This window comes from Sceloporus undulatus, chromosome 3 (genome assembly GCF_019175285.1).
Source record: "Sceloporus undulatus isolate JIND9_A2432 ecotype Alabama chromosome 3, SceUnd_v1.1, whole genome shotgun sequence".
Lineage (NCBI taxonomy): Eukaryota > Metazoa > Chordata > Lepidosauria > Squamata > Phrynosomatidae > Sceloporus > Sceloporus undulatus.
This window is the reverse complement of record NC_056524.1, coordinates 121744661-121888839: the sequence shown is the minus strand read 5'-3', so window position 1 is coordinate 121888839 and position 144179 is coordinate 121744661. Positions and strand designations below refer to the sequence as shown.

Genomic DNA, 144179 nt, shown 5'->3' with positions numbered 1-144179 from the left:
GATACAAAAGACTACAGCAACTATAGGACCATACTTATAATCTCTCATGCAATCATGCTCAAAATTCTGCAACATAGACTCCAACCATACACAGAGAGAGAAATCCTGGAGGTGCAAGCAAGATTCAAGAAAGGAAGAGGCACTAGAGACCACATTGTAAACATACAGTGGCTAATGGAGCACACCAAGGAATTCCAGAAGAAAATCAACATGTGCTTTATAGACTATAGCAAAGCCTTTGACTGCATAGATCACGGAAGACTATGGAAGAAAATAGAACGAGAAGCAGCAGCAATTAGAAAGAACAGGAAAGGAGGAAAAAACTGTTTCAGTTCTTAGTAATTTTAACAGGGGTTCACTCATAAGTCCATTCTTCCCCATGTCCACATACTAATCTGTTTTGTTTGAGTTGGTAAAATGTGAAATTTAAATCTTTTTTTGGAAACATGTGCATGCCTCTAAATGTGTTTTGAATTAAAATATGCACTTTCAAACTCACATTGATACATTTTGTGAGCCAAGAAAAGTTTCACAGTGTAAAATCAGATGGGTGTCTTCCTTCTAGTGTACCCATTAGTCTGGAAAGGTAAGGATCCAGTGAGTTTTAATTAGAATTCAAAACAATCAAATTTAAGCATCCAACCATGATTAGGTGGGCTAAGGTTTTGCTCTGCTGCTCCCTCTACACTGCTATAGTAATTCCACATGATGTGGTTTTTCCTCACACTTGGGTTATTTTGAAATAGAGAGAAACTGCAATCATCTTACACATTGTCTGTGATGTTTCACATAATTCTTTAGTCATGACAATTAGTTGCGTTGCATTTCTTTACCTTAACACCAGCATATTGTGTGGAAGTGCTCTGAGCGTCAAACTGAGACATGCACATTCTATAATATTGTAGTAAATATATCAAGCAGTTGAAAGTCTTGCCATGCCATTAATAACTTAACTGTGATTATAGTCACATACAAGATGAAGAGAGTTTAATTTTCCAAATGAGTTGTGAAGAAGCACAGGTTAAATTAGCTGACAAGTGAGATAAAGGTGAATGAACAATGACTGTTGAAAGGCAAGTAGCAACTCTTTCATTCTGAGTGTAATTTCTGTTCCCTTCCACCCAAACAGTGTCCTAGTCACTCACTGAATTCTAAATTTCTTCCAACACATGCCAGATTAAGAGCCTGTCCATCTGGAAACAGTATGGGGTAGGCGAAAAAGCTCTTGGAAAGCAGGGGGGGGGATTCTACCTAGCTACAAAACAACCAAGATAACATCACACTGTACCAGTGGCAGGAGGCTGGGTTGATTTCGAAACTAGACTGAAGAAGTATTTCTGGAAGTATTAGTTTAAATTATTTATTTATCAAACGATCTGGGGTTGGCTCTATAAGAAAGAGTCAACCCCAGATCAGTCCCAAGAAAAACAGTTTCAGAGAGTCCTAAATCACTGGCTTTTGGGAAGGGTTCTCCAGGTTTTGGCCTTCTAAAGGTGACCATCAGAGGTAGCAACCAATATATTTGCTACTTGTTCCCTTCTTGTTTTTCAGTTTGCTTATTCCCAGGCCTTTGGGGTCTGGGGTTTCTCACAAGGGATAGCTGGGGGGTGTCAGAGGTTAAGATATGGGCCTCAGATGGACCCATACCAAGTTGCTGCCCTCTTGTTTTTCAGTTTGCTTATTTCCAGGCCTTAAACAGTTTAAATAAGTGATAAGTCAATAAAATGACCCTTGTTTAACTGAGCTGTGTCTGGTCTCATTGGCGGGATACAGACCGCCCAAAGCGGGTGGTCTCCCGCCGCCCTAGTTTGCTCCACAGGGAAGCCGCAGCCTCCAGATTGCGGGGCTTCCCCATGGAGCAAAAAGAACCCTTAAAATCGGGTTCTTTATGCGGTGCCATTGTGACGCCGCAATGCACCAATGGCGCACTTGTGGCGTCACAATGGCGCCAGGACGTGCGGATGCTAAGCATCTGCCACATCAAAATGGCATGTGACTTGCCTAAGGTCACCCAATGGGTTTCATGGTTGAGCTGGAAATCAAATCCAAGTCTCTAGAGTTGTAGTCCAGCACTCAAACGACTATGCCATGCCAGATCCTTTAAGTATATATTATAGAGACGAGGACTGTGGTGGTAAAGAAGAGAGGTAATATAGATTATACAGTATGTTTGTAGCTGCTGAAAAGAAGATGGGAAATCATTTACCTTCTGTTTTTTTAATTCTTTTTATTGTTTCCCTCTTCTTCTTCTTCTTCTTCTTCTTCTTCTTCTTCTTCTCAATTGATATTGTTTTCTATTTTATGTATATGGGAAGCTATAAATACAATTAAAAGAAAAAGGAAAAAGGAAAGGAAAGTCAACCACAGAGGATGAAATGGACAGCAGCAGAAAAGAGATTGCTCTTGCTTTGAAATCAGAATTGAAAAACACTATCATTGGAAAAAAAATCGCCATTTTAGTTTTAATTTAATTTTATTAATTGTATTAAAACGAATTACAGTTTCAATTTTAAAAGCATTTCTAATCCAAAGTATTTTTATTAGTCATTTTAATTTTATTTTGTAATAATATGTTGATATTTTTATATTAGTGTAAACATGGACATTGTAGCTGAGGGCTTTCCACATCCTCAGCAGAGAGTTGAACTGGATGGGCTTCCAACTGTGTGTGCCTGTGATTCCAATATCTTTTATTTCAAGACATATGAAAAGGTGGCTAATGTTTCCGTACCTGTGTAAGTGAAAGTGAAAGCACAATCTGCAATGGACTACTTGTGTCATTTGAGTGTCCCACCTTTATGACCCCTCTTTGAATCCACTTCTGTTCATCTCTTGTATGTTCTCTCCTGCAATTCCACAAGGTACCAGCTACCACTGGTTCTCCATAAAAAAAATATATCACCGCTATGTAACATTCATTGTTCTCTCTATGCAAATCAACATATTTAATTCAAGAGTTAACAAAATGCAGGTGTAACCTGCAAACTCAGGAAACATTTGCCTGCTATACAGCATGAGAGAATGTTTTCAGTACCTCTTCTGTTAAATTATCTTTGCCTCTTCTGTATAACTGCATAGGCTTCATTCAATACTAGTTTTCATTTCCATGGAAATGTGATCCAGTGCTGAGATATTTTGAATATCAGATCAGAATCTCTTAGGAAACAAACTTGTCCTTTTAAACTGTTAAACAGAAGCAACAGAAATAACAACCCAAATAGGGTACTATTTGTTAAAGTGGAGTTATGGAAAGAGATTAATCTAAAACATGTTCAAGAAAAGCCTGTCTCAAATGTTTCTGAATGCAAAATGGTTGTGTGTTTTTTCTGTTTCTCCAGATTTCTGTGATTGTTTCTTCCAACAGCCATGAAAGAGAAGCCTAAAAAATGTCGATTAGCATCTTGCTTAGTAACTGCTTCATTGATTAAAGTCAAACATGAAGGCATTGCACATTTAATATCATTACATCTTTATTAAATTCGACTTGCTTATTTTTTCAAGATGCTGCAAACAAAGTTTTACATGAGGAAAGAATTGCACAATACCTTGGCTGATTGTATATGCCAATAACTGTACCTCTTATACAAAATTCAATTATAAAAAGCCTTCTTAATCAAAATAATTTGGTCAATTAAACTTGTTAAAGTTGAGACAAATTATAAAAATGAAAAAAAATTGAAGCAGAAGTTTATAAAGAAGTCAGGAACATATAACTGGGCCAACTTGGAAATTTTCCCTATAGTTGGGGTTTGCATGTACCCTACTCAACAGATTTTTCTTCATCTGATTATTTCCTGTATTCAAACCTTGGCGTGTTACAGACGGGCACAAGAGGCGCCGTCATCGTGCCACGATTACGCGCGAGGGGCACTTCCGGATGCGCGAGGGGCGCTTCCGAACGTGCTTTGCCCTTTGCGCGTAATCGATATGTCAAAATGGCGGCGCCCTATACAGATGGGCGCCGCAATCTTGATGTAGCGGACGCATGCGTCCGCACATCCCAACTCAGAAGAGAACGTTGCAAGTGCGCGCTTTGGCACTTGCGACGTCTCTTCTGGGTTGCTGGAAAGAGTGTGATTTCCATGCTCCTTTTTTGCAGCACGGAGGAGTCGTGCAGTTTGGCTGCTGCGGCTCCTCCGTGCTGCAACTGGCAGCGGCCCATGACCGCCCCTTTTGAGCGGTCTGTAACGGGCCCTTAAAAACAGATTGAAAGGAAGGAAATCTTCAAACTTGAGGAAGACAGAAACTAAACTGTGTGCCTGAATACAGATCAAAATGAATGATACAATTAGCCTTTAAGGAAGTAAGCATGTGTTCGAAGCAATACTGTTGTTGTTCTTGTTGGTGTTGCATTTTTTCACGTTATTTTTGATTTATGGGAACCCTAAGGTGAACCTAACACTGCACACATATCAGAGATGATTTGCCCTTACTTTCCTCTGATGCTGAGAGTTTGTGATTTGCTGAAGGTCACCAGTGGGTTTCCACAACTAAGTGGAGATTCAAACCCTGGTTTTCCAATATATTAGTCTAAAAGGTAAACCACAATATCACACTGGCTGATATTTTGCTTATTCTCCAATGTACTGTTTAAGTGTTTCTTTGTTTTTAAACTGCATCACATCTCAGGCAAAGAGTCAAAGGAGTGGTTTACAAAACATCAACCATAATTGGCTCCTTGTTTCTGAAAGATACTGTGGTAAGAAACATTGAAAATCTTGATTACGTACCCAGTTCCCTTGTACACATGTTACTCAGTGTCTTTGGATTGTGTCCAAGAAACTGGAAATGAGGTTACTGACAAAAGCAATGACATTTTGGATTCAGCATACAGGAGATAAAATGTACAGCTTGTGGAATGACTTTCCATCAAACATAAGATTGATTAACTCACCAACAGGTGCAATTGAAGCCAGACCATTGCAGGAATGCAGGTTTCTGCATTATCTCTCACCAGAACAAGGCAAGATTTGAGACAGTACCCACTTACTCATTTTCTTTGATTTCTATGTCAGCACCAAACAGAAAAATACACCTCAAAGTTCAAGATATTTTATATTTGTGCCCAAAACATCTGAGATTTGAATACTTATGTTATGACTATATTTCATTTTGCTACACTAAAACTTTGGAATAAATTCTCGCAGCATAATTTGTTATACTATTTTCTGTACAGCACAGCATATGGCAAAATTTCAGATAAGTAGTAAGCCCTTGGTGGGCCACCATCAACAGCTGATGTATTGCATTTTGGTTGACAGCTGTGCAGACTTGGTATTATTTTATCAGATCCAGAAAGTGGAGGGCGAGGGGGGAAAAGTATCACTCAGAATCTCAGCAAGGCTGGGTCAATTTGGATTTATATACAAATGTTACACACAGCGCTAGTGTGATGCTAATCTGACCTTTGTAAGGCTCTGTCAGCCCTAAGGGAAGTAAAATTAACTGCTGTGTTGTAGTTTAATGAAGTGCGGTAACAGATGGTGGCTTTTATTTTCATGAGATGGGGAATCTGCTTTGGGTTTTATTTGGGTGAGGGGTTCAGCATATTACATAGCTCTTTCAAAAGTCAAATTAAAATCTAGAGCAGATTCACTATTTCACTGACATGGAAGTAGTCAGCTACCACTATTGGTAGCAATGTCTGTCCTTCCTTCCAAGTGCAGGTATTACAATGGCCGTGCAGGGCACAAAATGGAGGAATGACACCCCCCTGCTTCTGTGAGAAATGAGTCCATACTTTATTGGCCATGATAGTCACATCGTACTATGCCATTATATTTAATATGACTTGAACATCCACACATTTTGGTATCCATGGCAGTTCCTGGAAACAAGCCTCAGCAGATACAAAGAGCCCATAGTATATATACACACACACCTACACACAGATCTAGGTGTGTGTGTGTATGTTTGTGTTTGTATAAAACTAGAATTAAATTAAAACTAAAACACTGCATTAATACACAACACTAAAACACTAAAGTAAAACAATAAGCACAAGCTAGGGACTCTGCAATCCCAATCCAAATTGTATCAAAAGAAAAAGAGGGAAAATCCCAGGAAAAAAGACAAAAAACAAAATCTAGAATATATATTCTCCTTAGTAGATCTAACTAAATTAACTTATTAATGTTACTAATAATTACTAATAGCTTTGTCCACTACTAATGAACCACACTGGGGAATGGGAACAATCTTCACTATTATCTTAAAGATCAGAAGCGTGAAGCTCAACTGAACATCTGTAGCCAAGGAATATGGCCAAGGAATCAGGGCATCACAATGGGAAAGACCTCCAGAGCTGTGTTGAAGAAGGAGCTATCCAATGTGTTGAATCCTGTCTCCGATACAGGTTCAACCCTTTGGAGGTCTCTTTTAAAACATGGATGAATATTCAGAGTGAATTCACTGTTCCAGAGACATGGGATCCTCAGCCATCTTTTCTCTAGTATCTGTATGTTGCAGAAAGTTCCAAATGTCTTCAAAGACAGACTCACATACAACACATTGCAACAATCCAAGGCTAGGAACACTTTACAATCACGTTTTCAACCTAACCCTTCTCAAAGGATCATCAATAAAACATTAGAATTCTATTTAGGCTCCTTGACCTTTCCAAGTAAATTACAAATGAGAAATGATTGTAATTCATTGATGTAAAAACAATACCACACCTTAAAACTTGTGCTTTGTAGCCTTATTTTGACCCCCCCCCCAGCTCCTTTTTTCTCATGCATTTATGGTCATATAAATTCTGCTGACCTGAATGCCTTTTAATGCATACTTATAAAACTTATGGTAGCCACTGTGCGTAACTGCACTTTAGCTCTACTGTGCCTCCTTTCAACTTGGCTCCCCATGCTCAGCTACTTGTGATGTACTGATTTTCGATCTCCTTTCACACAGAATAATTAAGCTCCAGGTACTGTGAAATATAACAGATATTGACTGATGAAAACCAACAGCGCTGTAATGTATTCTGGCATCCATCTGCAACCTGTTTCAATTTATGTCCTGCTGACATCCAAGTGTTGTCAAGACATCTGATTTACTAATTATACAGCATTTCCCAAGATACAAATTGTGATTAGGATCTATCCCTCTTGACCTTTTGGCACCTGCACTTGTTACCTTGGGAAGGTAGCCACTTCTCATTTGTTAGGCTTCACTGAAGTGTCTCTGCTAATTTAACCTCCATTACAAGTGACAATGGGTCTAGTTAAGGTCTCCAAAAAGAAATTGTACTTTCTCCAATGTGAAATATAGGGTGTTCCAAAGAAGATGTCCCTTGAAAATGCTTAAAGCAATTAAGCAAATATATGACAACACATTTATAGGAAATGTAAACACACACAAAGATAATAAAGGGGCAGCCTGCAGCAGCCTCCACCTTCACCAGATCAGGGTCACGGCAACTGCATGCTGTAGCCCTGATCTGGCCTTTCCACGGCACAAAAGGGAGCCACAAAAAGGGGCTCCCTTTTGTGCCCTGGAAAGGGTGCCGGGTTTGATGATGATGATGATGATAATAATAATAATAATAATAATAATAATAATTGTTTATATCCCGCCTCTATCTTTTGAGGATCGAAGTGGGTAACAGCAAGAATTAAAACAAATACAGAAAATAATAAAAAGAAAAACAATCCCCCAAACCACCACCCCTTCAACCCACCTTCCCTTCAATACAAAATTAAACAATAAAATCCATATAACTACAGAAACAATTAAACACAGTTTAACAAAAGTGGCAATACCTAGGGGGGGCAGATCAAATGGGCAATTAATTCTGTTCTGGGTAGAGGTCAGTCTGGGAAGGCCTACCAGAAGAGGATCATTTTTATCGCCTATTTAAAAGCATTGAGGGATGTGATCTGGCAAACTTTTTGATCTCGTCTAGCAGGCTATTCCATAATCTGGGAGTGACTGATGAAAAGGCCCTCTAAGGTGGTTGCAGTCAGCCTAGTTTTTATAGGGTGCAGTAATTTCCTCCAAGAGGCTCTGAGTGTGCAGGGTGGATTACACAGAGATAGGTTGGTCCCAAGCCATTTAGGGCTTTAAAGGTCATGACCAACACCTTGTACTGCACCTGGAAACCAACAGACAGCCAGTGGAGTGATTTTAAGAAACCAAAACCTCTCAATTAATATCTTAAATCGGTAATGGACTGCATGAGGAAAAACAGACTAAAACTGAATGCAGACAAAATGGAGGTACTCATAGTAGAGTCCCCTAATCCAGGTATTGTGCTAAAACCACCAGTCCTAGATAGGGTCATACTCTCCTCAAAGGACTGTGTTTGCAGTCCGGGGGTGCTCCTAGACTCATCGCTCCAGATGACAAATCAGGTAAATGCGATAGCCAGGAGTGTTAGTTATCAGCTTCAGCTGATATACCAGCTGCATCCTTTCCTGGAAATAGGGGACCTTGAAACTATGGTACATGCACAGATAACCCCACAACTCGATTTGTTCTGGGAAACTTCAGTTAGCCCAGAACATGACAGCCAGGTTGGTTACTGGTAAAACCAGAAGTGATCATTCTTGTTTCTTAGATGGCAACACAATTGTTCTTTTTTGATCCCATCCCTGCCACCAATTATGTGAAAATGATGTCCACTATCCCACCAATTATTCACTACAAAACTCAAACCTGGGACTCTCATAAGTGTCTCCAGCACTATAACTCTCTTTAGATGGCAGCACTATGAATTTCAATTTTCCCTCCAGCTTGGCACCAACTATTCTTTGACAGCCACACACCCACTATGTAATGTGTCCCAAACCTAAACGACTTTTCTCAATGTTGGTAGCATTTTTAATGTGTTCTGAAATTAGTTCAGACAGCTGCTTTTTGCAACAAAGTAATACATTTATTTACAAGTCAGGCTGAACACAATACCTCATTTAGTGTGTGGTATTCACAATAGATACAGTATATAAATACGTTATTAGTTACACAGTTTCACAGTTTCTTCAGCTTGTTTTTCTAACTGTTTCTTTATGGCTTTATGTGTTTCCTTACAGATTATGTTATCACAGAACCTTTATTAATCTTTTGTATTTTATAACCCTTCTGGCTACCTGTGACTCCCCTAGTCACCAAACACTATGTCCCCGAAAGGTCACTACAACAATATAACTAAGGACACTCTTCATCATTTTTTGGGGGTACCTAAAACCCTTTCTAGCTGTCCCTCACAGCAGCCTAAGCTAGCTTCAATGGCTCTTCACCCCTCAGGGCACAATAAACATCAACCCCTTTCAAACCTGGTCCTCCCTCTTATAGACCCACTCCTGGGAGCAGCCTCCACCTTTTCCTGGCTTTGCTCCCATCGGTTAGTGCCAAGATTCCAATCTTCCTATTGTTGCCACAGTTTCATTTCAGAAGCATTCACTTCCAGGCACACGTATATGTTGATTGATTGGAGTCTAAAAGAACCCCCAAAATGCCAGTATTAGAGTTTATGCTCCTTTGAAAACTTATTTGGCCTGGCATTCTATGTAAACTGTAGTTTTAGTGTAGATCCAACAAACACTCCGCAAAATTGTTTTCTTTTTATATAACTGCATCAATTCAGCCTCAAAAACATTATCACAATTCTCAAGTGAAAAGGTGCATCTACCATATCTGGTGTAGAGTGGGAAGTTAATGTTAGGCAAATGTATTTACACTACTTATCTCGGGGGAAATTCAAATTATTGCTAAGTCCTGTGTAATTAAATTCCAGTATCTTAAGTAAAGAATCCCAAGATGAAACAAGAACATTTGGCTTTAATTCAGAAATGATGAGTAAATAATATAAAGTCAGTGAGTGGATTCGCTGAATGATATAAAGCTGACACTTAATTTGTTAAAGCTATGTTTACTTCCAGTATTACGTAGTCCCAGTCTTGCATTTTGGTGCACAACTTCTTCATCAGTTATGAATCTCTATCACCAGGCTTCCTCTACAGATCCCTGTGTTTGAAGCCAATACTTACCCAGTCCATTCTGTTGTCCTCCATCATTTCTTGATCTTTACCTGACTTCCAAGCAATCCTCGTAGTGCATGGTGTACAGCCTGACTTTACTTTCTTTAATCACTTTTCACCTTGGTTCCCTGTCTCATCTTCCTCTCCTTGTCCAGTTTCACTTTCTTCTTAGCTTTGCTTCAGGCTCTTTTCTCCAAGCATTTGCTTATTATGTTTCCTTCCCTACATTTCTGTATTTAAAACTTTCCCTTGTATGAATTAATGAATTCTACCAATATAACCATTTTATTTTCTTCACATATGATGGATTCCAAATTGGTTAATTCTATGAGTAAATATTTCATGTTATTATAAAGCTCAGTCAATTACAGGAACATGAAGAATTCTCTTATACAGAGTCAAATAATTGGTTTTGCCTTTTTCTTCTTCTTTGAGTGGCAGTGGCACCAGTGTAATATAAAAGGTGGAGTAGTGGAAGTGGTCCTCTCTGGGTACAGGGCATTTTCCCTGAGTACAAGTGGGAATGAGGAGGAAGTGAAACAGACTTAGCTGATGATGCTCACAGAGTTCTTCTCCACAGTAGTGACTGCAGCTAGTAGTGATGACAACAATGGAGAACTACACAGTTCCGCTGGCAGCAGTGGCACCTATCTCTTGTCATGTCTAATCCCTGCTTTGCTAGCTTCTCACTTAGGGCCCTACTGTCACCCACTGAGATAGCTCTAAGAGGATGTGGTTCTGGTGACAATTTGCAGAGGGGACTCGTTGATGGCTACAGGCGAGAGCAAAGAAGAAAAACTGGCAATCCACCTACTTACCTGCCTGGCCACCCCCTCAAATGAAACAGAAGCTACTTGTACCCACCCTTCCTGCCTGCAAAATTTGTGTGTGGTATTCAGCAGCTTCCACAGCTGGTGCCAACTCTGCACCCCAGCTCTCACTAGTCTGGTTGCCTGGCAAAAAGCGGGATAGAAATAAAATCATCATCATCATCATCATCATCATCATCATCATCATCATCATCATCAGTCTAGCCCGTGACTGATGTAAACTCTCAATCCATTCCATCAGCCATATGTTTACAGAAAGACATTCTAATTTATTAATGCTGGGTTTATGTAACTTGGGGGGGGTTCCTTCAGCCCTCCAGATGTGGTTGAACTGGAAATCCCCATATTAATCAATATGTGTTTCTTGATTGTTATTGAAAATATTTTTGTTGTATAGAGGAAGGGGATGTTAGAAATGATTGGCTTCAGGTGACAAGCATGCTAGATATACCACTGAGTGATTTTTCTGAGTTTCAGACTGGAATTTTTCTTACTTCCCTGAAAAAAAAAATACTTTCTGTACTTTCTGCATGAAGAACATGTATTCTACAACTCAGCTGTGTTTCTTTCTATCACTAAAATATTATTCTTAGCCAAATGCATAATAAATGGAGAGTCTTTTGAATGTAGGTTTCATTTAGTGACAAAAGCTGGAGATTTAGCTGTCCAGTTCAGAGTGGCTTTCTTTATGACATACAGCTCTTCCACACTGCAGACGTAAAGCACTTTGACAACACTGTCATGGTGCCATCCTGTGGGATCCTGTGATTTTTAGTTTGGTGAGGTATTCTGGCTGGTCTGTCAGATGGTCTGTTGCATCACCAAACTGCAAATCCCAGGATTCTGTTGGATAGAGTCATAATAGTTAAGGTGCTATCAAATTGCTTTATTTCTGCAGTCTGGATACACCCTCAATGTGGCACCATGGAACAAAGAGGTGTGAGAGAACTATCTAAGTATTCTGAGAGTGCTTCATATAACATCTTCTTTAACCTATCTTTTTAATGTATAATACTGTAACAAATGTTTAGTAGAGGCTACAGTTGGTGCTGGAAGCCATTGCCTCGGTGTTGAGAAGGTAGACTCTTTTTCTTATAGACCTTGTTCTTTCCCCACATTTTTGTCTTGTGGGCACTAGATTAAAATACATTAAATTGGAAAAAAAACTTTGGGGGAATAAGCAAATATTTGATCAAGCCCCCCACCCCCTGTTCTTTATTTGTGTGATTGTGATCATGATAATCCGACTCTATATAATTTCTAGAAATGGCCTTATTCTTCACTGATCACTTCCATTGTAATGCTTTCTCCTTCCTCTTGGCAGTGTATTTTGTTTTGTTTTGTTTTGTTTTTTAAAAAAGCTGCTAAAATAATTGTCATTCAAGGTCATTTTTGAAGGAGAATCACTAGCCCTCATGCTTATGATTACCAATTGCAATCACAAAAACAGATAGATAGTCATCACGTATGTCTAAAGCAGCTATTTGTAACTTGGCAGAAAAATAACATATTCACATTAGTGTCTGAAACATCCACATAGTGGCATAAAATGGAAAGGATCTTCACTTTCTATTGTTTGAGCTTGAAATATACCTGCTATATATTATTTTCTCTTTTCTTGTTAATGTTAGAACCAATTTATTAATCAAGGGATAAAGAAACATCTGAGAGCCAGGGTGGTGTAGTGGTTTGAACAACGGACTATGACTCTGGAAACCAGGAGTTTATTCACTGGTTAGCCATGGAAACCCATTGTGTGACCTTTGGAAAGTCACACTCTCCCCATTTCAAAAGAAGGCCAAGGGCAAACTCTCATCTGACCAGGAAAATCCTGTGATAGGTTCACCATAAATTGGGAACAACTTTCAGGCACACAACAACAACAAATGCAAGTACAAATACCTTTTGAGAGAAAGCGAAGGTCAGTCAAGTAGGGCTCAAACTTGAGGGAAACCAGTTTACTTCATTTGGGACAATCTGCTGTGTATCTGTGTAGCAGAAGTAGTTTTTAGAACACATGAAGTAACATTTTGCACAATATGCAGATAGACATTTGCCCCAATTGTTCCTGAGAAGTGTTTATGTGTAAGAAAAAATGAACAATTTCCCAGGAGATTCTAGAAAGAGAGTGTGGCACCTTTTCAGTGTACCCATGAAATCTGTGTTTGGCTTCTGAAAGCAAGAAATTGCAATTGTAATGGGAGGGATAGACAATCATCAAGGTCAGACAATGGAAGACATAAGCAGGGTTAACCACATTGTTGGTGTATGAAGTGAAGTAAATAGAGTTAACCTCAGATTATTGGCATGCTTGTATCTTCTTATGTCTCCCCCTTGCTTCTTCTAGGCAAGGCCATCTAGTTGGGTTGCCTGGCTACTAAAACTTTCATCAGAAGGAAACACACCATGTGACTCATTTACATAGATCTTTCCTGTATAGCAGAGGTATTAAATTGTGGCTGATTTCTTTGGGGGTACAGAGACGGCCAAAAATGCCCCCCCCCCAAGAGAGAGAGAGAGAGAGAAACAAAAACAAAAAGAAACCTGTAAGTGGCTAGTAGTCCACTTCTGTTTTTGGCAAATTGACATTCATTTATGTTAAACAGTGAAAGGAGTCCCTGCAGCCTTTTCTGAAAGGTCTGGAAACCAACCTCTATGAAGAATGGTTAAGAGAACTGGGCATCTTTAGCATGGGGAAGAGAAGACTGAGAAGTCATGTGATAGCCACCTTTAAATATTAGAAGGAATTTCAACCAGAAGATGCAGCATGCTTTATTTCTTCTGCACCAGACTAGCACATGAAGAAATGGCTTTAAATAAAAGGAGAAGAAAAAAAACCCAAATCAAGTAGGACTTTCTAATTGTAAAAGCTGCTCAACAGTGGGATAGACTACTTTGGTGGGGAGAGGTCTCTCCTTCTTTGGAGGTCTTTAAAAAGAAGTTGGATGTTCTAGAATTCTATTATTAGAAGAGGAAACTCCTCTAGGGGAGGCATGATCTGGAGACTCTGGAGGTTTGCATAGAACTCCAGGGCCACACATTGGCCCCTTCTTCTATTTACTTTAGTAGTGTTACATATAGCCAGTCCCAAGGAGGATCTTTCATGCCTCACTGGCAGAATGCTTATCCCCAATCCTCTGATCAGGGCAGGAGAGACCAGCAATTTAAAGATAAACAGTGTGCTTAGTGGGCCATTAAGAGAGATGGCGGTGGGGCTCAGCCTAATTGAGGACTTTCTGATATGAAGGACACAGGTACCTGCAAAATAATAATAATACAAAACCAGAACAAAGCCAGATTAAAATAAGACTTATATCCTGGTTAAAGGATTGCAGAGATCCCTAATGGTCTATGAACTAGAGCTCATTCTGTACCTCAAGGTGAATGGATGGAAGCACTGAAGGAGGGACAGTCCTTGGCAGCCTTATTTATCACAGTATAGGAGCACAACTCTCCAGATTGCAACCTAAAAATTGTAGTTGGGAGGTCAGTGTAATATCCCAAGTTAACTTTGCCTCTGCACATTGGAGTACAGAATCTAGTTTTTAATTAATCCAATACATATCTGCATGATATTGATCTTCTATGGAATATGTGTTCCAACCAGAACTGTAGCTACTCAGGCAGACGGTGATCTTAATATAAGGGCAACAGTTGTATGACCCTTCAGATGTTGTACTACATTTCTCTGAAATCCTAGCCAGCTTAACAAATGTTGAGGAAAACTGAGAGTTGTAGCTGATCAACGTCTGGAACGCTGCATGACTGTTAAGCCAGTGTTGTCAAACACCCATTTTGAAGAGGCCTCACTGAAGTTAGTGGGCAGTTTTCTTAGACAAATTACAAGGGTTTCATTGCTAATGAGAATGTTATCTGAGTGCCTTTAAAGGCAAATTGTAAACTGTTAGTTCTCCTCATATCACATTCAAGGGATGTCAAGTTCTGTGAAGATCAAAGAGAATCAACTATCCAGTCTCATAGTGCCAGCAAAGACAAGAACTCTTATATCTGTATTCATAGAAAATGAATGAACAAGGCCACTGATGATCTCACCCTTGGTAATGAAAATATCCATTACAGAAGACAAAAAGAGAGAATACATTGCCTGAAGGAATGGAATGGAGTATTCCAGTCTAGCCTAATATCTGCCCTTCCAGATCAAAAACGTTAAGGCTAGTGCAGAGAGTAATGGGTCAGTTGAAAAGACTTATAATCTGTCTAATAGAAATGCCAAATGAATAAATTAGGGAGAATAAACTTCCAGCACAGGCTTCAACAAAATCCATACAACTGCTAGGATTTCAAGTTGATAACTAACATCCCATGTCTTAATCCCAAACTAATTTCTTTTATCCAAAGGGACTGCAATAAAGGTAGAAAATCTTTGTACCTGTTAGTGCTTTTTACTATCCAGATAGACCAAAGCACCATCCAGTCCCACCCTCTGCTATGCCAATCTTGGTTGGCTGTACCCTTGGTGGTCAACATCTTTATTTACCACCGGTTCTGATCAGCAATCATATGGAGTGAGGGATTCCATAAGAAGCAAATACAAGTACAGCATGATAACCTGACTGAAAAATAATAGCCTACTGCTAATATTTCATGCACTAATCTGAAGAAAAATATAAGAAATAAAAATTGTTTCCCAAAGCTTTTGGAATTTTAGTTTAATATTATTTTATAAACCTGTATATTTTGATTATATTTTTGTCAATTTGTTTCATATTGTGCAGAAAATGCTATTTCATTCACAAAATATGAATATTGTTCAGACTAAGTCTCCAACTACCCCACAGCATTGTCTCCACAGAAAAAAAAACAAGTATTACTTCTAGCTCCAAAGGTATTGATTTCACCATGAAAATACTACACACAATTTTTGCACGTAGTCCTGAAATGCTATAATCTTTGAAAAATTCTCTCTGTGAGAAACTATTAAAATTACTCATTATTTTGTTCAAGAGTGAACCTAGCAAATAATTACATTCTTAATTAATAATCCTGCCATCTTTTTTTCTAGATAATATCAGGTTATATTACATATTATTTCAGAAGCTTGTTTTTAACTTGTTGCTGTTGCATGCCTTCAACTCATTTCTGACTTAAGAAGTTCCTAAGGTGAACTTATAATGAAGTTTTCCTGGCAGGATTTCTTCAGAGAGGGTTGTCATTGACTTCCTTTGAGGCTCAGAGTATATGGCTTAACAGGGATTCAAACCCTGATCTCTTAGAGTCGTAATCCAACATTCAGACCCTTAAGCCATGTAGGATCTCTGTTGTTTCTAATGTAAAAGGAATTAAATATAGTTCCCAAGGAAGAGGAAACAAGCATTAAATTGATACAGATTGCTAAGAAACAGAGAAATCACACTGGGAAAAAAATCACACATCACAAACTATATACAACATTTAGACCAGAAGGCAAAGAAAATAAACTCATGGAAATGATATAAAGTTTGAGGAATATTGTGAGACAACAAGCTGATCACTGCAATTTTACCCAGTTAATTTTTTTTGGGGGGCAGCCTTTTAAATAGTGGTCTCATATAGAAAAAAACAAGCCTAGTAGCCTAGTCTGAATGTAAGTAGAAAATGGATATTAATGAAGGCTGTCAACTCCATAAAATTCTGCAACTAGCAAATTAGTCCATTAGTTAGTGTGCATCGTATGAATAAGCTTCATCTCCCATTGGCCTTAAGAAAAAATATTTTTTTATTCTGTTATTATCCCTTGCAAGCTAGAGACTTTATGAATATCACTCCTTACGGCGCTACAGCAGATTTCTTCCTCCTACACACATCCACACACACCTCACATCCCTTGAAATAGATAAAAAAGGGGGAATATACCAATTTACTCATGGGTTTTTGAGCAATGGCTTCTTTTACATTGAACAATCTGAAAGTTATGCAACTTTATAGGGAAAAAAAGTTTAGAAAGTCACCCAGGTGTAGGCTGTATACATAGGATAAACTCTAAAGATGATAATCTTTTAATTTACAAATTGCACAAACATAGAGGCAGCCCTGGTGTCGCTGGAGGATCTTGTTAATGCCACTACCCAGAAGCTACAGGTGACACTGAGGAAAGACTGAGAACTGTGATTGATTGATACATACATACATTTAGAAACGGGAATGTTTGCCTCAAGTGCTAGAGCTCCTCTGAATTGTTCCTTTCAGAGATTTTGTTTGTTTGTTCTTCTTCAGAATGAAAGGGCTTTAAAATTCAGCACTGCAGCCAGAGTGAGCTTTATGGCATAATTTTGTCATGAAGAATTTCCCTTCCAATTACTCTTCTTTTGGCTCTTTTGCACTTCCTAAAGGGCTTTCTTATCATTCCTGCAGTCTATTATTGCCACTTAGTCAAAATGTGTTTTAACAGCAAAATAAACTACTGGGCTAATGGCCCTACCAGATTATGATTAAAGGCATCTAAAGAGACATTGCACAATTAGATAAGAGGAATCCTTGCTCTCTCTTACTCTTTAACACACAGTGAGAGGCAGACAGAGAGATAGACTTTAACTTCATCTCATACTATACTAATTATTTCAGCGCACATGATGTATTTGAGTCAGTGCAGGTCATTTTTCATCATGGGTCATAAAGGACTCTGTTTGCCAGACAGCAAGTGCTAACAAGCTTGCTGCAGGTCTCTTGAACTATAAGCCTATGCAGACTTCTGAAACACAAGAGATTTGAGTTATTTTGTTGGACTGGGGAGTAATTGGGAATTAACTGTTGAAAAGCAGAGCTATTGCTTCCTGTTCTTGAACACACCACCTGAGGAAAGCAAGGGTTTCTCAAAGAAAGGGAACAGGAGAGGACTGTCTTCTTCTCCTGAACAGTTCATTGATGGCATTCTTTTTTTAAGGATATGTGCTCATGGACTTCAAAAAGGAGGATTAAACAGAACTGTAAGTTGTTGTTGTTTAAAAATTAAAAAAAACCCCTTGAGACACAGACTGCTAGTTGCTGTATTGCGACCTACCAATGTACTTAGCTCCCTGGCTACTTGGAAGTAGGAGCAGACTCTTGCATAAGAATTTCCATCCAGCTTCTTCCATACAATGATGATTGCTAGACAGTTTGGGGTAATTATATATTATTGTAGAAACTTACTTTCACTCTTACCCCCAACCCAAAAAGTTTTTTATATCCATTAATCAAAATGAGGGGTGGAGAAAGTGTTCCCACCAGCCATTTTGAATAATCAAGGGATTTCCATCCATTTTTATTTTATTTTATTTTATCTCATGTCCCTGCACCTCCATAGAGCCCCCCCCCCCCCCAATTCTCCACTGAGGTTGTTTTAGGCCCAGGAAAAGTCTTTTCAAACCAATTTATTACATCTGAAACAAGGGGTTGAATTTTTAAAAAAGAAGTACAGTGGTGCCTCGGGTTACGAAAGTAATTCGTTCCGCGGCCGCTTTCGTAACCCGAAAAGCCTTCGTAAGCCGAATTGCCATAGGCGCTAATGGGGAAAAGCCGCGTTTCGTGCGAAAAAGCGCCGAAAAGCACCAAAAATTTTCTTCGTAACCCGAAAATACATTCGTAACCCGGAACAATGATTTCCAATGGGATTTTTTCGTATCCCGAAAATTTCGTAACCTGGGTATTTCGTATCCCGAGGTACCACTGTAGTATTTAGCATAAGCAGGCCAGGTTGGAGAGAATAACAAGAGAGAGAAAAAGTGTAAAGAATTTTGTGAAAATCAAAAGTCTTGCCAAATAAATAATTAGGAGAGAGATTTCATTTTCAATTAATTATTAATGTTTCTGAGAGTTCTTTCAACTCATGGGCTCTCTCAGTATCTAATATTTTAAAGCAATGGTGCCTAACATTAACACTAATTAAAAAGCGAATGACCTTCAATTATGTGTGTTTCTTTACAGTCTTTGACCTCTAGAGAGTTACTGAAAATTCTAGACTGAAGGGAACTTGCCAAGTAGCATAGTGTTTTATAAAGCATTGACATTCCATTGTGCTTCCAAGTTGTCGGGATCTAATATTTCCCTATTGTTGGCGTACTGGCATAATGACGGTGGAGGCTGATGACGCCCATTGATGATATCAACAGAATGGTACATCCACAAAATTTAACAGAGTGGCCCAAGGTGCTTAGGCCTGTCCACAAAAAGAATCCATCACCCTGAATAAGTCTGAACTAAAACCCAGAACAAATTCACTGACTCATTGACATCAGAGCCACTATTATCCACTGCATGAAGGACAAGTTGCATGGTCCAAAGGGGCATCAAAGGTAACCCTTGGTAGAATTCTAGGCCTTAAAATAATGAAGTCATGAATGAGAGTTGACAGCTCTAAATTTGAAGGTTTTGCTTTCAGTTTTCCCATCAGGTAGAACCTATCCAATCTGTAGAAGCACCAAGGCTGTAAAACTGAATTACTCAGATAATTAATTATGTGTGCCTCTATCTCTTGCAGTTTGCACAATCTGCTAAATATCAGTTCAGTCCTGTCTAAATGCAGCACAAGAATTTCACTGGCATTTATCTATTGAACTCAGCCACAGGCCAAATAAAAATTGAACCTGTTTTTCTTCAGTGAAAAGGAGAATGAGAAGTGACCACAGTTTCTGTCTATGTATGGCCTTACCCAGCAACCAGCTATATCTGTTAATCAAGGAGCAAGAGAGACTCGAGCTCTGCAGAGATGATAATTTTAATAGGAAAATCCAATGAGTAATCATGAGCATTTGTTTATCGCCAGCCTTGGGCATCTGCACACCAAAAAGAAAAAAAAATAACTGCAGAAGGAAATTGTTATCATAAAATGTAAGTGGATCCATCATCTCTTTTTCTACAAAATTCCTCCTTTCATACAGCCAAATATATGCCATGAGGATTACTAGTTTTACAGAAAATATATTCATTTTTGTTGGCATTATTCAAATGAATATATTAATGGAATTCGGCCACAATTGACTAAAACAAATTTGCACGTATTTTATCTTACATTTTTCTGCACCTTTCGTATTTGTACATGTTGCAAAATTGTTGTTGTGTTTGTTTCTGTTGCTATTTCCTTTGAAGAACACATTGCAAGCCCAGAAATATACACTTGTTCGTCTACATTTTCTGGGTTGGGGCACAGGACCCCCATGAATGTGGAATAAACACAATAACAAAAACACTATGTTTTTAACTGACAGAACACCTAGTCACCCAATTATTTTCCTATTGTGGCAGCCCCATGGGTTTTGTCATTCAAGCACTGCCACCAAATTACGTGATGAGAGCCACCAAATGTGCTTACCTTCCTTTTTCAGAATTAACTTTCAGATGTTATCTAGTACCTTGGTTGCTTATTTCAGACCCAGACAATCTTTTAAGTAATTAACAGTAAAACTTTATTTGAAAAACAGTTTAACAATGTTTCATTTGTTCAGTTGGTACTTTAATTTGTTATTGTTTCACTTTGTTGCACTTAGTTACACTTTCTTACTCCTCTTTCTCTCTTTCTAGAGAACTCCAGTTACTCTCACTTGGGACCCTCACACTGTCCTCATTTACTGTTATTTTTCTGACCTTATTTCTATTCTAGCCCTCAGGCTAACCGTATCCCTCAGGATGTCAGACCAGCAACTCCCTCACTTGGAATGCTATATTAGAACCAAGTCCTTCACATCTGAACTTGTTCTCTATCAGATAATAAATAAAAATAAAACTTTTATTTATACCCCGCTTTTTGTAATAAAACAATCAAAGCGGCTTACATAGTTAAAAACATCCAACATACACTACTTAATATTACAATATCCCCCTTAAAAAAGAATTAAACAAGTTACTATTAAAATTAATATTAAAATAAAATATTAATATCAGATAAACAACAGGCAGAATGGTAGGGTGGCACAGGGTGTTAGGTAGTAATCATTTTATGACAGAGTGTTTTTAATTCAGGAAAGGCTTGCAGGAAGAGATCCATCTTGACAGCTTTTTTGAAGTTGTCTAGGCTGGTAATTTGAGCCATTCCACAAACTGGGAGTGGTTGTAGAAAAAGTCCTCTGGCACCTTGTAGTGTCCTGAATTCCTGCATAGCCTGGATTTAATTCTTGCTTATCTAAGCAGTGTTCTTTCTCACTACATCATTCCCGCAGACTAGTGTTTTTAGAGTCATACAACTGTTTGGATGGCATACATTTGCCCTGCAACCAATTCATTAACTGATTGAATGCCATCTTCCTCCAGTTCCAGAATATCTACTTGGATATGAAAAGCTGGAATTCTCTAAACAGGACAGAAACTGCAGATGGACATCTTGCTCTGTTACTCCAGACAGAAAAGGTCCAATTCTCCTCTTTCTCAGGTGCTTCTTCCTTTTCTCTTTCAATTGCTTTCAGTCTCTAATCAAACCCCTGAACAGGCAAACAAGTGAAAAGCAAAAATATAATTTAAGCAGCTGCCATTTCAAGTACTTATTCATCAGTCCTTATTTTCTGTCAGTACAAATATTTAAACCTGATCCCCAGTGGACTACAATGAGTTTTTACACTCTATTGCTTTTAACCAGGACCATTCGAATATTGATGTGTTAAGTGCTTCTCCCTTGCTGCTTTCATCTCTGTACCCTTAAAGGCTGGAATCCTATGCATATTTAATTGGGAGTAAGTCATGCTAAAAACAATAGAAGTTACAATTGAATAAACATGTATAGGAATACACTGTTAAGAGGAGGAGGAAGAAGTCCCTTAAACTTTTAGATGTGTCAAGGTAGTTATTCTGATATAACTCCTGGGAGGCCATATATTGTTTTCAAATTGCAATTTCTGCTATCATTTAGTTCTCTGTGAGGAGCAGCAGGTCTGAGAATTGATTCGGCTTCTCTGCAGCATCAGAGTAATAAACATTTAGAAAGCATTTCCATTTGTTTTAAAAGGACATTTCTGCTGTAACTTTCTTTCAAGTAATGGAAAGATAAAGAAAGAAATGTTTGCTCTATTCACGACGTGTGTGTGATTTGGAGTTTTTCACGGGGTTGGGAGACAGTACTAGACCTTTACTTACAATGTTTCTCTAACTTTCTGTAGTGAATGCAGTGCTTCCACAATTTATGGAAAAGGAAAGTACTATTTTAAAAAAAAGCTTCAGGCCTCTCAGCCTATATTTGGAAAGCATTTGTGTTCAAATCTTTGATAACGGAATTCTTATATTATTTTCCCCCTGATAAAGGAAACCATTTTGATAAAAATGCATTTGTAAGCATTTTTGCTATACAATGTCCTCCTATTTTAACTCATTTTATGACAATTTGCTCATCCCAAGATAGCAAGGGATGTCTATGTGCTAAAAAGAAAAGAAGACACCCTGCTTTTCAAAAGAAGAGAAATCATGCAGATTGAACGAGACTTCACCGCTGAGATCCTAAACTTTTTGGAAGTGATTTAGAGGGTTGTGCTGTTGAGTTATTCTGTTCTCCAAACAATAATAGAAAATAATGCTAGCCCCACACCACAGAAGTCTAATCATCACACTCTGTGATGTCCACTTAGGTTCCTTGGAAGGTATCTACTTCACTAAGCCAAAACTAAGCTGACTGTTACCCAAAGGACACTTTCTTTGTCAGCACCAAGACTGTGGAATGACCTGCTGGAAGAGATTTGTCAGCTTGAAATGAGTTTAAATCAGCTGTAAAGACCAGTCTTCTCCACCAGGCTTATCCAGATTATTTTTAAATTATGGTTTTGAAGTATTTTCTGAGAGATTTTAATATGCATTGGTTTTGTATGCTTTTTAAATTGATGTTATGTGTTGTGTTTATTGCCTGCACCTTGATACACAGGGAGAGGAAGGTAAGAAATACTACTACTACTACTACTACTACTACTACTAATACATTGTTATAAATATATTATAATAAATTGTGTAAGACTGGCAATGCAACAAAACTGGACATAGAACAGGTAAGCACTATAAAGCGCACACAAACCAGCAGCACAATATAATAGAAATAAAAGTATCACACCGTAGTAACACAGTGCAGATGCAGTAGGCCCTTGGTATGCCCTGGGGTTTAATTTCAGGCCTACAATCCTGTGGATACCAAAATCAATGGATGCTCCAGTCTCATTATATACAGTGGCATAGTAAAATGGTGCCCCTTATAAGAAATAGCGAAGTCAAGGTTTGTTTTTTGGAATTTATATTTCTTTTGAATATTTTCAAGCTGTGGATAACTGAATCTATGTGCAAAGAATCTGTAGACATAGAGGGCTGACTCTCCTATGTACTATAAATAAAAGGAAAACACAGCACAGCAGAGTCTTGGTAATGCTTTCTTTATTTAAAGTCAGGTGCACTTTTCCAGCTGTTATTTTCCTTCAGTCTTTTAGCCCCACTCTGTTCAAAATATATAATTTTAAAAAGTAAATATAAGGTCTCAAACCAAGCAATAAAAACTGTGAGTCTGGGACAACAACAACAAAAAAACCCTAAACTGATTTCTAATCAGATTCATAATTACCACTTTCAAATCCTTTTCAGAGTCTTGATGTAATTGTTGCTGTTGTATTCTTTCAACTCATATTCCAATGGTGAACCTATCACAGGGGCTGAGTGTTTGTGACTTGCCAAAGGTCACCCAGTAGGTTTCCTGAGTGGAAATCAAATCTGGATCTCCAGAATTGTAGTCCAATGCCCAAACCACTACACAATGCTGGCTCTCCCTGATTGGATACTTATGCCCTTATAGAGATTGCCTCTGGAACTATACAACAAACAAGTGTCTAGGTAAATTATAGAGTACATAACAAAAAGTATGAATCCACTGGTGAGTCCAAACTATACTGCCTGATTATTGGTTTACCAGAAGAAAAACTCCTCAGATGCTTTGATGAAGTTTATGAAAGAATGAATTACTTGTATGTTGTGCATGTGAGCTTCATTTTTAAAGAATATTTTATTAGAATTATATAATATGGAATAGAAGTACAATGGAGAAAACAGTCTATATAAGAAATAAAAAACAGATCAAAAAAGAAGGAAATTAGAAAGAATAATAAGAATAACCATATAAAAAGACAAACTTCTTTCTATACAATCTATCAATCTCTCATTAATGCAGACATAAAGAAAAAAATACCATACTAAATATTTGTCTTACAAAGAGTTAATATAAATTTAGCTTTCTAGTATCATCCATTCATAATAATTATTAATAACTAATTCTAATTTAACAAAAAATTTCTCCACTTTTCATAGTTTGAATACTAATCTTCATCATGAATATCTTCACATCCCTAAAATTTAATATTTAAACATTAAAACTAAGCATTAGGCAAATACAATATCTACATTGTATTGCTCCAGTTTTCCTCATAAGGTCACCGTAAAATATAATATACCATATATGCTCAACAGTAAGCCAACCTCATATATACACTGAGAGCAGGTTTCGAGGCTCAAATTATAGATTTTGGGCCTGTACAGTCAGGTGCTTTGTGCCGGTCTCGACCTGAACAAGGGGTGCATGGGGGCTGAGTGTTTACATGCTCAGCAACCTTATTGCACACCCTGGCCTCCATCATTGCACACACCCATCCATATGGGGCATGTGATGATGATATATATCTGCCCAGTGCAGTACCAAAACAGTGCAACACCCATTGGATGTCATCATCACTTGCGAGCGCACCAATGGCACCCTGCTCACAGCCTAAAAAGAATCCGCAGGGAGTGGGTTCTGTTTAGGCCTCCTGGAGGCCATGGCATTTGGTCACCACGGTCTCCATCAAGGGCAGAAATGGGTGGCATCTCACTGCTCCTTTCTGCCAGTTTGTCTAGCCCCTTTGATATCCTTATGGACATGTAACAACGGATTTATTTATTTATTTCATTTCATTTCATTTCATTTCTATTCTACCTTTCTCCCCAAAGGGACCCATGGTGGCTCACAATAACAATTCTAAAAATATATTGCAATAAAACAATTAAAACATCAACTAAAAACAATATAAAATTACAAAGATTAAAACAACAATAATATCATAATGCCCATCCCATATAAACCCATCCCATGACTGGACATTAAAAACCTGCCTGAACACATCCATTTTTATCTGCCAATGAAAGGCAAGCAAGGATAGGGTCAGCCTTGATTCTTGTGGAAGGGCATTCCAGAGGGCAGGAGTAGCCACCAAAAAGGCTCTCTCTCATGTCCTCACCAGGCAATCCTGTGATGGTGGAGGGACTAAAAGAAAGTCTTCCCTTAGAGCTCTAGCAGGTTTGTATGGGGAAATATGGTCTCTCAAATAATCTGGACACAATATTCCAGGTGGAGCCTGACCAGAGCAGAATAGAGTGGCACTATTACTTCCCTTGATCTAGACACTATAATTCTATTGATGCAGCCTAAAATTGCATTGGCCACAATTTTAAAAGGATGTTGAGAAACTGGAGCGTGGTCAAAGGAGGGTGACTAAAATGATGAAGGGTCTGGAAACCATACCCTATGAGGAACGACTTAGGGAGCTGGATATATTTAGCCTGGAGAAGAGAAGGTTAAGAGGTGATATGGTAGCCCTGTTTAAATACTTGAAGGGATGTCATATTGAGGAGGGAGAAAGCTTGTTTTCTGCTGCCCTAGAGACTAGGACCCGGAGCAATGGATCATGTTTTTTGCACAAAAACATCACATGTGCTTTTTGCAAAGAATAAGTACTGAACTGTGAAGATTTTAATTGGTTTACTGGTCCAGGGTTCTTCTTGCTAGGGTTTCCTGACACTCAGTGCACCATTTGTCTATTATTTAATTATTCTTTCCATCCTTATCCATTTTCAAAGTCAAAATCCATAGTACCCTAAGTGCAAAAACCCATAGTCTAAACCCTCACGTTCCTCCTCTCTTTACCCTGGAAATAAAAATAAAACCATACATCATGAAAACAAACAATTTAGTTACATGTTGGCTGAGCATATGAGGCTTTAGGAAAGCAGACATTCCTCTGTGGTATAGATTTTAATAGGGGATAAATCTTCTAAAGCTCTTATTTCTTTTTTAGGGAAAATGTATTAATCCCAAAAAATTATTTCCAAGTCTAAGCCTATCAAATTTCACTACAATCAAGATAATTTTTTGGTCTGATATTAAGTGTGAAATATATAAGCAAAGATGAAGCCCTGGATCCAATTAGAATGAAGCTATGGAACCAATGGAATTAACAAAAGAGTTGAGTTAGGTCCAGTACATTCAGCCAGCCTGGGACCAAAAGTGGGGCTCAAGAGAACGGAGTGTCCGCACACTTCTGAGTCCTACCATGCACCATGGGCACTATCTTGGCATGCCACCATTTACATGGGGCACACAACAATGATGTCTGCGCAGTGCAGCACCCGAACAGCATGGTGCCACACCAATGGTGCCCTGTGCATGGCAGAAAAAGAATCCTCTGGGAGCGGGTTCTTTTTAAGCCTCACAGGGGCCACAGCATTTCTCTGCATCTGGCCACCCCTTTCTACCTGTCTGTATCCCCCCTTTAATATTTAGCAATTGATTCAATTGCAAACCCGGTAACTATCACTTGGATTAAAACTGGATATCCAACATTCTACATAGAAATGAAAATCTAATTTGACAAAGTATGCCAGAAACCCTTTTTTCCCCGCATGTGCAAATTTCTTAAACAAGCAGCAGAAACAGTTGGGTCTCAGTGAATTAAGTATGCCATTGGTGCATGAGATAAACAGTCCTCCAAACACTTTTATATAAGCTAAGTATGCCATGCTGCAAGCATACCGGTTATTACTAAACATCATCTTGAAAGCATTTCTTTTTGAAACGGAGCCCTCAGCCAACATTTATTTTTAATACATAAAAGTTGAAATAGCTCTGCTGCAAGAACTTTGGATCAATCCTCATAACAAAGATGCACAGAGCCAACTTAAAAATAGTAAAAATAGCAAGAATCGATATTTCTTGACATGAGATATGAAGGTTACAAAAATGGAAATAATCAACTGAATTCCATTTCTTCATAAAGGAAAAGGGGTGGGGGTGGGGAGACTAGTTTCTTCCTCATTTTCTTTTATTAGAAAAGCAAAACATATTAGGGTTTGAAATAGCCATGTTTTTATTCTTTGTTAACATGCAAACACAATTTTATATTTGAAATGCAAGACTTTTCCCAATCTCAAAGTAAGAAAAAAAAACTTTTCAGAAACAGCCTTAGTTTTTGAAATAAGGACACATTCAAGCCTGACATGATTCTTCTCAAAATGTTAGTTGACATAGGCACTGACCAGACAGAGGGCAAAAGCCAGTTTACCTTTGGGATTTCCCAATTCAAGGGGAGAACACACTGAACATATCACTGGCTCCCACAATGGCCTAAACACCAAAGGTCTGCACCACTCCACTTCTGCAAAGTCAGACCAGCCAAAATGGGGCATTCGCAGGTACAGACTGTGCCAAACCATTACTTTTGTCTGTTGAGACCCAAATACATGAACACACATATACTGATATTCTGCCAGTGACCACATGTCGCCTCCTTCATCTCATCAGCTTTCAGACCATTTGATGCCTCATGCAACTGGCCATGCAACCGGCCACTCAAGTGCACAAGTGATCCACCAACTGCACATTGCACCAGGGCACCCAGTTGGACACTGGCATATCACAATCATGGAGGCCCCCTGCACATGCCCTCCTGTTTTTACATTATGAAATTCATTGTATTGTTGGCAACATGCCATGTTTATCATCATTTTGTTTCATGGGGTGTTTGATGGGTCACACACACTATGAAGCTAATGGTGCAGCTAATCCTCATGCACATGAGAGATTGGTTCATGGGTGGACAACAACAATAAAGCCACTATGGGCATCAATGGTATTGATGGCTTGCTGACCCTTTCTTCTGTTTTATTTTTGCACTGATGCAGTCCCCACAGATTAGGGGGTGGGGAATGCTCAAGTCAGTATTTAAAATTCAAATTTACTTGCAGTTGATGGCAGTCTGGCTGAGAAACAGTCTCAGGACAGGAAGGGAGGCGTGGACAGAAAGCTCCAGGTACCAAGGGCATATTCTTCTTGCTTCTATTATGATTTGGCTCCAAAGGGGAGCTGGTGTGTTCTCAGGAACAAGGAAGTAGAAACAATGTAAACATGGTGCTTGGGGCTTGCTTCTCCTTCCTTTTTGGCTCACTGAAATCCCCTTGTCTGCTTGAAATCAATCCCATGAAGGAGTTAAAAAGAGAGATAAAAGAAGCATTAAGTATTTGGGTCTGGTATCTTGGTTTTTCTAGTGGTGCTGTTTTCCAACTCCTCCTTCCCACTTAATCCTTCTTGTTCCCTCTTTTTAACTCCTTTCTGGGATTGATTTCAATGAGACATGGGGTGGGTGTGCATGGAGGGGCGGTGTTGGAAGGCAGCACCACCAGAAAAGCCAAGCCCCAAGACACAAACACTTAATGCTTCCCGCTCTCTCATTTTAACTCCTTTATGAGACTGATTTCAATGAGACATGGGAGAGTGTGTTGGGTGGAAAGGAGGGGTTAGAAGGCAGCACCACCAGCAAAGCCAAGCTGTCTGACCCAGGGACTTAATGCTTCCTGTTGTCTCTTTTTAATTCCTTCATGGGATTTATTTCAAGGAGACATAACATGGGGGATTTCAATTAGCCAGCAGAGAGGGGAGCAAGCCCCAAGCAGTATGCCTACATTGTTCCTTCTTCCTAGGAGCACACCACATGCCCCTTCAGAGCCAAAAATCACAGCAGAATCAGAAAGAGTGTGTCCCTGGTGTCCAGAGGTTCCCACCTCAGCCTCCTTCCCTGCCTTCCAGTCAGGAGTCAGATGGTGACAGTCAATAGAATTTTGACATGTAGAGAATAAGAATTCCTTTGCTTACAGTTTGAGTCAGATAGGGTTTTGGTTTCAGACAGTGAGGGTCTGGTTTTGTGAGAGTCCAGAAGTTAGGGACTGTAAAGGCTAAAATTCAGAAGGAAAGGACTTAGCTCTAAGACTGAGTTCAGAGTGAGAGACTTTCAGAGATAGATAGCCTGAGGGCTAATATAGAAATAAGGCTGGAAAGACCACAGTACATAAGAATGGGGTAAGGGTCCTAAAAGAGAATACTTCTTATTTAATAGATTTATAAAGCTGAAACAAAGTGTAACAAGAACAAGTGAACATAACAAATGAAACACTGACAACCAACATTTAAATAAAATTTTATCATTCTTTTATTCAAGCTGGTGAATTATTTTACACACTACTAACAAATAAAGTAAACCCATAGATTATAAATGAAAGTGGTCTGAAACTGTACACATTGGGACAGCTGTGGGTGTATAATAGCCTCTAGGTTTGCTCAGTGAGGTAAAGAGATTTGGTAGATCGTCATACCATAAATATCCATGCCATTCAAACCTCATGTCATAACTTTCTAGTTCCACAAGGATTTTATTTTGCACCACCATCTATTATTTTAACCACACTAAAATACAGACAGAAAAATATAACGTTAAATTAGGTGACCCCAAACCTTTCCTTTGTCTTGCATCTTGTAATATTTTAAATTTTACTTTGGTTTTACTTACCCTGCCAAATGAGCTTAGATATGTTCTTCTGTCATTATTTAAATGGTAAATCATTTGTCAGCACCAGTATTTCCTGAAAGAATACTGTAGCAACATTCTGGGTAACACATTTATTTTTATCACTGAAATCCTCCCTAAAAAAGACAAAATGTGATTTCTCTCATATCTACATGCCATTCTTGATTTCATTCCACACATTCACTTAATTATTTTGAAATAACATACAATGTTTGTTTCTCATAGTGATACCCAAATATTTTACTTTCTTCTCAACTTTAAAATTAGTCTCCATAAATTGTTTAATTGCTCATCTTTAGTCAACTTCACAGTATTTTATTAATCTAAACCCAGTAAAAATCCAAAATTCTTTTAATTTTCTCATTAAAACTTTTATAGAATCCAGTGGATTTCCCAAAATGAAAATTAAATCACAAGCAAACACCCTTAACTTTATGTTTCTTTTAAAATTATTATATCTTTAATTTTTTCATCCTATCTTATTTCTCTTTTCAGGACCTCAAATACTAAAGAACACAAAACGGGTGACAATGGACATCCTTGTCTTCTTTCTCCCACACAGCAGGTTAGGCTTCTTTCTCTTTCTTGGACCTCCAAATCTGAATGCTGACTCTGGTCCAAAACATACTGCAGAAATAATCCAGTTTGAGGCCACTATAACTGCCCTGGTTCAGTGCTAGGGAATCCTGGGAATTATAGTTTAGACAGTTAAAGATTATTCCGACAGTGTGTTTTGGACCTCTGGGACCACAACACCAACAATTTACTTCCCTTTATGCTATTTCTGACAATTCAATAACAATTAACTCTTAAAATTGATGTAATAATATAATAGGCTAAATGTCTCACAGGGATAAATAGAAGTATTTTAATGTGTTCTTCTAAAAGGAATAAGAAGAAAGGTATGGAGAACTGAAGAGCTTTCCTCCTTCAGTAAAGCCTGTATAGAACTAAAGGTTTATTTAAATACAATCCCAAAAGACAGGGTTTTTTAAAAAAATGATGATTAGCTCATTCCCTTGATAATAACTAGTAGTGATTTATAGAGTATAAAATATAATATCCTTCAATTTCCCCATCTTCCAGTTTATAGGAGGGGGGGATCACTACGCAGAAGATTCTAACTTAATCCCTGCAACTTTTTCCCCCACTCCAGCTGTTAGAGAACATGAATTTGCCCTAATGTTGCCACAGCTCTTCCCCACAGACAATGGTTCATTAGCAGAGATTAGTTCAAAGCTCTCTGTTTTTACAGCTGTAGACTGCGATGGTGAGTAATTCATTATATATGTGACAGTGTCTGAGGAACTGTAGTGATAATAATAATGGATGCTGGGTGTTCTAATTTTTTTCTAGAGTAGAAAGGGTAATGATTCTATTAAGCAACAGATGGCGCCATCTTTGAACCACTTAAGACATTCCCCTTCTGTGAAACAATTTCAAGTCAGCCTTTATTACATTATTTTGATTTTTCCATTTGTGACAGTGACCCTCTATTGCTCCCTCTAAGGACTCACGTCATGTAATTTTCTTCTCATTCTGAGGCAGACATAATGAGGAATGCAAATATTTCCTTGTCATTGGTTCATTCATAGAATGTCTTTTAACTATCTAGCAAAGGCCAGACAAATGCATCTAAATTTAGCCTGTCCATGAAGACACCACTGTTCTACTGAATTGTATTCACAATTTTTCATTTGGAGATCTTGCAGTTGAATGTTGAAATGTGTCCTGCCAGCCTCTATTTCTTCTGAACAAATAACAGTACATATTGAAATGGGCAACTTGTTGTGGTAATCAGTTGTGATCCTTCAGATGTTACTGGACTATAGTTTCTGCCAAACCTAGCATCTTAGGGGTGTACGGACTGGCATTTTGTGCTGGCCTGTACTCACAGTGAGAGCAGGGTGTCTGCACGCTCGAAGCCCTTACCGTGCCATCCAGCTGCCATTATGGTGCATGCCCATCCAAGTGGCGTGCCATGATGACGCCTGCTGGGTACAGTGCCCAAACGGCACTGTGCGGAAGGAGCATCATGATGCCATGCCACGGCACTTATGATGACCCTTCTGAGATGCAAAAAAAGCCCCTTTTCGGGGCTTCTTTTCACTCCTTCCAGCTGCTGCAGCATGTGGTTGCCACAGCCTCCATCCAGGGCACAAAGGGGCAATGTTGAGCAACCTGTATGTACAGCCTCTTAGTCAACTGTGATGGGAGTAAGCTGCAGGCCAATAACATCAAGAGGGCCATAAATTGCCCATTCATAGGATATATACACATAAGCAATTTACATTTTACATTTTACAGTTTACATTTATATGAGCAATTTACAATTGCTATGTACTGTATATGCATTATCCTACTTGAGGAGTATTGTATTTTCCCTGGAGTTAAACCATCCATTATGAAGCAAGCCCTCCCTCCAGTCCATCTGCCTTGGTCCAGGCCTCGGAGGTATAGAGGAACTGCTGGCCTCTTACCTTTCCCTCCACCACTCCCTTCTCCTTCTGTGTCATGTCTTTTTAGATTGTAAACCAAGGGCGGGAACCGTCTAACTAAAAAGTTGTATGTACAGCGCTGTTGTAAATTTACAGCCTTCATAAATAAAGGTTAATAATAATAATTAAAATACAACCAAAATAAATCTTCCATTAAAACAAGTTCTCTTCTTCAAGGTTAAAACCAGGCCAGTTTTCTCTTTCTTCAAAATGTAAGGTGCAAAGACCTTGAGAATCCTGTTCCATTTGTTTTAAAATAGCACACAAAAAGGGGAATACACTAGTTGTAACTCTTTCTTCACATGTTCCCATCCCTCTTCTGATATGTAGAGTAACTTTCTGAAGAGAAAAGTGTCTGAAATGATGAGGTTCGTCATTTGTTACAGAACAGTTTTTTTCACTGTGCTCCATTGCAATGAGAGCCTCCAGGCAAAGAGGAGGCTTTTCACTTCAGAAAGTAGTTCTCAATGAGAGATGAGAAGAGTGACAGAAATATGTGAGGAATAGAATGTAGCATATCCTACCTCATCTGAGATAATTTAATAATGCTTGAACATGCTAAGCAGATTGTTTCATCACTGCTTTCCCACATTTTCCAACTCCTAAACAAAATTTCATAGCTACTGAGCATGCATAGTCTTTGCTGGACTGCCTGTTATGGTTGTTGTTGTTGTTGTTGTTGTTGTTGTTGTTACTGTTCTCTAGGACTTGGTGATACCCACCTCCATTTCCAGTTACGATACCTTGGCTCCAACTCTATCATCATTCTATTTCTGAATTCAAAGGAGTGGCAGGTCTCCTCTAATTCTCAGCCTTCCCTGCCTCCTATTTCACCATCCTCCTTCTCTCTCATTTCTTTGATCAGATGTTGAAATTCCCCCAAGCTTGAAAATATCTGCCTGTTGTTGCTTGGTCATCCTTGTTCAGCTACAGATTGATTGATATGTTAGCTCAGGATTGCCAGGAAAGACATACAAAAGCCACTTTATAATATTATGACTCAAAAGTCTGTGCAGAGGAGCTACAGGAGTCTTTTCAATTATGCTGTATTCCACTTTAACTGCTATGGTTGTATCTTCCAGGATTCTTTGTTATGTAGTTTGCTGAGGTATTAGGCTTCTCTGGCTGGGAATTCTGAATACATCTCCTTAAATGACAAATCTAGGATCCTATAGGCTATTGTCATGGCAGTTAAAATAGAATCATGGTGCTATGGCTGTCCTTGCTTCAGGAAATGGGAAGAGGAGCAGCCAAATTTTATTTATTTATTTTAAATGAAAGAAGAATACTCAAATAAATGAGAAATAGTCTTGAATGACAACAGTTGGAGTCATCAGGATAACAGGCCCCCAAAGCAGAATTCTTGATCTTTGTTTCTAACATATTGATAATATATGGAATAACGTGTGACATATGGAACAACATTCCTTGGACGATGACACTGGACTAGATAACATTCTGCTTCATTCTAGCATCACACACACACCCCAAACAGACACCCTAATTTTATTAGTTTGGTGATTTCTCATTGAAATTATTAATATTTTGACTTTTGGTTGGCTATGGAACCCAACTGAGTGAAAGCTTAGCTACTCCGCTAAGATCCAATTTTATTTTCATGAGTTTGGAGGTTTGCTGCAATAATTTCTGGGCAACCCAAACACCCCCTTGGCACAGGGGGTTCGGAGGTGTTCCACAGAGATCCTGAGCTAGGTCTGGGTGTTGGGAGTTTTGCATCCAACATGGAGGAGTTCAGAGGTTCAAAGGAACATTCGCCACTCACAAGGAGATGCTGTCACAAGACAGAACATGGGGGGGGGGGGGGCAGCCAACATATTTTAAAGACTGAAAGGACTGATAAAAATACAAGGTAGGTCTCTGCCTGGCTTTATCAAATCTCAACTTTGGAGTTGCAAAAGGACCTTAACATCTGAGCCTCTACCAAATGAGAAACTGGACTGGACAAGAAAAAAAAGAGAGAAAAGAACAACGAAGGTTGTAAGTTTAATATAGAGAGGAAAGAAAACTATATTTTACTTACTTTATGGATACTTATTATTTAACAAATACAGTTTAACACCTGTTGGGATGAATGAGTTTTGAATCTTGATTTGGAGCTGAAGTCAAAGCCATGAAGTTATGTTAGTTAATTAAATTGAACTCTGGATGAAGATTTAAATAGACAGGTTGGAGTGTTGGAGTAGAGTTGAGCGATTTGATCAAGAGAAGTTTGCAACATAAAGACATTAAACCAACATTTGATATCTGGACTCTGAGGTGAGTTATGGAGCTATGGAGAGAGACATTTAAAATAGAAGTCAATATCCCACCCTGAATGATATATATCACTTCAAAGGAGCTGAAAAGAAACAGAAATATAGATAGAAAGAGGAGGATTGTTTAATAATGAAACTGAAGGTCTCAGCTACAGCTGTAATCCGTCAACCCAGCTGGTGTGGAGATCTGCAGCTGCAAAACAAGAAGAATAAAAGAAAGGACTAAAAAGTGGCAAGTACCAGGTGGAAATTACAGAAAGGGGTTAAAGTGATTTCTTCAGGAACCTGAGAGGAGCGATTTAAAAAAGTGGGCAATGGAGAAAGGAAGAATTGGAGAATAAGGATGGGAAAAAGTACAGTGCTTAAAACAACAAAACTGCAAATAGGGAGTTACAGAAAGAGATGGAGAAAGGGAAAGTCCCACAAGATAGCACAACACAGAATCACAGAGTGGAGAACATTGGATGAAAGGGAGAAGAGAAAGGAGAGAGAGTATCTCCAGATAGGAATTAAGGGTTTTTCTTCATTGGGGGGGTTTGATAATTACATTTGATAATTAATTTAACTGATGAGCCAGTTAAAAAGATGGGAGGGTGGGGAAAAAGTAGCAGGGCCTCCAGCTCCTCTTCCCCTGCCCACCTCTCCCTTCAACTGGCTTCTGAGTGGGGGATGAAGTTATTCATGATCTTTCCATATTCACGTGTGCCTCATTCCCCAACCCCAGCAAATATGGAAGGAGGACTGTAATTATAATTATAAACTGCAACAGATAATTTATTAATTTTCTGAGATAGATTCTAATTTCATGAATGGCTTATAATATTAATATATATTAGAGGAAAGTGTATTAACAGTTCATATTAGAAAGGGAAATTGATCATCTGAGAACAATGGTTCATCTAATTATTACTCATTGAATGGGAGATTTGTGATCAAATCTTTTTTTCTTTTTCTAGTACATTATTAATTTGCATTGGAATGTTATTTCAAGCAAGTTTAATAGGTTAAAATTGCCTCTTCTAGAAATGGCATCAAATATGATGTCAAGATCACAAACAACAAAAACACAGACTGCTATGCGAAGAAGACCATCTGTAGAACAACTCAGACTACCAGATACTCATCTCCAGAACCTATTACAATTGACTAAGATGTACCTTTGGCTACTAGATATGAGGGATATCTGTATATTATTTGTTGGGCAGAATAAGGGGAAAGATGTTGGTGCAGTCATGTCCTACTCATGGAACTGCCTATATTTATTTCATTTCATTTCATTCCTATGCTGCCTTTCTTCTAGAATGGGACTCAAGGTAGCTCACAAATAAAACTATTTAAAATTTTAAAATTTATAATAAAAAAGCAAAGACAATTAAAATCAACTAGCTAAAAACAGTATAAAACATATAAACGTGCAAAAGTTAAAAATGTACTAAAACACACACCCCATATAAAATCCTCCCTGATATGATTATACATTAAAAAGTCTGCTTGAATAAAAATGGTTTTGCCTGCTGCAAAAGGAAAGCAGGGATAGGCATCTATCTACATGGTCACTGTGGACAAGAGTGGACTAGAGAGACATTTATTCTGATATAGCACCACTCTTCTTTTCTTTTGTTCTTGGGAAGCCAAACAAACTAAATGGAAATGTGTCCTTACCTTGAGTTATAGAGTTTTACCTTATGCTACGTTGAATAAGAGAAGATGTCACTTATCAAGATCACTCCAAAGTGCAGTTTGTGTTCTGCTGACTATAGTATATAGTCATTTAAAAGGAAGGTGGGGGGGGGGGCTTAGTGATAAGTTTTTATGCTGACATGCTGACTTTTATTTATTATTTTTATTTCTGCTTGGCAATGTCTAAGATCTTAAAGTATTTGAGTCCAATTTTTTTTAGCAAACATTGGTCTACTGCCCTGCAGGCAATTAATTACCAATCAGATTGAAACTTCCCAGACCTGGTAAGTATATTGCTACATAGTTAGTTTATTGATTCTTCTACCATATTAGATTTTATAACTCACCTTACAAAACACCAGTGAGACAACACAGCAGCACAGCATTAATCAATTGCAAGTCATGCTATTTCTTCATAAAAAGATATTTATGGAGCATTGAACATTGGGTTTTGGATGACCATCTTCTGGCAGTCTCAAAAAGAGGAGAAAAAAGTGATATAAACATAGCATTTCCCCAAAGGCAGTTAAAATTCCTATTGTGAAATAAAGATCTATTACAGATTAATTTCAAAACTGTTCTTTATGTCTCACAGGATACTTGACTTTCTGCTTAAATTGCAGGCTTCAAAAAATTTTGGTTCTTGCCTACAAGTGGTATACAGCCCTATTTTAAAAAAATGTTTCTTGTTACACTATAATTATCATCCCATCTGGAGTAAACACACTAAATGTTTTGTTAGTTCCATTGATATGATGGGTCTACTCTAACTGAGATTGGATTTATATGGAGGGAGAGATTTCTATATTTTATAACCAAAGAGCTGTAGTGAGTATGCTTTGTATCCATTGCATAGTGGAAAATAATGTAAAGAGCAATATTGCTTCAAAATTTCCCTTCTAAATTAAGGCTGCCACAGGACCAACTATTGGACTATTATTTTCTTAGGGCATGGTTACCATATTATTCGTAGTATCAAAAAAGAAATGAGACCATCCCTTTGAACTGCCTCCCAGACAGTTTGGGAACGTGGCGTTTACATGCTGCATGCTCCCAAGCCGCTCAGAAGCTCCCCAGCTGTATACATAGGTGCAGCTTCATAATGCTTCGGCAGGATGGTGTTTACACACCACGTGCCGCTGGAATGTGATGAAGCTGGCTTCTGGCCATGGCATGGGTGGAAAAACTGGCTTTTTGCCACCCGAAAAAGGAGCAGCTATTTCCTGCTCCATTTTCGGGTAGCTTCAAGTTGGATTGGGGCTGTGGCATGTGGTTGCCATGGCCTCAATCTGGATTCAGAAGGGGTGGCTTAAAGCCACACCTTTCACCAGTCTATTTTGCCCCATACGTGAGAAATTTCATCTGTGCAGATTTCCATAGAAACTGACCTGAACTGGACTTCCAATACTAAGTTACAAGAGGGGACCTTAGTTGCTCACTGTGTGTTGCACTTTCAAATGTTCCAGCATGGTTGGGATCATAAGTTAACTTATTAATATTCATAGAACGATTGTCTTGCCATACTTCTTTTTGCAGACTCTGTCGATGGCCACAGGTCATCTTAAATTACTTGCTCTAGAGCAGTGATGGCGAACCTTTTACAGTTTGTGTGCTGAGGTGGGGCTTCCACCCCCAGGATGGGTGCTGGGTGCTGGGGGTGGGGCTTCCACCCTCTGGTGGGAGGAGCTTCCACCCCCTTTTCAGAGGGAGGGAGACTCTGGCTTCTCCCCCCAGCATTTGCCAGCCCCTGAGGGTCCCTTGGTGGGGCTGCCAGAGGCCAGCAACGGGCCGTGGAAGATGGCACGCTGTCCTCCAGAGTTTGCCGGCCTCTGAGGGTTCCTTTTAGGGCAGCGGCCCTTCCAGCACCAGATCTCTCTCTCTCTCTGGAGGGAGCTCTGGGGCTGGAAGGGCCACGACGGAGCCCAGGACCCAACACGCCGCCATCCTGGGCTCCTCCACAACCCTTCCAGCGCCAGATCTCTCTCTCTGGAGGGAGCTCTGGGGCTGGAAGGGCCGCGATGGAGCCCAGGACCCGGCACGCTGCCATCCTGGCTTCCGTCGTGGCCCTTCCAGTGCCAGATCTCTCTCTCTCTGGAGGGAGCTCTGGGGTTGGAAGGGCCGCGATGGAGCCCAGGACCTGGCACACTGCCATCCTGGGCTCCTCCATGCCCAGCACCATTTTCTTGCTTCCTGCTGTCTCCGAGAGACAGCGGGAGGCCTGAAAATGGCAGGGAGGAGGAGGAATGGGCATACACGTGCCTGTTTCTCCTTTCCCAAGGACCCGTGCCCGACGAAACGGCCCAGAGTGCCACTTCCGGCACGCATGGCATGGGTCCACCATCACGGCTCTAGAAAATGAGGGCTACCAGATGATTCCGGACAGCTTCCTGATTCTTACATACAGGGTGTAGATGGTCATGGGCTGGATTAGATAGTGGATGTTGATGTTTTAATTGTTGCCTGCTTTTTTTAACTAATTCTATTTTTTATTACTACCTATTGTTCATATGTATTTTGTAGATTGTATGCCATTGGCAGGTTTTATATTTTTATTGATGTGATTATTTCTAAGTAAAGCGCTGTGTACATTTACAGCACTATAGAAATAAACTATGGTGCTCGATAGATGGGCCCTATGGGGTGCTGTCATCACATGCGAGGGGCGGCGCTTTCAGCACAAAAAGATGGGTCTGAGAACAGATGAAGCCAGATGAGAGTTCCTTAGAAGACAAAATGATTAAATTGAGGCCAATGTGCTTTTCCTGTATAATGAGAAGACATGGATCATTGAAAAAGACAATAATGCTAGGAAGGGTAGAAGGTAGAAGAAGGAGGGAAAGATCACATGCAAGATGGATGGACTCAATGGGGGGGGGGGGCACAGGCATGAACTTGCAGGTAGTAGCTGAAAAGTGGAAGATAGCAGTTCTAAGAGGTTCTCATCCACAGGGTCACTATGAATTGAGGTTGACTCGAGGGCACATAAAAACAACAAATAGTACTTTGTGGAGTTGCATACGTGTTGATGAATTACAGAAAATGTCAGGAAGAATTACCTGGAGTTGAAGCACTTTCTATGCAAGGAAAGGCTAAATTATTTGATTTGTTTTAGGGGGTGAGGAAGGGGATAACTATAATGGATTTGGATAGCAGACGTATTGGAGTTTTGTAAAGATGAGTATAGAAATCTTTTGGACTGTCTTTGATGATACTAGAACTTCTGGTAATCTAAATCACTAATGGCAGAACCAGGATACAACCAGTAAAGTATTTATTCAGACACAATGGTGTGCATTGTCACAAGAAGGGTTATGGCCTTTGGTTTAGATGGCTTTAAAAGGGAGCTTAGATAAATTCAGGAATGTCTGTGAAGATATTGGCAATAACAGTCAAACAAAACCTTTAGGATCAACAGTTGTACAACTGTGAATTTCATTTATCTCAAGGCAAGGCTGTTCCTACTATTAGATAGATGGAGGCAACTACCAGTCTCCATACATTTTTCCTGGGCAACATGTCAATATTCCTTCTCCTACTACATAGCCTGTCTTCATCTCTTAAACCAGGTCGGTGCCAGCAAAGAGATAAGATTCAAATGGCAGCTTCTCTATGTGGCTGACTTCTGTACATGGAATGGAGAGAAGAACCATTTTGTCCTTTGGGAAAGGCTATAAAATATCTTATTCAAGTCCTATCTAAGGTATTGGCATCAGCAATGTTTGATTTCTAAGCTACTTAAATTCTTAGGGGAGTCCTGTTAATACATCATCTTAACTTTCTGAATATTCATATCTTGTTTTAGTTGCTCCCAAAAATCATTCAATACATTTACTGAAAAAGAACAAAGAAAAAGCATTTTTGGTGTTATTTGCAGGTCGCCTTGTGTTACCAGTGACTGTTGAATGACTCTTGCTGCTTGTTTGCTAAAATTTGCCCCTTATGTTCTTACGTAAGGAGCCTTTTTACTGCCATCAGACTATTTCACATATCATTAAATGTGATTCTTCTTTAAAAAAAAAAAAGCCAAGGAGGCCAATCAAGAAGTTAACAAAACTGTCGAGGAAGCAGGTGACATCCTGTAAAATGTTAGATAATCATTTTGCATTGCCATCTGTATGCATTTAATCAGCATTCCTAAGAGGTTTTTAGAATGCAAATCTATTGCAAATGTATCACAGCAGTGATGACTTTATAGAGCATAGCAGCTCCCAAGGAGCATAACTGACATCAGTAGAGCCCATTGCTCCTAGAGAGATGGGGAGGGGAGAGAAAAAGTTTATTGTAGAAACCTAGCAGGGAACTGTAGATAGGTATTTACAGGTTCTGGAACATGAGGTTTATTGCATACGCTGTTAACTTGGTACCTTCATTTCCTCAACGCTGCTTAGAGCAAAGGGATCATTGATTTATTGCCTTGTTTGTCTTTTGTGTACTTATGCTAGAGCCTAACTGAATACAGGAAAGAGTAAAGATAATGCCTGAATACAGGCAGTTTGTGTTTTCCCTGATTCCCAAGGAGACATGCAATTGTGTTAATGTCAGTTAATGCCAGTTAATGTTTCTCACATGAAGAAGAAGAAAAATAGAGTTTGTCAGATTCATTTACCTTACAAAAGAAAAGAAAATAGACTTTAGATTATGTGACAGATTCATTTACCTTGCAGAAGAAGACCTCTGCCTCGCAGTGATCAAACCATGCTGATATATAATAAAATTTACAGAAGCTTCTATTTAAAAATAATTAAAAAATGTAGGGACAGTCAACATTTGGAAGGATGCAACATGCCACCATGTGTTGATGGGAGTTGGGCAAAGAAGCTGACAACTCATTAATGGCATAGGTTGAGTGATGTATGTGGGACCAACACTTTTGCCTTTATATAATGGATGAAGTCTATTGACAGAAGTGAAAGCAATGCTGCACAAACAACAATGTTGTACCTTGTACATTATGCAATGGGACACATTTGATGCATACCATCTTTAATACAGTGGTTGCATAATGCCAGTATAATCTCCACAAGCAGACATTCACACTACACTAAAAAGATGATGGACTCTGGCCAGAATGTCTGAATCAAGTGTTCTTTCAATTTCCTCTACATTAGTTCATGTGAAATCTGATTTAACATATGAATGAAACAAGCATAACAAGTGGTTCAAAGAGGACTTAAGGGCTACAGTAAATGTGATGTTAATTGTAACAATATAATTAATGTAAACATACATTTACACACATCTCTCTCTGTGTGTTGTAACTAGTGATCAAGGAGAATCCTGAGCATTCTTGGAACTAATATGATTAATACTTTCCTCCCTGCCCTGGCCCTGATGCAAATCACCTCTCTGAAGCAATTGTAGGATTGCAGGAGAAGCTGCCCTGAAATGCAAATCCACTGAAATGCAAATAACAACCTCAAAGAGAAGAGAAAGAGAACGCTTTCCTTCCTCCAAGTTCCAAGACTGTTTAAGCTTTCATTGGGTTGCTATTTATATAACAAACCAACAAAAATGTTTTACTATGCCCTCATAAGCAGAGCTTTCCAAGGGCCCCTTAATTCAGTCTGCAGTCCACTTCCTTGATTTCATATCCTGTCTGTTTGATCTGTATCAAATCAAATCAAATCCAGTCTGAGTTGGTCAAAATGCCAAATCTGAATCTTCATGCCTATTGTTGACTTGCATATGGATACAAAAAGTGGCCACTATTTTTTTAATGTATTTATTTTCAGTTTAGAGACATGAGATCCCCTTCTGCACACACGAGTTCTCCTGAACAGCAGACAAGTAGCACCAAGGTTTCTTTGTGTACACCACCTTTAAATGTTTTTTAAAAAATAAATTACAAGCTCACATGATATTAGTCAGTTATGATATTGTAAGGTAACTATTTCATATTTACATTGCCACAATTGTAAATGGTCCTGGAATCCACCTTATAATCCATCCAGCCACACCAGATGGAGTTCTGTGGCATTGGCAAGTGGAGTTCCAAAGTATGATACTGTAACAGAAATTTCAGGACACTTAAAGTTCTAGGTCTGGCGGAGCAAAAGATTGACAAGAGGACCTAGTAAATTGAAAATCCATAAGTTTATTTCCAGTTTGTCGACAAAGGAAACTTGAACTCAGTGGAATTCAAAGTTCCAAAATCTGAGGCTCCGAACAAGACAAGATGGCCTAATCTTATAGTCAATTACACAAAGAAAAGTTTTCAACACTTTTCATTGGCCAATTACAATTTAAACATACAGAATTCTTACAATCAAGACAGAGATACATGCATACATTAAAACTATAGTTTCCACCCATTACTTCTCCCTCAGGAATTCAGCAGTCTTTTAGAAACCTTCCCTTTTACATCAACAATGTCTCCTTATCTTAAATTGTGTATATTATGTCTATTTTGCTGGTGCAAACTTCCGACAGGTCAAGATGCCCTCCCCATTCTTCTCTGCTCCAGTTTTCTAGTTTTCAAGCCTCATTTTAAAAATTAATTTTCTCTTAACCCAAGTGACACCATCTTTCTATAGCTTTATATTATAACAGGAAAATTTCACCACTACAATACATTTTGGCCCCACTTCCAGTGAACAATGGTGTGCAGATTAGTTGTGACTGGGCTGGACACATCATCCTTAAGTGCTTCATATATCAACGACACAGAACTCTACACCTTGGTGCAGCTAGCTGGATGTTAAGGTGGGTTTCAGGGATCAAACTGGGAGATGGAACTTAGTCATGACAATGTGGTACATGTGTACTGCAGGGTTTGGCCATAGAAGCAGCTCCTCCTCCTCCTCTACATTGGGTTGGATGTTCAGCCCTGCCAATTCATGCTGTTGTTGTCCTAGCATGCATCTTTCTCATGTTGGGACCCTGCACTACTGCCACTGTCTGAATTTAACAGACAGTGGCAGTTGGGTTGAAGCAGTTGTCATGCCCAGCCTGGCTGAGGACCCAGAAGAGGAAAGAAAAGTGGAGGAATCTGACCCTGAGCATGGCTCTATTTCAGAACTGATGTGCCAGTAAAGACTGGTGACAAAGAGGATGGTCAGGAGCCCAGCATCCAGAGAGCAGAGCCCCCTAGTAAGATTGGCATTGAGGAGGAGGAGGTCAATTTATCCATGCCTTTGTATATCCAAAGGAGATCTGAAAGGGTGGGACTGGAATGATCTCAGGTGTTTTGTATGAGACATCAAGCAATTGGGGATCAGATGCATCAGTAAGAGCTGGAGAGAAAAGGTTGGGAGGAATGCCAGAACTTTTGTCAGTTTTGCTGGTCAATGACCGAATAAACTTTTACTACTACTACCTTTGTCAGAGGTTAACTGATTTCTCTGGCAAAATCACCTTGTTCATGGATCTCTTGTTGACTTTCTGGATTGGACCTTTGGACTGATCATTCTGTTTGCTGGAATCCTTGACCCTTTTGAACAGCTTGACAATGCTGATTGTTTGACCCTCTGGCTTGAACCCAGATTGAATACAGATCTTGTTTTTGGAAGTCTATATTTTGCTTTCCCTTCTGTAAGTCTGAAGTTAAAGACTTGCTGTATTACATATGCTGTGATGTTGTCCGGGATTGCTGCCAGCAATCTCTGACTTATGCTGATAACCAAGCCTGCAGCCAACACGTGTAGGCAAAACAAACCTTGTGGAGAAGCAGTCAAAGAGCAAGCCGAGGAAACAAGCCGGTGTCGGGGTTGCAGAAAGTCAAGCGTGCTGAAAGACGAGCCGAAGTCAGGAAGCCAGAAAGCAGCGTGGTCAAAACAGTCCGAGGTCACAATAGCCAAGAGATAACAAAGGTCCGGTCCGAGGTCAAGGTAGCAAGGACGCAAGGTAACAAGATGTCTGGAGCTAGAGCGACAGCAATCACACCAAGGGCTCATGCAATAAACTCTAGCAACAAACTCAAGCCTCTCTTCCACTTAAATCAGGGAAGCTCTCCCTCGAGCCACCTGAGGCTGGTTTGCTAACTGTCTTTCTGCAATCCTCCTGGATCTGCGCCTGCAAGCACTCTCGGCCCTTCTCTCTTGATAAGAAGGTACTTGCAGGCATGCCTCATCTCCTGAATCACCACTAGGCTGTGGCACCATAGAAGGCCTTTCCTCAGCACTAGGACCTGGTTGGACCTCCTGCTCTGGGGTTGGGGAAGCACAGCTGGGGCCTGGCAGAGCAGAACTAACACCTGGCGTAGCCTCAATCAGCCCTTGCTCTGGAGGAGGCTCATCCTCCTCCTCATCCTCCGAGAGCTCATCTTGGCTGGCCATGACAGATGTGTTATTTTGCTTGTATCTTCATTATTTGGGTTTTGGTATCCGCTGCTGGCTGCTTTCCTGGAGAGAAGCCCACAAAAAGCGCAGCAATGCCAAAATATTGTAATGGAAGGCATTGAGTGAAGCACAGATTTAAAAATAAAACAAAACTGAAAAACTTGAATTATGTGTTGTCCTTCAGCACCTATGTTGCATTGACTTCCTGAGTGCACCAAGATGTATTGTGACTTGTAAAGTAGACAGATATGCAAAGGAGAAAAAGTAAAGACAGGCGGATACACTTAGGAAGCAATACACATCTGTGATAATACAATAATTTTCAACATGGATTAAAATTAGTTCAAAGGGTTCACCTAAAAATTAAGGATAAGATGCTCTGGGAGATTATAAGGAGATGAAGGCTGTATTGCTGCTTAATAAAATGAGACAGCTAATATTAACAACACTGAGATAATCATGCAGACTCCCACAAATAAATAAAGGTTGGAAACAACAGGAAGGGAGTGGATTTCTGAAAATAATTAGGAGCAAGGGAAGCTGGGTGGTATTAGAATGAAAGGAAGAGAAAAAGAAGGAAGCTGAAGTTACATAAATAGGGATTTCAAAGCTTTTCAAAACATTTTGCTGCTGACAGATAGTTCTAACAAAGTAACACAATATAGAAGAAAAATATAATAAATACAATTCAGATCCCTCCTTGCCACTGCACTTTGACTGGAGATGGTGGTGAGATTTTTTCCTTGGATCAGAACACAAATACTCATCTTATTCCCCTATTCCTCTTTCTTCCCTGGCAAGTTCCTCAAAAGGAGGTTTTAAAGAGATCCTGTCTAGATATTTTAATGCAAGTGGGGTTCCAGATTGCCAAATCACTTTGCCAGCCTGATTCGAGATCAACCTCCCATTCAACCAAAGTTAGAGTAATTCAGTTTGGGGTTCATGATTTGGCACAAGTGCTTGTGCAGCTTTGATTGTGCACATTCAAAGCATCCCCAACAGATGGCCATCCAGTCTCTGTTTGAAGACCTCTAAGGAAGGAGACTCCACTACATTCTGAGGGAGTTTGTTCCATTGTTGAACAGCCCTTACTGTCAGGAAGTTTCTCCTAATGTTGAGGTGGAATCTCTTTTCCTGTAGCTTGCATCCATTGTTCTGGGTTATGTTCTCTGGAGCAGCAGAAAACAAGCTTGCTCCCTCCTCAATATAACATCCCTTCAAATATTTAAATAGGGCTATCATATCACCACTTAACCGTCTCTTCTCCAGGCTAAACATCCCCAGCTCCCTAAGTCATTCCTCATAGGGCATGGTTTCCAGACCCTTCAGCTTTTTAGTCACCCTCCTTTGGACACACTCCAGTTTCTCAACATCCTTTTTAAATTGTGGTGACCAGAACTGGACACAGTATTCCAGGTGGGGCCTGATCAGAGCAGAATATAGTGCGACTATTACTTCCCTTGATCTAGACACTATACTTCTGTTGATGCAGCCTAAAATTGCAATGGCCTTTTTAGCTGCCTCATCACACTGTTGACATGTTCAACTTGTAGTCTACTTGGACTCCTAGTTCCCTTTTACATGTAGTCTCCTTAAGCCAGGTGTCACCCATCCTTTATCTATGCATTTCATTTTTCTGCCCTAAGTACAGTACCTTACATTTTTCTGTTTTGAATATCATTTTGTTAGCTTTGGCCCAGCTTTCTAATCTATCCTGGTCATTTTGAATTTTGATCTTGTCCTCTGGGGTGTTAGCTACTCCTCCTAATTTGGTGTCATCTGCAAATTTGATAAGTATGCCCCTAATTCTGTCATCCACGAATGTGTAGTAGTGAATTGCTGTTTTTTCCCCTTTTAAATAAAATATTGGGCCCGTACAGACAGGCCAAAAATAAAGCTGCTTCGGGTCACTTTGGAGATATGCTGTTTAAACGACACATGAATCTTAAGAGGCCAGAAGCTGTGCCAAATCTGAACTCCAGTCCTTAGGACTGGAGTGTGGCTTTGACGTGGCTTTCAGCCTCTTAGGATGCATGCAGCATTTAAACAGCATACTTCCAAAGTGACCCAAAGCTTTCTTTTGGCCTGTCGGTACGGGCCCATACTTAACTGGAGATGCCTGCCTCTGCATCATTGCTTAGACCCATCAGTCCCTTGCTACCCAGACTTGAAACGATTTTGTAGGGCCCTTGTAGTCCACCCCCCTCAATTTTGAGCTGAGTAAAAATCCCCCTATACAGTATATTTTTTCGTTACATCCTCCAATACCTTACTTTCTTCATTACTATTTCACACACAACTTTTGTTTTCCTACTCCCATGGCCTCCATAGCCAGATATTATTAGAATTTATGGACAATAATTTGGAACCGGGAATAACTTTATCACTGCAGAAAGTAAGAAGGTCTCTTTCTCCTCATGCTAACTCCAGCAGTAGTAAGATCTAGAGAAGTATGAATAGAGACTCCTGTACAGAGCATGTAAAATACAGGTTGCAGACTGCATGTTCTTCTATGGAAGGCTCTGTTTCAAGAAGGAACATTAATTTAATGTTCTCCATCTTTCTTAGCAACTTGCTCTATGAGAATTAGTTATTCTCTGAAAATCAAACAGTTTTTCCATGATATCAATGATGATGACAATTCCCTTTTTTAAGCTCTGATACTGATATCATTCTATCAACTCAGAGCTTTAAAAAGGGAATTGTCACTGTCAAAATGACTTGCTTGTGATCACTATTTTATTTAACCAATGTTTCTGTCGTCTTTATTTTACTTTTCAAATCTGTTTGAACTATAAGTAGCATGGTAAGAATTCAAACTCCAGATGAGGCTTCCTTGAACCATAACAAAAACTTTATTTTAACAGCGGTTTGACAAAGTTTCTCTTGTTGAGATGTTATATACACTTGTTACTTCACGGTCTTATTTTCTTGGTTTCACTTTGTTACAGTTGCAGTTTACAACTCTCTCTCCAGAGAACAATAGGTATTTCTATCCAAGACCCATTCAGTCCTTATGTTAGGTTACTTTCCTAAATTTAGCTTTGTACAGCTAACAATATCCTGCAGGATATTACACCATAGCTATTCCCTTTCCTAGAGTTCCGTATGTGTCCTGAGTCCCTCCCTTCTGGACTCTATCTGTCCCTCTCTGGATGTAGCAGAACTTTCTCGGTCTGAAACCAAATCCCTATGTGGCCTCAACTGTCAGCAATGGAAAACTTTACCTCCAACCAGCCAACATTATTGGCTATCACCAGTTGACTCCTGATTGGCTGTCGCTAGCCTGTGTCAATTCATAGTCACCATCATTGATATTGATTTTCAGAGAACAATTAATTCCTTTAGAGCAAGTTGCTAGGAAAGATGGAGAGAGGCAAACATTGTCATCCTGCTTGGAACCCCTCAAATGATTAGCACAAAACAGAACATGCTTAATAGGAGAGGCTCAACCCCCCCCCCCCCCAATATATCACCATTTTGCTCAGGCCTAGTATTCATCTGTTCTCTGCATAGAAATGGGACAAACTAGCTGCTTGTTTCCTGTGCTATTATAATTTTGTGTTTCAACTGTATCATTCCCTTCCCACTTCCAGTTTCTCCCTTTTCTTAAGTGCACACAAACCGTCAGTGAAGAGATTGCTTCATGCTAATGATCGGGTGGACAGCACTAGAAGCCCCTGCCAGGTCTTGAAAGTCGCCAGGTGGTGGTGAATGTGGAGTTACACACACAGGTAAGATCTTGGTCCTGGTGTACAACCAACACAACCATTATGGTAGTATTGTGGGAGTGAAATTCAGTGTGGTTTGGTTGGTCAGGAAGATGTGTAAGTTTGCCCAATATTCTTCTATTTTTCCACTGGGAGTATGCATCAGTTGACTGTATTCTGTTTCAGCCATAGAGTTTACATTGAATTTTCAGACCCACAATGAAAATGTCCTTGCAGTGTGTGTGTATGCATGTATATAATTTTTAAAACAAACCTGGGTCAGCAACTCACAATTGTGTAATCAAATTAAGAAGAGCTTACCAATCTGTGACACCAATGTCTTTACATGAAATAGCCTAAATGTTATATAGGTTCACAAGAGACACAGTATATAAAGCTTAGCGTATCATTGTGCAAGAATAAAATATGACTTGAATACAATCTGTAGAACTAGGATTCATGGAATATCTTAAAAAGGAACCTTCTACATTTAAAAAATGGTTACTTATAGTACATAGACAGATAGATATAAACATTTACAACTTGAAATGACTTCATAGAAAGAATGCCACTTCCTCCCCTCAAAAAAAGACATTTTAGAAATCCTTATATAATAATGGATTATAAAGCAAACTGTGACTTGTCAACCTTGCTTTTAACTAAACTTTATTTCAAGTTATATAGAGAGTTGCCATAAAATTTAAGTCTCACTTTGTAACTTATTGTGTGGTTTTAATCTTCATTAATTCATGCAAGCTTTGAGTGTTTGGAGTTATTCAATTACACAGAGAAAATCCTCAGTTAATAAAACTTTAATACAATTTAAGCTTCCCAAGACCATTAAATCACAAATGCATAATGCTATCAAATGTACATGTCATTGGAAGAGATTCAGAATTTAATCTTTTGGCATTCTGCAATTATAATGAATGCAAATCTCTGTAGGAATAAAAGATAATTCACAATCAGGTACTGCACATTATCAGTCAGAGTGACCGAAGTTTATCTAGACATGCCACCTTCAGCGAGGCAGCAAAACTATTTCAGAATGTTTAAATTACAATGACATCACTTGCAAGTTTCTTTCACATCTCTGCAGCAGACATGAGTCAAAGGGTTCCCTTGCCAATAAGGATGCTGAAAAGTTTGTTTAGTTCATATTTTTAGTCACTTGACCTAAGAAGATTGGAACACAATTACTCTTTGCTCTTAATGTTGCAGGGCAGCAAAACTGATTATAGAAGCATTAATTTGTGGCAGAAATATATGCAAACATGCATGTCTTTAGGGGAAATGTAAATTAAAAGCCATGCTTAAAAGGAAATGTGTATGACTGAAATGCACTTTTTGAGTAGGCATGTGTGTGTTATTTGATTAAAAAAACAGGAATGAATTAATTTATGATTGAACACATGTGAACCTGACATGTACCAAAGATGGACTGGCTTGTCCATCCCCCACACGTCATCTGTTATGGCCTTGGTTCATTTCAATCAGTGCTGCCTACAGCGTCCTTCTTTGTGTCCTGTGGGCAGTAAAAGATTTAAAAGTCACTTAATTTGTTACATAGCAATAAACCTGGGGATGTATATTCAGCAAAAGGCTACAGCCAATAATATCAATTCAATGACTGTTCGTGTATGATGCATGTGTTTTCAGACTCAGTCAACAACATTCAAAATCTCTTTCCAACTTTTCTGGATACCTAAATGACTTGTAATTGCCTCAGGGAAATAAGCAAATGTAAACGTGAAAACTTAGAATCATGATAGTGCAATCCCATGCATGTTCATTCAGAGACATAGGACACTGAAGTTTTGGGATCTACCTTCTGGACCATATCAGATACATCAACATTTAAGAGAAATTGTCTCCTCTTCGGAATACATAAGTGTCTTATATCACACGCTTATATATTTCTACCCAACAATGTTTAATGACCCTTACTCCCAATTAAACATTGTTGGGTAGACATATATAAGCTTGTGGTATAAAACGCTTATGTGTTCAGAAGAGGAGACAATTTCTCTTAACTGTTGATGTATCTGATATGGTCCAGAAGGTAGATCCCAAAAATTCAGTGTCCTAGACAATTCCCATTAAGGCTCCATAACAGTACTGAAGATGTCAAGCTAATTGTTTTATTGTATTTTATGTGGACAATGTGGGTTTTTTTTAATCCATCCAACCTTTCCTCTAGGTGCCTTGTGTTTCTTGAGTAGAAATGGAAATATAGTTAACAATATTTATTGAATAAATATTTTATTAAATTTTATTTTCTGGGAAAAATAAAAATGTGTGAAATTTGTGCACAGTCAGTGACAAAAACTGCACAGCTTTTGAAGAGTTTTTTTCTCAGCAGGAGGAACATTATTTAAATTAACTATTGCTTTTTTGAGAATGGAATTAGTGAAGTGTCCCTGTTCCTGAAAAACACCTTCAGTTGGCCCAACTTCATGTTACATTAAATGCACAGTATGCAATTAAAATGCACTTCTTTCTCTCTTCACATGTTCAAGACCTTACTTTGGATCAGACCCACTTAACACAAATATGTGAGAGATATAATTCTTCCTCAGAGGTATTTAGTTTCTAAATAGTTCTCTTCATACAGAGGCTTTAAAAAGAGAAATAAATAAAGAATAAAATCTGCAATGATAATAGTCCAACACAGTTGTTACACCAACCTCAAATGCATCAAAATCACACACGGAATGATTTGGACGTACTATTTTGTCTATGTGTGTGGGTGTGTGTTTGTGCATGGAAAAAGCTGGTTTAGGATACAATTATTTTTGTACTAATGTACCGTATGAATTTGTAATTTACAAATCATTTGGAACCACTGATAATTATTAAAATGTTTGTAGACATCCATTTCTCCCAACTATCATGTCTCAAATATCTACCTGCTGACATCCAAAATGGCATTAAAAGTCTCTTCATCTTTTTTTATCTCCTGTGGGAATAAAAGAAATCAGCCCTATAGGAACATATGAACAGACAGATGGAGAATCATTTCTTTTTGGAAATGTGATAATGCTTCCTGTGGTAGGCCAGCTGCAGAGCACTTCAAATAGCTTCACACAGTATTTGTACTGGAGATGACAGCTTAGAAAACATAGGATTAAAGAACACATCAAATATCTAGTTTCCTTGTTAATGTAGAATCAAAAAGCCCAAAAAAGTCAAAGTACTGAAGCTTTATAAAAAGTTCAAGTCCTCATGGTTTCAAAGGCATGGTATAACCAAGGATATTTGTAGAGTCAACTTGAGAGAGGGGCAATATGCTTCTGTAGCCACTGTCTGAATACCTGCAGAAATATTTAGTAAGCATCGAAGACTAAAAGCAGCTGCAAAATAGTTCTAGAAAATGGTGAGATATGAGTTCATGATATCGCAGATACAACAACATCCAGGGGAAGAATGAATCTGTAGAAATGTTTCTACCTTATAAAAACCCTGAAATAGCATCAGCTCTCAAGAGGAATGCTGCTCCTTCCTATCCAAATGTAGGGGGCTATACCTTGCTTCAGTCTTTTCTGTAGCATCCACCCTCTCACAATTATAGGTTTCCTCATGGGCCTCTCCAGTCACTGTAAACATTAAAACTCAAATTAGATTAAATTAGTATTTAAAATTGTATTAAAACTGTATTCTCTATCACCATGTATGGATGCGAGAGCTGGACAATTATGAAAATGTATAGGAAGAAAATCAATTCATTTGAGATAAGGTGCTGAATAAGAGTGCTGAGGAGCCCATGGACAGCCAAAAAGACAAACAAATGGGTTCTTGAACAGATTAAGCCAGAAATCTCCCTGGAAGCCAAGATGACCAATCTGAGGCTGTAATACTTTGGCCACATAATGAGAAGGCACAAGTAGTACGGAGTGGTGCCATAACAATGGCGGCATCCCTTGTACATGGGCACCACCACTGTGGCGTAAGCACCATGTGGTGCCCTGCATCGCATATGTCTTAAGTGTGCCATTGGCGCACTCATGACGTCTTCCCTGCGGCACAAAAAGAACCCAGGTTTTCTGGGTTCTTTTTACTCCGGAGGAAAGCCAATGTTTCCTTTCTAATTGGCTCCTGGTCTCCCTGGTTCTGGTTCTGGTTCTACATTAAATCTGCAACAGAGTGAGTGTCCTAAAAGAGAATACTTGTTGTTTAATAGTTTTATAAAGTTGAAAAAAGTGTAAGAAGAACAAGTGAACATAATCTCGTAACAAATGAAACACTGACAACCAGCATTTAAATAAAATTTTAATGTTCTTTGATTCAAACTGGTGTGAACCTGGGATTATTTTCCACGCTACTATCAAATAAAATAAACCCATAGATTTGAAATAAAAGTGGTCTGAAACTTTACATATTGGGACAGCTGTGTATAATACCCTGTAGGGCTGCCCACTGAGGTGAGAGAGGTTTTGTGAAGGAGAGGTTCATCACAACCACCACAACAGTCCGTAACTGGTGCCTTAGAAGGCAGATTATTTCCACTCCTTTTTGGAGCAGCACTGGACCCCTACTGGCAGCATGGTTGTGGCTTCTGCATGCATCATTTGAACACCATGTCCCCAAAGCAGCTGAAAGCCACATTATATGGCCTGTATGTTTTGGGCCCAAAAGTCTGTAGTGGTTATTGAGAAGTTCCTCTCTTGAGTTCACACCAAAAATTTATCTGAAGATGGCAGAAGTGACAGAAGAGGCTCTCCTTCATATTTCAAAGCTTAGGTAGGGTTGTATGGGATAATATATTCTCCGCTACACTGGACCCAGGTTATTTAGGCCTTCTAAAATTAAGTAGACATTTTGCCAAACTGATGGAGAAACTTAACCTGATTCTCTGATACAACATATGTTGCATATTTTTCATCAAATGAATAATCTTTCACCTTGAAAATCTGCCTGACTATATCAAGAACACATGACTCATAGAAACCCTAGAAACTCTCAGACACTTGTTAAAATATAGATTAAATATGTCATCTCCTTAACACACCAACTGATTTGAATTTGAAAGTGAGAAGACAATTACAATGAAAAGGTGAATGATTTGGTAATTTAAGAAAAAATGGGACATTTACAGTCAATATGATTATATTAATTGTTCTATTAACAACAAACTAGGATCGGCTTTTCTGTGCTATGTCTTTGAGCATCTTATTTATCCAAATGCAGCTACAGAGTCTACCTTGTGCTCACTGTGAAGCAAAAACACCTCCCGGTGTTGTTTGTCATTTTCTAACAAATTCCATATATTTTGGGAAATACCAGTTTTATGAACATGTCTAAAACAGAGATTAGAGATATGAGTGAGAAATCCTGTTTAAAATATTGTTTCATCTAGAAATACAATCAATAAAGCACATTAACAACAAAATAAAAGCCGGTTGCCCCGACTCGGCGGCTACCGCTTGCCGCTAAGAACGCACGAACGCTACAAGCCCAGAGTGCTCTGGGCTTGCCCCAGCTCCCTATGGTGTGCAGGGGTGAAAGGAGGCGCCCTTCCGCCACACACGCGCCGGAGCTGGCTCAGTGACCGAGAGTTCCGGTCCATCCAGGCAAGATGATGTTTCCGGCGGGACTGGAGAAGATCCTGGTCAGGTGTACTGAGGGTGGGCTTAGCCTATATAGGCCAGTGATGCCAGCCCCGCCCCCAGATCGCGCTTGCCTCCGGATGGTAGGAGCCAAGCAGGAAGGAGGAAGGACTGACCTTCTCCACAGCAGCCACAATTGGACATAATCAACTGTTTTGGCTTGATTGCTCTCTCTAAAGAGCCACAACAAGCCTCAATGGGCCCATATACTCCTGTTTTGGGCCAGAATGCTCTCCCTGAGAACCACATTAGGCCAGCCTGGGCTATAGTTCACTGTTTTTGCCAATTGCTCTCTTTCGGAGAGACCACAGCAAAGGCCCTCAATTGGACCTAAATAACACATCTTGTTTGGGCCAGATTGCTCCTATCGAGAGAGCCACAGCAGGCCTCACTTGGGCCTAAATACAAGTGTTTTTTTGGACCTGATTGCTCTCTGAGGGAGCCGCAGCAGACCTTGTTTTGGGCCCTAAAAGACAAGTATTTTTCTGGACTTGAGTGCTCTCCTCTGAGAGAGCTTTAATAGTTGCTAACATGCCTCCTAAACCAAAGAGGTCCTAAGATTCAGAGCAGTGTAACTTCAACAGAAGGCCCCAGTGAGGGGCCATTTCGGGTCCCCCCCCATATAGGTCAGCGGGCCTCCAACAGAGGTTCGAATGTGGGACAGCCTCTGTGGGTAGGCCTTCTACTGATACATCTTCGTACCACAGCCTAGTTGGCGGCAGGGACTGCCCCCAGAGGCCTTTGGCCCCCTGTCAAAGTCTATTGGTGAGCTTAATTCAGCAGGCCACTAAATCGGGGCCTATCTGCTAGTGTGTCAACACCACCGGTTCCGCATCTATCTCAGCAGCCGGCGCAGATGTCGGTGTCCAGCTCGTCTTTCATGCATGCAAACCTTCCTAAGACGGCACACTCCAGTTTCTTCAGCGCAATCCAGTGTCGAGTTCGTCTTCCACGTCATGGAAGAGACGACATGCTGGACCCTTATTCCGTCGGCGGATCGGCTAAAGGAAAAGAAAGAAGCACAAGGCCAAAAGGAGACGTTGCAGAGCTCGTTTGGATGGGTGGCAGTCCGCCTGCCGCTGAAGGTGGCGATCATCCTGCGGTGGCGTGTGGGGGAGGGATGGTTTGGGGTCAAGCATGCTTTGGTTCCCCTGTTTGCCTCGCTGGGCCATTAAGAGGAAAGGGGCTTGGCGCCCCAGACTTCAGGTAAGGTGGGTGGATCCATTGGCTGCTGAGGTTCCCCATCTATTCTCCCCGGGGGGAGCGTCCCGGTGCGCATTGTCGAAGAGGTGAGGCCAAGAGCATCTTTGAGGGGAGCAATGTGGGATGTTTTTTTCCCTTCTTCGCCAAAGGAAAGAAGTGGTAGCCTGTTACATCCACGAAGAACCCAAAACAACATGAGCCAAAGGTGGGGGGGATCCCCTGCTGAGCACACCTTTGCCAACTGGATGGATGGTTTTACGGTCTGTAAGGCCATTGTTTTCCTTGGAACTTAAAATCAGGACGTTGTACTCGTACACAAGTTGTAGATTGAAATCATGGTATAAGAATTGTAAAGGGGCTCATCCCGGTCTTCCTGCACACGTTCTGCTGCAGCTTTCCCAGCCCTTTTGGAAGGGCGCCCTGCTATGGCGATGCCAGCAAAAAAGAGGTCCTGTGGATCCAAACCGGGAGTGCGGGGGCCATAAGTAGCTCAATTGCCTTTTTTTTCTCCTGCCCAGAGTTTCTTGTGTGGGCTTTTTGGATTTTGTTAAAACAAAGGCCCCTATCCCTTTGCTTGCAGCATACCCTAACAGGGAGGCTGCCTTCGTTATGTAGCTGAGGGTTTTCTTTTGGTTTCAGTTCCGCGCAAGCCCTCGCTCAACCATTTTCCCAAGAACCTGCAGTCTGCTAAGGGTCATGCCTGAGTCCTAGAGCCCAAATCACAAAGAAAGGCAGACGGGGCGTGTTTGCAGGTCCGTTTTTGGTGTCAACGTGGACCGAGTTGCATATTTCGGTCGGCCTTTCTTTCCTGTCTCCGCTGAGATTAGTTCCCCAAGAAAGCACCTGGTGGATTGTTAGGATTATCCACCAGCACCCCTTCGCTCTCACCACCCCCCTGGTTCATCGGTTGTACGAGGCCATACCAGATTGAGCTGTGTTCCAAGTCCGGTATGCCTCTTTGACCATGTCTTGTCCGACTTGTTCATGGCCCCTGTGGAAGGGTTGCACACTTGGCTAGTGCGACATCCAGTCTTCTTCAGGTTACTCCCGGTCCATCCGGAGGAATTTTCATCTTTTGGGTATCCAGTCTGATGGTAACGGAGTGTTTTCGGAAAGGCAGGCAGCCTTTTGAGACTTTTAGAGTACTGTTGGAATGTGAGTTGTTTAATATACCTTTTACATTATTGGCTTTCTGGAATCCCGGTTCAGTTGGCTGCTGTCCTGGCCGAGGGTCCTTTTATTTTCCTCCAGTGCCCTGCTGGGGCTTTCTTTGGATTTGGTTATTGGCCTCTCCTCGCAGCGTCATGATAGTTTGCTAAGCTGTTTTTTGCTGGGATATGCGGTGGGTGTCCCCAGCTCACACTAAAAACATATTCATTTTGTTGAGTCAACCGTTACTTTACGTACAGAGGTGGGTGGCTCCTAGTATAAAGCCTCTTAGCCAGGCTAGCCTGAGCTCTGGCGGGACCGTATGTTTTTACATCAGTATGTCAATGGTTCACAGAGCTATATGTAGGAGACCTGCTGATTTGTTCATTCCTAAAAGGTTTGATGGGATGCCATTTGGCAAAGGTCCTGATGCGTGGGTGATAAGGTTTGGCAGGGCCACTCTGATGCAGCTGGGAGCATTGGGTTTGTGTGTATTTTCAAGGCCATTGTGTCTCTGATATGGCCTTAATTGCATGATACAAATATCCTGAGGATATGACAATTTGTGAAGCCACTTCCCCTTTGGCTTAACAAGGAATGTTTGGTGTTCGAAAATCGCTAACTAAAAAGTTTGTTTTTGTGTGAATAACGAACATGGGGGCTGTCTGAACAACAAGCCTTAAATTCGGGATATAGTGTGGGGTTTGATTTAAATTGGGTGTTGTGGTGCGTAGTTACAAATATGTCCTCAACAGGTCATTACGTTCCAAGCTAATGGAAGGAAGTTTTAAGCTTCCAACGAGCTTCTGCCTAACACAAGATTTATACAAAAGCCATTGATAATGTTTTGAATTTGTCTATGGCCGTGCAGCCATCTGTTATCTTATAATTATGATCGAGTTATTGTATACATTTGCATGTGTAATTAATCATCAAGTATGGTACACGTTGCGGTGGTCCAATTGTCATTCAGCTTGGGGAAGTGGTAGCTGGGTCCCAAAGTGGATTTGCTGGGAGGACACTTTGGCTTCTGTCATTGCCTTGTGAAGCATGGGTATGTCCTTTTAAATTTGCGGGTCCGAGGCGATCAATTGGGAGTGGCAAACGTGGGTGTTGCGTCACCCATCGGGGCTGCATTTGCATGGGTAACTGGACATTCAGTCCTGTTGGGAAATCTTGGCCTATGGTGGTCCAATTTTTGTTTGTACATTTGGTTGTTTACCTTGTACAGTAAACATGTTTGTTGCTGTGCTAAGAATGACTGAATAGGATTGGGTTCTCCCAGCTGACAATGTTGGAGTCATCTACTGCAAATGGTGTGACCACTGCTGTCTCTCAGGATCGTAGGCATGTACGGGATACAGACGAGTGGAATTTGGAGATCAAGTCCTTTGCTGGTTTGTTCCCGCACTTGCCCTGTTGTGGAACTTTTATAAAAATATCGATCTTGGGCAGGGTGGGCGGTAGGGGCATTCTTTCGAACGGCCTTTGTGGCGGCAGCAATAGCCAGGATCTGACAACGGTGTGGTACAAAGGCTACGGACCTGGTTTGGAGATCCATCCGGACCCGGGGGTGAATAGAGGCAGGCGTAGGCCATTGCGGGGGCCAAACGCGAGAGCGACTCCCGGGACTAGGGGATTAGCGAAATGTAACGCAATGCAGAGATCGGTCATACGGTTGCCTTAGCCCAGGTCCATCCCAATACCTGGTGGGTGCCAGTGTGGTAATCAGACAAAAACGGGGGTTTTGATTCCCAGATCCGACCTCATGCTTTGTGCCCAACCCTACCCAATGGTTTGCTAATAAAGTTGGTGGCCTTTACCCCCCCCAGCAAACGGTCCCTCCATGTGTATATGGGCAGCAGCAAACTGAGCAAAAGCGGTTGGCACGATCGGCGGACTGACCGCTTGCAGAGACGCAGGAACGCTACAAACCCCCAGAGGGCTCGGGCCTTGCCCCAGCTCCCTATTGGTTGCGGGGTAAGGGGAGCCCCACACTACCCGCCCCACAGCGACGCTCTGGGAGCTGGGCTCGGGACCGGGAGTTAGTCCAGGCCATCATCCGGCAATATGGCCGGGCCTGAGGAGAGTCACCTGGTCAGGCGTGGACGAGGGCGGGGCTAGGCATGAAGCCTCTAGCCAGCCCCGACTCAGTCGGGCGCTGGCCCGGAGGTTAGGAGAGCAAGCAGGAAGGGAGGAGGAAGCTAGCCTCTCCCACCAACCCACCAAGCGTGGGTTTGGGTTTTTTGTCACAAACTTGGGCGGCAGCCAATAGGCCAGAGCATCTGCAACGGGTGGACTACCAAGGCACGAGCTCTGGTTTGGAGTAATCCGGACCCGGGGGCGAATAGGGCAGGCCTATGCCATTGCGGGGGCCATAAACGTAGAAGCCTCCCGGTGACTAGGGCTTACGAATATGTGAAAAGATGGCAAGAATGCGGTCCCCAACGGTGTCCTTAGCCCCAGTCATCCAATACTGGTGGTGCCACAGGTTGTGGTTAATCAAAACACGTGGGGTTGTTTGATTTCGCAAGACCACCCTCAATGCTTTTGGCCAACACCCTACCAAGGTTTGCTTAATAAAGTTGTGGCCTTTCCTCCAGCAACGTCCACTCCTGGTTTATAGTCGGCAGACAGCATCGAAGGCAATACTGAAAACAACAGCTGAGCTCTGTTTAAAAAAAACAAGAGAAGAAATGATGCATCACTCTAAATTGTTGGATAAAAAGTCCCATCCACACCTACCAAGCACATCACAAGTGCTGCAGTGCAGTCAAACAGCATTTGGATAGCTTAGGTTTTCACACTTGGTCTAATAGTATAGGGAGAAATGTATATAATGCCATGAACACCTAAATTGACTACTAGTGTGACATGAAGATCAAGTAGTTCCAAATGGAAAAGCAGGTACAAGTCCTGATATTGTAGTTTTTCCTAAAATGTTCAACCCTTCCTTTGATTCTAGCTTGTTCCAAAATGTTAGAACCATATCCCCTTGATGGGTACAGGCTCTCTGGTCATGGAGAGGTATACACTTATTACAGACTGCCAAAATAAACTGCTTCGGCCTCTTTGGAGGTATGCTTAAAATGACATGGGTCCTAAGATCGGAGGCCACGCCAAAGCCAACCTCCATCCTAAGCACTGGAGTGCAGCTTTGGTGCAGCTTCTGGATTCTTAGGATCATGCATCATTTAAACAGCATACTCCAAAGAGACCCGAAGCACTATATTGGCAGTCTGTAACAGCCATTGAACCTTCCCACTAAGAATAGAAGGTCAGGAGAGTGTGTATGTGGGGAGTGCACAACTCTCCCACCAACAATCAGTAATGCCTTGTGGGGTAGAGGCTACTTTCTATATTTCAAATCCAATTGATTTGATACTCATGGAATTGTGGATGACAAGAAGATAACTTGGAAATGTATGTGTTTGATAGCCTACTGTCATAAGCTTTTAAAACGGAGGCTCGCCTCCCATATGACAAAGAATAAAAGGATTTGATCACCTATTTGTTTTACATTCTCAGAAACATGGTTTTGCAGAAATGGGACATTCATTTAGGTCAGTTTGTAATATAATTCACAAGGGTATAATTCAAAAGACATTTCAAAGAGAACAAAGGTGAGAGTCTAACACTCCAAATAACTGTAGGGAGAATTACCCTTCTCCTCTTTGTTAGCTGAATGTGTGAGTCAATGTTTTACGTCCTCTTCGTGGAATAACAGGGAAAAAAAAACTTTCTTTCAACAATGTTTTAAGTAGCAGAAGAAATACAGTGAAATAAACACAAAAGGCTGCTTTTCTTATGCTCCTGATTTGGTGTATACACATTAAAATTGTTGCATTGGAAGAATATTTAGCCAATGTAGTATAGAGGAAGAAATGAGAGAGTTTCTTGAGCTGACAGTTTCAGGTAATCATAGATGTATTATGTAGAGTCCATTGAAGAGAAATTCCCTGTGCAAAGCAACTTCTAACCGTGACTGACAAAGGAGAGAAAGCTAAAGTTCAAGATGACACTTATGCTATTAATCAAGAGACATGGGCAAAGAGAAAGATAACATAATGCTGACAGGGCATAATATAAGCATGATCAATTTGCCTTGACACTTACACCTTTGAAAGGACAGCATTTGATCACATGTTACTGTGCTGTGCTACTATCTGGCATACACATTAAATGAAATAACACATTCCTTTTTCTTTTAGACTTTTAATAAGGTTCATGACAAAATCAGAGCTGCTTTCAGTGATAACAGTAGTACTTAACAGAGTTATACAAATCAAAAGGAATAAACATCTAAAACAAGAGGAGTTCTCACCCTCACAAAAAAGAAAGAAAACATCAAAGGAATAACCCCAAAGACCTTGAATATAAAAACATATTTCACACATGTCCAAACAGATTCCACAGGCTAAGACCGAAGATAAATGTACCTTTCTCTATTTATCTTTTGTAGAATATATTGTTTGGAATGTGTTAGGAGCTTTACAGTGCCTACATGGTGTGTTGTGTGTGTTTGTATTTTTTCTCATTGTGTGTGTTTTCTTTATAATCTTAAGAGCAGAAATGGGGGATCATCCAATGGAATCCACAAAAGAAGCATACATTCATGATGCTGAAAAGATGGCTGTTTTATGTATACCAAGCTGAACTTGTTTCATACCACACAATCAACTTTAAGGTTTTTATTCAAGAGACATATAAAATCATAAATCACAACATGCTAAACAACTAATATATCACCTATACCCCCCCCTTTCAGGGTAGATACCGGATTATTTCAAACACTCTCACTGCAGGGGTCAAGAAAGGCCTTTTTGTTTGCAAGAAAAATGTACATCCATCAAATGTGGCATGGGGTAGATATCAGCAGACCCCATTTTTGAATCGTGTATTTCACGGTGATCAAGCTCCAGACATGCTCCATCACATTGTATGCGTTGGTCCACGGTATATAACTCCGAGGGAAAAATGTTAAGAAGGTTAGTGGAAATGAATATCTCTTTCATGGGTTATCAGGGAATTTCTATTAAAGATCGAAACCCATATATAACCAGGCTAATGGCCTATTTTCTAGTGGAGGCAACAAGACTGTGGCTCAAATTCAAACAATGACCCTGAAGTTTCTGTAAATTTATTGTAAATTTTATTTTAAATTTTTATTGTAAATGGTATTTGTAATTTATTGGAAATGTATTTGTTGTTCTATGCCTAATAAAGGTTGACTGACTGGACAAATATAAGAAATCACTCTACAAAACAATCATGATTGCATTGGTATGTGGCCCATGGCTTATACTATTTAGACGTAAACTCCAGAAATTTCTGGTTCAGTAACCCTTAAATCACTTACTGGACAAGAGAAAATATGTGAGGAACATATTTTCATATCTTTTAAGCAGATGGTGTGTGTGTGTGTGTGTGTGTGTGTATTCAAGAGTTCAAGAATGCATCTAGAGTGAAACCTCTGAAAGATTTTACAAGAGTGAAGGGAGCATTTAACAGCTAAAATTAGCTGTATATACTTGACTATAAACTGACTTCATGTAAAATTGTGGTCAACTTTTGATGCCAAGATTATGGGTATTGGTATGATCCATGGATAAGTCAAGGGTCAGACCTCAGGAGAGAGCCCAGCTGGGGAGAGATTGCAGGGTGATTGGTTGCCCTTCCCAGCCTCTTCTTTGCGAAGGCAGTCCAGCTGGGGAGAGGCTCAGGTTAAGCACTCTATTAACTCATGGATGAGTCAAGCCAGATTTTGGGGGTTAGTTTTTTAACCTAAATGTTAAGGAAATTCATCAGGATGTAAAGATGGAAAACATTTCTGAACAGTTCCATATACAGCTCCTTCTTAAGATCTTTCTAGACATTATTACAGAAGCAGCATACTTTAATTGTCCATGAGTGTAACTGAGAATCCAAACAGTTACAGACCTCTGGATAGGAAAGAGGGTGGGCTGACATTACTGCTGTGAGCTCCGCAGGCAGGCAGGAGCTGAAACAGCCAAAACGGTGGCTAAGGGATGAGCTTCAGTTGACAATTCTTTTCCCAAAAAGGAGAAAGTATTAAGATTGCCTATGGCTGCATTCACACAGCAGAAATAATTGAGTTTGACACCACATTAACTGCCATGGCTCAGTGCTATGGAATTCAGGGAATTGTGGTTTGTTGCAGCACCAGAGCTCTCTGACAGAGAAGGCTAAATAGCTCACAAAACTACAATTTCCAGAATTCCATGGTACTGAGCCATGGCAGTTAAAGTGGTATCAAACCGGGTCATTTCTCCAGTGCAGGTGCAGCCTAAGTACAGAGTTCTTCAGACAGGCCATTAAGGTCGGTCTGGGGGTGAAGTAAGGCATCACATTCACATGACACATGCCCCAACTCTGTCCCCAGGGTGCTGTAATGCCGTGTGCTGCTCCACACAGTGCATGGTGTCACAGCGCTCCTCCGGCGCTGTGTCTGGATGCTGCAGCCCCACAGCAGCACCGTATAGTTGCAGTGCCGTAGCTATTGCACCCTTTCCAGGGTGCAAAAAGGAGCCACTTTTTGCAGCTCCTTTTTGCACCCTGGAAAAGCCAGATCATGTGGTTCCTGTGGCCCCGGTCCAGCTAGGAAAAGGGCGACATCGCACCGTCCCTTAGGGGCTGTCTGTACAGCCCCTATGTTTCAAAAATGCTGCAACTCATAAAAGACCACTGAATTTGTTATGATCTGAAAAGGAAGCTGGGCATCTCACTTTTCAGCAAACTAGCAGGGATTACAAATAGGGTAGGGCCATTTCAAGTGAACCATTTAAAGACATTGGTCTACTAAAATTTCTCCTTTTCTTAATTTGCTAATTACTCTATCTGTACTTGAATAGACAGCTTCCAATTTGATACCGATGCTGATGCCTTGTTGATTTTGACTTCTTTAATTACTGAAGAACTGAGAAAATAAAGCCTATTTACAACAGATTAGTTTAAAAGCAAAAATATCAACAATAAAGATGATTTAGCAAATTTTTCAATGGACAAAGGGAACAATAATTCTAAAATAATTTTGTGGCTTTCTTATTTGACTTTTTTATTTTATTTTTTATTTTTTTATTTTTTTGTAAAGAGGACTTTGAATTGTGGCAAAGTGTTAAACAAATTATTCCATGGGAAGGCAGAAGTTTCTCTATGGAGTCTGCATGATTATTTTTGGATTTAACCCTGTATTGACTTTACTTGTGTTGTGGATTGATTGAATATACTAATTGTTGGAAGAATGGCAAGTACAGTATTTAAAAGAACAAGAGCAATCACTTTTACAGGAGATGCTGGAAGACATTAGAGCTTTATGAAGGTGCCAAGGAAGAGCCTGTAGAAGGGAAGGAAGAGTTTTTAAAAGGTAAATTAAAGGGAGATATGGAAAGAACTGATAATACAGTGAATATGTAGAGAATAAAATGGAGTTTACAGATGAAGATATGCAGAGAAACCTAGATAACTGGGTACTGATTTTTTAAAAAACAAATCCTTAATTTTGTGGGTATAATCTGTGTTAGGAAGAACATGATTATACAGGATCAATTTGAGTTGATGGCAAAATTGGCATTTGAAACTCAAGAAAGTTGAATGTTTGAGCACTGTTATGAGGAAGATGGGTTTTATATTGTTCCATAGTGATGATGCTAAGATATGGAGTAAAACTGAAAATGCTAAAAGAGGAGATGCAAACTTGCTATTGTTGAGGAAAACCTTAGTGGTAAAAAATAACCTCTTTCTTTAACATGTTCTGATTATTTAAGATAACTATGGCTTTATGTGTGCGTGTATTGTAGAGGATGGACTAAAATATAGGTTACAGCATGTAGATAGATGAATGGGAAGTATGATGAGAGGAATATTTACATATTATGTTAAGGGCTTTAATATAAGTTTTTTAAGTTATGTATATAAAAAGAACAATTATTTAGCATGTATATGATAGTACAATTGTTTTAGCTGAAACTAGAAACTTAACATTATTCATGTTGAAACTGATCGATTTACTAGAGATAGCAATTGATCAACACTAGAGATAGAAACTGATCAATTTACTAGAGATAGAAAAATTGCCTTATTTACTTTTTTTGCGATAAAAAAGAAACTGACTTGGTAACATTGGGGTTTCCTCTGATCCAGCATGCTATGGCTTAGATTGATTTTTTAGCTATGCCACCCACTGCTTTTGTCACCCTTGGAAGAAATAGTAAGCAAACTCAGTACATAGTCTCATAAAAATCAGTGGCTATGTAGCTCAGATTGGTTTTCCCCTGAACTGCTTCTGTCAAAGAGTTATAATGGGACCACTTCCTTTCTAAAGCAGAGAACGAATGATATAATCTGGCAAACAGATATATCCAAGGCAGCAAACTGTGGATCCAATAAATTGTCAGCCATATCTAACCAGGAAGACAATATCAGTCAGTCAATAAGGAGACAACCTTTCTCATTCATCCTCTAACCAGCTGTGAGTTTACTTGACTAATTGCCATTTAAATAGTGTTCCACTGAAGGAAGTAGAGGAAAGATGTCATAAAGTTCCTAGGGAATGTGGAAAATATGCTGATTTAAAATTGAAATATATTGCCCCAATTCTGAAGAAGAAAAAATTTGAAATGTTAAAAGAGATTGCATTAGATTGTCAGATTATTACTTTGCTTTCAGAATAGCAAAATTTATTAAATCTGCTAGGAAAGTGATGCTGAAGTCCTTGATAAATTGCTGATCTTAATGAAAATTTGCCCGACATTCTCTGGTTCTAGGTTTATAGCTTACAATCTGTATTCAGTTAGCTGTTCTTAGTCTTACACAGGAGTTAGATTTCAATTATACTGTCTAGTATAATTGACAGATGTTTTATAATTTTAATATTTGTTGATTTTGTTGATGTTTGTGTTTAATGTAAATCAATGCTATGCTTTTTGTCATGTCTGCAAGAGCCTGGTTGGCTCCTGCATAATACATTTAACATTTAATATATTTATGTGGAGGTTTTCATATCAGATCCAGAGGACTGTTATTAGGAGCAGAATTTGGTTGCCTGAAGGCTACATATTTCCTGCAGATAGAATGAATGGTAAAACATGTTTCCATTACTTTAAAATGTGCATAATAAGTAATTGGTGATGCATAAATATTTGGATTGCCGACAGTGGAAAAGTGGGGAATTATAAGAAAGACATTTTTAAAAAAATGTTTGGAAACTATAAATATGCAACTGATATAATGGTTCTCCTTATGCAATTCACTTTTTTAGTTCCTTGTGTTGGTACGTTCCTAGATGTGATTTAGAAACTTTGGGATTCTTTAGAAACTTATGAAAATAGATTACTTGAACAAATAAAATGCTCATTAATACTGGATGAGCCCCCTCCCCCAATGAAAGATAGTTGGTCTTTTACTCACTATTTATTGTACCTTGCCACATATAGGGTCAGAGGGATATGTCTACTCTTAGTCCATGTGAAGCAATGATGAGGGCCAACAGATTATTGTCAATCTGCATGAAATGAAGAATGACTTCCAAGAAAATGTCTCATATTCCTCTGCAGTACACAATGGTCTGTAGCAAGTCAATGCAGAAGCTATTTCCTGAGGGCAGGGCATTTAAAATAAGTGATTTCTGCTACTGAATATGACTCACGAGTCTTCAAATTGCATTTTTTAACTTATCATAGATGATTTTGATATCATTCCTTAAAATGACATATTCTAACCTGATAACAAAAGTGTACTTGTAGCAGCAGCACAATCATTAAAGTGAACCAAGAGAGCATAGTATCATCTTTGAAAACCATTTTGCTAAGTTTTAAGAATCGGATTTTCTTTTGTTAACCACTGACCATATCAAGCCACCTCATATCCACAATCAAGATATGCTGTTTGGCTAAATCATTTTTACATCTTCTGAGAAATTACGTTTCAATAAGCTGCCATTTCAGCCTATCTAGTTGGGCTCCCACCCTTCCTCAGGGAAAAAGTGGAGATAAAATTAAAAAGCAATGTTCAGTGTCTTATAGGAGTCAGGTTTTAAATTATTCGATAACAAAAAAAATTACTTTTGAAAGTCCAATTTGTGTGGGTTGTTCGGATTTTGAGAGGATTTTTTTAAAAATAAAAAAATAATAATCCCATTATTGGGGATGTCCCAAAATGAATTCCTTATGAACCTCAGAAACATAGCACAAATCTAACTTTAATTATGCCCACAATCTGAGAAAATGTTGATAAGATTGATGACATAATAAAAAGAACAAAGGAAAGGATACATCTATGGCAGCCAGGCTGTTCACTGGAAAAACGAGGAGTGACCATATCACATCTATTCTGAAGTCACTTCACTGGCTGCTTATTAGTTTTTGGGCATAGTACAAGGTGTTGGTTATTACCTTTAAAGCCCTACATGGCCTGGGTCCAACCTATCTAAGGGATCGTCTCCCCGTCCTCTAGAGGAAGACTCATTTCTACTGCTAATCTGCCCAAAATTTTAGTATATTCATATTGGACAGTTTTAAATTTTTTTATGTTTAATTTTTTTTAGGGGTTGATCACTGTTTTTATGATGGGAGAGGGGTCAGGTTTTGGGGGTTTAAAATTGTAATTTTTAATTGTTTTATTCATACTGTTTGAATCCGCTTTGATTCCTTTGTGAAAAAGCGGAATACAAATAAATATTATTACTATTATTATTATTATTATTCACTCAATCTTCTTGTAAATTTGTTGTTATTGTGAGTTTTATTTTAATAGACTAATTTTAATTTCAATGTGTTTAATCTTGTTTTAGGGAGGGAGTTGGGGATATTACTATGTATTGTATATCGAACTGGTTTTATTTGTAGACCGCTTTGATTGTTTGCTAACAGAAAAGCAGGATAGAAATAAATCATTATTATTATTATTATTATTATTATTATCATCATCATCATCATCATCTCTCTCCCTCTCTTTCTCTCTGGCTTTTCTTCGTGGTGAAGATTCAGGAAGGACTCATCCCGCACTTTCTACAAGACATGATGAAAGAATTCAAATCAGCCACATTGGAGGAAAAATCTCACTCTGTAATTGTTTCATACCTCCAAACATCTGCACTATGCTGAATTCTTATGTAAAATCTAACTGAAATTAAATAACTTTATATTCTTATTGCCATGATTGTTGGTTGTTATTTTGCAGTTTGTTAATGTTGTGATTCAAAGAGATGTATGTTGTGATGTTCAGGTCTTTGATTGACATGATATCATTTAGCAAAAGACACTAAAATGGATGCAATGGTAGATGATTAAGAGCCGGATCAGATGGGCAGGACAAAGAGGCTTGATCCTGAATTTTTCCAAAGTAGGTTGGACTCGTGCTACTTCCATTTTCCACTCCCAAGGCAGGCTGAATTCACATGGTCCAGAAAAATGGCACAACATTAAGCCGTGCTACTGGGTATTTTTTTTTGTTACTTCCTCACCATACATATGCATATCACACAAACACACCACCAGCGACCCCCCCCAATAACCTCGCACATCCACCCAGATCCCATCCCATGAGTTTGCTGCACCTTTGATTAGCCACCCAGTGGCATGTGTGATGCTCCATCCATAGAGGGCATCAATGCATTGGTGTGCTCTTGGAGGCCCTCTTCATGCCCATTTCATGCCCCCTTCACCCCATATCCACCTGTTTGACTGTCTGGTTTGGGTATATTGTAATTACATTCACTGGACTTGTCACACTTTCATTTCTTTGCAGGCGTAAAGATGTGCATCTTCCACGCTAAGCCAGACTATCCCAGGTTCTGTTTGCTCTGTTTTTTTAGCCCAAGAACATGGCTTTTCTATCCACTTTGGAGGTGTGCATCATCTAAATGCCCCACCTTCAAAGCAGTTGCAAACCACTTTATTTTGTCCAGCTGTTCCATCCCTATGTCTGTGGAAAACATGGACCCGTTCCACATGGGCAAAAAGTACTTGCTCGGCACGTACTAGGGTTAACCCTAGTACGTGCCGAGCGCATACAAAATGGCGGCGCCCATTCTACATGGGCGCCTCCATCTTGATGTAGCGGACGGTTAGCGTCCACACGGCTCGGCACCATTATGATGCCGCGAGTGTGCCATTGGCGCTTTGCGGCGTCATAATGGCACCACAAAAAGAAGCCACTTTTTGTGGCTTCTTTTTGCTGCGCGGAGCAATCATGCGGTTTGGCCGCTGAGGCTGCTCAATGCAGCAAATGAGGGCGTTTTACAGACTGCCCTTTTGCGCGGTCTGGAAAGCGCCATAGAGAGGTTCAGATTACTCATCAAAGAGGCCTGTGAGAACAAGTAAATAGCACATGAATGCAAACAGATGGAGGCTTCATATTTAAATAGTTGTGAGTGCCATCTGTTTTTACATACAGTGGAATTGTTATCTGGAAAAGATAATAAGTGGAAATAGCATACCTTTTGCTTCATGTCTATGCTACTATCAAGCTGAAAACCCGAGTCTTTAAAAGTCTACATGGTACTGCTTCAGCCTCACTATCTCTGGAAAATCATAAATGTTGGAAAGGATTCAGTAGGGGGGTATATTTTTTAAACAACAACAACAACAGAAAATGGGTAAAAATATGATACTAAAACCCAGTGACATTAATTGTCTGGAGAAGGGTTCCCCTTTTTATTTATTTATTTAAATAACCATTTCCCTTGAGGACAAATAGTTATTACATTGTGAAGGAACAAAATTCTCAATTATGGCTATACAGTCACACCTATAAAGAACTAAAGCTGAATTGCAATTTTCTTTACAAATCTCTAGGTTTGCAGGTTTATAACTTGATCTTGAAATTTTGCTCAAGGCTAAAACATGTTGCACAAGCTATCCAATTACAGGTGAATGAAACACTTCTTTAAAAAAAAGTTTGGCTTGGGCTTTGTAGAGGCTATTTTAAAATTATTCTAGTTTGTGAGATAGAACTAGATACACAGAGAGATAGAGATAGAGATTTCTAATTTTTAGAAAATCAGGAAAAGTGCTTCAAAAAGAAAAAAAATAATAAAGCAAACTATATTCCATACATTCAATAATGAATTTGCACAATATGATGTTGAACTATACACTGATTTGACTAGCTGAGGTTTCTCTTTTACATGATGGACAAGCTAATATACATATAAATGTTCATCCCTGGGACTTTGTAATGCCTTCCCTTGAAAGTTTGGCTTCTGAAGATGAAGCATACCTCCCTGAGCTGCCACCCCCCAAGAGTTTGGTTTCTGAAGATGACGCTAACTTACCCCAGCTGTGCCCTCCTCCAGCTCAGTCTGGCAGCCACCTGAATGTCCTAGAGGATGAGAAGGGAGGACAGATATCCAAGCCCTAAGGCATCTGACACAAACACAGCCCCTCCCCTGCAGGCAAAGTGAGAGGCTGCATGAATGCAGCTGTGAAATGACCTCCTTAAAGTTGGTTGGGTCTATTGCTCAAACAGATGGGCCAAATAAAGTGGATTCAGGCTGCTTTGGGGGAGTAGTGTTCTGACAACATACACCCCTAGTGGCCAGAAGCTGCACAAAGGGTACACCGAGCCAGGTAAAACTGGCACAAAAAGTAGCAGCAAAAATCCACTCCTGCTTGTTTAGCACCACGACGGTGGCCCGCTTTGAGAATGGGCTGTGTGGTCACTGCGGTCTCCACCCGACCATGAATGGAGTGGCCTCTGTCCACTCCTTTTGTTCAGGCTTCTTTGCTTCCAGGTCAGGACCATACCTTTCGCCTCACCTCATGTTGTGCTCCTATCCACCCTTCCTATCTGACACTCCAGAGACAGTCTCAAATCCAATCAACATTTTATCACTCTGAGTTAAAGCCATCAGTCATTCCAGATCCATTTTGTCAATTCCATGGGAAAACCATCAAAGCCTTTGTTACACCATGTGGTAATATTAAACCCCCTTGAGGATACAAACATCAACCCGAGGTCTAGGCATGTGTGTACGTATAGGGTCCCACCCACTCTCTCTGTGTAACCTTCTGGTGCTGTCTAAACCAGCCTCCATTTTCAGCAGACCTATCTTCAGGACTGGCAATTTTTTCCCTCCTTAATCCCCAGTTCTTCTCTATCTAGCCTCCCACACCTTTCTTTCTCATACCCTTGTATGGTTTCTAAGGTTGCATTGGTTTTGCATGTTTCCGTGCACACTTTGCACATTTCTAAAGAAAACTCTCCTATTTACTGAAACTGGAGCACTCTTTGCATGGTGGTATACTTACGTGAAAAGACACCCAAAGTTATTTGCCTCCCCTAGGTCTCCATTTGAGCTATAATCTTCCCAAAATTCAAGGAGACACTGGCACCCCAACACTCCCCCCATCTTTTAGTGTAACAGGATTTCTTTGAACTGAAATACAAACAATTGAAAGCCAGGCTCAATTAGTGTTAAAGGCACAAGAATAGAGACAGATAAAGGAAATAACAAATAACTACCCTACAAATGAAGAGCTTTATGAATATGATGCTAGGCCAGGCTACACTGTTTAAAAGAGGAACAGGTTTTTGTTTAAAGGCTTGATTGTCAGTATAAATATAGCTCTGTCTCTGCTGAGTCACATTATTTATGGAAAGGGATTTAAGAAATTGTGTTGCAGTGGAGAGCACTTCAACATATGGGTTATAAAATAAAATGCACATATGAAAACTGTAGCTCATGTTTTATCATCTTGTAAAATAAAACAATATGATGATGAGACAGGGAAATAACCCAGGAGACAGTGTAGTTTAAGATTTTCATATAACTTTAATGACAAACTCCCACAAATGTACACAACGTGCCAAGTCATTTTGTATTCAGAACCACTACCATTTACAGTTTAATGCAAGTGCCCATGGGGGCAGAGGAAGCTTTTCAATATTCAGTGAATAATTAGCCAAAATTGTCTTTTGATGCAATTCAGGGGAATAGATGATTTGCTTAAAAGTAGACAATAGACTGTCAACACAGTTGAGTTTAAGTAGTCTCATTAGTTTACCAGTATTAGGAAGCATATGAGCTATTTTGAATAGAGTAAAGAATGATCTTATATAACTGGTTTGGGACATATTCAAAGTTATTGGTGAGGGGGTGAAGTATAAATTGAAGACTATATTTGATAATTTCCCCTTTCATTCTCTGATCTTTGAGAAAAGAAGGCTTCTACTGTAAGTTATTAAATGTACAGAGGCTGTAGTGGAAAACCACATCCATAAATATAGCTTTTGATCCATTTGATAAAATTAACATTTTATTCAAATGATTTGTATGTCTGTATAAAAGTGTCTCTTATACTTGAACTTAGAGTCTTCATCTGCTGCAAAAAGAAAGAAAGAGAGAGAGAGAGAGAGGCACTTTAGGTCTATGCAAAAGCACTTTAGGTCTACAAGACCTTGGTCATGCACAATTAATTTATGTCTGAGTGCTTAATAGGAGATGCCTATTCCATATCATAAGCTTAGTTTTATAAGTAAACAGCTTTTTGTCCTAAAGTGTAATTTGTGTTTTAAAAAGAGGAATGTAGTGCTTTCTGAGTGCATGTCACTGATTATGACTTGTGAACAACATTTGCATAGAACACACAAACTATTATGCATATCTAATGTGTACCCCTGTCATGTCACAGGAATGCTAACTCCTTCAGATTCAGAAGGAGAGATTTAATATAGATTTTGAAAAAAATATTTTATTAAAATCATAATCCATTGAGAAAAATTTAAAATTCATGCCTACAATATATATCATGGAATAAATGGGTCAAATCAGAATACAACAGCTGGTGGAAGGTCAGCAAGCAGGGAGCCATTCTGATTTCCCTGGGCAGGGAGTTCCAGAGTCTCGGAGCAGCCACAGAGGATGCCCTCTTTGGCATCCCCACCAACTGTGCTTGTGATGGTGTGGGATGGAGAGAAGGGCCTCTTTAGAGGATCTCAGGGCCTGGGCCAGTTTGTATCAGGAGATACGGTATGCCAAATATCGTGGACCTGAGCCATATAGGGCCTTATAGGTCATAACCAGTACATGGAATTGTGACCAGAAACAAACTGGCAGCCAATAGAGCTGTTTCAACAGAGGTGTTGTGTAATCTCTGTAACCTGCTCCAGTTAACAGCTTGGCTGCAGCTCTTTGGACCAGCTGAAGTTTCTGAACATTCTTCAAAGGCAGCCCTGTGTAAAGACTGTTACAGTAGTCCAAATGGGATGTAATCAAAGAATGTACCACCAAGGCCAGATCCGATGTCTCAAGGAATGGGTGCAGCTGGTGCACAAGCTTAAAATGTGCAAAAGCACTCCTGGTCACTGCAAGACTTCAGCCTTCAAGTTCAAAGCTGAATCCAAGAGTACCCCCAAACTGTGAATCTGTGTCTTCAGGGGGATTGTAACCCCATCTAACATAGGCTGGATCCATATTTCCTGATCTACCTTCTGACTGATCAGGAGCACCTTTGTCTTATCTGGATTAAGTTTCAACTTGTTTGTCCTCATCCAGTCCACTACTGATGACAAACACTGGTTTAGGACCAAGACAGCCTCTTTGGATTGTGGTGGAAAGGAGTAGTAGAGTTGAGTGTCATCTGCATATTGATGACACCACACCCCAAAACTCCGGACAACCTCTCCCAGAGGTTTCATATGTGTTGAATAGCATAAAAGACAACACAGAGCCCTGAGGGATCCCACAGGCCAATGGCCAGGGGGTCAAGCAGAAGTCCCCCAGCACTACCTCCAAGTCCCATCCAAGAGAGGCGGTCCAGATGGATACCATGATCAATGGTATCAAAGCCAGGACCATACCATGAATAGCTTTAACATCTTGACTCTGGGTTTCATAGTGATCTCATAAACTGCTCAGGAAGAGTGGGGGGGAAATGGTCATCCAACCACAATTCCCATTATCCTCTAATATTTGTCATGTGATCTGTAGTGAAACTAGAGTATACCATTTGGCATGCTGGCAAAGATGAAGTAAATTATTGGCCAAAATATCTAGAGAGCTAAGGAAGCAGTAACAAGGAGGGAGTGGTGTTATAAAGAAAATAAAGATATTTTATTTATAATATTAAAGGCAAGTTATAAAGCAAATTATTGACAGTTTCTCCCAGAAAAGAGAAATAAGAAAGAGACAACTGAGGCATGAGTAAGTAAAGAGTATCGGTTGCTTCAGAATTCAGGAGGAAGGAATGAGGAGACAGTTGAAAGCAGGAATATTTGTAGATTTGTGAAATTATACCTATTCTTCCATTATGAATTGCCAAAAAACATGAAGACATTAAAATAGATCAAAAATTTTCATACATTGGTACTGAAAGGATACTGAAGTCAAGGAACAAGAGGAGGAATAGGATTTACAAGGGCAGCTATGACCGAATCTGACAAGGTCCTGAAATGTAAAAAATATATAATTGAATTTAGGATGATCCATACTATCATAGTTCCAATGTCTATGTATGGCTGGGAAAGCTGAACAGTGAAGAAAAATGATAGGAAGAAAAGTAACACGTTTGAAATGTGGTGCTGGAGTCGAGCTTTACAGATACTGAGAACTGCTTAAAAGAAAATTAAATGGGTGCTAGAACTCTTCCTAGAAGCCAAGATGACTAAATGGAGACTGTCATAATTTGGACATATGGGAAGACAATTATGTTTGGGAAGTTATAAGGCATACTGCAAATAGATAAGCTCAGTCAAGGAAACCCCAGCTGTGAGTCTGCAAGACTTGTGCAAGGCTGCTGCTGCTAGGTTGGGAAGTCTCTCATTCACAGGGTCACCATAAGTCAAAGTCAATTTGATGGCAGTTAACAAGAACCCGGAATTAAATAGAATGCAGGGAAGTTTAGCTTCTGCACTTGACCCCCTGGGCACCAGAATAGTTTTTAGAGATAATTGGCTGTGCAGACATGCACTCTTCTACTTAGATCTTTTCTTCTGATCTTTCCAGAGAAGATAGAAGCTAACAGGTAACATGTATGATACGATTTCAAAATGAAGGTTTTCAAAAAGTAACACACTGTTACTTTGGTAATTGTGCATATGCTTACCTGTTAGTAGATTCCATTGTGGGACTTCTTCTAAATAGGTAAGTTGTGGCTGATTCTTGGAATCCTGATTAGTACCTCCCATTTATTTTTATTATTATTATTATTGTCACATCTCTATGTCTCAGCTCAAATAGTATTGTCTGGCTGTTAAGCCCATTGAAAGCTGAAGATACACATGAGGTCCCCATGACACACCATTCAACACTATGAAACATTCAAAATGATTATCAGGAGCAAGAGTTCTTCCGTTCAGATATAAATGTGAAATGCACATTTTTTTTGCCAATGAATTAGTTCTTCCACTGACATTTGTGACTATGCAATTTAATATTAGTTATCAAGATGTCATAGATTTAATATACTTTTATCAGTATTCATACATCATTCTGATTATAAGTATGAGAGGAAATTGACATGAATTATCAAACTTGTGTCTGTAATGGTATTTTAGGTGGTTCTTCAGTAATAGCTTCCTGTAATCTCAATAGAGTCATACAAAATCAAGTGAATTTTTTTGCCCACTGAGAAAAATAATGGAGGAGTGGGCAGAAGAATGAGCAGTCAGGAAAATGCAAAGGCCTTGAGGACACATTGACAGTAATAAGTAGCAGCTAAAATTGGAAATAAATTATTGGTGGTGCTTGACTTCTGAAGGAACATGAAGAGAAGAGCTACCAAAGGTCCATAGTAGTTCAGTGTAATGTCTCGGTTAAGTAGACAGTAGAGCTTACGTCAGAAAAAAGTAAAGTATAAGGAAATAGCAATTATGTCTGATAAGCTGTGGCTAAAATTGGAAATAAATTACTGGCAAGCATAAATCCAAATGGAAGTACACCATGGGGAACAGAAAGCAGGTTAAAACCTATACAGGAACAATGTCTACAAGTATTATTTGAGCAATTTTTTCCTAACAAGTAAAAAATGAAGTGAGGTAAACTCGCATATGTGGACATGAGGCAATTAAAAATGAAATTTAATAAGTGGGGTAGCTAAAAGGGAAGGGGAATAATGCAATTATAGAAGGTCTATTTGTGAGTTTCTTGGTTGAAATAAAATTACTTAGGATCCTCAAAACAGTAAAATTATAGGAACAAAATGATAAAAAAGATATAACCCTATGAAGAGTGAGATAAACATTCCTTGTACCCCCACCTAGATTGTACCTAGAGAAAGGATGTGAAGTTCTCCTATATTAAAGGGTGGGAAGGTGGACTGAGGGCTGAAACAGATGGGCAAAAAAACAAATAAAAAACAGCTTCTGGCTGCCTTAGGGGCATGGCATTCAGATGACACATGCCCCCAAAGTAGCCAGAAGCTGTTCTGAAGCCAAGCTGAGGTGGCAGGAGCCAGACTTTCCAGGAGCAGATTAAATCTGCTCCTGCCAGAGGCCCATGCAGGACCACAGCAGTGGCTCACTTCAGGAGTGGACCATCCAGTCACCATGGACCTGACCCTCTTCATGCCTGTCTGTTTCACTCCATGGTGTGAAGGTCTAAAGGGGACTATAATAGTGTGGGGTACAGCTATAGTATTTGCTGTACCATAACCTTGAAAGAAGCCAGGTTTGTGACACCATAGTGTTACACCACAGTGCCTCTCCTCATTCTGGTGGGGAGGGCAAACATGTTTTACTTCCTGGGCCAGGAAATCCACATAGAACTGGAGTAGTGACTGAATAGAATTTCAGGTATTTAAAGATTCCATTCTTTCATATGAGACTTTTACAGTATGACCTCACTATCCACTAGGGTTTGGTTCCAAGCCCCCTTGTGGATATCGACATTTGTGTATACACAAGTCCCACTATATACCATTGCATAGTAAAATGATGCCCCTTATATCAAATGGCAAAATCAAAGTTTGCTTTTTTGAAGTGTGTGCGTGTGTGTGTGAGAGAATATTTTTCAACTGCAGTTGGTTGTATTTACGGGTGAAGAAGTCATGGATACAGAGGGGCAACCTTACTATGGAATCACACTGCCTAGTTCATGGAAGTTTATAGGAGTTCCAGCCATGCTTGCTTTAAGTCAGTCTTTCCATATTTTTGCCCTATTCCTTTTCTCCCCCTCAACTCAATAGCCAATCAATCAATCAATCAATCAATACCAAGTTGTCTACTCAAGTTGTCTTTTCCTCAGAAAAGTTTTATCTTCTTAGTGCTCATAAACTGTTCCATAGGTCAACCTAATTTATCCCTTGCTCCAAATGGTAGGCCTTGGACCTGCATAGATTTTGTGCTATATATTCTCCAGAGTCTCTAGATGATACTGATTACTTGAAAGTATCACATTTTGTTCATCAGCTCAATAACTTATTCAAAAAATGTCATTTTCTACCAAACTGTTTCTGGGTACAATTTAAAGTGATGGTTATTATGACCTACAATGTCTGATATAACTTGGGGCCCAGATGTTTGAAAGATTATCTTCACCCACATGAAGCATTTTAAGATCGTGAAGGACAAGCCTTCTTTTGCTGCTGCAACCATTAAGGGCATGTTTGCTAGGAAAGAAGAGAAGCCACAGCCACTGGAAATCCTTTCCTTTCTATGGCGTTTCTTCCAACAAGCAAAAGTATTTTTATTCAGACAAGCATTTAACATTTAAGCAGGGTTGCTGTTGAATTAGTTGGGTGCTGGCTTTCTTTTTGTTGACTTTTCTGTAGTTGCAATGTGTGTATGTGTGTGTGTATAACCAAGACAAAATGGGATGTTTCCAGATGGGTTCTAAATTCCTTTTTCAAATGATTTATGAGCTGACACCACTTCCTTTTTGTTATCACTTCTTCTTTCCATGGGAAAAAATGGAGGACAAGTTGTGTTCTTCCTCCCTTTTTTTTTTGTTCAAAGATGGAATCCCCTCTCTGTGTTCGTGGAGAGTTTACTCCCTCATCTCTTTGTCAAAGTACTTCTGGAGCATAGTTATTAGACAAGTCACTACACCAAGCTGTTTGTTAAATGTGAATTGGACTGTATTAACTATGCATGTATGGATACTTAGCATATAGTCTTGAAAGTAGATGTAAATAGTATTTGGCACAGGAGATCCTCTTTCTGGTAATTTTAGTTTAATTAGGCAAACCCAATTGCAAACCTTATGTAAGATTATAATACAGGATAATATAAGTCAGACAACAATACAAGAACACAGTCTGCTATAATGACAGGTGTTTTTTAAAAAAATATATTTTCATTGGATCTTTTTTATATTTTAATTTTACTATTGCAAGCTGTATGAAGCATCATTGGAGGTAGAAAGGTGGGGTATATATTTTCCAAATAAATAAATAAATAAATACTGGAGGACTTGAGAGGGTAACCTTCACTCATCCTAAATATTTAACTAAGGTCTGAAACAGACGGGCAAAAAACAGGCACCTTCCATGCAGTTTGGGGGTATGGGGAGTAGACAACAAATGCACCTAAACAACACTGAAGCTGCACCGGGGCTGCACCAGGGCGCCTTAGGTGGCCCAAACAGGAGTGGATATTTCTGCTTCTTTCCTCAGCCCATTTGGGACCATGACAGTGCACATACTTGGGGCCATGGCATGTGGTTACTGTGGTCCCAAGTTGATTAGTGCAGGAGCAGCTTCTGGCTGCTCCTTCCTGCCCACCTGTTTCACCCTCAAGATCAGGATAGCACCCCACCTTGATAATTTTATGAAACTTCTGTTATTCTACAATCTTCAGTGCATTTTTCTCACTCCATGACTCTCCCCCCCCCCCGCTTAAGAAAAGCTAACCAAGAAATTTTGGACCATCGCTATTTCAGTTCTACTTGCAAACTGGTCTCCATGATTCTCTAAAATTGCAATGTTGAGCCTAGCTTGAAGGGCAAACAAGTGAGCAGGAAAATAGACATATAGACACATTGGAGAATCCAACACCAACAACACAAGGTTGTTAATTAGAGTTATATAGGTTTGACCTGGCATCAGACAGCAAATATAAATATCAGACAATCTACCTATCCAATCTGCATATATACATACCTGGCCTACTTAAGGGGACAACTGTGCAGTGGCTGTCACATTGTGAACAGACGTGAACATGATTCCAGTATTTCAGCCAAAGCTAGAGATACCAGGATAAACTCAGGAAGCCTAAACAGACTGCTCCCAGTGAAGTTACTTATTTAGAGGTGATAAGGAGATGCTATATACAGTAGAAGGAAATGAACAAACAGACAGAGTTCCTCTCAATATTCACAGTAGCTTACAGAAACTCCAACAACTCATTCTACACGATGATAACAAAATCTATGATAACCCACATTATACACAGCTATATATTCTGTAGGCTGATGCAACTCTCCAGTCCATGTTATAATACAGTACCTGATAGTGCTGAGTCATACATGTCACAGGTGCAGTATACAATACATATCTTGGTGTCCAGCCACCTCAAGGGTAATTATCTACATGTCTGGCCTTGTCACACACACCAAACACACATTATGACTGTGCAGTTCACTAGTTTTTAATTTTACATTGCCAAAGGCTGACGATCCCCTCCAAAATTAATTTGATGTGAACTTCACCAGCCTTGCTGCTGAAACATTTTCAGTGTTTGTGGTCTGTAACACTCACTTGCAACCAACTGCCTTCACACTCTTGGGAGTACCATTAAGAAATTCTTCAACCCTCTGTTTAATAGCTTTTATTTCCTACCTCATGGGTCCAACCCACTTATCTCTCTCAGACTCTGATAGAGAGATTACATCCTCAGAATATTTGTTTTCCTTTTGCACACTGAAGATTAAGTTCTGGACAACTCTTGGGTAGAATGCCTTTATTTGCCCTTTCTGAATGTCTAGGTATTACTTGATTTCCAGACTTCATTAGCTCACCATCACTAGGCTTTTCTTTCTGTAGACTACAGGGTGAAACTGACCCTTCCTTCATAGGACTTTCAACTTCCATCTTTACCTGCTATGCCACCAGATGAAGCACTACCATCACACAGTCCTTGTAGGACTACTTCGGTGTTCCCATGGATTCTTTCCCATGCTGTTTCATGAAAATCTGCAAAAATCTGTGAAATTACCACTCTATTTGTACTTGCATCAAGAAATGTGTTTCCATTACCTGCATATCCTAAAAATCTCATTTTTCAGGCAGATGCATCCCCCTTTCTCCTCTGACCATTAGGAGTATTGACCCGTGTTAAGAAGCTAAATACCTTCATATATTTCAGTGTTGGCTTTCTACCAAACAACATGCAATAAGGGATATTCTCTATGGATGGTGTCCACATTCTATTCAGGATGTGATTTGCAGTAATCAGTGCTTCACCCCAGAACATAGAATCCATGGCAACATCCTTAAGTAAACATTGCACAGTTTGCTGCAGACTGCACACTCCATCTCTCAGGGTTTTCATTCTGCTGAGAAACAATTACACTAACCCCTTTGCTACTCAGCTACCCTTTACACTCTGGAATTATTACATCAGTATATACATATTGGATTTTGGACACTTTCTTTCCAATTTGCTTTTTCATGAAGGATACACATTGCGGATGCACAGTGAGTTAATAGTTAAGACGCCAGTTCTGATGAATGGAAGATCAGAAGGCTGGCAGGTTGAGACAGACCCAAGTGCTGCATGATGGGGTGAGCTCCTGTCGCTAGTCTCAGATTCTGCCAACCTAGCAGTTCCAAAGCATGCAAATGCAAGTAGATAGCTAGGTACCACTTCTCACTGGGAAGGTAACAGCATTCAGTGAAGTCATGCTGGCCACATGACCACTGGAGTATTGCATTTGTTAGCAAACCCCTTCCATCCTTTGTGCTTTTCTCACTTGAGCCATCTGCATGTCTTCGGGTCTGTGTGCCTTATTCATGTACTACTTTTTTTGTGTGTTTAAAGGTCATCACAACCTCAAAAGCACATGCTGGCTCCCAGATGTGCAATATAAAAATAGAGAGGTATCAAAATGCATTTTGGTGATATCATGATGCTTACAATGCCTAGGGACATCTATGAATCCATATATATATATATTAATGTAACAATTACCTTTAAATATAATATTCACTACACTGTCTAATGTCACAACATTCTAATCATATTTATTCATACATGAATGAACCTCTGTTCCTCTCCTGGTCTATGCCGTGAACTTATATAAGTGGATGACAGGGACAAAGGTAGAAAACAACATTTATGAACATGAACATGAGAGTTTCAATAAATCTACTTTGCACTCAAAACTGTAACTTCTAGAGTTTCAGAGAAGAAGGCTTAAACCTCAAGAGAAGAAACCCGATTACCTGAATATACTTTGAGTATCAAAAGGAAAATCAAAATGTTTTCATAGAAGGTGAATGCAGGGACACTAAGGGTTAAACTTGGTGCTAATTTAAATGAATACCATAAAGTTAATCTTCTTTTTCTTTTTACAAACAAACATATGAAGGACATATGGGTCACCTATTTTTTCGCAACATGAACCTCTTATACCCACCGTGTGAGCAGATTTCAGAGAAGTGGGAAATTAAATCTGCCCGCAATGTCATTGACAGTCTCTCTCTCTCTCTGTGTGTGTGTGTGTGTGTTTGTGTTTAAAGGCTGGTAGTATACTAAGTATGTAATGTAACATATGACCTGACCCTGTTTAAGAAGGAGAAATAATAGGGGCTGTGACAGAAACATGGAAAAGAAGTTGGTATTAAATAGGTCTGTCCCTTAAATATAAAAAATAGGAGATTATAAAATGTTAGAAAGCTTGGTTAATGTCTGATGGAATGGGCAACATTCAACATGGCTTTCACTAAACCATAAAAAACCCACCTACTCAGCTATGAAGGTCAGTGGTGATTTCACAGGGTCAATCATCTTCTTTTAACTACATTCTCCCCATTCTCTAGAGGCTGTAGAAAAATATTCACCTCAGAAAGACACCATGAATTAGCTGACAATATAGATATGTGTCTATAATTGGAAAGGTGTAATACACAGGGATAAAGCACAGACAAGGACCAGCTTTCAGGCTTGCAATCTACAAGTCTGCATGTATTTGAAAAGTTATTTCTGATTCCTGAAAAAGAGATACATTCTTTCTTCTTCTTTCTGATAACATTTGGTTGCATAAGATGCCTTCCCTTCATTGTAGTTCTTACATTTACTAACTCTACCTTTATCTCTAAAAGAAAGGAAGGAGATGGAAATAAATGGATTTGCAGTGGGTAAATGTACCATCTGGACTTTTAGATTGGAAAAGTACTGAAATGAGGAACAAAGAGAACCATTTCTTCCATATAAAAATCTGCTTTCACATTGCTAAAACTGCTACTCTGAAAGCAGGTGGTATTACATACCATTGCACAATGCATAGTTTTAGAGATCTGCAGCAACCAACTGTGTGAAAGCCAATAAGGAGAATGAATATGTGTACTATTACACATCTGTAGTTGCCTCCCCCCTCCCTTGCCTCGGTAGTTTACCTTTATGTTCTAGTTATAGGAGCTTGCATTTTATAACTGGCAAAGACATTACAATCCTGACAGTCCCATCTTGAAATTTTAATTCCATATGTGCCTGCAAAATTTCACAGCATTCACATAATTTTTGTTGCTGATCGTGATGAAGACTCCAGAGCTTTCCTTTTCCATCCCTTGCCTTCCTTTTAACTTCTTTATTCAGTACCCTTGACTGAATTAGAGCAGACACATATATGTGGATTAAACAAGGACCACTTTATTGACTTGGGTGCGTTATAGACGGGCCTTTAATACACCCCCGTCATGTGCTAGGGGTTGGCCGAGGACCTAGCGTCCACACCAGCCTCACCCCTAGCACGTAACGAGGGCGTAAAGATGGCGGTGCCCTATACACACGGGCGCCGTCATCTTTACGTGCTGGATGCGTTGCGTCCACACATGTCGCCCCGGAAATGATGCCGCAAATGCGCCCCTTGCGCTTTGCGGTGCCTCTTCCGGGGCCTCAGAAGGAGCATGATTTCCGCGCTCCTTCTCAGCAGCGTCCGGGGGCCGTGCCGTTTAAAGGCTGCGGCTCCCGGATGGTGCAAGCGGCGGCAGCAGACCGCCGCAATCCAGCGGTCTGTAACGCACCTTAAAAAAGTATTTAACTGTTTGAGACCTGGGAGTAAGCAAATTGATAAACAAGGGAGGATCAACCTGGTGTGGGCCCAGCTGAAGCTCAGATATCAGCCTATGACACCTCCCCAGCTATCCCTTGGGCAAAAAAAACAGACCCTGAGGGCAATCCAAAGGGGATCAGTCACTACCTCAGCCAGTCATCTTTGGAACCCCCCCCCCGCCCCCCGGTTACATGTCCCATGAGGGGAGTTCCAGAGACTAACCCTCTATCACAATGGGGTGGCACAGTATGCACAAATGCACCATGCTGGGGCCGATTTTAGGTTTAGTGACCGTGCGTTCCCTCACTCTCAACAAGAAATGATGACTCAGTACTGAGACACTTCACTAAGAAAATGATCAATTAGTGCACGATTGTTTGCTTGCTTTTAATTTAGCGTGTTGTTTATAGAACAAGATCTTTGGTTTCCTATCAAAACAAAACAACAACAGCTAAACCAAAACCTTAAACATATTCCTCTCTTTTTCTCTTTTTGACATATTAATGTACAAAATCAAGAAAAAAGTTTTTCCCCCTTTTTGCATGAACTCTTTTCTTCTTTACTAAAAGTCTTACAATGTGAAAAATAATTTTAAAGCATAAATAAAAAATATAAAGGAAAAACTATTTGATATTATTGGTTTTTAAAGGCAAAAAAGAAATAAGCAAAGTTGCCCATCCCTGGTTTACATGTACATTGATAATTAAGGATAGCACAAACACCTCTAAACATATATGCAAAAATACAAATGAGGTCATTTAAGTTCCAAAAGAGTGATGTTGCATCTTATCAAAGAAATAGACATAAACATAAGAGAAGCAAAGTATAAAGGGTAGCATGAAGTATATGCTTAAATTCACTCATTGCTGATTTTATTAAATCAAGATTTTTGAGCTCTGAAGAAGGAATTTCTGACCATCATGATTCCAGAACAAATCTGTCTTTGCCAATGTCAACTCCTTCTCCTACACTTGCTGGCCTTCTTTTCACCTGGCCATAGGTTTAACCATCCCCTTCAATGAAAGTATCAGGTTAATGTGAGCCATCAGTCTGAAATAATTATATTCCCTGCTGTGGTTGGAACATTGTGGGCAACAGAAGTAAATTGTATGAGAAAGTGAAGTAGTATAACCTTGGAGGCCCATGTGCACAAAACTTTTATTCAATAAAATTGAACTACACCTCTTAATCTTTTGTAGCTTGGATTTCTGTTTCCATATATGCTTTCTGACAAAACCTAACCTATGCCATACTAATCTATATTAGACAGGGATGCAAGTCTTCCTTAAGGCTACATCTACATGGTCTAATTAATGCAGTTTGACATCACTATAACTGCCATAGCTCAATGTTATCAAATTCTGCAATTTGTAGCTTTGTGAGATATTTAGGCTTCTCTGTCAGAGAGCTCTGGTGCCACAGCAATCTATGCCAGGATTCCATAGGATGGAGCCATGGCAGTTAAAGCAGTGTCAAACTGCATTATTTCTTCAGTGTGGTAGCAGCCTAGGTTTGCTTTTCAAGGTAGCAAAGAGTAATTTCAGCAATTATCTTTCCCATCCGATAAAGTATTCAAAATCCACACAGTTTTCCTTTGTTATTCATAATTTGGTACTTATTATGATCTGCAGTTTTAAAACACACTATCAGACTACAGGTTTTCTTATTTTAAAAGTTGGGCATAGAAAACACCGGCCATTGTAACCCAGGTATTTGTTGTTATTGTGTGCCTTCAAGTCATTTCAATTTCATGGTTACCCTAAGACAAACAGATCATGGAATATTCTGGGGCTGAGAGTATGTGACTTGCCCAAAATCACTCAGTGAGTTTCCATGATTGAATGGGGAACTGAATCCTGGGTAGCATCCATGCTGTAGAAATAATGCAGTTTGACACCATGTTAAGTGCTGTAGCTCCATCCTAATGAATCCTGGGATTTGTATTTATTTATTTTTTGGAAACTATGGCTGGTGAGTTGCAAAACTATAAATCCCAGAATTCTGTAGAATGGAGCCATGACAGTGAAAGTGACATCAAACTGCATTATTTCTACAGTGTACATGCATCCCTGATCTCCATAGTTGTAATCAAACACTCAAACCACTACACTATGCTGACTGTCTACTCAGTTATGCAGTTTCCTATTTATTATCCCACTAATAATTTTACCATGGGAAGTGAATCTGAGATAGATTCTATACATTGTCCCAATGTATAGATTTCTGGTGGATTTGACACCAAATGCTTTACATATATGCTGCTTTGTTATACAATATTAAGTTCCCAGTTTAGGTCTGTTACTCTGATCTATTTTACTGTTAGATATTGAAGCCGTGTGTATCAGTGAGCAACCATTCCCGTTTGAGAGCAGAAACCTAAATTAAGAAAAATCCACTATGAAACTGTAGCAGCACATCACTTGCTCAAATTGATATTGCTTTCATTTCTCCACAACAACTTTTAAGTTTCTATCTTGCAGTGATATTCCTTTCATTGTTAACCCTGTCACCTTTCACTCTATGTGATTCTCTCAACCCCCTCTCTGTCTTCCTATTTCCATTGGGCAACTTACAGTGGGAAGAAAGAGATACAATAATACTTGATCTCAAGGCACTGGAGACCTGAGGCAGAACAGAAGAAAGGTGCCAACACCCTCTTCTCCAAATGAAAGCCTCTAGCAGGAAGTTTGTGCTGAGAATGGAGTTGAAGGACGATAGAACTTTGTTCAGTAATATCTCCTAGCACCTCATATTTTATTATGTCTGCAAGAAAGACAGTTGTCACACACAGCTAAAGGGCTGGCAGATAGAAGCCTTTTCGGCATCCAGAATTTCAATGATTAGTTCTACTGAAGCACAGATGTCACACAAAAGGAAAGGGAACATTTAGCACAAATCATTTGTACATGTTTTCCTCAAAATTATTTTTCAGAAGGAAGTGATTTACATAAAAATTATTTTCATGGAGATAGTGGAGAAAAGTTAATAGGAAAAGTGAAAGACCTGTTAGGTTGAGACATTATCACTTTATCTGTGATGCTATTATAGACTTTCTAGATCATTTTTCTAGGTTGTCTTTTTGAAAAGGATGGCAAATTGTGATATGAAAATTATTCTTTGCTTATATCTCTGATAACTTAAACTGTGTGGACCACTTGATAAAAGAGAGGTACAGAAAGAGAAGGTAAACAAGAAGGAAAAGTTCTGTTAAATCTGGAAATTCTCCCTAAGGGTTTGGTTTGGAGGAAGAAGGGGCTTTCCTAAACAAAAGAAGAAAGAGAAATGAATTTTTGATAAGTGTTTATATTTTGCACAAGTAAAAGTAAAAGTGTAAAATGTACCAAGAGACAGATTGATGTGGTGGTTTGAGCATTGCACTATGACTCTGGAGACCAGAGTCATTAGGCAAGTTACACACTCTTCTCTTGCCAAGAAAACCCCTTAGGATCACCATAAATGGGAAACAATTTGAAGGTATACAACAAGAACAATAATGAGAATAACAACAACAACAACAGCAACAGCAATAACAACAACAACAGCAATCAAGTGCAAAAGGGGTTCATGTGAATGCTTCAGGCGGTGTGGGTACAAACATTAAGATATGTTCACATATTGCATATTATTCACTATGTTGTCCTTAGAGTGTCTTTTCAGTGATGCCTCTACAGTATTCATGCCGTCTTAAAACTGATTCACTAGATCTGCAGTGAGACTTGATTAGATTTCAGCTGGATTAAGATGCAATGGTTGGAATTTTGTTGGTGACATGATGGTGTAAAGATCATTTAGGTCAACATCAGTCACTTTTTAAGTAGTGTGTAGAGATGGCAAGAGGTTAGAAGCAAAAACCACCCACATTTTGGGCTGGCAGAGCATCCCTAATAGGGATGGTTTTCATCACAGTCCCAAACATGTCTATGATTATAATAGCTCCCATGGCTCCTTTTCTTAAGCTGCCTTGATGCTGCTGCCAGCACCAGAGTAGTTATTCTGGTTAACAGAATCTTGGCCAGTATTTAATCTTCTAGAAATAGTTGAATAGAAGAGGGTGAAGTCATAATTCTTAACACTTAAACTCCAAAGTTGTTCAATGTCAAGCTGGGATTTGAACCCTGCCTTCCAGAGTCATAGTCCAATGCTCAAACCATTGAGCTGATACATATCTGAATTCATAAGGAAACCATTTGGAAAAGGTACAGCAGATTATTTTCACTGTGGCATCACACACTAGGGAGAAGATACGAAAGGATGAGTTTGTTGATTTTTTTTTTCACAGCTTTATAGGGAGTGTGATAACAAAGACAGGGACAAGAATGAAGTGAAGGGTGTGGGGCAACCCAGATGTAAGAAGGCCTAAAGGAAATGGTCCAACTGGTTGGCCAGTTTCCTCACTTATATGGGAATCATGTAAGTAAAATACCCATAGCAAGGCATTATTTTAACCAAATATTTGGACATGTTCTTTCAAATACAAGCTGAGGCCTAGCATGGCTTCATTATGATGAGGCCTTCCACTTAAGGTCCACTTTTGATCCTTCCTGTAGATTGGGCAAGAAGGGCCCAGAGTAGTGGCTGCACCCCATTTACCCTGCATGGGTCTTCATAGGAAAAAAGGCAGATATGGGCCATCTGAAGGAAAAGAATGCATTAATACACCTTTTCAGGACAGGGGCTACAACCCCATTTGTTCTGCTGGAAGTTTAGCTTTTTATCACTGCAAACACAAGTGTTCTGTTTGCTCTGGAAGTCACCCTTTTCTCAATTGCCTATGGGTGTGAGGATTCAGGACACCTAGTAGAGATGGCCAGCCTCAGTGTCAGCCAGGATTGGGATCTGCCCCTTCTCAGGGAAAAGGGACCCAAATCAATTAAATTAGAAACACTGCACTCACTGTTATATGCCTATCTATGAAAGAAGGCCACACTTTTCTTGTTAAATGGCTTTAAGGTCAGTATATTGGTTCCTTTCCAAGAACCTATTTGCTAAAAGTCAGAATGTTATCTTTGAGAAGGATTAGCTAATCGACATGAAGCTAGATAAAGAAACCCATGCAGACAAGGTAAAAGTTTTGTACACATCACCCCCATTACCAATCTTTTGAGTTTATCTCTAAGCATTGCTCCCTTCTCCCTAAAAAAATCATCTAGAGAGTTCCACCTTATATATAATCTCTCCTACCCAACAGGACATTCCCTCAATGATGATATCCCAAGGAGCTTTGTAGTGCACTGTATACCTTCCAATGCTACCATTAGCATGGTACACAGCTTTAGTCCTGAGGCCAAAATGGAGAAATGGACTATTAAATCTGCCTTCTGCCTCCTGCTGCTGCATCCATCAGACTTTGATCTCCTGGGATTTTTCTTTCAAAAACAGTTCTATTGTTTTAGGGCTCTCTCAGTAAGATTTTCAATTTCATGTTCTGTGTTTGAGTGCTTTAGTTCTCTTCTGGAATGGGACATTAATGAAAGACCTGGCTTAAATTCCACAGTTCATTATCTGAATGATTTTCTCTTGTCTGGGGGTCCACAGATAGTAAGTGTAGTTTCTTTACAGGAGAGTTTTTCATGGTCAGAAAGCATCTGGAGGATCACTTAGGTGGAAGATAAATCTGAATGACCCACCATGACAATTGTGTTCTTGAAAACTGAGCTTAATTTCATCCAAAATGTAAGCAGCTCCCTCTTAAGAATCTGCAGACCCTCTGTGGCCTAATCTCTTCCATAAAGATGATATGGAAGGCTACATTGCAAGAGTTACAAGAACTCCGTGGGCATTTAAAATTTGCCTCTTATGTTATTGCCTTTCATCAAATATTCCTTGGGTGTTTGTTTTCTCCCTTGCAGGGGTGCTATATTAGAATTATGGCAGGCACAAGAATGGACTTGACCATTACAGAGGAATTCCTTGGGGAATTTAATGAGGTACAGTTTTGGTGAAGGGACCAGTTACTTCTAAATCCATTCCAATGCAGTTGGGGGATGTGGTTTTGGTGTTATCTTTGGGGCCGGATAGTGTGCAGGTGTTTAGCTTCAGGAGTGGGTGGAAGCCAGTGTGGAAAGGGATCTTACTTTCGCTCAATTTTTTTCCGTTCTATGCAGTCATTTACATTTGGGCAGAGCTCTTTATCACGTCCTTCATGCCTTTCTGATTCCATCGTAGTTAATGCTGTATCCTGCAGGAATAAGATGGTTATAGTTATGGGGAGGGTGTTTGCACTGCATTATCTAAAATATAATATTATTTTTCAGGGTAAGATTGTTAGTGGATGAGCTTGCTGATGCTCTTTCACATAATCAGATGATATGTTTCAGTCACCTTGTCCCTTGTCCCTTTTGGATTCCCTGCTTTCCAGCCTTTGGTAGATTGAAGATGTGAAACTGACAGGGCTATCCTGAATTTTTTACTCCTAGCTCTCTCAAGAGCTACAATAGATCAAATAGAGAGGTCAGATAGGGAGGTCAGGTACAATAGGTCAGGCAGGGAGTTCTTTTAGTTTAGGCATCTTGCTGTCCTCTTCACCATTATGATTCATTTCCATTGACCAGTTTTGTGAGTTGCTGTGATACAAGGGGTTGTCAATCCTCACCATTCAAGGGAAGTGATTGTTATTGTATTCATATCAAAACTGAGCAGTGTGGAGGAATTTTTCACAGATTGCAGGCTGTGTAAAATTAGCATTTTACTAATTTCACAGAAAAAATCTATGAAAAATTACTCCACACTCCTCCATTTTGGGCCAGAAAGTGGACCAGAGATAGCTGAACAAAGAATGATAAAAGAATTCTCATCTCTTCAGAGGTGCTTTTAGGCCTTTGTGCACTTTGCTCTTCTTTTTATGAAGTTATCTTCTTCTGTTTAGCAGCCCTTGTTGTCTTTTTCAGGGCACTCAGAATCAGGTGTTTAGTCTGCTGTTCTAGTTCCAATAATTCTAGGAGAGCCCTGAAAATTGGTGATACATCTGTAACAGAAGATGATCTCTTTATTCATTTGTGCCATTCAAAAGCAGATTAGCACCATGCAGGGACTTCTATTTGTTTGTCAGTTTCAGCTAAAAATGAATTGCATCTAGTATCTACAACAAGGATATTCTTCAGCCTCACTAGCCTTATGCAACCCTCATGAGAATTAATCCTTTTATCAGAAAATATTTAGAAATACAATTTAATGTAGGAACAATAAAAAGAAAACATACTTACTAAAGGAGACCGAAAGTGTATTTTACTTTTTGATCACAGATAAGAGATCACTTTATTGTATTCGCTGTTGTATGACTTCAAGTCATTTCCTACTTATGGCAGCCCTAAGGTGAACCTAGCATGGGGTTTCTGGGTCTGAGAGAGCATGACTCATCCAAGCTCATCCAGTGAGTTTCCATGGTAAAGCAGGGAATTGAGCCTTGATCTCCAGAGTCATAGTCCAATGCTCAAACCACTACATCGTACTGACTTTCATAAGTGATCACTTATATACACACAAACAAACAAAGACACGTAATTTTGAATAGAGAGAAATTATTTCCAGGCTAGCAGCCGCCACTTTTAAAGCCAGCAACCACATGTCACAGACCCGGTCTTGCCTTTCCGTGGTGCAAAAAGGAGCTGCAAAAAGAGGCTCCTTTCTGTGCCACAGAAAGGGCTCTATAGCCATGGCGTTGCAACTTTTCGGTACTCCTTTGGTGTTGTGTCATATAGACACAACACCAGAGGAGTGTTGTGACACTGTGCACCATGTGGTGTGGTGCACAGCATCATGCTGACCTGGGGACGGAGTCAGGGCATGCATCATGTAGATGCCATGCCCTGACTCTGTCCCCAGGCCAGCCAAAGATGCTGATCTGTACAGCCCCTGTGCCCTCCACTACACTAGTTGAATTTCCAAAAGAAAATCCAAACATATCATTTACTGTATGTTTGAGAAAGACATCAACTGAATTCTGACCAAGCTTATCAAACCTTGGAATGAAGATGAATTCTTTGTCTATCCCTAATATTAATATAGTCATCAGATGAAACATAACAGTACATTCCTCAAAGCTGCTCAAACCATGACACCATAACTGGAATCTTGTTGATGTCTTACATACATCGGAGCTCCTCTACAGACATAGTTGGATACCTTTGTTTAACGTCCATTGTCTGAAATCATTTCAAGGCTGTGAAAGCACAGCTGTATATGGAGTGCCACTCTGCATGCAAATGTGCATCCCAGCCAACACAAATACATCTCTTGCTCCTGAAATTGTACTCCTTAAGTTTTACTCCTTCAGGCATGCCTCACCATTAGATATTTTTGCTAGTGCTGAACTGTAATTCAACAACATTTGATAGGCCACAATATTCCAACTCCAGCCTAAATCCAATTCCTAGAGAATACTCATTAAATCTACTTCTGACTCAGGTCCTCAACAGACCGGCAAAAAAACACCAGTGGAGGGCAAAGTGGGGGTGTGATTGCCCATCATGCCAGCACCACACCATCTGACTAACCACACAGAAAGTGGTGTCATGCCACATCTTTGGCCCAGTGTGTAGACACACTGCCCCAAAGAGCCATGAAACCGCTGCAGCAGCACTAGAAAGGGCAATGTTTCTGTGGCACATAAAGAAGCACTTTTTTGGGCTTCTTTTTGCACTGGGTTTGAGCATGGTGTACGCTTGCTGCATCCCCAACCCATGGCTTCCTGGGTGAAGCCTCTTAATGGCAGTCTGCCAAGCCTCTCAGTCAATACTTATCTAAATGGAGCCCTGGTGGCGCAGTGGTTAAATGCCTGTACTGCAGCCATTCACTCAAGACCACAAGATTGCGAGTTCAAGACCAGCAAAAGGGCCCAAGCTCGACTCAGGCTTGCATCCTTTCGAGGTCGCTAAAATGAGTACCCAGACTGTTGGGGGCAAATTAGCTTACTTGCTAATTAGCTTACTTGCTGTTCACCGCTATGATCTTTGGAATAGCGGTATATAAATAAAACAAAAACAAAAAAACAAAAAATTAAATTATTATTAAATCTTGTGTGATTGAAGATCTATTGAAGACTATTAAGAGTAGATCCATTGAATCATTTCCTGAATAAGTCAAGCCTGTACAATTCCTCTTCATTCATTGGTTCATTCTAGATTAGTTAAACAATTTGATTTGGGCAAGGCTGGCATTCTTTTTGATAGCATTTTTCTATATGGTGGAGAGCTTCTTTAAAGTAGGCATTTATTTTATGAATCTTACCTAATATAATAGGTAATGTCGTTGCTTCCATTACATTATTGTTGGTGTTTTTGGATTTGTTTTGTTGTATGATTGACTTTGTTTGCTGTTAGTTATGTCTCAATGAGCCATGGACCCACCATGTGTATGAGGTGTCTTATCTCACAGTCTAGGCTGAGCCTTCCCATTTGCTTGGACCATGGGCCACTGGGATGGGTACATAAAGAACTCTATTCAGATTAGTACACTTCTCTTAATGAATATAATGAATCAGTTAATAATAATAATAATAATAATAATAACAACAACAACAATAATAGTCAGTTGCTGTTTTTTAAATTTTTTCTTAAGTTTTTTAAAAATTCTGTACATATTTGTTTAATTTAATTTCTCCTGAACACTACTCAGACATTCATCATCCAATACAAATTCATTGTTTTGTAGTCCATTACAAAATTGTTGCCTTTTTGTTATTACTTGGCAAGATTTTTGTAAGCCATCTTTCTGGTCACACATGAAGAATAGCAATACAAGTTTCCACCAGCAATTTTGCTTGTTAAAGATGCAAAATGTTCCCTTTTTTGCATAAGTCTTTTTTACAGACAAAAGAATTATGTTTCTCGCTGCCCTGAAATTATTGGGTTTTAAACAGGTAATGAATTCTCTCAAACCACTTTTTGCCAGTAATTAACAAGCTGGATAATCTGCCAGAAACAGACTTTAGTACCTCTAGGTGCCAGTAAATAGCAGGCATTTCTAATCCTGTGCAGTGCTAGAACTGAAAATAATGAATACAAGAATTAGTATGCCGATCTCACCATGATGCATTTAATGATTTGCAAACAACAAGTCATCATACAAGGGCAAAAGATTATTCATTTACTTGCAGCCAAAATTGAGTTTTAAGAAAAATGTGGTTTTAAGAAGAATATGGTACAAACACAAATTCTGGATAAAACAGGGAAAAAAAAATAGAAAATGTGAAGGTTGATTTAGGATACATCTATGTCACAATTACTGAACATGCATGCCCTAGCCAGAGCTCTTATATGTTTTTTAATTTACAATAGAGTTCCCATATTTTTCACAGACATCCCTTTGCTGCCGTTAAGTCCTGCAAAGTGGGATGGTCATGGGAAAAGCTTTATTTGTGAAAACAAGCTACAATGAGGTTTCAACATCTCATTGTTTCTTTGTAGTAGTGCCAACTTACAAAGCAACAGATAGGTACAGGTTCTGTTTACCCTTTGAGACACCAATGGGAGGTAGAAAATTCATTTGAGCCCCCATCCAGACATAGGCATTATATGTTGCCATTGTTTTTAACCTCACTTGAAAAAAATGCCTTCAAGATGCATATATATTAAACAATATCTATTTGTTTTCTGAACAGCATGTTACGTGTTTTGAATAGTTTGTAAGTTGTGAAAATAAAATCTTGCTGAACTTCCTTGAAATATGTAACTTTTGTGCAGTCCATGTGCTTATGAGATCTTTTCATATTTTGTCAAGTAAAATAAACATGGATACAGCTAAACAAAATGTTTTCAGTGTAAATGGCAAAACAACTTTTATGAAAGTTGTGTGACATTATTTGTAATACTCTTCTTGAGACATTACTGCATAAGCCCCGTTCTTGCAGCAGTCATATTAGTTAAAGAAAAATGGAAACATATTAGTTTAGGAACAGCCATTATCCCACTTCTCAGTGTGATTAGGGCATTTTTCTGTGATGAATGTGCCCTTTTGCTTTCTTCTTCAGTCCTCCTTAACCTCATGAACCTGTCCCCAGTGTCCCTTTCAGGTTTTTTTAACACCATTCTCGAGTTCTTATACAATTTAATTGGGGTTTTTAAAAAAAAAAAAAAAAAAGAAAGAAAAGAAATAGAAATGAGGGGATAACAAATAAAAGAAATCAGTTTGCTTGGCAATAGCAAGGGGATGGGGTAAGAGGAGGAGATACAGTGCACCTGCACCTTGGCGGATGCATTGTATGCGGCTTGGGGAGCCTCCGCCACATGCACGAGCCCCATTATTTCCTCGAGCATAGGCGGATTTTCCTTTACACAGGGGGATCTGGAACAGCCTACTGTACTGACACTGACCAATATTGGAACTGCCACGGCAGTGATGTTTCACACTTGAGGACTAATGGGATTACATACAATGTGCTTGAGAGCTTATGGATGGGTTTTCCCCACCAGTGAAAAGAGACACTCTAACAATGCCTAAAAGCAAAGTTGCAATGAGATAGAGAAAACATTGGGGATCAAGGAAAAATTCATTGAGAGGCAGAGTTCTCATTTGAGGGGCATTTCCCCAATCCCCATAGCTACACCCATCTTAGTTATATCTATCATGTGCTGGTGAGGCCACTCTTTGTTTCTGCCTACCCTCACCCTTCCACCATATACTCTTTGCTACAAAGAAGAATTCCTTTCAGTTTCCCTTATTACAAAATCAAGTGAGCATGTTACACATTTAAACTGTGTAATGTGTGCAGTGGTTTCAACAGCTGGGTTTTCAGACTAAACTTCCAACTCAATACGGAGCAAAGGTGACATTTTCAAAGGGGGAGTTGTGGAGAACAGGCAGAATTCTGCCAGGCTAGCAACAGCCAATCAGGAGTCAGTTGGTGACAGCCAATAGAATGCTGGCTGGTAAGAGAAGAATTCCATTAGTGACAGTTGGAAGTCAAATAGGGTTTTGGTTTCAGACAGTGAGGGTCTGGTTGGGTGAAAGTCCAGAGGTTGGGGACTGTGGGAGCTAAAGTTGGAAGGAAACTACTTAGCTCTATGACAGGGTCTGATAGGGAACAAGTTCAGAAGTGAGGGACTTGGTTCTAATATAGCACTCCAAGTGAGGGAAGTGCTGGTCTAATATCTTGAGGGATAGGGTTAGCCTGAGGGCTGGAACAGAAATAAGGTCAGAAGGATAATAGTAAATGAGGACAGTGTGAGGGTCCTAAGTGAGAGTAACTGGAGTTCTCTAGAAAGAGAGAGAGAACTAAGAAAATGTAACAACTGAACAAGTGAAACATTGTTAAACTGTTTTTCAAATAAAGTTTTGTTATTAATTATTTACAAGATTGTCTGGATCTGAAATAAGTAACCAAGGTACTAGATAAAATCTGAAAGTGAATTCTGAAAAAAGGACAATAAGCACTTTTGGTGGCTCTCGTCACATAATTTGGTGGCAGAGGTGGGACAACAAAACCCATGGGGCTGCCACAATAGGAAAGTTGTCACAAAGTAACAGAGCCATGTAGCTGCGCAGCACCTTTAAGACCAATAGATTTACTTTAGCATGAATTTAATGAGTGCATGGCCTGATTCCTCAAGAGTACAGCTTTGCAGCTAAACACACAGAAAGAGAGAGAGAGAGTATAGCATATATGTTTGGTGGGTGAGATATAGACATTGAATATAGTAGCAAGTGTACATGAATGTTCTTAACACTGACTATCAGAGTAGCATAGTCCAGCAGGGGATATGGATCTGTTATCTGATACCCCTATACTGACATACTGGAGCTTTGAAATACATCACTTTCTCAGCCTTTTCCCACTTGAAGTTTCCTCACATTGTATAGTAGACCATATATTGAATGGTCTACTATATTTTATACAAAAGAAATCAAAACAAAACAAACATCAGCAAATAGAGAAACAGTGGTAGGAACGATTAAGATAAATGAAGCACCCATCACACCCCCAAGAAGAACTGATTTCGAATCAATAATACCCTTTTTCCTAACTAGGAGAAGAGAAGATGCATTCGCTGCAGATACCATGGAGATAACTACTTTATTTATATTATTGTATTTATCTCCTTCTTTTCTCATGGGATGGGACACACTAAGATACTAACAACAACAGATATAAGGGTCTGGTTATTAATAAAAAGAAAACCCATTCACTGCAGGAAGGTGAACATTTGTAAAAACAAGGAAGGAAAAGATTATGAAGAATAAAAGAAAAAGGAAATTATTTGGGGGGGGGGGAGAGGTTGACATCACTGCTCCTTTCACTCCCATCTCTCATCTAAAATGCTGTGCAGAATGTATGAAACAGTTTTCTTGTTTAAATACTTCTTGTTTATTTGTGCTCCCTTGAATGTACAATTATTGGAGACTCCATGTTAAAACATGCCCCCAGGATAAAATGTGGGCTTGGCAGTCTGTAGAAATTAATCACTGTTTTATTATTATCTGAGTTTGGTTGGCTCTTTCTAAAAATGGTGATTTTAAGGAAACATTTGTGGTGATTAAATATGCACCATCAATCTTTCTTACCTGACAGCACTTAATTACCATTGTATGATTATCTGTCCTCTTCTTTTTAATTATCACAACTCTCTCACATACTGCTGTGTTATTTTCCTTCTAATTAGTTTTATTTGGAAAAAAATTAATGATATGCTTCTTGTATTCTTACTCTGAGTATGTAATTACAACTGATCTACAGAGAACAGAAACTAATACTAGAGTGGCTAATGATGATGTCAGAAAGTAGCTAGTTCATCCATTCCAAGTGACCAGAAAAATTACTTGGTGGCCAGCTCTTGTCTTTCTTTTTCAACTCTTTGAATATAATTAAGTTAGTGTATAATCTTTGTGCATAATCTTTGTACAGTCTTTAATTCCCAAGCTTGGTGGTAATTCACCGAAGTAGTTCTTGCTATACTTGCCCTCTCTATTTATTCATGTGTTCCATCATAAGAGCATCACATATTAATTAAAACTTGAAGGTCTTTAAATTAACCAGTTAACTGCATGACAAAATTGATCTTTCTCGTCATGACATAATCTTGCAAACAATCTGGTGTCCTAGATTCATTTTAAGATTATAAGATCTTCATTCTAAAACAACCTGAAAAAGGTTGTTACATTCTTTTACAACGTGTAGGTACTACCATTGTAAAAGGAAGACAAGGGAAAGCAGATCCACACAATTGTAGATCCATAGTAAATGTTAATAATAACTACACTTGATCTATATTTAACAACATTTAAATTAATGAACATGAATACATGAGTACCTAGAGATGAGTTGCAGCTCTCCTAATATGGAAGCCATCAGCCCCCACTAGCAGGAAGAATAAATCCTCTCGTATGTTTGTTCATCTTCTCTCCCACACCTGAAGTACTGGGATTGGAGAACCCTAGTAAAATCTTTCACTGTGATTAGTAACTAGACCCACCACTAAAATTACACCCTTTTCTCCCCTCTTCTCTCTCCCCGTTCTTGTCTTTTCCTTATATGACGAGATTAGAATGGAAAGTATCAGTTTTTACAAATACATTGAAACAACAACAACAACAACAACAAAATACTATTAGCCCATTGGTGGAGCATAAATCTCTGACGGAGTTCTTGCACTGTTGATTTAAAGGGCCCAAAGCTGAGGCTTCTGCTCTGAGTGTAGCCCTGTATGTACCCCTTGTGTGACTGGTGAAAGAACATCTGGCTACTTTTGTCCACATGGGACAAAATTATTGTCCAAAGAGCACCTGCATATCACTTTCCAAAGTGCTTTAAAAGTGCTTACACTAGTGTAACTGAGGAAACAACAGATTTATGGTTAGCAACTCTTTGTTCTTCCAAATTCAAAATGTTAATGAATGTTCAAGAGTGCTCAGATGCTGATTCACACCCTGTACACACTGGCCTTAAAGGGTGGGTTGGGGGCAGAGTCGGTGCATAGCGTCTACAGGACGCACTGCGGTGCACCACACGGTGCACAGCATCATGCCACTCCTCTGGTGATATGTCTCTACGACGCAGCACCAAAGGAGCGCCATGATGCCACACGGCCATGGCTGTCACACCCTTTCCAGGGTGCAAAAAGGAGCCTCTTTTTGCTCCCTGGAAAGGCCGGATCGGAACTGCAGTGTGCAGTTGCAAAAAAACAGTCTACATTAAAAGAATCCAATTTCTATTTGGACATCTGTCAGAACTGTCCAAACTATCGCAATCTGGCCCTGAATTTGAGAGACATTCACTTTTTGTAGTTTCTACCTACATCCTAACTGCAGGGATTTGTTGTTGCTGTTCTGCTGCTTTATAGGACAAAAAAGAGACATTGGTGTTTTGAATAGAGACTCATATGTATTGTGCTATGGAACTGGAACTGAAACAGTCACATGGAGAAAGTCCTTCATAAAGGAAATATGTGGGTGGGTAGGAATATGTTGAAATGGACATTCCTTTATACATTCTGCTCTTAATTCAACTCATGACTGTAATAGTCTTAGCAAGCAATTTTAGTTGGGGCTGGAAATGTACACAAGTCCAGGGAACTGATAGATTAAGAGAATGGAACATGAATGGATTGCAGTCAGTGGACCTTTTCAGAACCAACACTCTAGAAAGATCTAGAGCCATTAAAAATCTGTTCCTAGGCCCATCCCAGTCCAGCCAATAACTCCTGAGTGACAGCATGATCAGTGGTATCGATAGCTGTTGAGAAATCCAGGAGACCTGACAGGGATGTCTAGTTCTCAACAAAAAAGCAGGAGAGTGTATGCTTCTGGACATGTGCCATTGATAATACAAGAACATTCCTTTCTTGAATTGCAGCATGTAACTCAAACATGTTACCTTCAAAAAAGTAGCATCCTAAATTCTGCTTTCAGAACAAATACACAAATAATTAAACACTTTGGCTTAGATGAACACAGTGACTAACTTTGTTCATCTCTGCATGTTGCTTCAGGACAGCAGATGAGTAGATTCAAACCTCTGAATCTGGGCTGAATAAAGCAATTGGAATTGAATCTTACCTAAAGCTTCAAGCATTGTACCATCCTTTCTGATACGGTAAAAAAAAGAAAAGAAAAGAAGAAATGTTGCTGTTTCTGAATAGTAAGTTTTCACCTGACCAGCATAACACCGTCTGTGTCCATTTGAGTTCTCACAGATAAATTTGTTTTATTATTGAACCTTATGGTTACCCTTCTCTTATATTGAGAGCTGTACAGCTGGGCCAATACATACACGATAACGCCTGCTCTTTAAGCATATGTGGTCATGATCCAGATAATTTCTTTTTAATAGGCTTGAGAAAGCATGTGTATTGTTTAAAAGCTGTTGTTGAACAACTTCTGTTTACTCCGTTCCTAATGTCTTTGTTTTTGGGTTGGTGGAGAGGGAAAAGCAAATGGGTACAGAGAGGATTCGTTTACCCTTCTGAAAGATTAAAGATCTTCTGATTACTTGAAATTTTTGCTGGCAATTAGGAAGCAATTTCCTCTGAAAAGTGTTTTCTGTTAATCCATGTAGCAGCAGGTAGTGTGTAATTGGGACCCTGGTGCAGCTATACTCATAAAAAGCTATGCCAGGATATCTTTGAGGGAATTAGTGAAGAAAGAAAAATACACTCCTTGCTTATTTTATATTTTGGTCATTTGTGCATTATTTCTGTTCACCCCATAGCTATATTTATTTATTTATAAGCATCTTCCCATTGTGGCTATGTATGCTTCATTGACTCATTCCTGCTTATAAAGTTCAATGATGTTTATCCAATATAACCAAGAAAACAAAGCAGACTTTACACAGTTACTAATTTTTAATGCAATTACTTGGAACAGAAGGTGCAGAGATGTAGTCTAACCTACTCTGGAAAAAGTTTGGTTTTTACAGGCATTATGCCTTTTAGCTTAAAATAATTATTTCAACACTTTTAAAAGATTGAAAAGATAGTCATTAAGGATAGGATCCATTCATCATTCTTTTGATTTCAGTGAAAGAAATTAACTTAACAAGGGTCCACTGTATAAGTCTAGGCATTCAGTCTTAGTTGTAGATAAGTACATCAGTCTTAGTTCTGGATGAGTTATAAAAAGTGAGGCACAACATGAGAGTACACAGCTTTGAACCCTTGTGTGATTGGTTTCACAATGTCACATTCCAGTAGAGTATCATAAGCACACTTACATAATATTATGGTAAACCATTAGACAATAGGATCTTGAACCCTGTCTCACTCCATTCCTCCCAGGCATTCATCAGCTGATCATAGTTTGGCTTCAGTGTACTCATATTGCATAGGTATCAGGTGGGCGGGGGGCTTTATCATGCTTTCCTTAGCAGAGAAAGTTTTCATACAATGTTTTCATACAATGTGTACATTTTAGCAGCATAAAGATGTGCATATGGGAGGGGGGTAAGCACAAAGGGGTGGCTTTTGTCCATTAACCACCCTCACTCCATGATGAAACTAAGTAAAGACTTCACACAGTAGTGGAAAGGAGATGATGGCTGTATAGATGTGCATAGCCCTAATTAAGACAATACATTTCTGGTTAGAGAATATGACAAAAACAAAGAGCTGCTTATACTGTGCTTTTATCTTGGAAGTATCAGGAGGATTGAGATTCATTGCATCTCCCACATTCCACAATGATTGCAATTTACAATTTATGGCATCCATTATATAAGTAATAGAGAAATCAACTGACTGCGCAGGCCAATCTGCTAGTGCAGCCTGATCCCTGTGCCCAAATAAGTATGTATTGTCCTGGGAAATGAGATCACCAAATGATTTATCAGAGCACAGAGGCCTCTATGGATCTGCACATTACTGTTCAAAGCTAATGTACAATGGAGTGTTCCCAGAATAGAAAGTGAGGCTGTAAAAGTTGCTTTGAAATGTGTTTATTATAGGTGTGAGATTTTATTCTCTGGGAAATGAGGATGAGCAAGTACAAAAGGGAAAAAAAAGACTTCATTCTGTGCAAAGAAGAGATTTGGTGGGACTCAGAAATGACATTCTTTGTCTGTAAGTAGACAGTGGTCCAAGGGAAGGTACTACAGTGCCTGCTTTTCACAGGAGAAAAATCAAAAACCAAATTATGCTTGTTAGGCGTATTTGTAGCCCCTGTATCTTTTGGTAATGGTATATGCAGCAGAGATGTTAAGGAGTATCATATAAATCTGCAGTATGAAAAGCCAATACAACTTTACAATCCTTTACCATTAAATGGGAGAATTTTTAGTATGTTTCATTTGTGGACTATAATATTAGTTTTAATGATACACTAATTGAATTAAATCTCTTGAATCCCAGCCTAAATGAAATACAGCCATTTGCAATATCATGTTATATAATCTGCCATTATTTTTGTAATGAAATAAAATGATGGGTGAGGCTGTGAAATGAATAGAAGGAGGGGGGGACTTGTTCATCATTAAGGCCAGCCAAAGGCATTTTGCTGTCTGAGGTGGAACAGCAAATCCTTCAGCTTCATACATCTAAATCAAGGTGAAAAACACCCAAGCCAGCCAAGATATTTTGGCACCTGTGACAGAAAGTCAAGCAAGTGCTTCTTTTTGTCCCAGACAGGGAAAAAATACAACAGTAATAGAATAAACCACTGAAAAGGCTACCGTTTTATTATATGTAAAATATGTTGTCCAATAGTGGGACCTGTCCTATTTGTTTTAAAAATGCTTGTAGGCTCTTGGTTCCCACTATATGCAAGTTCAATATGCAAATAATGATAGTGATAATTAATTTCATTTCTTTCCCACCTCATGGCAAATAAAAAAGTCATGATTTAAAATTGACTGCGTAGGACTTCCGTAAGAGATGTGTACTTAATGTTGTTTTAAATGTCGTTAGCATTTTAAGCTGTCATACCAATTCTAGCAAGCCATTCTGCAGTCTGGGGGCAGCAGACAAAAATGTCCTCTAGGAAAGCATTGCCAGTTTAATCCTGGCCAGTTGGAGCAAACATTTCCCAGGGGACCTGAGTGTACAGAGCAAATTATACGGAAGCAGGCAATCCCATAGGTAACCTGGACCCAAACCATGTAGGGCTTTAAAAGCCAACCCTTTGCAATTTCCTTGGGAACTAATTGGCAGTCAGTGGAGTGCTTTAAAGATTTGTGTGATGTGATCATTCCTGGATGTATCTGTAATCAACCTAGCTGCAATATTCTGAACCAGCTGGTGTTTCCAGACGTGGTAAAAAGGTAGCTCAATGTAGAGTGCATTGCAGAAGTCCATTCTTGAGGTTACCAGTGTGAGCACTACTGTCACAGGGTCTTCCTTACAAGGCTTTGAGGCCACCTTTTATCCTTAGAAACATCTGAAGACTCCTTGTGAATTACATTGGCCCAAATTCCACCCTTAGCATGCCTTCCCTAAATGTTTAAGGGTTAGGGTTCCTATAGTGTCCTTCTCCTACAACCTTTAAATTTATTTGGCAGGATGTCCCCTGTGCTTTTATTGTTATTAATTCAGTCAGTCAAGAGCTTGTCTTGAAACAAACTCAGCTTTATTTACAGGCATGTAATAAGAATATAGCTTATTCAGAACAGTTTCATAGATGATATGTTACAATAGTGACTCTAAATCATCAGGTGCAAGTACTTCTCTATTAATTTGCTTTACACTCTTAACTTTCTAATCTTAAACTGTTCCCTTCTGCCTTTAACTAAACTCTTCTGCCCATTACCTCTTTACTCCTTTAATAGAACTCTCAATTCTGCTACAGAACTCTGCACTGAAACTTCAGCTCAGTCTAATCTCTTTTCATCTCTCTCTCTTCTCCCTGTCACTTCCCTCAGTTAGCTTCTCACTAACTTTCTCCCTCCCTGACTGATTGATTCCTCCCTTGTAGCCAGTTCTATCACAGTAGCCACCCCCCTACAACCAGCCTGAACCAGGATTGGCTGTTGTGAAATCAACTCTGCCTAGTTACTGGTAACAACTACCATCTTTAGGTCATTCAGTTCTGGGAAGTGGCACAAATGCTAAATTTGCATAACAGTGCATAACAAGTACTCCTAACTGTTGCATCTATCTGAGCTGAAATTGTAAGGATGGATCCAGGAGCATTCCCAACTATGAAGAGTCTTTCAGGAGTGCAACCCCATCCAGAACTGGCTGATACACTTCCAGCCCCAGATTAGTGTTCTTGTTAGTAAGCACCTCTGTTATATCTGGATTCATTCTCAATTCGTTTTTCTTCACCCATTGCCTCTTCCAAGCATTCATTCAGAGGAGAAGCTGTTTTTGAACACATGGAGAAGTATATTTGGGTGTCATCAGTGTACTGATAACATCCTGCCCCATTGCTGAGGATGATCTCTCCCAGCTGTTTCATGTAGATATTGAGTAGCACTGGGGACACCTTGTAGTACAGCATATAAGAGCTCCTTTTTTGAGGAGCTCTCCCCAACCACCACCATATGGAACCTGTCTGAGAGACAGGACCAAAACCACAGAAGTACAGTGCCTTCTATCCCCAAATCACCCAGGCTTTCCAAAAGGATACCATGGTTGACAGAAATGAATACCACTGAGAGGTCCACATGCACCAACAGGGACACAGTTCCCTTGTCAATGCTCAGATGAAGATAGCAATAGGAAGTACATTTCTGTACCACTTATCAGTGCACTTAAGCACTCCCTAAGCAGTTTACAAAATGTAAGCTAATTGCCCCCAACAATCTGGGTACTCATTTTAGCGACCTTGGAAGGATGTACGCCTGAGTCAAGCTTGAGCCATTCACTGGTATTGAATTCGCAACCTTATGCTTCAGTACAGGCATTTTGACCACTGTGCCACCAGGACTCCAGGGATCATCCACTAAGGTGACCATAGCAGTCTCAGCTCCATATCCTGCTCTGAAGCTGGTTTGAAATGGGATTAGATAATATGTATCATCCAAGAACCCCATCCTTTTGGGGGCTTATTGCATCGCTAAAACCCCCAGCTTACCTCTCCTGAATTGAATTCTAATTTGAGAGGCAGCCGGGTTCTGTTGAATGTAAATCGCTGCCGAATCTGCCAGCTGAATACAGCCCAGATGCAGCCTGGGTCCCAGGAGTCCTCAGCAAGCTGCTTTTTAAAGTCGGAAAATTCCTAACTTTGAAAAGCAGCTTGCTGAGCACTCCTGGGACCCAGGCTGCATCTGGGCTGTGTTCGGCTGGTCGATTTGGTGGTGAATCATGTGTGATAGAACTTGGCTGCCTCCCAAATTAGAATTCAACTCAGGAAAGGTAAGATGGATTTTTTTAGCTATGCGATAAATTCCTCAATCAACTTGCCCAGAAAAGGGAGATTTGTAACTGATCTTTAGTTGTTGAAGTCCAGGGGATACAGGCTTTTTAGAAGGGGCCATACCACTGCTTCTGTAAAACAAAATGGAAAACTTCCTCCCTGAGAGATTCATTAATAATATATTATAGTTTAAGCCTAATTCCATCTCCTCCCTGGAGGGGAGGAGAGACAGGGATCTAGAAAACAAGTTGCCTTTCTAACTTACCCCAGCAACTTGTCCACATCAACAGTACTCACCAGTTGATACTGATCCAGTGTAATCCTACTCACAGAGTCATTGGTCACTTCATTATTAATTTCCACTCCAATGATGATATATAAGAAGTTTAGTGCACAGATAAATAATCCTGGTTACCTTGCCTGGTTTAATCCTCTTCCAGAGTGCAGCCAGATACTATCATATGCATTTTGCTGCCAATGCTGCCTCCTGCCTAAAACCCGTCTACATTCCAGCAAATCAGTTCAGCCAACCGATTTGCAAAACCAGGAAACTCCCTACTTTGCGAATTGGCCAGCTGAGAGTGGCTGGGAGCTGGGTTTTAGGTGGGGGGGGGCAGCATCGGCAACAAAATGCATATGATAATATCCGACTGCATCTGGAAAGAGGATTCTAACAGGGCAAGGCAAGCTGGATTTTTAAGCTGTGCACTAAACTCTTAAGTCAACTCTTATGTGAGAGATTTTATCTGCAAAATGGTTATTAAAGTGTCACAGCAAGGTACTGAAGGTTCTATGATCAGGTTCAAGGAGGAGGGTGCCTGAGTTAGACCCTCACCACTCTGAACACCTCATTTGGATGTAAATTCACAGACGCAATACATGCAGAAAAGAAAGCTTTCTTTGCTGCATGTATTACCACTTTATACAAACAAAGATGTTCTCTATAACGTGTCTTATTGCATAGAAGTCAAGTTTTCTGCCATCTGCACTTCAGTCATAGTCCTTCCCATTTCAGTCCCCCGAGGATCTCTGTATACGAAGGAGTTTCTTTACAAATGGGTCAGAGAGGGCATTTTGAGGCAAGCGTGTTAATAGTCATGGTTAGGTGTCGGTTCTTTTATCAACCATAGCTTCAGCAGGGTTGTCAGTGATGACAGCTGTATAACTCCACAAGACCTCATGGAATCTCAGATCATTTTAACTGGCTCTCCACCCTCGCAGGAACAGGTTGTGGCTGTGATGCTAGCCATGACCAGAAAAGGATCTGTCCATGTTAGCTCGGATGTATTAGACATCTTCATCCACAGATCTATATATTGCAATGTGAAAACTGCATCAAGGGTGTGATCTGCCAAATGTGTACATCCTGAAAGCAACTGACACAGTCCCATGTTTGACATGGATACCATGAACTCCCAAGCTGTACTAGACAGGCTGGTCTCCAGATGTATGTTGAAATCACCCAGAAGCAAAAGTCTGGAGAACTCCAAAAAAATTCTGAAACCAGTTCATTGATCTCAGCCCGGGAGTCTATAGGTAGCAGAGTGGAGGGTATACTAACAGAATTCACAATCTATCCATGGTTTTCAGGTTCAGGTACATGGGTCAGTTCCCTGATAGGTACTCTGGTCATGTTGAGATGGTCTTTGACAGCTACCCCAACCCACCCCTGCCCACTTTCCCAAATGTGGTCAGTAACGTAGTACCCAGCTGGGAGAGCCTGTGCCCATGTTGGACCCCTGTCAGCACCCACCAGGTCTCTGTAAAGCATGCCAGGTCAGCCACTCCGCCTTGAGGAGGTTATAGAAGATATATGATTTATTTTTAACTGACCTGGCATTACCTGAGAGCAAGGTGAGGTTTTGTAGATAGCCTTGCTCACTCTCCAAGTTCCCTGGGCTGGCAGGGTGATTGGAAAGTGTGATAGCTATTAAGCATTTATCTCTCCTTCCTATGTAAGAGCATGTGACCCTGCCATTGTCATATCTCTGCCCTGTACAACTCATATTGCCATCCCACTTTCCATTTTTATAAACAAAAAGAAAATGTTCTAAAGTATATACACCTGATCCAATTGTTAGTTCCAATTATCCCTTGTACCAATAAAGCATGTGTGTTTATTTACCCAAATCCCACTGAAGTCCTGTAGAGCTTAGAATGATTTCCCTAATTACATTCATGGGTTATAGAATGTAGTAAGCTTCCAGATGTTATTGAACTGTAACTTTCAACACAACTAACCAGTGAGATCAATGTTGAGGGATGCTGGGAGTTTGGAGGGCCATACACTTCATACATTTGGTCTAGGCAAAATCAAAGTATTTTAATAGCCTGTCTCATTTCAATTATATTGTCAATATCTCCCTATGGAGTCTGGACCTGCAGAAACACACAGGTTTGGTCTGCAGATGTACAAATTGGGATACGAATGTCATGGCAAACAACTGAGCTGGTATAATGATTTAATACTGTTAGGAGGGGGCATCAGATTTTGCAGTGCTTTTTTATGGAGGTGGGGGAGGGAGAAAGGGAGAACAATAATTCAAGACTAAACCATATGACTTGGTGATATATATGCATCTGGTCAGAAACTGATGACATTGCTGGAATCTGTTGGTTAAACCCAACTAAAGTAGTGCCATTAAGCTGAACACATAGTTCAGTCCAAGTGATTTGATGACTCTCCTCTGCTCAGGATTAACAACAGGACTGAAGCCCACATTAGCCCTCTCTTGTTTATATTCCAGTGCAATATCTTGCATGCAAACAGAGGGAGAGAAGGAAATACACCATGAAAATTATGTGTGCATTTGTTTGGATGCAACCAAGGCACTTTGCATTCCAAATGATTTTATTATGATACAGTCTGCCCTTTTAGAAAATCAAAGTTTTAGTATGCTTTACTGCATAGAAAGCTGAATCCTGTTGAAGATTTATTAATTTTATGCAAATTGCTGCACTATTCCATTGTAATACTTTAAAAAAGGATTTATGAGCACCAGAGTTAATAAGACATTTCAAAATTGACTCAGGAAGCATTTAGCTATTTCATTTTTAAAACACTCAAGGTCTAACATGCCAAATACTTCACATTGTTCTGAAGGTAATATTATTTACGGAATTTCCATTCCTCTAACCAACCATTTCATAAGCTGCTGAACAGTTTTATTATCATGTGTTCAAATAAAGAGCAAAGAACTCAGAGCAATTTATGTATATCTTGTGCAACCTTTACTGCTTCAACAGAATGTTCAGAACTAAATCCTGGTTGGCCTTCAGCAACTGCATAGCTTCCTACTTCAAAGAGAACTTCAGGTGTTGAGACTGTCACAGGACTAATCAGTCAACTGATATTACAGACAATTCTGCATTTTCCAAAGAGATAATGAACAGCTTGCGGTCTAGAATCAGCAAAACATTTAGAGCATCCAATTGTTTCAGCCTGCAAGTAGGATTACTACATTTTTATACTTTTAATTGGCTCTCCCTAACATGCCTATGATGGTTATGATCCCTTAAGTACAAAAGGTGGTTCAGAGGCCGGGGGGCAGTGCTGAGAGAACACTGATCATCAACTATGTTTATATGTTCAGAGCACTAAGCCTGCGGGAACAACGTAAGAATATTTATCTATTCAGTGTTATGGAACCAAGCACCAAACTACCACTCAGTACTAGACTAACTCCAAATTATTAATAAAACATATTATTAAAACATCCAAATTATGGGTCTACTTAACTCAAAATTTCCTCCCCTCTGAAAATAAGTAATAGTATCAGTAAATAATAGTGGAATGAGGAGACTCACTCACCCAACTATTCTTCTCAGATGGCAGCACAATGGGTCTTTTTATCCCACTGCTGCCAACAATATGTGATGGCTACCTCCCTAGCTACCACCATATTGTATGATGAGACCCTCAAACTTGGATCCCTTACTTGAGTGACTCTCATACTTTTCCTTTACCTCTGGGCCACTCTGTTAAATGACAGGACACTCATTTTGAGTGCAATGAACAATAAAATTATTATTAACCCCTGGTAGCATTTGGCTTTTAGTTTCTTAAAATACCTCAAGTGACCACATGTTGAACCAAAACAAAGGAAAGCTTTAGATTTTTGTGGGTTTTTCGGGATATGAGGCTGTGTTCTAGAAGAGTATATTCCTGTTGTTTCACCAGCAGCTGTGGGGTGGTACATACTGCCCCTTTGGCACAGTCTGCACTCGCCCCTTTTAGCCCTGCAGCCCCAATCCAGAGTTTTTTCGGACCATAGAGAAGCAGCAAAACGTGGAAAAGGAGTGTCCTTGGGGCTTCATGCCCCTGGACACCCCGGGAGCCACAGTCATGGGAGAAAGGGGTCACTCGGGCCCTTTCTCCCTGGCATCATTCCTGCAGCCGTGTGGTGGCTGTGGGAACAAGGCACACACCCAGAAGGAGCTCCCTTTGGGAGCTCCTTCTCGTGCTGCAGCCAGGCCACCATAAGCATCCTGAGGCGGCACAGAGACATCACACACACACTGCACCATTGGGATGCGGTGTGTGCATGATGTAATCATGGCGGCCCCCATGTAGTTTGGAGGCCACCATGATTACAGTGCCACCACATACTAGAGTTGCAGGGCGTGTGGAGCCTAGTACACAAAGCACTGGTCTGGATCGTGCCTGTGGCTGGCATCTTCAGAGAATGCTGGCATGGAAGAGAGTGGGGTATATATACTGTTGTTTGAGAGGAAGAGATTTACAAAAGAAAGCTTTATTGATAAGACAGTTGGTTACAGTATCTCGCTTCTGATATTAAGAGTTGATATGGTGTTTATGTGCTTAAACAGTTACAAAGTATAATAATTCATTTTACTTTATTTTGAAAGTGGTGCTTTAGCTTTTCTCTGCCCTTTTTAACCTTTCCAGTAAATTGTGACTCCCCTAGTGACTCTTAATTAAACTTCCACCTTAAACTCTGTTAGTTCCTTCCTGGGTACTCAAACCCCTTCCAACTGCCCCCTTCAGCAGTATATCTCAGCCACCTTGGCTATTAATAATAATAATAATAATAATAATAATAATAATAATAATAATAGAGTTTATTTATATTTCCTGCCTCTCCAAAGATCGAGGTGGGATTACAACAATAAAATAATACAAGGTAATACAAATAATACAGAATACTAATACAATCAATAAAACACTAATATTGAATTTACCAATTCCTATTAGTTCTGTAAAATCAGTTTATCAGTAGTCAGTGATCACAGTCGAGAGTGGGATATTGTCATCAGCTTTTATATAGAATTACCACCATCAGGTTTTTCAATGACAGCACCATGGACCTTCTCATCCAACCACTGCCACTTAATATTCACAAACACCTGTACTTTTAACACTATTTTTCTTATTAATTTGTGATCCTGCCACCTCTTTGTGACTGTCACTTTACTCGCAAAATATGCTTTGAATTGTTAGTAGCATGGTAAGTATTCAGGTTCCAGACAAGTCTTTCTTGAACAACAATAAAACTTTATTTAAATTATTTATTTATTTATTTATTTATATATAGTGTTGTAGATTAAATTACAGTTTTCACAATGTTTTATAGAATCATATTGAGCTGTTTTATACACTTGTTACCGTTATGGTATATTTTACACACACTCTCCCTAGAACAAATTGGTTATTTTTACTTAAAACTCACACAATCTTTGTATTACATTCCCTTATAAAACTTATCTCTACCTTAGCCAACCAGGCTAACTAACTCCTACAGGATAAGTACTGGTGGGAAAAAGGAGTCTGGAGGGGCAGTCAGAACTTTTAAAGCCTCTGTTTTCTCCCTCCCAGGCCTTCAGCAGGGAAACCCACCGGGCACCAACAAAACTGATTCCTTCTTGCACTGCCTGGGCTGGGTACAGCTACTCTCAGTATGGAAAGTATCAGGTAGTACCTACCTCCTATGCATTTCTTAAATGTGAGAAACTTGAAAATATGGTTGAATATGCAAGGATTCAGACACAGATTACAAAGACCCAAGTAATCAAAAGTTTCTGTCTGTGTCGATAAATATCAATTTCACTTTCTCTATTATTCAAAATTTTAAAATCTCAAGTTATTTGAATCATGTATATTGAGAAATGTGCAAAAGTTGGAAAAGTTCATAAAACAAATGATCCAAAGAAAACTTTAATGATCTCTACTGAAATAAGTAGTATTGTTATGACACCATAAAATATTTTCCACTTTGACCTTCTGACCACCTCAAAGTGATAATATATGCAAGCATTGTTCATACTTGTCTCATGCAAAGGTCCAAAACATACTGCAGAAATAATCACATTTGAGATCGCATTAACTCCCCTGGCTCAATGCTAGGGGATTCTGGGAACTGTAGTTTTGCGAGACATTTAGCCTTTTCTGTCAGAGAGCTCTGGAACCACAATAAACTACAGTTTCTAGGGCCGGTTATAAACCGGCACTTGGGACGTCCACAGGACGTCCCATTTTAAAAAAAGGGGTGTCTCTTCTAGACGCCCCTGGGTCTAATATGGACTCTGTCCGTACAATATGGTGCCAGCCATTCCACATGGCCGGCGCCATCTTTACGTATCGGACGCTGTGCGTCCGAACGTGTCACGGCGCCTGTGACGTCATGAATGCGCCCCTGGCGCCTCGTGACGTCACAGAGGCGCCGCAGAAAGAAGCTCCATTTTGGAGCTTCTTTTTAGCTCCATAAGGGAGCCGCGCGGTGTGGCTGCGACGGCTCCCTTACGGAGCAAACAGCGGCAGCGGCAGACCGCATCAAAGCGGCGGTCTATAACCCGCCTAGGATTTCCTAGCACTGAAACAGGGCAGTTAAAGCGGTATCAAACTGGATTATTTCTGCAGTGTGTTTTAGACTACTATTGGCTTTTAATAAGCTTGCTGCAGCTGCAGAAGAGGAAAAACAACAGCTCTTGCATGCACTGTCCTTGAAAAGTAAACACTGGATCCTTGGCTAATCAGGTCATAGTAATGCTTTATTGCACCACTGAACATATTTTATTGGGAAATGAGTACAACCTCTTGAAGAGTTGCTGCTAACTGCATAATTGAGCTAATGATTACAACATTAGATCCACTTTTCTAATATAAGCCTTGAACAGCACCTTTTCTGGGGAATAAAGTTTTCAAATGGAATGTCATTATTTCGATTGGCACTGCATGTATCTAAAAATGAGCTTTCAAGATGATAATGGAAGTCTAGCCCAGCACAACATCTAACAACAGCAAAAATGCTGTGATTAGTTAAACCTGTTTGTACATCTCTCTCTCTCTCTCTTTTTCTGTGTCCATGTGTATACAAATACATGTATGCCTGTATGCTCAGATTCAAGTTAGTGCTATCAACAGGAAGCACTTCTTTGAATATGATTCATGTGAAAATGTGTCGAATGTTTAAATTAATTAATTTCTCCAGAGTTGTAATCCAATAGTCAAACCATTACATCACACTAGCTGCTACATAAAATGGATTGGGACAAATAAAGTTTCAAAATAGTAGCAAGAAACTAAATTGTCAGGCTGTTATGTATGTGTCAGACTACCAAATAAGCTTGCACACGTAAAACAGGTTGAAGTTGCTTTGTTTTGCTGTATCCAGACCACCATTTTGTGGCAGCCTAGGGCTGATTTTAGGGATCAGGATTAAGGAGCAACTGCATGGTCCCTAGCCCTACTGCATGGTGGCGACACCATCTTGGTGCGGTCCCATCCACATGAGGACTGCCATGATGACACAAGTGCAGTGCAGAATCCGCACATCGTGGTGTCACACTTGCGTCATTGTCATGTGACAGTGCGCCAAAGGTGCAGTCATGGTGTCTGCTGTGCACAACAAAAAGAACCCACTTTTACCGGGTTATTTTTGGTGCGGAGGGAGGCCACACAGTTTGGCTGCTGCAGCATCCCACAGGAGCAAAAATGGGCACCTCCAGCCCGCCCTTTAGGGGCGGTCTGTCGAGCTCCCACACTGCACAATTAGAGCAATCTGATACCACTTTAATTGTCCTGCTTTCATCCTATGAATTCCCAGGATTTGTAGTTCAGTGAGGTACCTAATATTCTCTCACCCACTCCTGTAAACTACAGCATTAGCACTTTCTGGCACAGAACCTTAGATATCTCATGGAGCTTACATCCTAGGATGCCATAGGATGGTGCCATCCCAATTGACCAAAATGCTGTAATGGTGTAATGTGGCTACAAAACATGGTTGTAGGGATTAAAATGTTCTGTACTGATACATCAGAGTTAGAGCACTGACAGTCAGTGAAGTGTGATGAGAAAAGATTGTGCAAAAGGTGGGGAAGCTACAATTGATAGTAACCTACTGATGGCTACCTAGATGGCTGACAACTCTACCCACCAGTGAGCTGACAGTTGAGATGAGATGTGAAGAAAGATGTTCATAGATGTTCATGCTCTTAATTCTTACTCTACAGCAGCATGCTTAATTCAAAGCATTTTTGGTGGGCATGGTTTCTGTGGGGGGGGGGGGGACCATTATTTTTATTGTATTTTCTGAAAAATTGCATTTGTATTCCATCTTTTATTAATAATCTGCACTCCTCTTTTATTCCCCTTTTTCAGAACTCCCATGTAAATTCTGTTTCCCTTACTGTTTTTGGCACAAAAACATTTTTTAAAATATTTTTCTCCTTGTATCCTGTACAGCAGAGGATAAACACTCTAAAGAGCCTTTTCTATCAAATGAAAAGGGTACACAGTTTTAGGTTAGCTGTGCCAGCCAGTTCATTTTTGCAATCAACACTGTGGCTGGTGCCAAGTACTTGAAAAGATCAAAAGCACAAAAGTAACACCTTGGCTTGAGTGATAATGTTGATACCTTACAATAATAAATTGGCAACAGGCCAGGCACATCTCCGTTATTTAATCCCTCTAGCAAATATTATCACGTACTGTGTGTCTACCATCTGAAAATGATAGATTTTAAAATATCTGCACACAGAACTGAGACATTAAGCAGGTTCTTCTCTATTTGCATTACATTTACTTCTTAAGGGATTCTTCAGTGTTTCTTAAAGGGAAAAGTATCATCCTTCATATTGTATTTTCCGATCTCTGTTCTGTAAATCTTGCTCTGTAGAGGTCAGTCTGGGTTAATGAATTTCCTCACTTATGATACAAGTTTGTCAGTGGATACAATCTGCTATGAGTCATGTCTCCTTAGCAAATGTCCTTGCATGATACCAATCCTTGTGTCATTACACTTGACATGTGACAATGTGCCAATATTGGGCTCCTGGAATTTTAAAAAGTTTCAGCCTTATTTTCTTGTCTTTCTTAGATTCTCACTATTATTATCAAATTTGCAGTAAATCTGGTGTAAAGCTGATTCAGCCAATGTCCTCAAAAATGATTTCAGATGATATCTATTGAAAATGTTCACCAGAACTCATCTACGCCGTAGACACCTCCTCCAGATTCAACTCACAGTTAAAGAAAACTATAGAAGAAAAGATGAACTAAACAACATATGACCAAAGAAAAATAATGTAAGTTAGAAAAAGAACTTAAAAGTTTCTGTAAAGTCATTCAAATATAAGAAATTTCAATGTGATTAAGAAGATTATACTTCCAATAAAGTATACCCTTAGTTTTACAAGACAGTTTATTTTTGTCTAAAGAATGGTTCAGTCACGTCCAATACAGACTGGGACTAGGACTCCATCATTGGAGTCAGCACTGACACATCTTTCTTATTCCCTCCCTTCTCTTTTGGAAGGAAAAGACATCTGGACAACATACACAGCAATAGTAAGAGATTTACACAGTTCTCCAGACATTGACAGTAGTTAATATTTTCTAGTAGCACTTTGAGCTTACAAGAATTACAGGTTTTGGAAGAAGGTATGTATTTTCTAACAACTTCCTGACATGATCCTATCCAAATAAGATGAGATTTATTTTGGATTTTGTTGGAAGCATTAAGTCATGCTAATATTTTAATAACCTATAAATAAATTTAAAGACTCCAAAATAATTCTTTGAATTGGCCTGCCTCTGGTACTCTAATAAAACCCCCTTGGATTTCCCCCCTGCTGTCTTCCCACTACCACCACTTTATAGAGTCCAAAGAAGTGAAGACATACTAGAGTTTTTTCTTCATGTTAAAAAGAAATATATATATATTTTCAGAGATGGAACTGACTATATCTGATATTTTGGAATGTAGCAAAATTATAAATAGGTGTTTATTGTGTGTGAGAGAGAGTCTGTTTAAAATGCTGCCTGATTCATTTGGAACATTATTTTAATCCATCACAGTGCTCTTTCCTCCAAATTTTCCACACCTTTGAAGAAAACATGAAGTAGTTCATTCATATCTCTATTAACATTCTGGTGGGTTGTATGCCAAGCTTTTTTTTTTAGCCTTTCAATTTTTTAAAAAAGCTCTTTAATAGGTCCAAAACAGCTGCTATGATTTTTACCAGATACCACAGATTGTACTGTATAACCTCAATTTTAAGGCTGCCTAAATTGGTTCCTATTTTTTCTTCTTCTCTGTGCTTCAAAGTGCTGATATCAATCTACAAAGCAGTAAGGAGCCTAAGGAAAGGATACCTTAAGAACTATTTTCTCTCATAGAAGCTTGTCCAAACTTGTCTTTCTTATTCTTGCAGATTGTTCTCTGTGTCTCATCATCAGTGGATTTGATGAGAAGCCACCAGATAGTCAGTCTTACTAATGGCTACACCTCTCCTTTCTCAGACAGCCTCCTAGGTGCCTTTGTATCTCCTTTAAGTGGCACAGTCAAAATGTTACTTCTAGACCAGTAGTCTCCAATCTTTATTCTCCCTTTGAAAACGTCAGGTGATGTCTTGATGATATTCTGATTTTATCATTTCTTGTGGTTTTTAGTCTAAATGTATCATAGTTCTCTGATCATGCTTTTGTAAGATGATTCAGCTAAATATATATGGACTGCCTAGTCTATTTTTTCTCCATGTTCCACCCAATTTCTACTTTAAATTTAATTTTTTTAAAAAAAAAATCTGCACAAATGTTTGCATTTCCCATCAAAATGAGCTTTTAAGATATTTTGATGCTCTTATATAAGGCACCCTGCTGGCACAGTGGTTAAATGTTTGTACTGCAGCCAGTCATTCACAAGCCACAAGGTTGTGAGTTCAATACCTGCAGGGGTTACGGTTCAACTTAGCCTTGCATCCTTCCATAGGTTGCTAAATGAGTACCCAGCTTCTTGGGGGCAATTAGCTTACATTTTGTAAACCACTTAATGCATCAGTAAGCGCTATAGTTATGTACTTGCTATTGCTGTTGATATTGTTACAGCAGGAACCAATATAAAATCAATAAAATCAATAAAGGAGTCTACAGGCCAATACATCCAGTTCTTCAGATGGCCTTTATTGCTAGCAGTCCAGTTCCTGGATCACTCCAAGGAAACTGGCCATGAACAGAGATTACAAATTTCTTTTATAGATCAAAACCACAAGATATCATGGGTACATTTTTCCTTTTGCAAGTGTAAGCAGGTTTTATTCCAGTAAGCAAAACTGCACCCCACTAGCATGACATTTTGCTCCTTGTCTCTCCCCATCCCCTATTCATGTCCTTGGCTTAACCGCAAAACTATTTCAGTAGTTAGCGTCTGTCTGCAAGACAATTTCCTCTTTTATAGGAGCATCTTTCTATCCTATTAGCAGTTTCCAATTCAAACCCTGTATTTTTGAATGTTGCTTTTTAACTTTATATTTCTAAGGTAGCTTGCACATAACCTTTGACCTCTGGTCTTTGACCTCTGGTCTTTCCCCTCTCAATATGAAAATGTAAATTCAGGTCAGCAGCTAAGTTTCAACCAGCACATTAGCCTCAGAGGTGTGGATTGTATTGAGTTGTATCGGAATTCACAATAATCACATTTGTCAGATATTCTAACTAATAATGCATTTGTTTTGTTAATGTATGCCTTACCAAATTCAGTCTATTTCCACTCAAGGATGAGATGTTGCTCTGATATGTTTCTCATTCAGCCAAGTGTTTCAAGCCACTGATAACACATTCCTTTTAAATTCATTGGACCTGCATGAGTGAGCAGCAACATTTCTGCAGACCATAGCTTCATGCTGGAAGGCATCTATAATGACTGAGTACATGAAGGCAGTGCAGTCTTATCTTCTCACAGGAGATTTATGAGTAGTAAATTAAATCCTTTCAAAAGTAGATAGTAAATTTTTGACCTATGAGACTCCTGACAGCCATAATGGGTGAGATATCATATGGACACAAGCTAAGAAAACCCATGACAAATGCCTGCAACATGACCACCAGCAGTCTAAAGTCTATCATAGGGAATGATGTCTAGACTGGTAGAATAAGCTGAAGACCAAAGGCTTAATCAAGAGAATTTCAATCATACTTGATCTCTCTCTCACTCTCTCTCTCTCTCTCTCTCTCTGTGTGTGTGTGTATGATAGAGGATGTCTATCTGTCAGAGCCACAGCTCTAACATAGCATGCGTATTAAAGAGATCATAAGGTGTTCACTTTAGGATTGGGTTTCCTTTTTAACATATCAGTTTATTTTTATTTAATATGCAAGTGTCTCTGTTTGAAATATGTTATACCATCATTAGGTGACAGATATTCCTATCTACTATCTAGCACAGAATAACAGTTGCAAACTCTTGGTAGCTCATATAGGCGGGGTACAGACCACCAGAAAAAAAGGAGTGCTGAAAAGCGGCTCCTTTTTGTGCCACCATAAACAGCTGGTGGTGGCGCGAACACGTCGCTGCCATGCGGCTCCATCTGGACACCGCACAACAGTGATGTCATAGCTGTGCACGCTGTCTGGATGGTGCCGCACAGCTATGGCATCATGGCGACGTGCTACGGTTGCAGGGCATGTGCACGCACCACCCCGAGGCAACCCTAGAACATCGCCATGATGCTGCAAAGGGCCCATCTGTACAGAGCCATAGTTTCAAGCTGGGGGAAGATAATCCATGTAAGAGAATCTGTTATTGTTTAAACATTTATTGCCTCTCAACTTGAAATCAAAATCAATATCTTGAATTGAACTCAGAAGCAGATTTGAGGTCAGTGCGGTTGGAACAAAATTGGTGGTATGTGGTGCCTGAAGTAAACACTTGAAATCATCCTGGCTGTCACAATTTGAACTACCTATAATTTCCAAATGTTTGTTTTTAGGCCAGTCCCACATATAACATGTTATTGTAGGCTAACAGAGAAGTAATGAAGCCATGAATCATTGTGGTCACATTTGCCCTCCCTAGGAAGAAACACAGCTGGCACTACAACCCAACCTCAGTGAAGGCATTCAGGACTACAGCAAGAAACCCTAAACCCTAAACCCTAAAGATGGGTTCAAGGGCAATCCCAAAATGCTTATCTTTTGTTTTAAGAGTAATGCAATTACACTCAGAATAGTGTAATGCCAATTCCAGGTTAGCTTTTTGATGGCCTAACAGAATTTAATTTTGCATGGGATAAGCCTCAATTTATTCACCCACATCCAATCATTCACTGCATCCTCCAAAAAATCGAGAGCCTTTTTAATATCAATTCTGAAAGAGATATATATCAGGTTATTGATGACTCCCAACCCAAAAACTCTAGATGACACTCATCAGCAGCTGCATATGGCTGTTAACAACAAAGGGAACAGCACTGACAACTCTTTCACATGGGGGAAAACTATCTCAATTGTGAAAGAAAATAAAGTGTGGCCAATTCGAAAATGAACACTATTACACAGATGGTTATCAAAAGCACAGAAGAACACAGCATCCATCCCAAATTTAAAGCAGTGTGAATGCAAAAGAAATTATCATATGAGTGCATACCTATCATAGTTTAAAATTCAAATTAGCATCCCTGCACATGCTCAGTGACGGCAGAATCGAATTGTGACCTTTATACACGTCCAGTGGGTCTTTTGCCCTCCCTTTCTCCTTCTGCCCTCCCATTCAAATTCTCACAGAAGGGAAGAAGGGGGTGGGGTGAAGTGGCAATTCTCTTCTGCCAAGCAGGAATTCTGCCATGGAGAAATCCTAACATTGGATTACCCAGTGGTAATCTAGTCCAACCCCCTTCTGCCATAAAGGCATACTTAGGATTCTAGAGTTGAAAGGGACCAATAGCCTTCCCCTGAGGCTGAGAGCATGTGATTTCCCCAAGGTCACCCAATGGGTTTCTATGGTGGAGTAGGAGGCTAGGTTTCTAATCCCAGCTCTGCCATGTAAACCCACTGGATGACCTTGGGCAGGTCACATACTCTCAGCCTCAGGGACATTATGAACCCTCCTTGCCAAGAAACCCCCATGATATATTAGCCTTAGAATCACCATGAAAAAGTGTGACTTTGAAGGCTGTTGCGGCCTTCAAGTCTTTTTCGCCTCCTGACAACCCTAAAGCAAATCAATTATAGAGTTTTCTTTGCAAGGCTTCTTGAGAGAGTGTTTGCCTTTCCCTTTCCCTGAGGTTGAGAGAGTGTGACTGATCTAAGGCTATTGTTGTGGTTGTGTGCCTTCAAGGCATTTCTGACTCATGACAACTTTAAGGCGTTCCATCTTGTACATGTAAACCCACAGGCAGACCTTGGGCAAGTCACACTGTCTCAGCCTCAGAGGATTTAATGGAAAGCCCCCTCTGAAGAAATTTGCCCAGAAAATCCTGTGATTAGTTTTCCTAAGAGTCACCATAAGTTGGTAATGACTTGGAGGCACACAACAACTACAAGATGAAACATCAAACTGTCTGAAGATGAAGGGTGTTGTAGTTCAACCTCTAACAGCACCTCCATAAGCCTTGCCCCCAGAGGTCCCACCTCCTGTACCGGGTGACACTGCATACAACCACCAATGTCACTGTATACAACCACAACCATCTTAGAAGTCACATTCCCTCAGTCTCAGAGGAAAGATATGGCAAAACCACTTCTGAACAAGCCTTGCCAAGAGACCCCTCTGATTGGGTGACTGCCTTAGGTTCTCCATGCATCAGAAACACCTTGAAAGCGCACAACCACAACAATAGTCTTAGCCTCTCTCAGCTTCAGGGGAAGGGAAAGACAAACACCATCCAAAGAAGGCTTGCCAAGAAAACTCTATGATTGATTTGCTTTCCAGTTGTCATGAGTCGAAAATGACTTCAAGGCATGCAGCAACAGCCTTCAAAGTCACACTTTCTCATGGGGATGCTTTGATTGAGAGTTCCTGCATGGCAGGGGGTTGGACTGGATGGCCCTTGTGATCTCTTCCAATGCTATGATTCTATGATTCTAAGGCAAACCTATCAAGGGGTTTCCTTGGCAAAAAGGGTTCATAATGTCCTGGAGGCTGAGAGAGTGTGACCTGTCAAAGGTTTGTAATTTTGAGCTATTTTGGAAGAAAGTTGGAATACAGAAGTATTAAATGAACACCAGTGGTGTATGATGTACAAATGGTTGTGTTTGTTTTATATACTTAGTGCTATGCCCTATGGGTGAAAACTAAAATAAAATGCTGGGAGAAAAGTAGGCTATGAATTGGATCTCTTTCTCTGGCGTGTTACATACCGCCCGTTTGGGGTGGCCTGTAACTGGCCCTTTCCCCGCCGGATCGGGGCCTCAGCTGCCACAGCGGCAGCCTCTGAGGCCCCGATCCGCCACTTTCCAGGCCTGGAAAGGGGTGTCCTTGGGGCTTCATGCCCCAAGGACACCCAATGGCGACGGGACATGGAGAAAGGGGCCGCTCGGCCCCTTTCTCATTTGTGTCTCTGGCACAGCCGTGTAGAAGCTGCGCCAGCCACGCAAATCATGGAAGGAGCCCCAGGCGCCCTCGCGCAGCCCCACTACGTCACTTCCATGCCGCCCCGTTTAGAGGCGGCACGGTCGTGACTTAGTCATGTGTATAGGGTGCCGCCATTTTCTATGCGCTCCACGCGTATTAGGGTTGACACGGCAGGAAGTGATGCCCCTTCCTAACCCTAATACGCGCAGAGTGCGTACTTTGTGCGCATCTGTAACACACCTCTCTTTCACACACACACACACACACACACACACACACACACAAAACATATTTCAATCTGGATTCAATCCTGATTCTGGGATTGAAAAAAACTTTGGTCATATTAATAGATACCTTACACTAGGAAATGGAGAATGGGAGAGTGTTTGTTTTGGTTCTGCTGGACTTCTCAGCAACTTTTGATATCATCAGCTATCTGATGGGACCTGATGGCTATGCTGTACTATGGTTCTGGTCCTTCCTGGAGGAGTGACACCCTGGATGTTTCCTGTGGTGCCCTCTGTACATGATATTGGAAATGTTGTCTACAGTTTTGGGATTCAATGTTACCAGTAAGCTGATGACTCTAATAATAATAATAATAATAATAAATGTTATTTATATCTCGCCTCTCCCTATGGTTTTAGGGGGTTACAATAGCACAAATACATCAATAAAATACATAATACATACATACCCAACACTACATAATCCCCTATCCCTCTTCCTTAAAACAGAAACAGCAACATTATGAAGTACAAATTAAAATTAGTTAAAATAGACATAATGGAAGTGAGACATCTTGGGGCAGATAGGGGCTATCCATATCAGTGTAATGGGAGGTCAGTCTGGAAAGGCCTGCCAGAAGAAATCCATCTTGACAGCCTTTTTAAAGGCATCAAGAGTGGTGATATGTCAGATCTCTTCCGGCAGGTCATTCCTTACTTTAGGAGCGGCAGATGAGAAAGCCCTCTGAGTAACCGCAGCCAACCTGATCTTTTTTGGTTGCAATAGGTTTTTCCCAGAGGACCTGAGTGTGTGGGGTGGATTGTATGGAGGAAGGCGCTCCTGCAAGTAAGCTGAACTGAAGCCATGGGGGACTTGAAAGGTTATAACCTACACCTTGTACGGTACCTTGAAATTAATTGGCAGCCAATGAAGAGATTTTAAGATTGGTGTTATGTGGTCGCCTCTAGATTTTCCAGTGACCAGTATGGTTGCCATATTTTGAACCAATTGAAGTTTCCGAACTAGGTACAAAGGTAGGCCCATGTAGTGCACATTGCAGAAGTCAAGTCATGGGGTTACCAGTGCATGTACCACTGTTTCTAAGTTCCCCAGCTCCAGGAAGGGTCACAGCTGGCATATAGCCGAAGCTGACAGTAAGCACTCCTGGTTGTCACATCTATCTGAGCTGACAACTGGAGTGATGAGTCCAGGAGCACTCGGAAACACAGTCCTTTAGGGAAAGTGTGACCCCTTCCAGCACCGGTTGACATATCTCCATACCTTCCTTTTCATATTTTCCTTTTCATACAATTCTAAGGAAGCTGATTTCGTAATAAACCATTATCTGCAGTCAGTAATGGGTTTTAAAAAAATACAGCACACGGTAGTTAAAAGGCATTTTGCAATATTCAGTTGACTATCAAACACCCTCCTAAAGAAAACTTGCATTCATGATTCACACCATCTTTTTGTAATAATTTGTCTTCTCCAATTAAAGTTTACAAAGCATTTGTTTCTATCAAGTATGAGGCCTCTGAACACTGTGACAGAAAAGTTCTATTATTTTTGGGATTATATACATGGGCCTGAATCCTATTAGTCTCAAACAGAGTAATATAAATTAAATTATAGGCTTTACCTGTGTGTTGTTTTCCACAATTGATACAACAAATTTACTGTAGTTGCAACAACCCAATAAATGCAAGCCATGATCTCATGATGAAATCTGACACTAGTTCCTTTTCCCTTCGAACAAATTTTTTCCTTCTTTTGCTTTTGAATCACTTCATTTGATTACTGGATTATAACATCTCATTCATTAGGGGCTGCATCAGCACTGCTGAAATAATCCAGTTTGACTCCATTTTAACTGTCATGACTCATGCTATGGAACTCTAGGAAATGTAGCCTTGTGAGACATTTAGCCTTCCTCTCTGAGAGCTCTGGTGTCACTAGGATGTAAAGAATATTCTCCAAAATTCGAAAATTAGGAGAATAGTGCCTTAATTCGACCAGTTCGAAACATTTTAAGAGAAGAAAGGAATTCTGAATAATTCTCAGATCAATGAGTAAGAATCTTGATGCTTATCATTTTCGAACTGCTAGAGGAGAGAAAAAATCCTTTTTGCTCTCGTGGCCACTTTTGCATATTTTGTGAGAAAAGCTCCCATTATCCTGGAGGCTATTTCCTTGTTAGGGTGATTTGCTCCAACTTTGCTCATTAACAGCTTGCTTTGAAAAACAAAGAGAACAAACGGTGAGGCTCTGCCCCTTTATGCCATGCCTGGACATTCCAATTCTCACGCAGAGAACACTTCAAATCTCAAAACTTAGCAGGAAAGGTCTTGGCCCACCGTTTTTTGGATGAAGACAGGTATTTTGCTGATAACCAAATGACCTATCCTTTGATGAAATACAGTTACATCCCTATGTCTGGAGACTACCTTGCAGTGGAGACATTGATTTGTCGTTTTCCAAGGCCAAGAATTCAAGTACCACCACACACAACACAATTGCACCATTTAAAGTAGGGTTTGCTTAGATCACCTTGGAGAGGGCTGCGAAAGAGGTTTGTTCATGTTGCCCTTGAGGCTGAGAGAATGTGCAATTCCTTCTTATTATTATTTTATTATTATTCTTATTATTATTATATCCGCATGACCTCTTAGCATCCCATGGGAGCGGTGCAGGGAGACGAGGGGCAGGCGACAAGTCTACAATTTGGGAGCTGCTCTGATCGCCACCACAGACTGTGGGAACTGCAGTCTAAAGGTGCACTGCAGAAATAATCCGTTCGCATCCTTTAATGCTATGGAAACTCCTGGGTTTGTAGATGTTGTGCCAAGGCTCTCTGACAAAGAAGCTAAATGTTCACTAAATACCCCCAGTGTTGTTGTTTTGTTGTTTTCTTATATCCGGACAGGCCTCTCAGCTCAAGGGAGGCACTGCCCCCCCAAACAAGCCTGATGCCAGGAGAGTCCTAAAAGTCACAACACACGACACCCAGTGTTTCAATAGGTCATGCGGGAAAGGGAGTCAGGGCTTGGTGGCCATAGGCGCTCTGGAGGCCTTGGGCAAGTCACTATTCTCTGGGTCTCGAGGAAGGACCTGGCATGCCTCATTGCAAGATCCTCCCAAACACACACAAAACCCACAACCCCCTCCTTCTTGCCCCGTTTGCCAGGGTCCTCCCAAACAGCATGAGAGTGCCCACCAGAAGGCAACAACATCAACAAGCCCCAGTGGGTACACGTTCATCAGGATGACACTGGCAGATGGGACCACAGGGTTTTTTGGCATAAAGAGGAGTTTTGTCATGGTGCCCTGACGCGAGATAGTGTGACCCTCACAGATGAGAAGGGGGGGGGTGGGTGCCAGTGGCAATGCTCTTGGCCAAGCGGAATCCTCAATAGGAGCAGGTCGGGTTGCGATGGCAGAATTCTGCCATGATAAACTACATGAAGGAATACCCTAGGGTAGTTGTGTTGAAGCTGAGAGGATGTGACTTGCCCAAGGTCAGCCAGTGATTTCTATGGTGACTGGGGGATTCCAGCTCAGCCTGTTCAACTCCACCGGGTGACATTGGGTAGTCACACTCTCTCATTCTGGTGAAATTTGCACTCTTCCTGGACAACAACAACAACAACCATTATAATAATTTGCCCAGCTCTTCAGCCAAAAGGCTATCAGAGCAGCTTCCAAATTACTAGATGTTTCCCGCCCTCAGGCTTTTGCAATCTAAGGGACAGAGACAAAAGGAGAAGCGATGGCAGGGGAAAAGTCAGTCCGATCCTCATTTCTCCCCACACTTCCTTTGTGAGGGTCACTTTCCAGCCCCAGGGCAAGACATACCAACCTCTCTCTTGCCCTCTCTCATTGGTGAGCTAAGGTCCTGCCTAATAATAATAATATAATAATAATAATAATAATATCCCTTACCCCCAAAATGCTGAGGACTGAATGTATTTTGGAGTTTTCGGTTGTTTGGTCTATTTTCTACAGTATGTCTAATGGGATATAATGGGAGATGGGATCCATGTCTGTCTATATGCATCTCCTAGCTAGCCTGAAGGGGTATTTAATGCCAATATTTTTAAAATAATGTTGTGCTTTGCCACACTGAGCTGATAATTTAGGTTTCAGACGTCCTAGAAGGAGAGACTCAGACTCTACTCTGGACATTTCTCCTGAAATGGACTATTGTTTTCAAAAACCAATTTTTGTTGGTGCAGTGGTTCAATGCCTGTATCAGCCTTCACTCGACCACACGGTGCGAGTTCAAGACCAGAAAGGGCCAAGCTCGACTTTCAGGCTTTTGATCCTTCCGCGGGTTGCTAAATGAGTACCCAGATGTTGGGGGCAGGCATTAGCTTACTTGTACTTAGCTTAATTGCTGTTCACCGCTATGACTTTGGAATTTGTGTTCTATAAATCAAACAAATTATATGATTTTATTCGGATTTTTGCAACAACAAAAAAGGGTACCCACAGACTGCTGGGAACTGCAGTCTTAAAAGCTATAGTACCCTCTTTCTACAATGTAGAGGGACACCTCCATTACATAATTTGTGGGCTGCTTTGACTGGGAGTTCCTGCATGGCAGAATGGGGTGGACTGGATGGCCCTCTAGGTGGTCTCTTCTAACTCTATGATTCCATTGATTCTATAGCCACTCTGGCCTACTGTGGATTTTTGTTTCTTAAATGTTATAACGTTTTCAATTATAACGTCTTATAATGCAAGCCATGCACTGATGGGCCTGCCAATAATTTGTATTGATTGATTTTATTCCCCTTCCTTTCTCCAAATAGGATTCTTCAAAGGGGTTTGTTTTTAAAAAGAAAGGAAGGAACGTTTAATGGCTTGCGGATAAAATTATGGTTGGTAGATATATCGTAGGTATGTAGGTAGGTAGGGTTGGAATTAAAAGTGTGTGTGTGGGTGTGTGTGTCTTAAATTAACATCCTCTGGTAGTGGAATGAAAGTGTGGATGCAGCCTTGGGTCTTAACTAGCTCAGAAGTGGATAAGTGTCTCAAAGCCATGAGCAGAGGCTTGGCCTTGACCGAGTGGCTGCCGCTCATTGCTCGAGCAGCTGCACTTTGCTGATCGAGATGATTTATTGATGTAAACACCTTCAGAGGAAGGGACTCAGTGCATCTGCCTGAAAACCTATCAGCTGGCCACTTTAACTCTTGCCCTTTGCTCCTGTGTGACCTGCTGGGATTTGTGTTTGTTGTGGGAACCTGACGATGATTCAACAGGTCCTCAAAACTACAGATCCCCAGTTCCTCGCACGAAGCCTAACGGAAGTTACAGTTGGTGCCCATCGCTGGTGTCGAGGGTAACCGCGACCCTCTTTTGTGTTCTTGGGGGGGGCTCTTCGCCTCCAACAATGGTTGGCACTAGTCTTGACCCCCCGCTTCCCAAATCCTGGCTCCGTCCCTGGTGTGAGTCACACTGTCTCAGCTGAGGGGGCTCCATGTGCAAAATCCTTTTAGTCAAGAAAACCTCCAGTTTGTCCCACTCTTCCGTGACATCCTGATGTGAACAGGGGTCAGACTTACATTGTCCTCTAGGACACTTGTCCTAGAGAGGTCCTTCCTCACCACACTCCCTTCTCCTTTTGTGTTTGTGTCTTGTTAGATGTAAGCCTCGGGGCAGGGGAACAGGTCCGATTTAAAAAGATTGTATGCACTGCACTGTGTACATTTGCAGTGCTTCTCATAAAGGTAATCTAATATCATAATTAATAAACTAATAATAATAATAATAATATAATAATAATAATAATCTAATAATATCTCTTAGTTTCCATGTATTCCTATGTGTACTTCATTGCAGAAGTGGGTTGGATGGATAGCTCCTTGAGGGTCCCCTCAACTCTAGCATTTCTTGTGAGGCTGGGCTTTTTTTGCCTTTTGTGTGTGTGCCTTCAGGTTTTTTTAGCATAGGGAATGTTCTTAACCTCTGCCAAACTTCCTTTTGAGATGGTCATTGGTTTGAAATGCAACGTATTGCGTATTTTCGCCTTTGGTCTTTTATTGTCATTTCAGAGAAATCTGTGAAAAATATTCGCCTAGTTGCTGAAAGGGAGGAGAAATCACCCTTTGAAAGGGGGCTTTCGCGGACGAATATTTTTTTAAAAACAGGTTTCCTCACGCTCTCAGTGTTACGTGAAGAAAAACATGGGTTTTCTCACATCACTAGGTGTCACAACAAACTACCAGTTGCCAGAATTTCTGTACACTGAGTTGTTGCAGTTAAAGTGGTATCAAACTGGGTTATTTCTCATAGTCTCTCATTCAAGGGGCACCATAATCAAAGTTGACTTGAGGAGGAATAACAAACAAACAATTTTTAATATTAAATACACCTCTCTCAAGATAATGAATCTAAATATATTCAGTTCGGATAATTTGATATTTAAAAATTGTTAAATCATTCTTCTTGCCAAATGTCTTGTAGTATTCTCCACAACTGAGAAGATAAGCCATATTATTCCCAATTGCCAGATAAGCAGTCCAGGGTAAAGACGGAGTCACTAGCCTGAAGTCACTCTTACTTGTATGAGAGATACTTGGAATGACCCATATAATAAGCCCACCATAAGGGGCTCAAGAGTTTACCTTCCTTCTTAGGTACTTAGGTTCTTTGGTATTTTATCTCCTTAGGTTCTTTGGTCTAAAGAACCTAAAATGAACTATCAGGAAGACCAAGATTGGTATTTCTTTGGAAAAGTATTTGAGACCAATCATGGCATCTCCTTGAGATTTCTTCACTTTGCACTAGTCTGTAGACATCTCAGAAAAGATGGAAAATCCCCCAAAAACACATTAGTCAATACTAAAGCTAGTTATAGCGAGGAATGATTGTACAGATAGAGATTGAAGCTACCTATCCTCAAGGAATAGTAGCTTCTATGACATTTAAAGTGTTCTAAGGCATGCCTCCCTTATCTTCCATTACTTCTCTTGTCCATAACAGAATGCATCTATCTATCAACCAAACTCCTCTGTGAATACTAGCAGACATTAAAGAACTATTTTGCTTTAAGAAAAGAGATGAGTCCCTTCAGGACAATTAATTGCGGAGGGTAAAATTCCCTAGTGTCTCATAGGATGATTGCCCAAGCCAACACAAAAACCTGCATAACTTGTAAACTACCTTAATACCTCGAACTGGACACAAAAAAGTTAAATACTGAAGCACGTCAGTTCTGCACTCAGAGAAAAAAAACCTGTGAAACAGAGAGAAAAGCAACTTCTAAGTAGGAATCTAGTAAAATGACAGGTAGGAAGTTGGCATTGCACTAGACAGAAATCTGAAAAACACTATAGACCAGTGAACATGTTGCCAAATAGTGATGCCTCACTGCCTTCTGGGTTTAACCTGACAGGAAGAAAAGAAACTCTGCAATCCAGTGCCCCAAGACACAATCCCACCAGATGGTCCAAAAGCATGTTATACTGAGTGGTACTGAAAGCAACAAGAGTACCATATGGGGAAACTATTAGCAGTGCATTACTGCCACACAAGCACATAAAGCACTATGCTGCCCTATTTTAGTCCTATCAGCCATTCTCACTTTTAATATTAGTTTCCTTCAAGAACAGTGGAATGACAACATGAAAATGAGGAGGGGGGGTGAGGAATGTTTATTGCAAGCAAGTTAATGATCATTCTGTATGACACAAGTAATAAAGTTTAGTCCAAGATGACTAGCTATGTGTTGTGGCTGACTTGAACCATTGTCTTCCTTCAAAACAAACAAACAAACAAATCTGTACCGTAGTACTGTAGAAACCAGGTTTGCTAGGTATGTTGTCATATGCTAGGGAAAATATTTTGCTGATATATGTCATGATTACTACAGTGGGTCCTTGTTATTTGCTGGGGTTTGTGTTCCAGGATCCTCCGTGGATAACAAAATCCGTGGATGCTCAATTCCCATTAAATATAATGACACAACAAAATGGTTTCCCATATGTAAAAGGGAAAATCAAGGTTTGCTATTTGGAAGTTATACTTTTTTGGAATATTTTCAAGCCTTGTATGCTCAAATCTGTGGATAAAAAAAATAAGTGGATAAGGAGGGCCAACTGTACATCCAAACTGCAAATATTCAAGCACTTGAACATTAATCAGATGTGCCAGATAATATATACAGCAGTAAGGCATCGGGTTGCTTATTAGAAGTAACAAGTACTAAAGCAAGGAGGGTTTTGAGGAAGTTTTATTTGGTGAAGATTTGTTTAATCAATGTAAGCAGCTCATATTTGTAGATCATATTTGATTTATTTCATTATTGTATGCTGGAAAAAATAATTTCAAAAAAATTATCTCTGATAGATGAGATTACACAGGCTTTTGCTCATTTAAATGATTTTTTTCACATTTCTGAATTTTTGTGCAAAAATTGTTCAAAAATATTTTTGTGAAAAAATGTACACTAAATTGTAAAAAAAAAATCACAATTTCCTCTGGAAAACCTTGTTTCCACACATTATATTTTGGGATGTAAATTCCGAAATGTGTGAAAATATACTTAGGATTGATTTTTTTGTAACAAAGTGTTTCAAAAATGTTAAATTGTTATCTACAACCCTACTTGCAGATTTGGAGCAATGAATGCAAGGCAGAAAATAAAGACTGCAGACAGAATCATGTTGGGCAGTTATGAATGCACAACATGTTTCATGTTTGTGACTGTTTTTTATTCATGATCTCTATGTTGGAGATTGGAGGACCATGAAAATCTCACAGTTTGCAACCTTGGTATCTGCTGGGGTTTGGTTCTAGGACACACACACCCTCTCATGGATGCCAAAATCTGTGGATGCTCAAGTCCCATTAAATACAGTGGCCTAAAAAATGGTGTTCCTTATATAAAATAGCAAATACATGATTCACTTATTGGAATTTGTATAGTTTTTGAGTAATTTCAAGCTGTGAATAGTTGAGTCCATGTATAAAAAATCCATGGATATGGAGGGCGGACTGTACTGAGAAGCCGCTGCTGAGACTGACAGAGCTCTGTTCCCCTTTCACTTGGAAAGCAGTTGACCGCCATTCCCAATGACACTTCATGTGAACCATCTCCAACAAGAAAGAGAATTGTGATAGGCTCCTTCTTCTGCCCGTCACAACAATAATCACTCATGGGAAGAGGTGGAAACTGCAGCCAGTTGCTTCCCAAGTGACAAGGGAACAGACTCTCATCAATTGCAGTGGCTGCTTCCCAATAGGTGGGACTGAGGGCCTAAGCCAGAATTCATTGTACTGCAGTACTTATGCAGAGGTAATAACTATACAGGATTCCTGCCTATTTTTTCCTGCTTAAATGTATTTCATAAACATATAGTGCATTTAGATAGCACAGTTTTTCAAGAATGTTTTGTTTGGGGGTGATAATAGACAAATTGGATAAAAGTGATGAAACATCTGAGTTAACATTTTATCTTTAACTTCACTAGTCACCACTTAAATCCATTTCTCTGCCTGTTCTCTCTTAGTTGAATGAATTATCAGAATGTGCCTATATAATTTATCCATATGAAAGAACATACAAGACTCATATATAATTCGTTAATTAAAGGGATATCATTTTTCTCCATTTGTTAACAACTTCAGCTCTTGCTGTTATAATTACATTAAACACCAGTTCCCTGTTGCCTTGTTTAGCTACTACATCTCACATACCTCCCAAAAGAATCACTAAAGGAACTAACAAGATTGTTTTCAAAGCCGAAAAGATGTTCTCTACATTATATTGTGTATCCCAAATTTTTTGTTACATATCAAATACTTCAAAACATTAAGATCCTGCAAACTAGAATTAAGGAGTGACCAAGCTCTGGGATTGTATGGCCAAATTTGCTTCTTTGAAAACTGTTACAGGTCATATATCCCCTGTTCAATTATCCCCCCCCCCTCTAAAAATGTTTTTTGCCACATTCCCAGTTTTGGTATACCCAAAATCTCTTTAGCAGATATTAAAGTCTTGTGCCTTGCTTTGACAGAAACCACTACTCTTGTGGCTTTCAAAACCTGTGATTCTCCTTTTTATACTGTGACAGTTGCACATTTTTTCCCTGAAAAAGATCCGAGGTTCAGTCTGTGGTTCTCAGCAGGCAATCGGTGATTTGGCATTTTAGTATTTTGGCTACTAAAATGAATGAATACGTCAGTTTTGCTTTCTCCCCCATTCAGTTTTATGTTTAAGTGTCATGTTCTTTCTATCCAATATATGAAGAAATCTGCATTTTTTAAAAAAAAAGTTCTTATAAATATGAAATAAAACTCTCAGTCATCAATTCTGGTTACATTTAATAGCCCCAGGTATTCTTAGCATAAAAGTTATAGAATACCTGCCTGATATGTTGTTGTTGGAGATGGCAAATTCCCATGAAATAAGCAGATATGCACTCCCAAATCAGCACCACAAAGTGACGTTGAAGGCTTTCACGGCTGGCATCCATAGTTTTTTTGTAGTCTGTTTGTTTGTTTATTGGCTATGAGGCTGTGTTCTAGAAGAGTTTTTCCTGATGTGGCCTAAATGTTGGTTCAGTTTGCAGGTGACCAGGACATCAAAGAATTTTCTTCTACCAGCGTGAATTGGATGTTTGTGTGGATGTTTTTCAGATCATTCAAAAACACAATAATGACTTCTTCATGTCTGCAGATGGTGAAAGTGTCTTCCAATTATAGAAACCAAGTTGTGGGCCTTTTTTGGTGCTGTTTCCAAGGCTTGCTTTTCAAAGTGTTCCATGTAAAAGTTTGCTATCATGGGGCTCACACACCTCCCCTTGGCTACCCCATCTCTGCTCGTAGAATGCATTGTCCCACTGGAAGTAGCTTGTGATAAGGCAATATTCGAACAGGGCTGTAATGTCTTCTACAAAAATTTGTCAGATGACTGCCATGGTGTCCATTATGGGGACTTTGGTGAACAATGGGATCACATCACAGCTGATTTGTATGTCTCTGGATTTGAGTTTGAGGTTGTTGATTTTTTTTTTCCTATGAAGTGAGCTGAGTCCTTGATGTAGTGGGGGGTTTGCCCTATATGGGTTTGTAATTCTGTGGTCAGAAACTTGGCCAAATCATATGTGGGGGATTCGATGGCACTCACTATGGGTCGGTATGAGATGGAATTCTTGTGGATCTTGGGAAGTCCCTAAAGTCTTGGCAGGAAAACTTCAGATTTGCATAAACTCTGGCGTGTGGTTGGTTGAATGGAGGGGTTTTTGATCAAGGTGTTTGTTGTCTTGGTAATTTTGTTGATCGGGTCTTGTTTCAGTTTTTTGTATATTGCAGGAATTGGAGGAATTACATCTCTGAAAATATTGGTCTTCCAAAATACAAAATTCCAGAATTTCAAAATTCTGGCCTAATTTGTGGAGCAGAATTGAGATGTTTCTCACTTCCCTAATGCTTCACTTCTGTCACAATTTTTGGCTCAAAAACATTAAAATACACTTTAAAATAAACATTTTGGGATTAAATAAGTAAGGATTTTCTGAGTGACTGCTCCCAGACCCTGGAACTTCCTGCCGAAGGAAAATAGACTGACTGCCTCTTCCTTGTCTTTCCAGTGTCTTTCCTTGTATTTCCTATAGTAAATATTTACTATTATATTCTGCTGTAACTGTAATTTGTATTGAATACTGTATCCATTCAGCCTCAGAGGATAGCAATGACAACCCCCCCCTTGAAAAAACTTGCCAAGAAAATCCCATGATAGATTTGCCTTCAGGTTGTCATAAATCAGAAAATACTTGAAGGTACTGAACAACGAACTCCATATTACAGTGATCTTCCTGGAGTCTCATTGTGAGACACACATAAACAAACTATGCATATATACACTGAGCTAATAATTTGGACCAACCTACAGTTTTGTATATTTAGACTTCTATTTTTTTGTCCTTGAAAAAGACTGTTACTGAAATGAAACTGGAGCAGAAATCTATTAGATATTGATTTTTCAAAATATATATTTTCCAAAAGATAATATTGTTATATTGCTCTGGTTATGGGCAATGGTAAAAAAAATACATCTGTTTGTTTCAGTTATTCCACTAAGCTTCCTTCCTTTTGGTTTTCTGAACTTATGATTACAACAACAAACTGGAAAACAATGAGATATATCACCAAAGATTTTTTAAAAATGATTTGTGAATTTTCTGCTCAAGTGTGATTTTAAGAAATTTGTTTTACTAATAAAACAGCTAAGATTTGGGGGGTTTTCCCATCCCTCTGTTTTAAGCAGTCTCCTCAAATGTGGTTTAAAATAAAAGGATTTAGGACATCCTAGTTATCTTTAATAACTCTCCCATCTCTGAAAAGTAATCTTTGGGCTATCATAATATGAATGTTTAGTAACTATTATATAATTTGGGACTGTGGCTAATTACATACACTAATGAGACTAATTTACTAATATCTTCATGAATTACTAATTACTACTGTTTGTTTTTTAAAAAAATAAAACTTAATGTATTGCCTTCTTTATTTCTGCAGCTTTCTTTTTTTAATTAAGGACTGATGGAAAAGCTGATAAACAAATCGCTGATGAATTAGTGAGTGATGTATATATTGGTATGATATATAAACATCATATATTTATACAATGTATCTCTATATTAGTATGATTAGTATTTGCCCTTTATTGATTCCTGCCTGAAGAAGTATTAGATGCATGTTTAAAGAAGTGGATATACAATTCATCTTAGGAGTGTCATGATAAATGGAATACCAGCTTCCTAGTGTGAAAATAGTTACTATTTTAATATGGCCTACAGAAAAGATAAAAGCAAAAATGGATAGGAATGTGGATAAAATACCACATGCAGACTTTTTGTCTGAGGCTGTTAGGTCCATTTTGATAAATGGATTTAAAGACTGTGAAAGCAGAATGATTGATAAAGTAAAGGGACAGAAAATAGTGCTAGAGCTATGTTGTTGTTAGCTGCCCTCGAGTCGGTTGTGACTCATGGCGACCCTGTGGATGAATCATCTCCAACAATTCCTATCTTCCATTGCCTTGCTCAGATTCTGAAAGCCCTTGCCCATAACCCCACTGATCGAATCTATCCATAAGGAACATAGAAACTCAACAGATTGGCAGAAAGGGGTGGCAAGACATCACCCTTTTCTGCACCAGAAGCAGGCCATGGCAACCACATGCCACAGCCTGTGCACTGTGCAAAAAAGAAGAAGAAAAAGCCCAGAAAAGGGACTTCTTTTGGCACCATAGAAGAGGTGCCATAACTGCCTTGGCGCAGCATTATGACACCCCTCGTGCACAGCACCGTTTGTGCACTGCACACGAGGGACATCATTGTGGCACACCACATGTAAAAGGGGGAGCCAAGATGGCACCCCGGTAGAGGAAGAAGGGCTATGAGCATGTAAACTGCAGAAAGTGCCAATCTGTATTCCCCCTACATTGTAAAAATTACTCAGTGAAAAATATATAAACAGTCCTAGTTGCATAAATTCAAAGAAAGGGCCAGACATAAGTTGTTAATGTTGAAGACCAAAATAACAGGTGGATGTTTCTTAAGAGATTAAAAACAACAACAACAACAACAAACAAAAAACAAAACAAAATAAGAATGTATGCTTTAACACAGCATGATTTTGTATGCACAATTTTTTAAAATGTTTAAAGTGTAGAAATGAAATAGAAAAAGCTTATGGCTGAGTATTTGCCAAAATGAAAGGGACAAGACATAAACTGGTTTGTTTACATTACAATTTGTCCCCCTTGAGAATCTAAGTTATTTGAATAAATAAATACCACCACTAGAAATAAATGTCTCAATATTGAAGACATTTTCTCTAAGTACAGTCGGCTCTTCTTATACACGGATTTCTTATACACGGATTCAAGCATCCACAGTTTGAAAATCTTCAAAAAAAAGTATAAATTTCAAATATCAAACCTTGATTTTCCATTTTTTATAAGGGACACCATTTTGCTATGTCATTATATTCAATGGGACTTGAGCATCAATGGATTTTGTTATCCACAGGGGATCTTGGAACCAAACCCCAGCGTATAACAAGGGTCCACTGTACATCTAATTTTGCACAAGACCAAACATTTGTGGAAATGGAAACAAAGGTACCTTAGGGTCACCCTCAGTTGTAATTTTAAGCTGTGTTACAAAGAATGTTGCTAACCCTCAGAAGTAAACCGAGAGTTTCCCAATGGAAGTGGTGGATAGGTTTTTCTGAGAAAAGAGCTTCCTTGCCAGTCTTCTTAATGTTCCACACAACCTGTACAGGTCAAGAGAGGCCCAGCCAGTACCTCAAAGTACACTGACTGTGTGACCTACACATAATCCTGAGCATGAGAGGACATCGTATATGGTATGAAAAATGTGAGTAATGGTGATCCAAATTTTGAAAACCAAGCCCAGCACTGTGATTGTAAAGTATAAGCAGGAACTTATAATAAAAGAGAGATTTTTTTTCAAGGTTGTAGTTAGAGATATGTACATAGTTACATATTAAATTCAGGCAAACATTTTTTAAAAAATGTTCAAGGCACATCCACATAGGGTTGTAGTACACGTAGTATATTGATCTGATACATTACGGATTATTAATGATGTATACATATTTCCACCTAGATCACGGAAAACTATACGACTGAGAAATGATTTCTAAAGCTGTCTTAAAGAATTGTCTGAAACACATTCTCACAATACAGCCCCAAAACACTATCATATCTTTCTGTTTCATTTTTGTTTTGGTCAATAGGGGAACCAGTCAGAGTATTTTGATGTCATCATAAAATATGTAGCACATTGAGAAAACACTAATAACCAGGCACTGTTTTCTCATTCTTTATTCATCCATCTTTTTTCCCTGATAGACAATTAATTACAAAGTCACTTCTAATAGATGTTCCAGCAAATGAATTCAAAATCTTATTAAAAAACTCTCTCGTAGAAGCTGAACAACTAATTAAAGCCCAGCAGATACAGAAATTACTGTGTATAAATATCTAATTATAAAAAAATGTTTTGGAAAAACACCCTAGTAACTCATCAATGTTCTTTCTAAATTACAGAAGTTTAAAAGAAAATAACAGCAACTTCAAACAAAGAAAAATGAGTTAGTTTTCACTCCATACTGATCATGTTCTTCCAACAATACAAATCAGAGGGTGTCTTATATGTATACACACAAGTAAATATTCTTATTTTAACTGTAAAACATTTAAAGTGGGTAGGGATGTTAATTTGCATCAACTGATTTTTGTTTGTTTGATGTACACATTTACCCAAAGGGAACTTCCTCCTGGAGATTACACCTTTTGTGTAAATATATTTGCATTTATTTCCCTGTCATTTCCACAGATCTTTGGCCATTCATTCTCTGAAAAAAAAACCAACACTCAAACCCCTGAGAAAGTGTCCCAGGACACATTTTACCCTATAAATATGCCCATTTGGGCACCTTCAATCAATCGGTTCACTTCAGACAGCCACTCTGTCCATTTCTCCCTTGACTCCTTGATACACACAGGCAAGCCCAGGTCCTAGGCTGTGTATTGAGCCTGATTCATTCACCATGTCCCCAGATCAGAGTTCCATGCCTGAATCTGGTAAAGTCTTGGCCTCTGCTAAATCTTCTAAATCGCTACCTTTATACCATCAGTTCTGGAATATGTGTTGGAGTGTGTGTTTCTATGTGAAAGTTGTTTTCCCCTCTTCCTATTATAAATAACACTGTATTTGGAACGTACATTCTGGAAGTTCAGTTTTTTGGAACCATTATAAATAGTTCTGACCCTGGCTTTTTAGTTACCTGAAGCCTTCTTGCAGCCTTCATTTGAGCTGATTAAATCCCCTTATTTGAATATTTATTGTGGATGCTCTCTTGGGACCTTTGCATTTTGATGCAAATGTCCCAAGATGATGATGAGGGGCAGAATTCAGTATTTGTTATAGATTCATAACTTAGTTCCAGATCATTAATTGCTCTCTATTCGGTAATACTATGTAGCCCTTGTCACACTGTTACTCCTTGGTGGGAGGAGTGTGTATTACTGGTCAGGTTATTCAGTGGCTAACTTTGTGACCTGAAAATATATCTTGAAAGTACAAAATGTGACTTAGTATATGCTACAGAGTATACAGTTGGCCCTCCATATGCAAGGATTTTTTTATACATGAATTCAAGCATCCACAGACTGAAAATATTCCATATATATATATATATATATATATATATATATATATTCCAAAAAGTAAACCTTTATTTTGTCATTTTATAAAAGGGACACCATTTTATAGGCCATTATATTTAATAGGACTTGAGCATTCACAGATTTTGATATGCACAAAGGGTCCTGCAACCTAACCACAATGGATACAAAGGGCCCGTTGTATATGGGGTGTGTGTGTGTGTGTGTGTGTGTGTTTGTGTGTGTGTATTACAGCAAACTAGATCTGTGAAAGTATGTATATGTATCATCAGAAAATTGCAATGTATAGCTGGCAAAATGCTTACTGGAATGGAAATAAGAGAGGAAAACTCCAGTGCTTTTTGATTCACCCTGTGATATTTGAGCAGGTGCCCAGTAGATACAGTAACCTTCCTAGCCAGTAAAGAGGTCGATGTAATCAATATTGCAAGCAGACAAAAGTTTCTAAATATACATTGGTTGGAATTATATATAAAGGTCTCTGTTTTGATTGGATAAGTATAAGCACCATGCAGTGAACAACTGTGTTTTGATTGGATAACCAATAAACTGTATGAGGCAAAGGAGATAATAAAAGAGATAAGATATAGGTGGCATGGACTGCCCTGGGCCTGGGCCTAATTTACAGGCACAGTCAGAGGACTCAGACTCTGAAGACATAGAGGAGGCTGAGACAGGGGCAGATCTGGGGCTGCCTGGATCAGCAGTCCCAGAGCAGGTTCAGGAAGCTGCTGAGGGAGAAACAGAGGCCTGGTCCAAACCGGCGCTTTGCGTCAGCCTGGCCACATGCTATGGTTGCACAGGGGCAGAACGTCTGCATGCCCTGCAACCCTAGTATGTGGCAGCAACATCAGCATGGTGGCCTCCCATCCACACAGGAGCTGCCATGATGATGTCACGCACATGCCGAGTCCAGATGGTGCGGCACATGCATGATGTTTTCGCAACGCCCCAGGCTGCTTACGGTGGCCTGGGTGCAGCACAGGAAGGAGCTCTGAAACTGAGCTCCTTTTGGGCACCGCATCATTCCCACAGCAACCAAACAGTTACAGGAACAATGCCAGGCAGAAAGGGGCCAGGTGGCCCCTTTCTCCCATGGCTGCAACTCCCAGGGTGTCCAGGGGCATGAAGCCCCAAAGACATCCCTTTTCCATGACACAGAGAAGCGACATTTTTCCGCTTCTCTGTGTCCCTGAAAAACTCCAGATTGGGGCCACAGGGCTGCTGGTGAGTCTGCCTTGCCCCCAACCCGGAGATAAAAGGAGTGCCACAGACCCGCCCCTTTGGGGCAGTCTGTACCACACCAGACTCTGTGGACTCTAGGCTGCAGGTGCTAGGACCTGTGCAGAGAAGGCAGGTCAAGGAGTCTTTGAGAAAGTCTTCCAGGCTAGAAGCCAAAAGGAGAGCTAATTGAGTTCAGCTGAGAGAAACACAGGCCCTTTAAAAGACCTCCAGCTGCAGAGGTTCTTTGTAGCCAACAATCATTTATGTTGTTCCTGTATTCCTTGCTCTTGGATTCAAGTCATCTGACCTCTGGACTTGCTTTGTGACTACGCTCTTGCCTCTGCCCTTTGTTGTGACTGACTGACCAGTATTGTGTGACCCTTGGACTGGAATCTGGACTACTCCTTTGCATATTCCCCTGCTATGCTGCCCTCAGTAGAGATGAGCAAAACAATAGTCCAAAATTTGATTGCCAAGAATGAGCAACGTCTGAGACAGCCATGTTGTTCTTAATAAACTAATAAGCTAATAAACTGCCCCAATTTGCAGGTACATATAGCATGGGCTGGACTAGATGGTCCTTGTGATCCTTTTTCAACCTATGGTTTCATGATTAAATGACCAAAATAATGCTTGTATGGAGTGTTGATGTTAACTCTGTCATGAATTGGGCAGAAATGCTTAGAGGTAATGGGAAGCTAAATTTGATGACAAGTGGCCAAGATCCTTGATTCCACACTACCACTCCCTTTGTGTCGTGTCGTTTTAGATTGTAAGCCTGAGGGCAGGGAACCGTCCAATTAAAAAGATTGTATGTACAGCGCTGTGTAAATTTACAGCACTTTATAAATAAGGGTTAACAACAACAACAACAACCACTGTTTCAGATGGAAATGTCTTATATTTGTGCAGTGATAGGAAGCTGAATGGACCGCCTTCAACTGATCCTGCTGCTGCCTTTTAAGGTGGACTGGGGTGGATGAGCCAGGAGACATTACTTAATACAGACCAGCAAGGAAACGCCTGGCCATTGTGCTGTGGCAACCAGATCGTGTGACACAGCTGCACAGTAAAAAAGTAGCTGCCAGGAGCAGCTTCTTTTTTGTGACATCGTAAGGGCTGTATTGGAGCCCTTATGACACTGTTTCCTTTTAGAGATGTGTGGGCACTGAGACGCCCACATGTCATCAATACATGCTTTGTGTGGATAGTGCCGCTCAAAAATGGTGCTGCCCACATGTACTAGGGCTTGGGAGCACGCAGTTGGTGCATGCTCCCAAGCCCTTGAATCGCCAACACCATGGCACAAAGCACCCGTATGTATCGGGCCTTAGTTATGCATTGTAACTAAGCAGACAATGTAAAACATCAGTGACCAATAATAATATATTTGGGTTAGTACTGTATTAGTATTAGTGTGCGTAGCTAAAAATGTATATATTTGAAAATTATGAACATGGATATTGGTGGGATTTGAGGAAACATGCTGAATACATAACTGATAGATATTCACACAGAGGCATGGTTTCCATTTCATTAGTCCTGAGGCCTCTTGTTCACTTTCCTGGGGACTGCTGGCAATGAATATCAACGGAGGTGCAGAGATTAACAGAATGACAGGGTGAACAAAGATCCCCTAACTAGGTGATAGTGTTTACAAATGAGAGACTGGGCCCTTAATGTTTCCCCTACATTGTGCTTTTGCTGCTACTGGTGTTATGAGCATCATAACCAGGCTTGCCTTTCCAAAAGTCAGTTCATAGATATGAGAAGGATGGATGGCTTGAAGTGATATCTGAAGCAAGCAGGCAGCTCAGAGGGAAAACCAGAGCCAAGCTTTACTGAAGCCAGAAGAGCATTAAGCAGAGGCATTTGATAGCAACAGGCAGGAAAGTACACAGGGACAACAAAGGGGAGGGGAGGAGAAAGAGAAAGAGAGAGGCAATTTTCTATAACAGCTGTCAGCCAATCCTCAGCTTGATATTAGCCAGCTGAGCAGTCTGGCACAGGAATGGCACCCTCCAGATGAACAGCTTTTCATTTAGAGGGCCAGTTGTTTCTAACTGGATTAAAAACTTGAACATGACCAGACCTTTAAACATAATGTTCAAACAGTATCACACAGACTTTCTCTCTCTCCCTCTGTTTCCCTTCTGCCTCCCAGCCACATTCTTTCAGTCAAACCGTCCCAGAAGTCTTTCCTTTCAGCTTGGTGTTTGTTTATAGTCCCACAAGCAGAAAGTGGAAAAATCACTGCATGCTTTTGAAAGGAAATTTTACTGGTTTCCCAGAGCACTTAGTACAGTTTGCTATAAGGATTATACCATCTAATGTTCTGAAAAACAGTGATTCCAGATGTTTAGCAAACCTTAACCTTTGTCCTAAATAAGATGTGAATAAAATATGTCCTTAGAAAGCAGATAAATGTTTAAAACCCCTTATTTGATAAATCTGGAATGAGTCTGTGTATCAGTCTCCCTCTCTCTTTCTCTTTCTCTTCTCTTTTCTTGTTCCCCAATGTGTTTCACATTTGAATTTTGATTCCAAACAAAAATGTCATCATGTTCTCACACAGAGCAAGATGGTATTTAACATCTGCTCCAGAATTATATTTCCTCTTCTTAACATTCTGATACATGCATACATACCAAACATAACAAAACAAAAATTTTCTATATAGGGTTATAAAGGGCTATTATTCTGTGCCCCCAATAAATATACACAGGAAGTAAAACTGTAGCATGAGCTCTAAAAGAAAAAAAATTATTGATTTTGTCTATTTTTGTTTTGAATCTGAAGTGTCACAGCCTATTTACAAATTCTGAGCTATAGTTATGTAAAGGCTTAGATACCTCTGCTTCATCTGTAGCATTTATTACAGCAAGGAGAGCCTCAAAGTCAATTTGCATCTGTACACCAAAATTATTTTTCTTTGGCAAGTTCTGAGAAGGCTAAAAAGAGAGGGGGCAGGATAGCCTCAATGCCCTATATTCATCTTGACACCTCTTCAGCTACACTTCATGTCACAGAGAATTACTTCTTGCCACTTCACTTTGCCTGTTATATCATGTCGCCCTGACTTAACAGCACAAATGCGAGGCAATACAACATGACATAAACTTAGTGATATTATACAGCATTGTAGAGAAGTAGACAAAAATGTATAAAAGTATCTTTTGGAAGAACAGATACTTTGAATTAGGTTTCATGATAGTGAGCAGAACTAAAATGATTACACTGAATATCTCCAAAGTTAGTTTTTTTTTTTTCCTGGAAAGCATTTTTGACCATTCCTTTAGGGAATTAATTTTCTTTTGAGGGGAAAAAAACACCCTTCTTTCACTTTAATGAGCTAAGGATTTTTTTTTAAAACAACAATCTAAATATGGTGTCTTTTAATCATGATGTAAGCTTGTTTTAACTGTTATGAGTCCTAGCTTATACATTGCAGCCATATTTATCCTCTAGTTGCATTTTTCGGAATTGACCAATATGTTCAAAACAGGCATTCCCAGTGATTAAATTCATACACTGATTTTATGGCACAAATTAGGGGAAATATTCATTATAGTTTTATTTTCTCAAGAATACTGTGGGCATTATTTGGTTACCTTAGCAATTTCATCGTATGAATGCCTAAAGGGATTATTTGAATAAACAGAAGCAATCTTATCTTGTCCTTAAGTACATCAGCCATTTCAATGTCAAATGATAGTATTTTGCATGTAGTTTAGATTATAGTTTAAGCCACTTCACATATATTAGAGTAATTTTTTTCAGCACACTCAACATTATTATTATTATTCCAATGTTGCAAAAGAGAACTGATAAACAGCTAGGCAAGATCACTCTCTGTATGAGTGAGTCAGCTTATATGTGAACAGTGGGCATTACAAGTAACAGTCTTCATACGTAACTAAACTATTCCTCAGTCTTTTGCTGGCCCACAATGGGAGTAAAGAGACCAGGCACAAGAACATTGGTTTGAAAAGGACCACTTTATTGACCACTGTTGAACTAAATTAAACTCTGTGATAAACAACTGAAGCAGTAGGTCTCCACCAGATCACCACCACCCGCAGCTTCTTCTGGGTAAATACCAGAGCCTCAAGAAGAACCCAAATATCTGTTTGCTTCTTGGCTGAATCCCTTCCCCAAGTCACATGACTTAAAGTGAAGGCACACCCCATGGGCTAGTGCCAAGGGGAATCTCCTTCCCCATCTCCACCCCTACCCTGGTCCCATGACTGAAAGAAGCAGTTCCAGAGACCCTCCCTTCACCAAAATAGATGCCATAGCTGTTCATTGTAATCTTACTTTTCTCTCTCCCCCCCCACCACCCCACCTGTCATGGACAAGGAACAAATGTTTGCTTAGCCCTTTTCCCCCACCAGGCCAGTCAATGAGGCTATCACCTCCTGTTGCAATTCCTCAGAGAGGTGAATGCTATGAGCTCTGAAAAGCTCAGGCCTCCAAAATATTATATAAGGATGTGGTAAAATATAACACAACCCTTTCATTAATGCATTCTTAACTTCCCCATTGGCCTATCTGCTGGTCCTATCCAGACAACGTGGATCACCTTCCTCCTGCCGAACTGTTTGGGAAGAATGGCTGACCATAGTAAATGCACACCAGGACATCTGGCCTGAATAATTTGAAAGTTATAGACTGATTGAAGAATCAAGGCTTTCTCCCCTCAGCAAACCAAGGTCATTATCCCCCAAGGTCAATAATGAGAATGTGTGATGAAGGACCCTTACACTCCGCAATCAACATAGGAAACAAACCATGACAGAACAGGCTGTTCTTTCCCCAGCCACTTACCTATGGCTAGGTCAGTCAGGCTCAGCTGTTACCCAAAATATCATATTGCCCAATAGGCCATGCTATGTCCACAGATCAAAACATGGAATCTCTCCAAGCAGAACCCAGAATCTGGAATAATGTAAAAGTCGTGGACTGCATGGATAATCAAAGGGTTCCCCTTCAGCAAACCAATGTCATTGCCCTTAGGGTGAATAATCAGAATGTACAGCTGAGGTCTTTTCACTCTCTGAACAACAAAAGAAGCAAACCATGCTATCAAGGGCTCCTCTTCCCCAGATACTTGACTGTGACTTCATCAGATAGGACCAGCTACACAAAATAGGATGTTCATGTCAGTCACAACATACTATGTCCACAAATCAAATCATGGAACCTATCCAAGCAGAAACTATAACCTGAAATGTAACATTAGTGATAAACAACTGTAAAAAGTCCAACTGCCCCACCAAGAGGTCTGTGGAGGACCAAAGGAAAGGTCAAGCCCACATTTGCCCTAACTGCCACAGACTGCAGACCACCCCAGTAAATGTTAAAAAGCCTGAGGTTTAGAGTAGCTAGCGTGATCCCAGCACTTGCTCTCTAGTGCTCCCATATCAATCTCTGGATCCATAGAGGAAGTAGAGGGAGTGGACAGAGCTTACCCTCATCTCCACATCATGGTGCTCCTCTCCCTTGAACCCAGACAAATCAGTTCTTCCCCACAGCACTATGTGCTGCAGTTCCGTAACTTGCTTGTCTATAACCAGAATCTATTGCTTATGAATGTGAAGAGTTCATTTAACTGAACATTTAAATGTAGATGAACATTTAGAAACAAATATTGCTCCAGTCATAGCTAGCCTAAACATGGGGAGATCTAGAGGGGCAGAGCAGCATTAGCATTAAGTCTATGCATGAGGAGCAGCTACAGATGGTAAATTGTATGAAGAAGAAAAATGAGTATACAATGGTCAAATTATGCATGTTCTTCAATATAATTTCTGCTGGAACTGGAGAAATGTTCAACCATACTTGCACAATTGATTATATAGCAATGGGGGGCAGGCATCAAATGCAGCAATTACTATAATTCTTTCTTTGCAGTGTTTTGTTGTATTGCTTCCTCACCTATAGATGGTTACTCTCAGGCTTGACTTCACTTTCACCCACCTCTTCCTCTGTCTCTCTCCCTCTTAGACATGTTGCCAGTGGTAGAAAACCCTACCATTCTCTCTTGTCCTGGAATGTAGTTCTCTAATAAACATGTTTTTCTTCACTGGTGACAGTGTATTGTTGTGGATTCCAAACACCAGCTTCCATAAAAGCCAACATTTTTTCCCCTCCAAAGATTTGTTTCTCTCTTTCTCCCTCTGCTCCCTCCCCTGTCCCTCCCTCCCTCTTCCCCTGAAGTGCAAAATGCAGCTTGGGCTATATATTTTGAAAACAGCAAGGGCAAACATTAGAAAGTTGTTTGCTGTATGTGTTTCTTCTACTTTAGATTGAAGCCTCCACAGGTGCATTTTAGGGATAAACATGACTCCACATCATGTACAATTTGGCCCTGAGTGAAAGCACTGCATTACAACCTTTATGTTTTAAAAAGCCATTTTTATCTCTTCAATATCCTACCATGGCTTATATTTAACACCTATTTTGACACAATAATTTAACAAAAGGTTCTTCAATAATGTTGGTGGGGGGATCCTTTTTGCAATACACTTGTATTCTTATGGTTGCACATTTTTGTTTCTAATTACACTTGGTACTGAAAAGGAAGGAGTGTGAAAAAGGAGATTTCAACTGAGCACCTCAATTAGGGGCTGGTTTAGGCTTGGCAGGAAAGGGGGATTAAGAAGAATTGGCCTTTCCACTGTAAGAGAAAATAAAACTACAAGTTGGACGTGAAAGAGATCATAAGGTTCATAAAAAGAGAAGTACAGTTAGAGTTATTCTGAATAAATGGATATAGACACACACACACACACACACACACACAATGACTGCTAGGGTCAAGTCACAAAAGGACATAACATTCTAAGAAGTGTGTGTGTGTGTGTGTGTGTGTGTGTAAAATAAAGAGTAGGAGAATACAAAGAACAAGAAGCTGTTTGCTTGTTACCAAAGAGGACAGCAACAATTGCTGACCAAGCATGGGATAATGAGACCAGACGTAGAGAACTGGGTTGAGTAAGGATTATTTTACTTAACTTAGGCCTGTTACAGACTGCCAAAATAAAGCTGCTTCGGGTCTCTTTGGAGGTATGCTATTTGAATGATGTATGGGTCCTAAGAGTCCGGAGGTCGCACCAAAGCTACACTCCATTCCTAAGCACCAGAGTGCAGCTTTGGTGCAGCTTCCGGATTCTTAGGATGCATGCATCATTTAAACAGCATACCTCCAAAGAGACCCGAAGCAACTTTATTTTGGCAGTCTGTAACAGGCCATCGAATCTATTTAAACTTAACTGAACATGGAAAGGTATCCTAGTGCAGGACCAACTATGACAGGCATCACTCCTCCTCAGCTTTTTCCTGGGAAACCTCCCGAACCCCAAGGACAACCCAATAACTTAGATGCTCCCAGTCTGGCCATCTATTGTAAGGCACACCCAAGGAACACGACTCCCATGTGACAAATGTTAAGCTAAACTAAACCCCCAGGACAGCTCTAAGCTTACTCTCCTTCCCCACCCCCATGAATCCCA

At 39.8% G+C, this 144179-nt stretch overlaps 1 long non-coding RNA gene across 2 annotated transcripts; it reads left to right on the top strand.

Annotated features, from left to right (window-relative positions):
• The first annotated feature begins 39289 nt into the window (after window positions 1-39289).
• LOC121926474 lies at window positions 39290-66958 on the top strand. 2 transcript variants are annotated; one of them, XR_006103022.1, is made up of 6 exons: window positions 39290-39548; window positions 42382-42550; window positions 47721-47858; window positions 63100-63176; window positions 64804-64889; window positions 66790-66958. It is a non-coding gene; the product is annotated as an uncharacterized LOC121926474 (long non-coding RNA). The 2 variants fall into 2 exon arrangements; XR_006103023.1 differs by lacking the exons at window positions 39290-39548; window positions 42382-42550; window positions 47721-47858; window positions 63100-63176 and adding an exon at window positions 63867-64280.
• Window positions 66959-144179: the final 77221 nt, after the last annotated feature.